This window comes from Cryptomeria japonica, chromosome 6, assembly GCF_030272615.1.
Source record: "Cryptomeria japonica chromosome 6, Sugi_1.0, whole genome shotgun sequence".
Lineage (NCBI taxonomy): Eukaryota > Viridiplantae > Streptophyta > Pinopsida > Cupressales > Cupressaceae > Cryptomeria > Cryptomeria japonica.
Window position 1 is genome coordinate 4,297,509 of NC_081410.1, and position 144,179 is coordinate 4,441,687.

The 144,179-nt window shown below is 36.5% G+C and overlaps 2 protein-coding genes across 2 annotated transcripts; one reads left to right on the forward strand and one right to left on the reverse strand.

Annotated features, from left to right (window-relative positions):
* Positions 1-25,607: 25,607 nt before the first annotated feature.
* Positions 25,608-93,593, reverse strand: LOC131077556 (DNA-directed RNA polymerase 1B, mitochondrial). The gene is made up of 19 exons (XM_058015075.2): positions 92,627-93,593; positions 75,768-75,980; positions 75,548-75,675; positions 75,346-75,412; positions 75,004-75,062; positions 74,276-74,393; positions 73,863-73,976; positions 73,551-73,682; positions 73,019-73,435; positions 72,776-72,826; positions 55,052-55,122; positions 28,978-29,062; positions 28,582-28,731; positions 28,274-28,348; positions 26,947-27,036; positions 26,798-26,845; positions 26,466-26,580; positions 26,265-26,368; positions 25,608-26,128 (listed from the first exon to the last, which is right to left on the reverse strand). The coding sequence occupies exons 1-19, from the start codon at positions 93,383-93,385 to the stop codon at positions 26,018-26,020; spliced, it is 2,907 nt and encodes a 968-aa protein (XP_057871058.1). The 5' UTR covers positions 93,386-93,593; the 3' UTR covers positions 25,608-26,017.
* LOC131077557 (uncharacterized) lies at positions 87,154-88,415 on the forward strand. The gene is made up of 3 exons (XM_059207086.1): positions 87,154-87,363; positions 87,492-87,564; positions 87,667-88,415. Exons 1-3 carry the CDS (start codon positions 87,286-87,288, stop codon positions 88,194-88,196), a joined length of 681 nt encoding a protein of 226 aa, XP_059063069.1. The 5' UTR covers positions 87,154-87,285; the 3' UTR covers positions 88,197-88,415.
* Positions 93,594-144,179: the final 50,586 nt, after the last annotated feature.

Consider the following 144,179-nt stretch of genomic DNA (forward strand, 5'->3'; position numbering starts at 1 on the left):
TGAACCTTGAACCTTGAACCATTTCAAAAAAAAGGTTCAATGGTTCAAGTTCAAAGCGACCACAAGAGTAGTACTAAAGAGACAATCGTAAAACACAAGACAAAAGATCGATTGAACCTTGAACCTTGAACTGGAAAGGTTCAAAGTTCAAGTTCAACGACTATGCTAATGAAGATTTAGAACTTAATGGATCGCATTTCCTTTGAACCCAAATTTTGAACTTTATAAAAGGTTCAACAGATGAGTACGGAACTCGATTGATGAAGACTTAAGCTCTGCGAAAATGATGACCCTTATTTTTGATGGGCTACGCAAAAAAAAAAGGGGTTAACAACTATGACTACCATCGGAACAAGGGACATAACACAAAAAACTGCATGAAACTCCGACATGAAATCCAAGATCTCATTGACACAGGCAAGATCATTGCTGGAAATCATGCGACTAATGTTGATCATAAGGCCTTCAAAGATCCCTTACCAACTTATGAACAAGGAGATTCCTCAAAATCCAAGGGAGGAGCTAGAGTCAATTATAACTACACTAACAATGATAATGTGATCAACATGATTGAATCTTCCCAACCTGAATATTGCAATGTGATCATAATCCAAGATCACCAAAGTCAAGCACAAACTGCTAATGTTGTGACTCGCGCTCAAAGGAAGATTACTCTCCCAGGAGCTAGTTCCTCAACTTTTGATCAAACAACATCAAATCTACCAAATAGACAAACATACACAATCACAGCCAAATCAAAACAGTTGGCTTTATCATCTTCTCCTGGTTATAGTATTGTTGAACAATTGAAGAGAACCAATGCTCAAATCTCTATTTTGGAACTACTTAAGATCTCTTCTACTCATAGAGAGGTCCTTGACAAAGCTTTACTTACCACTAGTGTCCCTAAAGATTTAGACGTAGATCGGTTTCAATCTATGGTGGGTCACCTGACTTCACATCATTACCTCACTTTCTCTGAAGAAGATGATAACTCACTAAGTCACCCACATAACCAGCCATTACACATTGAAGCCATGATCCATAAACACCGAGTTAAACATGTTTTGATAGATGGAGGTGCTGGGTTGAATATCTGTACCTAAAATCTATTGACACAGCTGGGATTTTCTGAAAACGTTATTCATCCAACAAAGAAAATAACAATCAAGGCTTATGATGAAGAAGAAAGAACCTCTAAGGGTCTTGTACGATTACCGATCAAAGTAGGACCTATAGAAAGAGATGTCATTTTTCAGGTCCTGGATCTTCATCTTTCATACAACATCTTACTAGGAAGGCCATAGATTCATGAAATGAAAGCAGTACCATCTACGTATCATCACTGCTTGAAATTCCCTTATAATGGAGTTGAAGTCAGTATTCCTATCTATACAAGCTATACCTACAATGCATTAATGCAGAGTGTTGATGCTTTTGTTCCTCATAATAGAGAAGCCTCTACAGCTGAAAGTTCAGAATCTTTGCTAAAAGATTTAGAAAAGAAATTGAAAATCACAAACACTGGCATAGATGGCTACAAAATAGAGCCTATACTCTCACTAATGTCTCTTCCTCCATCACCAAGACAGTCGGGAAAACCATCAGAGGTATGAAGCCACAAACTTCAACTCCAAAAGTCATTTATGATGGTCTCTTTATACAGTCCTCTACTTCTCTTGCAGATGAAATAGAAGAGGATGATGTTCTCAAATCGCTTTTCAAAGAAGATAGTGCAAACAAAGAAATATGACATTGTGAGATTTCCCCGACGCAATATGGTCCAAGCTATAAGATGCTTCAACGCATGGGATATTCAAGTACTGGTCCTATAGGCAAGCGTCAAGAAGGTATTGTTGAACCTATTCAATTACAAACTAAGTCTGTCAATGATAAAGCTGGACGGGGATATGATCCAAGGAAGTCATCAGATCAGAAGCACACGTCCTACCATCAACTTAAGTGGAAGAAAAAGGTACTACCTTTAACAACACAAGAAATTAATACTCAACAAACTCAAAAAGAGTGTGACGATGAACAAAAAGAATTGCCCACCCAGAGAGAGGAAACAAATGGTAATCAAGTTCCAATTATATCAACTATAATACCACAGGAAGCAGAAGTCCCAAAGGATATGAGAGACAAAGTATACAGAATCAGAGAATTGTTTGCACCACTGAAAGTTCCATTCACATATACTGGCAGACAACAAGTAGATGATTCAGAAACTTATTCAAATGAGTATGAATGGGGTCCTGACTACCTCTTAGATACATCTACTATAGAAACCCCTGAAGAATCCAATGATATCATAGATGACGCACAAGAGCTGATTTGCCTAAGAATGCAAAGGGAAATGGAAGAAATCAGACTAAAAAGACAAGAAGACTGTGAACAACAGTTGGAGGAAGAACGGACACAAGCAATTTCTTCACCTACCAACTCTCCCTCTAATGAGATAAGACAAATCAGGTACGAAACTACAAAAGAAGAATTAGAAGCTACGGAAACAGAACCAGTCATCAATCCAAAGGAAGCTGAATGGAACAGACGACATGGATTAACATAACCATCAAGGTTATGTCCACAAGTGTGTCAAATACAAATAATCAATGAACCAAATCATGAAGGAACTTGCAGCATCAAAGATGTGGGTATTGATACTATATATACTTTTACTAAGCCACTTGAAGACGATTCAGAAACTTCATCCTATGACTCTGATAACTCAGACAGGAGCTCTATTTATAACAACAACTATTCAACAATGCATTATGACTACTTTGTCATGAATGTTGAGATACTGTATGTTGACCATGTTACTGTCACACCACGGTATGTAGTCCAATCTGAAGTAGGTGATGACGCTAGAAGTAGGTTGGTTGGGTTAGGTCCAATAATTACTAACATGAATTTCTATAATCGTGTCGTAACTCTTCCTAGTCTCGAGACACATACGCAAGGTAGTCTTCTAGAACTCGACTGGTCGGTCCAAAGCCATGATGATAGTACCGTCAACTCCCTTGAGCCTGTTCCAACCTTATACCTAATACATCCTGAACTGATTGATTGTACTCTTTATAACCAACCCTTGAATGTACCTACTTTTGTCAATGACTATACGTTTGCCTATTATCTCAATGCAATTGAACCCATGAACTCTTCCACCAGTGAACAGAGTGAGAACATGACTAAAATAGATATCAAGTATCTTAGTCACAAAAATAAGAAAAATAAAAATAAAAGACCTGATGGTGAAAACCACATTGTGGCGGTGTTAGATTATAAAAAAGAGAAAATAAAGGATGTACCTAAAGGTGAGAACCTCTCTGAGGCGCCTGAAGGTGAGATACTTAATATATTGCCAAGTCACTTCCAGGAGAGATCTTTCATATTGATCGAGCCAACTCAGCCAGTGAACATTGTGAGTCAAGAGACACCACACATCATTCATTTAGCTCAATCACTATCAGCAGAAGAGTTAAAAGATTTCTTCAACCTTTTTTTAGAACAAAAGATCAACTTTGCATGGACATACTCAGATATGCCAGGACTAGATCCTGATCTCATCATGCATCATCTCTCTATTACACCAGGAGTTAAACCAGTCAAGCAAAAACTTTGTAAGATGCATCCTCATGTGGCACTACTAGTCAAAGTTGAACTAGAGAAATTGCTAAAAGATGGATTTATCAGAGCTATAGACTACGCGGAATGGATATCAAACATAGTAACTGTATCAAAGGCAGACAAATCTATTATAGTTTGCATAGACTTCAGGGATCTCAACAAAGCATGTCCAAAAGACAATTTTCCATTGCCCAATATTAACATGATAGTAGATATGACTGCTGGATATGAGATGTATTCATTAATGGATGGATTCTCTGGTTACAATCAGATCAAGATAGCACCTGAAGATCAAGAAAAATAGCTTTCACGTGTGCATGGGGAACCTTCTGCTGCAATGTTTTGTCATTTGGGCTAAAGAACGCAGGAGAAACTTACCAAAGAGTTGTAACCACTATCTTCCATGATATGATGCATAAAAACATGAAAGATTATGTTGATGACACCCTGGTAAAAACTATGAAGAGATATACGCATATTCAAGAACTAGGCCTCATACTAGATAGAATGGAAAGATTCGAGCTCCGATTAAATCCTAAAAAGTGTGCATTTGGGGTAACATCAGGAAAATTGCTTGGTTACATAATTTCAAAAATAGGAATTGAGGTTGACCCTCAAAAGGTCCAAGCTATAATGGAAATGCCTCCACCCAAGAATATCAGTCAAATGAGAAGTTTACAGGGTCATCTTCAGTCAATAAGGCATTTTATATCTCAGCGAGCAGACAAAGCTCAACCCTTCACAAAGGTATTCAGGAAAGGAGTTCAATACAACTAGGATAAAGATTGTGAACAACATTTTAAAAAAATCAAAGAATATCTTTCTAATCCACCCATATTAATGCCACTGATTCAAGGTAAGCCATTGATTTTATACGTATCAGCTACAGATACTTCACTGGGGGCACTTCTGGCACAACGGAATGAAAATAAAAAAAGAGAGAGCTATATATTATATCAGCAGAACATTGGTGTCTTATGAAATGAATTACACTATAATAGAGAAATAATGCTTGGCATTGGTCTTTGCATCACAAAAATTAAGGCACTATATGTTAGAACACTCTATTAAGCTGGTAGCCAAGATTGATCTACTCAAATATCTTCTCAGTAAAGCAACGCTTACAGGAAGACTGGCCAAATGGGTCATGGTTCTTACAGAATTTGATATTGAATATGTGGAATGTAAATCCATCAAAGGACAGGTTATTGTAGACCAACTTGTTGATGCTCCACTTGAAGACGGTCAACCTCTGTATATAGAATTCCCAGATGAATCAACCATGCACCTTACTCAACAATCATGGAAGATGTTCTTTGATGGGTCTTTCACTCAACATGGTTTTGGGTCTTTCACTCAACATGGTTCTGGTGCCGGAATAATTTTTATTACTCCCCAAAAATTTTCAATCCCAAAAGCTTACAAGATTCTCTTCCCTTACACAAACAAAATTGCATAATATGAAGCTTTGGTAAACGCGATCAAGCTGGCCATAGAGTGGAAGATTGTTGAATTACACATCTATGGCGATTCTCAACTTATTATCAACCAAATCAATGACCTATATCAGACAAGAGATGAGAAACGGATGCCTTATAAGAGAATGATGGATGATCTCAAGAAATACTTTACCTTCGTATCATTTCAGCATATCCCCAGAACAGCAAATAGAGCAGTGAATGCAATGGCCACTTTGGCATCTATACCACAACTACAGAAATCTAATTTTCGCTTTGAATTCCTAGTGGAAGAGTTTTATTATCCTGCCTATGATTCTCCCGAGTACCAGATGGTCTATTCTATTAGTGGACATGACTCATCTCATTATAGTCACATTTACTCTTACCTGTGTGACCAAGTTATCCCTGCTAATCTTTCCCGAAATGAAAAAAGGAACCTAATCCAAAATGGGTCACGGTACGTCATCATTGCTAATGACCTATTCAAGCGAGGTTTAGATAATACTTTGCTTAGATGTCTAGAAACTGAGGAGTCCCAACATGCATTATCCAAGGTTCATGAAGGTGTTTGTGGATCCCATTCGAACAGTCTAACTTTAGCATGAAAACTACTAAGGGCTGGATAATACTGGCCAAACATGGAGAAAGAAGCTATAAAATTTGCTAAAACTTGTGAAAAGTGCCAACTGCATGGGCACCTTATCCATGCTCTGGCAAGGGATCTCATACCCTTTGTGACACACTGGCCCTTTCAACAGTGGGCATTTGATCTAATTGGCCAAATATATCCTACATCATCTAACAGACACAAATTTATTATCACTGCCACTGAGTACTTCACTAAGTGGGTCGAAGCGGTTTCGCTCATCAAAGCAACCGGAAAACAAGTAGCTCTATTTATTCTTAATTATATCATCTGCAGGTATGGTATACCTTCATCCATTATAACTGACAATGGAGGACGGTTCAAGAACAAAGATCTAAACGAACTCTGTGCAAAATTCAAAATAAAACAACACTGGTCATCTGCATACTACCCTCAAGGTAACGGACAAGTCGAAGCATCTAATAAGAATTTGTTGACTCTCTTACATGGGACAGTAAGTAAATCTGGAAAGGATTGGCATCTGCAACTCAATCCTATTTTGTGGGCTTATAGAACAAGTATCAGAACACCTACTGGGGCTATGCCTTTTTCTTTGGTGTATGGGTCCGAAGCAGTATTACCTATTGAGGTGGAAATACCATCTCTAAGATTTTCTTTGCAAGGTCTTGTTACTAATGAAGCCTATAGAATATCTAGATTGCAAGAGTTTGAATTGCTGGATGAGAGTCAGCAAGTGGCGTTTGATCATCTCATAGTGTATCAAAAGAGAATGTCCAGAGGATATAACAAGAAGGTTTGACAAAGAGAATTTCAGGTTCGTGACCTAGTTCTAAGAGAAAATCCTAAAAATCAACAGTTTCGAGACAACAAAGGGAAGTTCGAACACAACTAGTTGGGTCCCTATATCGTTACTGCAACTTTTGGCTCTGGTGCCTATCAACTCTCAACATCGGAAGGAGAACAGCTCCGCAAATTGATCAACACCATCCATTTGAAGAAATTTTTCACCTAAATATTCTCTGCTCCAGCAGCCTATACAGCTAAAAAGTCCTGAAGAAATCCTAAAAATCAGAAAAAGTCCTGAAAATTTCCTTAAAATCAGAAAAAGTCCTGAAGAAATTCAAAAAAAAAGAAAGAAAAAAGGAAAAAGTGAGAAAATGCCTTGGTGAAAACTAGGTAAACAGGAACTTTGGTAAAAAAAAAATGAATCTCTACCAAGCAGGTGAAAACCTGGCAAACAGGCGCCTCTTGTACTCAAGCACTCCATCTATCACTACAACGTTGGCATTCCCACTTTCATGCATCTTTGCTTTCGCCTGTACATATTTTAGTCACTTTTGTGACATCCTAGTTCATTGGAACCCTCATGGCTTGAAACCGATCACTGTCCTAGTCTTAGGGTTAATCGACAGAGCACTTTACATGTCCTAAGCAGTATCAACCAAGTCATCTTTACGTCAGTGATAACCGATCGTCCACTCCGAGTCAGTCGCCTGTCTCCTGACTACTGAAGAGTTTTATCATTGAGTAAACAAGCAAAACAACATAACTAAAAGCAATCACTGAACAGTTTGAGCTCTACATGAAAATTTTCTTTGTGTGTTGTCTTTTATTGAATTTTGATTATTATCTCTCTGAGTAACTTGAGGAAGTCTATCTTGACTAAGAGGAGCAAGGATTGGGGGCATAATATCTTGGTTGTTTTCTGCTTGTAGGAATGATTTTGATGATTTGAAAACATCTAATCAACTGGGTGTTTGTGATAAGTGCCTTCACATTAAGGTGAAATCGCCACACATACCTCGACTCCACTTATTTGAATGCTACAGGGAGGTTCCCATCATTTCTTTGTCTGCTTTGAGGGAATTTATTTATTGTGCAATCCGGGTTCATGTGTAATATGTCCAAGGAAATGAAAGAAAAAAAGGGTCATTGCGGACAAGATAATTAATATTGCACATGAAAAGCAAGGAACTCTAAATCTTCCTGTTGTGGTTGTAAAACACTCAATGATGAAAATTAAGCTTTTCAAAATCCAGTGACTAGGTTTAGGTTACATTTTGCATATCATTTTGCATTTTGTGAATTTAGAGTGATTTCAGTATGGTAACAATGATCTCTTTATCTTCTGCATGAGAGTTGGAAGCATCATCATTTCTTAGCTAAGTGATCTATTTTCATCATTTCTTTGATCGAGTACTTGTGTATTGAGATGTTAGCTGCATACATAAGCATATTATATAGATTCATACATTCCATTATTCCTCATTTGCATTCATCTTATTGCATAGAAAAATGAAAAATTTGCATTACTCACTACTCATTCACATTCATTTATTTGTATATAAAAAGAAAGAAAAATAGACATCCATGATCATTTGCATTACAAACATCCATACTGAAAAGATATGCATACATGTAGAATAAAACATATAGAAAGCATCTCATAATCAAATCATCACAAGTACAATGAAGTCAAATCGATCTCGTATATATATATATATATATATATATATATATATATATCGTATAAATTCTCAGAGTACAAAATGATGTTAGCTAACATATAAAAACTCCCATAGGCTACAAACTATGGGTATGTCTACAAAAAAATATCAGAGCTACACAAAGAATATCTAGCTCTCAGCCTCTCCCTCATCGCCTGGTGGAGGAGGTGGAGCCTGTTGATCAGGATCCTGATGAGGCGCCCAAGCTCCCTCTGACCATGCCATGTATTGTGAGTAGGGGACAACCTGTTGCGCAACTGAAACTGCTATGTTGTAAGTTGCAATGTAATAAGCCGCCCTACTCGCCTGGTGATAGACCTCCTAATGCAAAGCGTCTATCTCTTCTCTCCTCTCTACTCTCATCTCTACAATATGATGATCGTGCTCAGCCCTAAGCTCTGCTAGTTGTAGGTCTCGCTCCGCCAGCTAAGTCTGAGCCACTGTCAACTGTGACTGCAGCTCCGTAAGACGTGCTCTCATCGACCGTCCTGCGTCAGTCCCCTGCTCTCTCACAGGCTCTCCACCCCCACCTTCACCTCCAACTCCACCCTGCTCCTCCCTCCACTATCAAACCTATCTCAGCATTGCTCACTCCTCCTCGGCTCCGCCCAATCTCATGCCTAAACTCCCTAGGGATCCGCCCTCACCCCTATGTTGTCCAACCCCAGCTAGAACTCTGTTGCTACTAGCACCAGGATCGCCACCTGCCCGCCTTGGAGCCTTGGATCTTTGTCTGTATCCCTGTCTCAGTGTGGGGGCATCATCATCAATCTCCTCAATATGAGGAGTCTGCTCAGTTGGATCTGTGAATCTGGGGAATGGATGCTGCTAGAACCAATCCCTATACTGGGGCAATAACCCCGCATCCGCAACATCATCCATGTAATCCCATCTAAGTTGTTGTAAACCAGTCAGCTCCTGTATACTCAAGGCATAAGATAACCTCGGTGACCATCCCTGCCTCTCCTCATCAGCATATCTCGCATATGTTGTGTACTCTTGCGATATCCCCTGAGGCCTACCATACTGCCTCATCACTCGAGAAACTACAAATCGCTCTACTATAGTCTATGATCTGTCAATAAGTGGGCGCGTAACAGAAAGATCCCTGTATACTAGCCGCCAGTCATCCCGTTGCTCTAGGCCCCTATAAGGTCTCCATACAATAGCTATCAGGTCATCTAGTTGTCATCGCCAAAAATCGCTTCCCCAGATGGGGCTGTGTAACATAACCTGCATACCTATATACAATCGGCTACCCCGGCTCTGTGCTATCATCTACAATTGGCCGAAAAACTGGGAGGTGCTCCCAAGCCCAAACCTGTAAAATCAACACACCTACAGCCATGCTCTTGCCCTCCCTATACACAATCTCATGCATCTCGCGATACATGTGGGCTAATATGCAAGAACCCCAGCTAAGCCTCTGAGGGATCTCCATCAATCTCTCTAGCATCCTGCCCCATCCACACTAGAATCCCTGTTGTCCCCTATCTGGCAACAGAAAACAACCCAATAAACCTTGCTAGAACACAAGCCAGAGGAAACTCCTCACTATACCTGCTCATCATGATGTCCCAACTGATGGAATGTGTCAAAATATCAGGATCTCTGAAGACATGCCTGACTACCTGTAATCCAGGTAACATCATTGCATCATAATCCACCTCATCCCCAGCAAAAGGGATACGGAGGATCCTATATATATCCTTGGGAGTGATAGTCATCTCCCCAACTGGAAAATGGAATGTATTATGCTCTAAATGGAATCGCTCAACCAATGTTGTGAGCATTTTGTGATTCACATGGATGTCTGGTAACCCAAGAAGATGTGTCAAGCCGCACAAATCAATATGAGCCTGATCAACCTCTGATAACTGCCGCACTAATGTCATGGTAGGAGGATAAACACATCTAAAGAGCACGAGGCAATTGAACTTGCAAAAATCAAAACAACGAAACATCATAAAACATTCCACATAAGCCTACAAGAGAAGTAAAACATCACGCAAATCCAACTACATCAATTGCAAAATCAAATTTTCAAGTTTCAACCTTAAAAAATGATCACTGTTTCCCAAACGACAAAACATAGAAGGACAGCAACTCGTACGAGTCTGGATTGGGCTTCGTACGACAAAAGAACCCCATACGATAAAAGATTAGACTCCGGACGATAAAATGGTCTTTTATGCATGTCGTCATACGACAGAAGGGTGGGGTTAGAAAACAAAACTAATGGCTTCAAACGAAAAAACATACTTCAGTAGTTTGTCGTACAAGATAGGATCCTATCTTGCATGACAAAACGAGAAGGGTCGAGACTTCACACGTGCTAAAACTTGAAAAATGAACAAAAAAATTCAAAATTGAGAACATAAAAAGGCTTGAGATTGATCACTTACCGCTGGCTCATAGTGTTGAGGTCGATTATGTCATCTCTGGCGCTCGAATCGATGCTCATGAGTAGGGACCACCATTTTCTTCGCAGAAGGCTTTTTGAATTTTCAAACTTGGAGGGTTAAAATGAATTTAAAATGACACTTTTACCCCTTATATAGCCAAAAACCTAATTTTTCAACTTGCTCCGATGGACATGAAAATTGTACCCTTAGTTAATTCACCTATTCTGACTCCATTTTCGGGATCGAAATCGAAATTTGAGATCATTTTGCTAGTCAATTTCATCAAATTTGGACCACTTAGCGCTTTTCATTAAAAACTCACTCTTTCTCCAATTTGTGCTCAATCTCTTGTGAATCAACGTTCAATCTCAATTCAATTTCTACAAATCAACTTTGCGCTCAATTTCTTATCAATCAATGCAAAATTTTCAAAAATTCCTCTGAATCAATATGTGCCCAAACAACTTATCATCGCTCAAAATTGCCTATCATCATGTACCCTCACTATCTTTTGATTTTTCTCCCGAGGGGGCATACTCATGACCTTATGAGCTCACATCTTCAATGTCGAGAAAATTTTCAAATCTTCATCAAAAGTCGAGCAAAAAAAAATTTCAACTAAAGAAAATCAATCAAATTCTTATCGCTAGGCGCATCTCAACTTCATCGCTTTATATCAAGTTGAGATTTCTCGATCATCTGAATCAAATCAATCTCTAGGGGCATATCAGTTTTATCGCTTCATATCAAGTTGACATTGTCTTTGTCTAAATCGGTCTCTTAATGTTAATTAGTTTCATTGCTTTTCATCAAGCTGATTATTCGCTTAAACTCAATCAAGGGTTTAAAGAGTATCTTTGATCACACTCAATCTAAGAAAGTGTTTAGTTTCATCACATTGAATCAAGCTAGGCAGTTTATCTTCACTCATCATGTCTTGATCAATCAAGTTCAAGATCGATTTTTTTTATCTTCACTCACTGTGTCTAGTTCAATCAAGTTCTAGATTAGTAAGATCCGCTTCTTGATCAATCAAGTTCAAGTTTGGTATCTTCGCTCTCTATTGTTCCTAGTTCAATCAAGTTCAGGATCGGTATCACTTTAATCAACTCTATTCAGTTTCATCGCTTCAAAACAAGATGAATACCTTGCTCTTCATCTAGTTCATGATCAATCAAGTTCAAAACTGGTATCTCCTAGAGATCAAATTTTCTTTGAACCAACGCACTGCTCGCACATTAATTCAAAGATGGGCAAATGTAATACCCTAAAAATGGTCATCTAAACGATGAGCCCCTAATCTCGACAACGTCACCAAAGTCCTAACCAAAGGCAATTAAATAAATCTTGAGCAAACAATTAATTCTTTAATCATCAAATGTCACATGGCAAATTAATCACCCAATATTAATTAAATGTTTATTTAATTAATTGATCATTCCAAGTAAATCATTTTAAACAATTATCTTATTTATTTTATTAGATATCCTAGCATATTTAATTAAATAAATCAAATTGCCATAAATCTTCAAAAAAGGAAACAAATCAAAAAAGAAATTAGTTGGCCAAAAAAAGAATTAAAATTTGAGAAAAGAAATCAATTGGAGATAATCTTGAAAAAAAAATTAAAAATTGATAAATAATCTCAAAGAAAAGCAATTAAAATAATTAAATATTAGAATTGAATGGAATAGAGAATAAATCAATTTGTTCCTGATTTTATCTTAATTTTAGTTCAATTTCCTTTAAAACTAAGAAAAGCATCCAATCACATCAATTCGCCTGGATTGTGCTTCCTCTTGAAAAATCTTGACCGCTCATCATCATTTGATCTCACCCTTTGGTTTCTTTTTGAATTTTCTATAAATTCAGGCTCTCATCTCTCATTCAAAAAATCTTGGAGAATATATTGTTATTATGTTGTTTTTGCTCTAGGTTCATTGAGAATTTGCATTAAGATATTTGCATATTAGTTATTTCATATTGCTTAAATCATTTAGCTTAAATATTCATATATTGCTTAAATCATGTTAGATTAATCTTACATATCTAGCTTAAATCTTGCATCCATCTAGCTTAAATACATGCTCATATAGATTAAAAATCCTTCATTTAGGTGTTTTCTAGTCACTGGATAGCTTAGCAATCTGAGAGCAATCTAAACTCGCATCTACTAGAAGGCAATGGGTCGCTTTGTAATGGTTTATTATTCATTGATTATTGATTTACTAACCATGCATCTAATGACTTAATTAAAGTGTTGTGTATTTCAGATACAGATACGGGTCCACTTTTCACACACACACACTTGTCCTTTGATATCCCTTTGTTCTGTGTACTGAAGGTTGAACTCGCTTAGGATCATGACCCATTTTTCTAACCTCCTCGTGAGAGCGGCTTTGTTGAGTACGTATTTTAGTGGGTCGATCTTTGCCACTAGTTTGATAGTATGAGCTAAAATATAGTGTCGCAACTTTTGTGAAGCAAACACAAAAGATAAAAAAGCTTTTTCGATGAAAGTGAAATTGAGTTCGTAGCCATTCAGTGTCCTGCTAATGTAATAGATGGCTCTTTCCTTTCCTGTTGAGTCCTCATGTGCTAGTAATGCCCCCAGTGATACTTTTGTTGCTGATATGTAGAGAATGAGTGGATTTCCTGCTATTGGTGGTACTAAAACAGGTGGATTCATGAGATATTGCTTCAACTGATGGAATGATTCTGCACACTTGTCCTCCCATCTAAAAGGTATATTTTTATGAAGTAGATGGTTGAATGGGAGACATTTTTCTACCAATTGAGCAATGAACCTTCTGATAGATTGTAGCCTTCCTTGAAGAGATCATAGCTGACTAATGTTCTTTAGAGGTGGCATTTCCATGATAGTCTGAACCTTTGTAGGATCCACCTTGATGCCCTTTTTTGATACAATGTAGCCCAATATTTTTCTGGATGTGACCCCAAAAACACACTTTTTAGGGTTTAATATGACATTGAATTGCTCTAGTCTCTGAAAGATTTTATCAAGAATGTTTAGGTGTTTTGCTTTTGTGAATGATTTGGCTAGCAAGTCATCTACATAATCCTCCATAAAAGTATGCATCATGTCATGGAAGATTGTTGTCATTGTTGTTTGATAGGTTGCACCAGCATTTTTCAAACCAAAAGGCATGGCGTTCTAGTAGTATGTACCCCATGGGCATGTGAATGTCATTTTATCTTGATCTTCTGGAGCTATCTTTATTTGGTTGTAGCCTAAAAAACCGTCCATGAGTGATAGCATCGTGTGCCCTGTCGTGAGATCCACAATTGTATCGATGCTTGGTAGAGGAAAATCATCTTTTGGACAAGCCCTATTGAGATCCCTGAAGTCTGTACAAATCCTTATGCTTTTATCTGGTTTAGGGACTAGCACAATGTTAGAGATTAATTCCGCATAGTCTATAGGTCAGATGAAACTGACATCTAGTAACTTCTTCAACTCTGATTTAACCAATATGGGGGCATGTGGGTTCATCTTTCTCAATTTCTGTTTGGCAGGTTTAGCTCCATGAGCGATTGACAAGTGATTCATGATGAAATCTAGATCTACACCTGGCATATCTACATAAGACCAAGCAAAGTTGATATGCTTCTCCTTGAATAATTTGACAAACTCGGGTCTTTCTTTTTCCATTAGTGATTCTGCCAGATGTATGGTTCTTGTTGTTGCTTCAGTGTCGATATTAATTGGTTGAGCTGGATCAGTCAAGATTGGTGATCTTTCTTGATAATGTTCAAAAAGAGTGTCAAGTATCTCATCTTCAAGCACCTCAAAGAGGTTTTCACCATTAGATATGTCCTTTGTTTTTACTTTTTGTGATCTAATACTGCCATTAGATGGTTTTCGCCATTAGATTGATTTTTTATTTTGTTCATTTTGCAACTAAGAGACTTGGCGCTCTCCTGATTGCAAACATTGTTTCGGGGTTCGTTGGTGGAGTATGTTTTCGGTTTGACTAAGCAAAGGTATTGGACAATGGCGTCATCATTTTGAAAGATTGGTATATTCTGTTCAAGTTATTCCCAGATTATAAGTTCGGGATATATGAGTGGTAGGGAATCATTTGGTGGATCAAGGTCTTCCGTTGTAAGTCATGACAGAGATGTTGTCATAGTTGTCAATAGCATGGGTGAGGTCTATAAAAATCTCAAGGTTTTTGATGGTACTCTCGTTGATATTGCCTCTTTCGTATTATTGTAGCTCGTTCTCACTAGCCTCATAGATATGTTGTGGTCCAAATTCAAATGATCTAGGTCTCGACCTTGTCCCTCATAAGGTATGGGTGTGTATGTGTGGATTGTATCCACCTCAATATTCTCAATGATATAAGAACAAGTGTCTCATTCATACTCATTGGAATCTTTTTCAGAATCGATATCCAAGGTTACCCCACTGAATCAGACAGGAATGTTGTATGGAGAAAAGAGCTCACTGATAATCGATACAAGTTGGGTGGCTTGTGTTGATTCGGGATTTGTGCTTGTTTGTACTCTTTGGATTTGATCATACACAGTTTATCTTATTTGAGTAGAAATCTCTTCATGTTGTGGTTCGAATTCAGTTTGATCAGGTGCTTGTACATGATGTACTTGTTTATAAGAAGCCTCATCTCTTTGAATAGCGAGCTCTTCTTGTCGCTTCTCATTTTATTCATACTCATGTTATTTTCTTGTCTTTTGGGCTACATGGTGTATCACCTCTTTCCATGAGTCTTCATTATGTGTTACATTTTCTCTCCATTGGGGTTTCTGATGGTGATCTCGCTTTTGCATAGGTTGAATATGTTGGCCATACCCAAGTCCTGATTTGTCTTTTTCAAGTTGTGAGTGGGGTTGTATGGGTTCTATGATGCCCTCTTGACACTTGTCGATAGGTCCTTTTCCTTTTTATCCCATTCATTGTATGATTCTGAATCCATTTCCATATTGTTCTATGGGAATGACCACTTCTAGGGCAACAGCTCTTATTTCTTCCTCATCCTTGTATAGTTAGTTGAGAATATCTTTATCGTTTGATTCTTCTACAAGTGTGCCGATTTGGATAAATTTGCCATCAAACTTATTGATATTTGTGTTGCTTGGTGTCTTGATGTGGAAGGTTGTCAGTGAGACTTTGGCAAAGTTGGCAACTTAGATAGACATAGGGGTTCAAAAGAGTATTCCCCCATACCTTGGTCCTTTATCTTCATCTTTTTCTCAAAGTCTATGGAAAACGACTTGAGTTTTTCTTAATTATTGGATAATGAGGAAGCTTGGGCCTCTCTATTGTGTGGAACCAGAATATTTCAAGTTGCCCTCATAGCATTGCAATATTGAAAGGGGTTAGTGTCTGTTGATATTGAGATCTCGTCCTTTGTAGGGGAGCTTGAGGCATCGATGATACGTGGAAGGTATCGCTTGCATTTCATGGATCCAAGGATGACCCAAGAGTATGTTGTATGTCAAATCTAGGTCTAAGACTTGGCACATTGTGTCTTTTTGCACATGTCCTACCTGAATGGGCAGTATCATTGTTCCTTTGGATGACCTTTCTTCATCATCATAGGCTTTGATAGTGATCTTCTTTTTAGGATCAATAGCTTGCTTGGAGAAGCCCAATGCATGGATAAGCTTTAAGGTACATATATTTAGGCCAACTCCTCCATCTATTAGCACTCTTTTCACCTGGTGTTTGTAGACTAGGACTTCAATATGGAGTGGGTTGTTGTGTGGATGACTCAAGGAGATCTCATCATGTTTTGACAAAGATATGTTATGTGGCACCGTCATATGTGCCACCATGGCTTGGAACCGATTGAGATCTAGATTGTTCAGAACTGTTGTTTCTACAAGAGCTTGCTTCGAGATATCCTTATACTTTGGTGAAAGTTTGGGTAATTCTAGTATTGATATCTAAGCAAGTGTCCTTTATAGTTGATTTACCAAGTTATATTGAGTCTTAGGGAGGGTTGTTTCTTTAGATGTACTCTCCTTCAAGAGGTATTATCGATCCCTCGTTATTACATTTACCGACGCATGTTCTTGTTTATCTTTGATCTTTATGACATTTACTTGATTGTCACATGTCAATATGTGATTTATGACATTTTTGTATATGTGATTGATGTATGCTCCTTTTTTATTCTTTTATGTTGATGCTCCCCCTTGTCATAATTAGGAAGAGAAATTTTGAAAGCCTCGTGAGCACTATTGGTTTTATGACCGTCGATTAGTATGTCTCCTTTATCTAGCATGTCTTGAACCAGGTTTTTCAACCATATGCAATCATTTGTTCTATGCCCCTTGTTTCGATGATAATCGCAATAATGCAAGTCATTCCACCATGGTGGTTTGACTTGGGGTTCGAAGTTGCTTATGACTGGCAATATGATGATCTTGTTTGTCAATAATTCTCGAAATGCAAATTCCAGGGTTTTTCCCAATGGTGTATAGGTTCTTCGATATGGGGGATGTGGAGTGTTAGCGTTACCCCCTTGATTATTGTTGTTCCCTTGATTGTTGTTGTTGTTCCCTTGATTGTTGTTGTTGTTCCCTTAGTAGTAGTTGTTTCCTTGGTTTTTGTTGGTGTTCCCTTGGTTGCTATTACGTTGATAATTGATAGTGCCTTGATTGACACTTCTTTGATTATTGTTGGATGATGTGTTACCTGATAAAGTCAGCACTGGTTGTTTAGACTTTATGTTGTTGGCATCAACTACACCATCATTAACAACATTTTTGTTTCTAGTCCAAAACTTGGACTTGTCCGAGTAGTTGTTGTTATATTGATTGCTATAGGTGTGGTTGTTGTTCGAACTAACACCTTCCTTAGAGAATTTTAAGGTCCCCTTTTTTATCGAGGCTTCCTCTACTTGGATACCATTCTCTATCAATTTTGCAAAAGTAGGTAGACAATGTAGTTTGAGTTGATAACTCATTTCATCATTTAAATTGTCTATGAAGGTTTCCATCTTTTCTTTTTCAGGTACATCGTGCGGGTACCTTGAGACCATGCACCTCCATCGTTGTAAGAACACCATGAATGTTTCATTATTCTTTTGCTTCGTATTGCATATGTCAAGCATGATGACCTCATGTTGGATATTATAGGAGTATTGTGTAATGAATTTATTCACCAACTCATCAAATGATCTGATGGAGGAGTGAGTTTTGAAAACCACTCCATTGTTTGCCCTCCCAAACTTCTTGGGAGTAGCCTCATCATGTCTGTATTGTTATGGGCAAACTCCAAGCTCGTAGTGCAGAATTCTCTAACGTGATCACAGGGATCACTCTTACCATTGTATTTGTCATACTTTGGTATATTTGAATTTGGTGGGAAAGCTATCATGTTTATCCTCCTATCAAAAGGATAAGGACAAATGTCCTCCAAGGAGTGTCTTATTGTGGACCCTTGTTGCATATCCTGCATTTGTCGTTGAAGTGCTTGGAGTTGTCGTGTAATATTAGCTAGGGGAACATTGTCATCATTGGACCTTTGATGAGGGACATCACCTTGTTCACTAATGTCGTCATGATCATGGATATTGTCTTGGTTGCGGACGTTGTCTTGGGTGTCGTCTCCTCTTAAGTGTTCTTGATTTTGAATGTTGAATGTGTAGGCCCTTAGCCTTGTTCTTGAATTTTCCATGTCAAAATCCTCGTGCATCCTGACTCCTTTGCTATTTAGCATGAGGAGGTACTTTTGTTTATCGAAATCTATTAGCCTTTCCATGAGTTTTTGAAATGCAGCACTTTGTTGGCATTGTTGCATGAGCTCCTCAATGATCTCTTCTTCCCCCATATGCGTGTATTCATCAAATGGGTTGGATTCCCTACAACTCATGCTTGATTATGGTTGTGGGTCTGATTCTTTTCCTTTTCAAGATCGAGTTTTAATGGGCATTTAATATACCTCTACAATGGTGAATTCATCTTCTCCTAATAGGGTTCTTGGTGGGGTTGGTGGCTCAAGTCGAGCCTCGTTGTAAGTGATGCAAATTCTTGGAAAGAAGGCGGAATTAATCTTTCCCCCTTTGTTAAGGCATTGATTGAATGTTGCTTTCTCAGTGTAAGCCCTACTTCTCAAACGCTCTTTGTCAAACTCGTTGATTTTTCCTTGGAGATACAATCGCATATGACGCAAGAAAATGTGATGTGATGCAAAGAGTTGACAGTTGATGTAGAGAGACTTTCTCCTCTTGATAAGTGCCCTATGATTAGGTTGTCTCTTCTTCAACTTAGTCTTTTGAGGAAGACTTATTCTCAAAATACAAGGAGTGGTCATACAAATTATCTAAGAGTGTTGATGTTGATGGTTGATATGGATACTTCATTTCGAATACTCAAGCTTACTAAGTCGAATAGAGGGTTTGTTCGATAGGCCCTATGACAAAGTGTGTCAAATGACATGGATAAAGTCTCTCGATATGAAAACTTGATTTGACTAACTTAAATACCTAGTTAGGTATTGTTGTTGAGATAGTTGGATGATAAATTGTTGATTACTTGGTTTTGATACTCCTCTAAATTGGTCGGATGAAAATATTGCCTAAAGATAGTTGAAATGTTGATAACCACCTCCAAAGGTGCTTTGTTGGATTTGAAAATTTCTTTCACTTATGACCTCTCCTTGTTTTGAATTGATTTTCGAGTTTTATTTTTTGTATGTTTTTGCAAGATATTTTAGCATTTATGACAAAAATACATAGCACACATGAAGACAATGGTCATCCTAATGCTAAACATTGAGTGTATGTTCTTTGAGGATGTGTTCAAATCCTTGATATTTTCATTGGTTTGGATACAAATAAGACACACCAAGTAGACTATTTATTCAAGGGTCATTGACAATATCATAGCCCACACTCGATACTCCTTCAACTCAAACAGTTGTGTCACCCCCTAAAGGGCGCCCGTTTTTTTGTCTTTGTCAGAAATTAACCCAAAGAGGATTGCTCCTCAATTGAGTAGTTATCTTGGGAGATGTATAGTGAGTAATCTTGGGGGCGTTTTCTTCCCCACCCTTGCACTATGATATTGCCAATGTATGGCAACTGACTCGGCTCAAAGTTTCTACTTCTATGGTTCGTAATAAGGATTTTGTTCAACGCGGCAAATGATAAACTCAATTAAGAGACTTCCCAACCTTTAGAACAAAGGTTTTTCACATCATAAGGATACTAGGGGAAGGCTATCAAATACACACTTCCATTAGAAGGGCTTTTCATCAGCCTCCACATTTGATTATAGTGGGTTGGTAAAATTGGCGATAAAGTCGTTGCCCATTTGGGTTGTACCCTTCTCACTAGCCCCCTAAAGGCTTCGAGAAGGCAAACCCTCTAAAGGTTGTAAATGCTTGGAAGTAAATAAAGCATGAAAAGAATGGGTTTGGCTTTTTGATCACCCAATTAAGGGGAGAGCATATACCTACCACTCAAGACAAAGAATACAGTGTTATTTTTAGCCTTCAAAGCAATGATTATCTAAGTCCTAATTGGAGATGTTGCTCCAATCAAACATGGTGTTCTTTTTAGTCCCATATAGCAATTGTTTTCTAACTAGGAAAGTGAAATCATGGTCAACAAAATGAAAGCACGTTGTTATAAAATAAATCGATTTGCAAAAATGGACAAGTTGGTTGTTCTTTTTAACCTGTATTGCAAAATGATGGTTCGATTTAGCCAAGATAGTAGAATGAAGTGTTCTTTTCAAACCATCATAGCAATGTGAGTGTTGTTTTAGACCAAGATAGCAAAATGTACAATTCTTCGTTTTGACCTCGATTGTGAAATGTGAATGACTATCCTAGGATTGATCGATTTTCCCAATTAGAACGTGTTAACAAAAAGAACAAGATTGAAAATTTGAAAGTCTTCCAAAACCTGCAAGCAATGTATTAGAAAAATGCTCCTTGATGTCTTGCAAGCACAAGAAAATGGATTTAGAAGGCATACATGAAAAAAATGCCTAATTCTTTTGCATAAATCAACCTTTGCCCCCTTTTATAAAATCCAACTTGATAAGTCAAAATCTTATCAATAAAACTTGAAAATTTATAAAGTCAAATTTTATAAATCAAAATTTATTAATAAAATTTTAAATTTATAAAATCAAGTTTTATAGATCAAAATTTTAAAATATTAAATATCACATTTAATAAATCAAAATTTATAAATGAAATTTTGAAATATAAAATTATATTTTATAAATCAAAATTTATTAGTGAAATTTTAAAATAGATAAAAAAAATTGTTTTGTTGATTGTGTATTACACAGTCACACGGGATGTGTGCTACACAATCGTGTGGTATTCTACACAGTTACACGGACTGTGTAGACACAGTCACGCGGATTGTGTATGCACAGTCTCGTGGACTGTGGATTTCACAGTCACGTGGACTATGCATGCACAATTCCGTGAACTGTGGATTTCACAGTCACGCGGACTATGTGTTCACGGTCCAGTGAACTATGAAAAATGCCCTTTTTTTCTTAATTTATTTAGTTTTTTATTTTTTGAACCAGCAAAATAAATAAATAAATAGAAACAAAAACCAATCACTAAGTATTGGTTATGATACTTGTAAAATAGACACGATGGGCACCAAAAATGTGTGCTCTAAAGTGTGGAATCTACAAGAGAGAGTCAAACAACATCAAACACACACATAAAACATTATGTTAGAGTTAGAAATCAAAATAGAAACTAAACTAAGTTAGCTTCAAAATCAAAAACCCAAAGCACGTCTCATGTTCCTATATCTCCAAGGATCTTCAAGATTCAAAGTGGCCCTCACTTGGAAGAGCACTTGATCTTTAAGATGACAACCTAAAGAACGAGATTTGAATGATGAACTCAAATCTAAATTGATGCAACTAAGATCCTAGTTGATTAAATGATCAAAACTATTGATATGAAGATGATATGCAAAATGGAGGTGTGTTTCCAAATTGAAAGATTAAATGATCTAATTAAACTAAGATGAAGATGAGAATGTTATGCAATGATATGCAATTAGGCTAAATGACTAATCTAACATATGATCGAATCTAAACATGATGCAATTAAGGGTCTAATGCTTGAGAGAGGCACAATGAGAGCTCTTTGATAACCTGCAAAACAACTATAATAAGGATGCATAAAGTGGATATTGAGATCCTTTGATATGAGACAAGAGCACATCTTATAAAGTTGAAGGCTTAGAAATGGATGGCCAAGATTGATTACTAATCAAGGGTCAAGATTGAAGGAGAAATGTGATCCCAAGTTGGAAGGCTTAGGGGAGAGGATGAGGATCAATGTGGTCCCACATGTGTGGTCCCATATTTGCAAGCTTAGCCTTGTGACAAGGGGGAGGAGGGTGAAAAGTCAATGTGGTCCCACCTTGGGAGGAACAAAGGTCCTAGGGGGAAGGGGGATATGTGCTCACACATGTGTGAGCAACCTTGGAAGAAACAAAGTGGATTAATTAGGATAATAAAGGAAATAGATAGGTTCTAGAAGGATATTAAGATGCTAATGAGAAATGTAGGAGAATGCAAGTTGGGGGGACAATAGGTGTTTTTAGATAAAATAAAAGGCTTATTTTAGCCAAAAAAGTGCAACTTGCATTTGTAGGTTTTTGCAAGTGAGGGGTTATTTACAAATAAATAATGATTTATTTAAATGCAAGGGGATTTTTAATTAAATGTAAATTTAATTAAAAGGGAAAAGGCTATTAATTAAATAAATAAGATTTATTCAATTAAGTGGGTAAAGGGTACTTAATCAATCCTTAGTTTAATTAGTGGGTTAGATTAGAAGAAAGGGTAATTAATCAAATTTGTAATTTGATTAATAAGTCAATTAGAAGAATAGGGATATTAATTAAACCTTAGTCTAATTAATAGGCAGTTAAATGATGATTAAATGAATAAAATCCATTTAATTAGTTGTGCCAGTTTTAGGTGTCTACATGAACAATGGGCACTCCTTCCACTCTTGGGAACATGTGACCTTCTATGCTAGGTTCTTGAAACTCTCCAATTGGTTGAAATATCAATTCAAAACCTCGTTTTTACCCACAAATTGCTTATGTTCTAGATATTGTGATATTAAATCTAAGTGTGGGATAGAAATAATAGTTGTGATGTATAGGATATTATTGCCTTATTGAATCCCTTATTGAGTGTATTTCAACTTTCCATAAATCACACATAGAAAATCGAAAATCACAAGCCTAGTGATGACGTAAATGATTTATGCAATAAATGAAGATTTTAGTGATGCCTAATTTTAGATGATTGAATTCATTTTTTAAGTTATTGAATCATTAACATTTATAACAAAATATTAAAACCCTAAAATGTAATTCATTGTTTACATTGAACTTATCACCTACCCACATACCTATAGTTTTGAAAAAGCTCCCTTTGCCCACTTCAATTTAAGCATCAAGGAGCAAAAGTGATGGCAATGGATCAAACCTACTCTGAAACTACCATTAAGTTTTTTTAAAACATTATTAAGTTGCCTTTAATTATTTATAGCAATTTATTGAATTTACATTTCATCCATTCATATAACATAGAGCCTTTTTTTATTTAACTTTCAGCAAACTAGTCCAATATTATACATTTTAAACTCTACAAATGTTTATTGATGCACTTTCTTGTATATTATCCTTCTGAAATGCTCTAACACTATGTGAGCATACAAAAAAAAATTGATTAGTGCTACTTTTGCATTAAATAATTAAATATTTCAAACAAGATTCTACACGTAGAGTTGTTATCTAACAAATGTTGTAAAAACCTAAAAAGAACATGAAAACAACGAAACAATGTCCAATAAGCTTTGATAGTTTAACAAAAAAAAAAAAAAAAAAAATTGAAAACAACAAAATTGCTACTGCTTCATGCTTTTTCCATCCTTCAATTATTATAGACTTTATAGTCCTTCCATTAGCCCACTTCATAAAACTATCACCACCCTCGTAGAATTGTTTACTTCAGACATATAAAACCATAGCTTCGAAGGCCCTAAATATATTGGTTTTGCCTATATATTATATGATCTATTACTAGTGACTCTCCCACTAAAGGTCTAATGAGTGAAGGGGCATGGTTAGGTGTCATTGTCATTATGATCTAGTTGCACACTACCTATACAACTAACATTAGGTTAGTAGAAAAGGCAATTCATTAAGGTCATTAAAAGGCTTATTTCATAAACAATTGCATGGAATAGCCTTAATGTGTCTCATTGAAAAGCCTCTATAAACCTTGCAAACGATATTTTTACAAGATGGTCACATAATTTACGAAAACTATATTGGTCTTGCTTATATCTAGGTCTACAACCGAGCTATACCTCTCCTACACAAAGATCCCAAAAACACAACCTTAACATTTCACATAAAAAGCCTCTAGAAACCTTGAGAAGATGGAATGAATGAATTAAGGTATTTTAATGATGCCCATGGGGCCAATCGGTCTAAGGAACCAAACCATTACAAAATTAACACATTTTCTTATTCCTCTCATTGTTTGTTATTCTATTATATATCTTGATAAAGTGATCCCTATTTTGTGCAGCCTTGCCTCCTCAAATAGTTCATTCAGACTGCACACCTTCAAGATGTATTGGAAAGATGATCAAACACATTTTGGTGCACTTAATACATTATCTAAGAATCAGCTTGTCTCGGACTATACATTTTAGGGCCTTAAAACATGTTTGTTTAGTTCATATTTAGGTTTTTGAAAATGATTTTCTCTCCCTCCATAATAAACATTTCTAAATACCTACCTAAACTTCTCACATAAAAAAGTCTTTGTAAAGCCTTAGCAATATTAAGTTGATATGATCAAATTTTGCACTTCAGGATGAAACATCCTCCAAAAGTTGAAAAATAAACTATGAAACATCCTCCAAAGTTGAAAAATAAACTATGTTACCCCGAGCTTCCAGGACGGGTAAACGCGGAAACCCGGAACGGTGATTTTTTTTTGTCAATTTTGGGGACGGCTAGGGGACAGCAAAGGGAACAGCTATATAAAAATGGGAAAAATTAAAATATATAAGAAAATTTAAAATATTCATATGAAAACATGGATAAAACATACACATATACATTATAGAACCTTAACATATAAGAACCAGCAGAGTTTTTATGGCAAATTTGTGTTAAATTGAGGGTCAAAGTCAAATTGCTTATAAAATTCATGGTCAAAATTCACTGTCTATATGCAGAACTTAAGGGGACGTCCCTTAGGAGTCCCCTATCCCCGGGATGTCCCCGGGACGGGGACGCCTGAAAAAAAATACCTCCGGTTTAGGTGCACAATTTTGTATTTTATCTTTACAACTAAAATTACCACACTGTAGAGACTTCCAACTCTTTAGGCTTTTAAATTTTTTATTAAGTACGCGCGTCTCAAAGAGATGGATTTGGCAATCTCTATCTCATTTTGTTTTAGTTTTAAAAAAAAAAAAATTGGGTCTATTTGGTATCTATTGTACAGTTGTAGTGGCATGAGATACCTCTAGTGGAATTAAACCAAGTTTCTTTCAACATGAAGTGAACTTTCTGGCTTATGAATCCCCACAATAGAAAAAGAAAGAAAAAAAAAATTCGATTGTCTTTACCTTCCCAATATTACCATTAGAAAATACAGTAATTTTATTGTTCTCTAGATAAAACTGTTACCATCATCCATCTCTCTGGCATCTTACGTTCCACAACTTCACATTATCAAGCACTGTGATTTAGCATATCATCAATATTCATGTCAGCTTCTCCAAAATGGCCCCATTTTAGTATTCTGTTAAGACTTCTAAGGCTTTTAAAGCCTTCAAGGTTCAACCCGTTTCCAAATGACTTGTAATTAGAATAAATAATGTTACAATATAGATTCTGACTTGCATCGATCTGCAAATTGCCGACAATGCCACAGAAGTGTACTTGCAAAAAGGAAATGAAAATGATTCCAGAGAAAATGTAATCTACTCTATTATTGGCACTTGTATATCAGTCATATCAACTGCATCGGTAACTTCAATATACAAGAGAAAAAAGCCTCTGCAATGGAAAGACTGCTATAATAATAAATCTTTGAAATCTGCTTCAACCTCCTAAGAATACTCTCTAAAATAGAAATCGAGCACAAGTTACCCACAGGAAGCCTGCTTTTGGACAGAGAATTTTATGCTTTTAGCATGAAGTGGCAACAAATTTATTACTCCACTATTCTCTGTCGTAATCCCAAAGAAAGTTGTTACAATTACAACCGTCTGCCACCATTAGAAAAAGTGATGACATATCATCAAAGAAATCAATATTACAAGGCAAATCTCCATGTCAATGAGTGACTGAATGCAGAGAGAGCGAACTCTGCCATGTTTAATTAATTGAAAAAATAAGGCGAGTTCAAGACTTCATTTAAATCAAAATCACTTCGATCTGGTAATGGAGGAAAGCCCAAATTAGGAAAGCGGGTCTCAAAACTTTCCAGCAGCTGCACATTAATTCAACGCAACTGTCATTAGCTTCGTGCATATAAATTGAATTTCACACAATAAACATTCGAAATAATCTTGACCATTCTGAATAAGTAGCAGCATCTGTGATTCTTATGCAAGTTTGGCACTCACATCTTCAAGTATAGGTTTACTGTACAATTCAACAAAGTTCTCCCTAAGTATTCGGTTCATTTTGTCCACATCACATGCATGTGTCCAATATGAATCATGTACTCCTGTGCACAAAGCATTGAAAATCAAAGTAAGATCTATTGCATGTAATATTTTCTACTTTTCAAGCATATTCCCCTACCAATCGTGCAATCAAGTCACCTGCAAATGTCAAGCCTGCTGCATTGCAGGCAATAGCTGTCATCATCATATGAGAACCATCAAGTGAATGCACAAAGTTTGGGGGAAAAGCTGATTTTTGCCGATTGATCATCACCTGAAAAGAAACCAGAAGGGTAAAAAAGTCGAATTATAAGTTCAAAATGCACAGTTCAATCTGAGATGGGAATGCAGCCTGTATGTAAACACATCAAAGAAACATGTAAATTTACATTAATATCACATGGCAAAAATTTTTTAGAAGCATTTTCACTTTAAAGTGGAAATTCATTCACTTCCAGAAATTTACCCAGCTAAGCTCAAGGGTTACTCACTTTATCACTCTCTTTCTGTACCACCAGAGTTTGAAGGGATGTCCTGACCTGTATAGATAATCATGTCAAATATAAGCTAGGGATTTTTCTCATAAGTTTATTTACAACTACATAAAATGTAAAATAATGTAAGAATTACTTTCACATACAAGATGTCTTGCAGGTTTTCTGTAAGGTTGTACAACTGGTAACCCAAGTGGTGTAATCCACCTTACTGTTTCATTTTCAGATGCGATTACCTGCATCCCTATCCAAAGTTATTCTTGCTGACAGAAGATGCTAAAGCACAAAAATAAAGGAAAGAAACGTTATTAAAGCACTAAAACTAAAAGTCATCCAAAATAAGGATGATATAAATATCTTCTCACGACATCATCAGATTTAATTGACTTTTGTGATGATTGATTAGAATGCTGACCCTTCTGATCCAAAGTGCAGCTGACAAGAGCTTTGATCCCATTAGCCCCATCCTGTTCCTCTATAATCACTTATTTTGAGCAATAAGTCTTCACTTCCATGCAATGTTGTATTGTGAAGTTCTTTATATTGACTTGTTTAAATTAACCTATCTAGATTTAAGTCATCTCACACCCCCACCTCCACCCCCAACCCCACCTCTTGATAGCTACTTTTGCTTACTACCATTAGTTTGAGACTATCACAAGGATAATGCTCAAGCTTGAGTTCAACAAAGAAAAAAATCAGAACAATTTTGACTACTAATAAAATTTGGGGGAAAATTCTGTGATTAAACTCATATAATAAAAACCTGAATTTTTTATTTTATTTATATATATTATATTAAATTTAAATTTATATAACCTTAATGTATCAAATATTAATAATAGTTTATAAATTTATTGTATGGGTGAAAAGTGGATACCTCACACTTTTACCCTTTATTTTGGACTCACTTTGACTAATTTGTCCCATTTGCACAAACTAGAGTGCAAGTAGCATGTTTCTAAATAAACGCCGGCAATTAACCAAAGTATTGCCTAAATCTGGCTCAACACATCCCAAGGATCTAAATCCAATTTGTGAATTTCCCCTTTCCTAACTTGGGTGGAATTGACACCAGAGCTATAGATTTGACCCCCAAACTTTCAAGTTCAAATAAAATTATGAGCCTACGGCAACCCCTTTCAAACCACACATTAATTGCTTGAGCATGAAATGCTCAAACTTGCTTGCTAGGGTGTTACATAGAAAAGGAATAATCTTACGACATCATGATTTAGCATCACAAAAATATTATTTCCACATTTGCATTGATAAGGACAAATTAGGCATCTTCAATGGCTGCTTGAAGTGTCTTTAAAATTGTCAAAACTGTTGAATCAATTCAAAGGGTTTGATTAGGTTCTTTAAGATTCACCACATGAACCATATTTGTAGAGGTGATTCATAATGCCTGCCAATATTGAATTTCACTGTTAAATGCATGCAAATCAAGTTCCACAGAGAAGTAAATACCTTAGCACAGTCACCCAACCAAGTCATAATACTCCGTGCACCATTAAACAAATCTCCCAATGCAGTAAGAGTTACCTGTTAAAATGAAACTTGAATGGTCAGACCTAACCCCAGATTTAAACTAAAATTTATCTTAGAACAAACACTGTTGATTCATCTCCCAAACAGTTTGAAAAGTTAAATATATCTACATTGTTGGGAGTTAAACCTAATTCCTCAGCAAAAATCAAACTACAAGAGAAGCCTATAAAATCTCAATCACAACGGAAATCATATTTTCCCCCATTAAAAAGGTAACTTATCCTTACTTTGGCAGCATAATTACATGCATTGTAGAGTGCAGTATCATCAGCAAATCCTCTTTCTTTCAACCTGTTGCTGATCTGATTACGAGCCCCAACAAATGTCACTCCATAAACCGAAGTCATAACAGTTTGCTTAACTAATTTTCTGTCAACCTGTAGAAATCAAACCCTTAGCTAACTGCCAAGAAATGTTAACAGATCTTTTGATTCTAGACAAGAATTTCACCAACAAACCCTGCAAAAATTGTTGTCTGTTTAACTCAACGTAAGCAACAATTAGAGATGTAAACATTCTAATGCACTGTCATTTTCTAAATAATATGAAAGATTCAAATTTCCAAAACGATAGAAATATATACAATAAGCAGCTATACATGATAAGTAAAGTAATGAACTGACCTGCCCAAGTAATAACCTGGCATTCATTGTATTCCGGTTTTTTGCAGGATTTTCCATAGCATCCTTTCGCATGATTTCATCCACCCTTACCCATTCCAAAATAAGCAAACAAATCAGGTACAACACAATGAAGTTTAATCAACAATCTGCAAAAGGATCAACTAGTAGAAGATTGCTTCAAATGATACATATTTCAAGAATGGGAGACAGAGAGAAAGATAATGCCTGTTTATTGAGAAGCGGGAAATCTTATGTAAAAAATGTTTGAGAGAATGTCAGAGAAAAAAAAGTTTGCTTGGAAATCATTTCAAATTTAATTTATTATGAGTACTATATCATCTATTAGAATGAAAAAGTCCACTTCAATCCGTGGAATCATAGTTACAACACTTTCCCCAACTGAGTGAGTCCCAAGCAAAACTAGTCAAAATGAGACCAAAAGAATCAAGAACCAAGTACCCAGTGAATCTAGTCAGGCCTACCAAGTCTTGATTGCAAAACCCAGTAATAATAGTTAGGTGGGAAAAAAAGTTAAAAATTGTAGTGTCAGAAATTGCATACCCTTGCAAAGTAACCTATATTTTGTGTCTACTTTAGTATCTATTCCCTTAGCGTTTGTGTCGGCTCATTTCAGCCCTTGCATTAGCTTTTCCCCTTCTCAAGCTGCTCAGAATTCCTTTTCAAAAGTCAACTTTTTGTGCCATTTTTGCATTATCCCTATGTTTTTCTTGTCTCCCACTATTTTTTAGTGTGAATTGTCTAGAAACTAGCACCTTGTAATGTCCCCTTCCCAAATTGCAATTTTCCTTATAAGAATAAATTGCATATCTAAGGGGGTTAGGGACCAATCATACTAATTAATATATTTGCTAACAAGTGGAGCTTTAATAAGTAGAATCTACATAATAACTTAAGTGCCAGATAATATGATTTCATATTTATCTGATTATTAGAGTTTAATCAAGTATTAAATTTAACACATAAGAGTTGGAAGGAAGAAGACCTGAAGGTTCACCTAAGACCATTTCTAGACCAAGCCCAAGAAAGGTCACCTTCTACAACCTTCTTGCTCCACTTGGCGGCCCATACTTGTTAGGAAAAGGGTAGAGAGTGTGACCAGGTTCCTTGACTCCTCTGTGTAAGGACCATCCCAGCTCTTGATGCCACTTTGGTCATCCTAGGATGGCTCACTTACAAGCCCCTCGTCACCCCTCCATCATAATCCATACCCCTTGTTCACAAAGTGTATTCTTATATTTTTTGAAAGTTTTATAAAGATGTACTTAATATTTATGATCTTGCATATACAATTCTATAAACATGTTTCATATTTATGATGATTATACTTGTTAATATCTTGTTTAATATGTTTAACATCTTAGAGGATTATACATACTTATTATTTAACATTTTAATGTTTAAAATCTGTATTGTTTATGTATGTTTAATATCTATATCCATTACACTTAATATCTATAGTCCTTATATTTAATATCTGCATTCATTAGATTCAATATGTATATTCATTATATTCAATATCTGAAAAATTATTCATCTTTAATGTCTGCAGTATGTTATCTAACAAATACAGTAATTATTAATACCTTTCTTAAATTCAATTATGATTAATTATGATCCTGATGCCCACAGACTTATTCTATATTAATTCCTTAACAATGCTACCAAAGTTAGAATAATAAAGTAAAGTGTTTAAACCCTATTGAATTTCTGATGTTGTTACAGTAAGTGGCAGTTTAGATGCATCATACCTGGTGGGATGCACTACGTATTATTGCTTGCCTTTGACTCTTCTTACCTTTGTGATTTCCTCCAGCTTTCTCCTCCTTTTTTCACGATGCCTTCCACAAAAGATTGCTTGGTCTTTAATAATAGTATCTTCAAACAATGGGCTGCTTGGATGAGACGTGTCCCTTTCTCTTCCTATGTTAATTATGTCTCTTCTTTGAAACGACCTGTCTTTGTGTCTTTAAGCAAGGTTTTAATCGCAAATAGAATCGCTGCATCTTTGTATGGTATTACTAATACTTAGTCGGTGTTAGGATATGTAAAAGGATATTAACATTTGCTGGTATTAATGCTTAATAATTAAGTAATGGTTATTTAAATCATGATGAATAATTAATTAATAAACATTATTACAATTAATCAGCTAATAAATTAATGGTTAATTAGCAAATGATCAAATAATCAACTAATTAGATAATCATGATGAATAAATAATTAACTAATTAAATAATGGTTAATTAACAAATAATCAAATAATCAACTAATTAACTAAATAATCAACTAATTTCACAAATATGATTGTGTTAAATTGTCATAGTTTAAATGATCTAATATATCTGATCAAAGGAGCGGGGCATGACACACCTAGCGCGGCCATCCATGCATATCACCAGCATCCTATGATATTTTATCATTTAAAGGTTGTTACCAAACGTCTTGCCACTTGTCAACTTTTCTAGGTAGTAAAAACAGCTCAAAACTATTCATACCAGCTCAGCCCTTTTCATTTCCCTTAGCTTATTCTTCAATCTTTCATTTACATAGAAGCTCTCTCTCACTTGGTTCTCTTGCACTCTCAAGTTCACGCACAGCTTCTTACAGTGCTCTTAAAACAATCTCACATAGCTGTCTTGCTCTCTTTGGTTTTCTAAAGCCTATCAGATAATATCATTCCTTTTAACTTGTGCCTCTAAGCATCTTGGGGATTTAAACACATCCCTTATCAAATCATTTATCTTTTGTCTATCTATCTTGGCCGCTGTGGATGTGGAAACACCAAAGAAAGGACTTGATTGAGGCAGGTGCCCCAAACAACCCCCAAACATTTTTTCTCTTCTTTGTGTGTACAGATATTTTAAAGGGCATTCAACAGCACAGAGATTTGCAAATTCTTTTTTATTGTTTATTTATGTCAATTGAATCATTTAAATCTTATTTCTAGTTTATTTCTTTATATTTTTATTGTATAGTATTTGCTGCTGTTTTCTTGTTTCTGGGTTTTGCAAGTCAGCTTATATATCATTAATATAAGCTTTCTTATTTTCACCTTTGTTGTGGGTCTACATTTTAACATGTCCATCTTTGACATCTAGAGTGTTTCCAGTAAAACCACATATCTACCATATCTTAAAATCCACAACATTTTTTATATGCATTTATTGGCAGTGATGAGCGAGGGGATGTCAATTTACACCCACTAAATCAATTTCAACAATACTTCGCTAATTTCGGCCATTGCCAGATTTAAAATCATCCTTCCAAAAACTATAACTTTAACAATTCAAATGTTCAAAAGACTTCACAACTTACACACATCATAATGAATGTTAGCATAATCAACAAAAAATAAATATTAATCAAACAAAATTAACACAAAGGGCACTAAGGAGAGCTTATGAATGAAGAACCAAGGAGCCACAAAGAGTACTGGATTCAATTGCAAGAGAAAATGCAGTTTCAAGATCAACGATGGAGAATGATTGTTAGTCTTCCTCACCGAGATCCAAAGCACCACCTTTCTACAAAACTGATCTATCTTCATACTCTCTAATTTAGTATATACAATTGACTATATTGCAAATGCAAACACTATCAAGTAAAATTATTAGCAATTTTCATGAACATGTAAAATACGTCAAATGCAAACTATTTTATAAATGTCCTACCTCTTTTGCAATCAGGCCTAAAAGTATATTTAGCTTTGTTATACTAAGTTGCTAGAACAACTACTTGATCTCAAAAAACTATTTCATTCAAGACGTTGTTCAAAGAAGTTTAGATCAAAATTTTACTTCCTAGCTAATGAAACCTTTCCTTTCGCAGGCTACAATTCACAATGTAAAACTTATACAACAGATTTGAATTATTTTATAGCATAATCCTTCCACATTATTATTGCTTCAATAGGAGGGGTTCTAAGTATTCATGATACATCACTAACTTTAATGATCAAGCATGCTTCAAGTTACTACAACATGATAAAAGTAATTTCATTAAATCATTGATATTTTTAAGTATGTTTTTTTAGAAAATTTAGCCAACTAATATCCAGCCTGGTAGCATTGGCTAAAGGCAAAGAAAAGAAACATGTTTTAATATCATAATCCAAGATAATAACTTAACAAATGTATGTGGTCAAATAATTTAACAGAAATCCAAGTTTTTGACGTGCAGTACTAGTATGTCAAGGTTACTATCCCCTAATATTATTTCAATTTTGAAAAAGACACAAAGGACCCTAGGTGAGATGACAGATTTGTGGGTTATGTTATTACAGTAAACCAGCACATGAAGATTATTAAGATTGTTGGTGTAAATTATGTCTCATAATTACACTTTACTTAGGTTGACTTAAGATAATGCATTCATAGTAGTGTGCATATGAGACACTAAGGGAAGTGTGCACATAGGGAAGTTAGTTGTAGAAGAAATTCCACCTTTTGTGGTGTTATCTTGTTATCACATTCCATATCACATTCCACCTTCAATGGGTGATCCACCTTTAGTGGAATATTCTATTATTTCTCCTACCTACCTGTTGTGAACAAATCACACAATGGGGATCCCTCTTTTCTTTGTCATAGTTTTGAATAAGTGTCAAAGTCTTCTTGTGAGATAGCCTGGCAAGAAGTGAGCTAGAGTGATTCACCTTTAAAATTGAAAAATCAAAAATTTGTCTAAGGCATGAAATGATCTGGGTGTCATTGCTTTGAACAACTTGCCATTGCTTTGAACACCTCGTCATTACTTTCAACACCTTGTCATTGCTTAGAACAACCTGTCCTTTGACCATGATGAGTTGTGAATGAAAGCATTCAAGTCAAGTTCAATTACGAATAAGAGAAGGCCACGCCTTGAACTCCAAACAATGCAAGTCATTTAATGGATGCAATAAACGAAGAATAATGATAACTCCAATGCGTACGAAGTATGAGCATTTGATGATGCCACCTCAACACTTGAGCTTCCACGATATAATCTCTATGCTACATTCAAGGCAAATTTTAAAGTTCGAGGAAGGATTTAAATGATGAATGAATGGCATTTGATAAGAGTTGTCACATAAATGAAAATATTTAAAATCGGTGGCCACGATGTTATGAAGATTGACAAGGATCATTAAATTCAATGTTGCCAACTTAGTCATAATCAAGAAGCAAAAGCTTTTAAAGTTCTAAGTTGGGCTATTATTGATAATTGCGAATTGGGATGCAAAGTTCGATGTTGTTTCACCAAGATTGATCAAACCATATTTGATGAATGGGGTGAGCTTTATGCATAATAGCAATGCATTTGAGATCTACGATGCTGAGTCAATTCAATCAATGCAATTGATAAAAGGCAAAAGAACTAAGCGATTTCACATAATGAAGTTACAAAACTCAAAGACCTTTTGGGGATTGATTGTAATGCATTTAATATGGCGCCTTATATTCATTTAAGGGAAGACATGATTCGATTGGAAACAAACCATCCATTTGAAATAGAACACTTTTTGAAAATGATGATTACACTACATTGAATGAAAGCAACCAATATGTTCATGTAATGTCCCCTTTTTAGAAATCATAAGGTAATTTGTTGTTGGCCCATCTTGCCATGGTCTCGAGGGCTAACCAAGACTTTTCTGGGATTGGTGAGGGTTTTGGCCTAGGCAATTTCAGTTTCAGGGCAATCAGAGGTGTTTTGACAGGTTTTCCAGATACTTACTATTTATAGTAAGTCAGTTATGGCTCAGTGACTGATAATTTTTGAAGCAATTTTGGTTGACAGTATTTTGGTGCATTTAATTCTTCACCTAGATTGCAAACTTAATGGGCCATTAATTAATTGGACAATAAATCAAAAGTTCCTAAAGTTAAATTTAAATATTTAACTTCAGTGATTTATTTAATGCTGGGACTAATGTTTAATGGGAAAAATTAGAAGTCCCCTTTCTTTTTGGAGACATGAGGGATAATAATATTTTATTGTGACTCTCTTTTATCACATTTGTGGTGTCTTGGAAAGTGTGCCCAGCTGAAGTTATAAATAAGAGCATTGAATGCAGATTTGATCATCTTGGAACTTGTGTATCTTGAAATCTGAGTTTCTAGAGAAATCTGGAAATCTTCTTGGCTTTTGGGGACGTACACCCTCATTGGCAACATTTCCCACGTTTGTGGAAGATCAAATCTGAGAAATATGACCTTTTAAAGAAAGATTGGATTGGTACTTGGAAGCAACGAACAGTGGGATGCATAGCTGGGTAAGTACAATAGACATTATTGGTGAATGAATACTTTTTTTCCAGCGCTTAATATCTATGGTAGGAACTGTTTCGAACCTGGTAGTGGAAGACTAGTTTGGAGTAGCAGAATAACCATTCAGCAGTGGTAGTAGTAGGGTGTGGTCCCAGCATACCCAGTGCTTGATAATCTCAAACCCAATGCAGTGAACCAGTGGTAGTGCGTGGTAGCAGCAAATAGCAATGTTGGGGGCGTGATTAGTAGCAACGTCTTCAGCCAGCATACAAACGCAGGGTTAATATGAAATCAGCCAGCCAACTTCCATAAAGAATCACGTGTTACCTGTAACAGTCGCCCATTCTGTGTGACAAGAAAGTGCTGAAGGTAGCGGCATTAGTGATGTTTAGTTCCCAGGCGTAGTGCAAAGTTGGCCGTCTACTCTTGGAGCTGGTTTGTATTTTGGAATGAATGCCACACAGGGACCTTAGCGAATACACAGGTGCATAAAACTCAAAAAAATTGACCCTTCACATCAGTAATATAAACTGGTTATTCAGTTTACTGTATGCTTGGAATGAATATCAATTGTTGGGCTATGTATTTATGTAATGTCTGAAAACTATTTCATCAAGATGATAAAATGGCAATTAACATCATTTTTGGGATATTGATTTTTTTTTAAAGTTTGGTATCTTTGAAACTTGATGAACAAGTGTTTGCAAAAATGTATGACTGCAAGAAACAAACCATTTAAAACGCACCAGATTCAGCAAAACCACAGGAAAACTCCAAAAAATCAGACCCTTATTGAAAGTTTGCCAACTGTTTGAAGAAATACCTACAGCAAGACTGATAAGGGAAATTATAGCAAATAGGGCAGCCTATTACAGTTCATTTTTAATACAGTCCATTAAATGAAATCGCCAAATCGCTTGTGATGGATTATCAAACCCCTGTAAGCAACTATAATTTCGTGTTGATCATTCCATTTGATCAACACTTAGAATCGATATTGCTTCTACCTTTGTGATCAACGAATTGCTTTCAGAGGTACAGCAAAATTCCTCCATCTGTGGCTTTGATTTTCATTATGAATTGGTGCGATCAATATGCAATCATCATTCAAACAGAGATTCATGTAATAAGGCGATATTCAGTGATGAATTTGTCAATGAAAGCAATTCTGATTATACACATAGCGATCTGATTTGAAGACAGTAAATTCATTCTCATGTGCATCGACTTTATTGACACCATCATATCCATGGGCAGCAACTTAGGGTGTAGAGCGATTATAGTAAGATGCAGCAGTGAGGCACAATTCTGATTGCATACACAGCGACTTCATTTCGAGGTGGCAAATCGAGCTTCTTGACAGCGAATTCATCTCTGGTCCACAACAAAATGACTGCATTTTGATCAGCAACTCAACCTTATTGGCGATTTGGCTATTGATGCCGATTCAGCAATACAAATATTGTTGCATCCAACCATTCAACATCATAGCATGAGGTGGCGATTTTGACACAGCAGTAAAGGCGCTGGTATAAAATCGAATTGGAGGGAGGTTATCAGATCTATGTCAGCGATCTGATAAAAAATTAGAGGCTGGTATCAAAGGCAAATTCAGCTTTTAGAGGTTGTTTGATAAAGTGCAGAAACATTGATATATTAGTTTACTTTAGAACAAGTTTGCAAGTCTAGCATGAGGCTTATTTCGTCATTCTTATAAAAGAACTAAGCCTATTTTTGTAACTGATCCAATTTCTTATTTATTGCTTTCACAAGATTTTGTCTTAGGATGCTTTGTTCTAATACATTTTGATCATCTTAGAGCTTTTGTAAGCAATTATCATTAAGTGAGGATGATCATGTTTAATTAAGGATTAGGGATGCAACCTAGGTTTCACAATTATCATTCTAGATTAGGATTCCTAGCCTAAGTGATCGATTCTTATTTGCAAGCAAATGCCACTACATGAAACTAACTTAGCCAATTCAAACAAGTGCAAGATCACTGGAGTGCAAGATCACTGGAGTAAGGCAAACCCTCATCAAGGAAGACTCGAAGAACGTCATTTTGGAATCCAAGATCACATCATATTGGGGCAATATAAGCGATCCCACTCTAGGCCAGATCGATATGAAGAAGTTTTGAAGCTCACTCTACACCACCACACCAACGGATATGCCAAGGCGATGATGGATAGCAGCATTGTGAAGGCGGCAGGCTTCCCTTTGGCAATGCAATGCAATGGACTCATTGTTGAATGTGCCAAACATTATGATCCAAATAGGAGAGTAATCGTAACACCTAATGGAAGAGAGATTGCCTACCTTTCCGAAGAAGCAATCAGCGAGGCCTTTCATATACCTCAATCTAAGTTACCGGTTCTTCCCCTTTTGGCCTAGGTTCGGGTTCTGGTTCTTGCCCGGTCCTGGTTCTCCCCGGGTTCTCCTTAGGTTCCTCCCGGGTCCTTCCCAGGTGGCCGAGTTCCCTGTGGGTCCTGCGTTGGAACCCAGCCACCTGGGAAGGACCTCAGTGGAACCCAAGAGGACCCGCGTGAACCCAGGCCCGTGGTTTCCAAAAAACAGGGCCACGGGTCAAAAAAACAATAAAAAAAGATTTTTTAAAATAGTTTTTTTATAATAAAACTCTAATTTGCCCCTTTATGACTTTTTAAAAAAGACTCGAAACTTGAATATTATCTTTTTTGCAAATTATGAATATGATATTAGACTTTAGTTATTAGTTTACTGATTACATTTGCGATATATGAATATTTATTGGCATTGGCAATTAATAATTATGGATTTATCATTTATCATTTATGTATGGAAAGTCACATTGTATATTTTATTTTTGTATGGATTGTATATATTGAACATATATATAATATAAGGGTATATATATATATATATGTGTGTGTGTCTGTGTACGAACGAACCCAAACCCGTACCCGTACCCAAGATTTTTTTTTTTTGCCGAATCCGTGAATACGTACCCGAATCCGAACCCGAACCGGTAACTTAGACCTCAATTCAAGAACATGATATACAAGAGCAGTGATAATGTAAAGATAGTTTATGATGATGATCCAAACAAATGTCAAGAGATAGTTAACAAGTATCGGCTATTGAAGAGTAGACCACACATATCTAAGCTTCCAAGCAAGCTTCACAAGGCTGAATTTAAAGAAGAATTTGGTGATCTAATCACACTTCTTAGCCGAGTCTTCGGGATCCTACAGGCCTTTCAATTCGAGGTTTGGATGTTCAACTTCATGGAGATCATGTCACAGAGAAAAGAGAGGATCAATTGGGCAAAAATCATAAATAACATCGATTTGCAACTCAGGAGGCTCGAGCGAACAAAGACATTCTACATGGGCTCATACATCATATACTCACTAGCCTGGGCTTATCAACATGTAGGACTAACATATAGAGGACCGATTGGTACCAGATCGAGACAACTTAGAGCATTTTATTCATACACATAGTTGCATCACCTCAATCAGACACATTACCCGAGAGCGAATGATGCCTTCACTATGCACATCAAAAGGACATTGAGGGGTGGCATTCCTTAGAGGCTATCCCCAGAAGCACAGGCTTTGGTAGAGAAGTTTGGTACATGATTCATCCAGTTTCCTAAGTTTACATATATAAGAGTTCAAGGATGCTCCTGTCCATCTCTTATGCTACCAAGATATCTCACAAACAAATTCATACTACTTGAATTGGTAAGACAATTGACAGCATACAACAAAGTACAAAAGAATAAGTTGAAAGCATTTCCTATTTCATTAGGAAAATCTTTGGAAATTTGTCCATCTTTGCAAGCAGTAGAGAAAACAGATGAAGAATTGATGTCTTTCTCCCATCAACAATACATTCCAAGAGATAATTGTAATCCTCATGACATCATCCGAAGACAAGTGGAAAGAGGCATGGGCATCGATTGTAGCTAGAAGATCATTTCATTAATGCACCAAATGATTTGGAGATCAGGAGGAACATGTGTTCAAGACTACCTATTGAGATTATCAGAGCAACTAAGATTTTCAATGTTGCTGATCAAGCACATGATAGTGGAAGACACCTCTTGCTTGTCTATGAGAAAGAAAAGGACAAAGAAGTAAAGGTCAATTAGGTTGATGTCGAGATAACAAATTTGAGAGAACTCGTGAGGCCAGTATTGATCAACACCGAGCGATGGATAGAAGCACAAACATATATGTTGCAAGATAAAGGTGTCCAAGTGACATTTCGAATGATGGGAGAAGTTGAATCTTCTGATGATGAAAAGTAAAGGGAAAGTCATAATGAGAGTGTTGCTCAGTCAACTCATTCCAAGGGATCCCAGCAAAAGTAAGTTAATGAGGAAGAACATCCGAAGAAGAAACACAAGTCAAGTCAAGCACCTTGTCCTTCCTCTAGTACTTCATCTGTTCATCAAGTAGAAGTAAATCAAGCAGTTGGAACAGATATTGATTACGGAATGAATGAAAAGGGAAAACAACAGGTGGTCCAGGGGAAGATAGCTTCACCCAAGCCAATCAATAACAAAGCAAGCAATGATACATATGTGAACATTGAAGATGATGAAGAACAAGAAGTCACATCCCCTCCACAAGAAGAACAACAATTGAATGAGATACAAGTTGAAGAGGAGAGATCAGCTATACCTGCTTGGCTAAGGGAAAGACTGTCAAAAAAAGTAATTGTAGAAGAACAGGATCGTTTCGATTTAGGAAGCTACTTGGATAGAGATCAAGAACATGAGAAGAGGGCAGCCACTAGGATGTCAAAAATGACAAGAGACGAAGAAGGATCCAAGATCATACAAGTTGCCATTCCAAGGGTAGATAAACCCGAAGAGGAGATTACAGCTGAAGAATTTGATTTGGAGGCCATCAATATAGGTCCTCCTACTACTGATCAAGTGTCAAAAGACATGAATGATACAGTGAAGACAGTTCATGACATGCTCGAATTAGAAGTTGAGAAGAATAGCAAGTTAGAGAAAGAGAACAGCATATTGAGAGGCTACCTCCAACAATTCAAGGTTCCATTAAGGCAACATGACCCATCTGCTTCACTAACTCCTCCAGATGCAGTTGATGATTTTGAAAAGATAAAGGCATCAACATAATTGATGGATGTTTGGATCACCAAGACATATAGAAAGAAAAAATCATTCATCACCATACCCATCTTGCAAGTGATGAATGCTACACCAAGGCAAATATTGATAAGCAAGGGTATACTAAAGGACGGACAGTCACCTGATTTTCAGCACTGGAGTAACCTGCTTCACATAAGGAGACTCATATTTGAGGATATCGATGGTGGCTGTACACAAATTGATCAAACAATCAACGCAATATATGATAAAATCTTGGAAGTAGCCAAGATCATACTTGAGAAAGAGAAGAATGAAGGAATTGACATTGTGACTGAAGAATTGATGGAGAAAGTAAGGACTATCTTCTTTGGGCCACCTTCAAAACAACGTCTAGGCTCAATCCTCTCATTCGATATACTTGCCAGCAAAACAAGAGATCCAAAACAAGAGATCTTGGACTTGAGTGGGATACCACCTTTGCTACAAGCCTTGATGAGATCAGTTACTTGGAAGAGCAGTTGAAGAATCTGCCTACAGTCCCAATAACCGAGATAGAATCTATGACATCCAAATTCATTGAATTTGCAAAGAGAGAAAAGGATAAGGGCAACAAGATTCTAGAAGAATGTTTGTTATGATCCTATGTGGCATCATTTTTTCTATTGGAGGATTTTTCCTCGTATTTTGTGCCAAATGGATGTCATATTCCCATTGGTTGTCATTTAATGTTTTGCAATAAGTTAGGTATTTAGTAATAACAAACCCTAATTAGGGTTCAGGTGGCAAAATTTGGGCCCTTGATTTTAGTTCAATCTTGGCCATCTATTGTAATTGAGAGCTCTATATAAGCTCAGCTCATTTCATTTGTATCTCATGAGAATAAGATAAGAGAGCAGAAATTAGAGAGAAGATCAATCAAAAGACTTTGAAGAATTGTTGCTTGATGTTTCAAAAATTAATTAATTGTTGGTGACTTAATGAATTTTGGAGCATTTGTTTGTTTCTTCATTCCCTTTTGTGAGAGCTTATAATTAAAAACAAAAAAAAATTTAGAATAGAATTTTCTTTTAAGTTTTAGATGAGTGGAAGATGCATATGCATGATTGAAAGTGAAGCTCCCTTATCCATACTACTAGCACTTTGTTAATTGCAAACTTGCCTTGCGTGGTCAATTGGAATCATTGAGCGTAAACTTAACTTCAATTACTATTCATCATTGATATGCTTCATTTTGAACGTCCATTTTTGAGTTAGTGAATTGAAAACCATTGAAGATACCCTTAGAAGATTGCACTAGCATTTGAAGATGTTCATAAGATGTTAAAGCAAAGCTTAGTTGAGCTTACTTGACATTGCCCACTGTCTTGTATTCCTAGTTTTAGAATAGCATTCCTAAACCATACTCCTTTTTCATTTTTTCTATCAACAATCAGTAGCAGTAGAAAGAACGATATTGCAAGATCATTTGAAGAAAGTCATACCAATGAGATTGAATCAAGATACTATGTAAGTCCCCTCGCAGGTATAGCAAATAACATCATACCATTGAAGCTATCCAACGCGTTAATACCTAACATCAAGAACCTTTAAGTCATCTCAAGTGATCCTTTGCAAATCTTCAGCATTTGGGAGTCTTAATTCAAGAGAGGATAGAGTACCTTTCGTATTTTATATGTGTTGCATAGTGCGTGAAAACATCATCAACACTACCCCTACCTACCCTTGTATCTCATTGGGCCACATGTCATGATTGTGTGCTCTCATAGCCTCGCCTTTATAAGCAAGCTCATTTACATTGTATGCAATCCAATCCAATCCAGTTGATTGTAATCCAATTGATTATCTAGTTGGGTATTTTGCATCTTGATGAGAATATAGTTTGTTCTTGTCACATTTATTTATCTCTTATGTGCTATTCATTTGGCCTCTAGATCTTGGATTGCTATAGGCAAATTCTCACAAAGATATTCATTAATGAAATAAGAAGGGAAAGCCTTCATATAAAGGACTACAAGAATGAGAGACAACCCACGTTATGAATGTGGAATAAATAAAAAGAACATCCTATGGTGAATTCAAGCAAAAGTATATCCTAAAGTTAGAATGACTTTATTAAAGCTTACAACTAATAACTAATTGACCATTACTAAATAATAATTATATTAACACCCTTCCTTAATGGTGAATCTCTTAACTACACCAAGCATATCCCAAAATTTTACAAATTTGTCAGTACCGAAAGGTTAAAAATTGGTCGTATACCGGACAATATTGCAACTAAATAGATGCATCTTCTACAAGTTGTTTGATAAAGTGGACTAAAGGAAGATGGGAATCTTGGAAAGTTTGAGCACTCCTTGATTGCCAAGGAACAAAGTTGTAGGCTCTATTTGTGGCATCTATATGCTGCTTCTTCCTGGTCCATGTCACTTTACCCATGCCAAAGCTAAAAACAAATCCTCAAGTGAATTTTCTATCATCCAAAGAACCTACCCAATTTGAATCTCTAAACCCACACAATCTATAATATTTGCTCTTGTTGTACAATAAGCCAAAGTCAAGAGTTCCTTTCACATATATCAACGCCCTTTTCACTGCAATTCAGTGTTTTATCTTTGGTATTGTCATGAATCGAGAAATGAAACTCACAACATAGCCCAAATCAAGTCTAGTGGGTATAAGATACGTTAAGCTCCAAATTAGTTTCAAGTTTCAACTATGTTGACTCATTGATTGTCTTAGAGTCAATCTTGGCAGAAAGCTTCAACCCTTTCTCCATAGGTGTGGACGAAAGTTTGTAATCTATCATTCTGAATCTATCAAGCAAATTCCTCATATATTTGGTTTGTGCAACAAAAATGCTACCAACTATTTGCCAAACTTCTACACCTAGGCTGTAATGTAGGAGGCCTAGACTAGTTTGTTACAAGATTTAATTTTATTCTAAATCACATAGTTTGACAAATTTCAACCATGGAATTCAAATTTTCTCGAACTTTAGTCTTTAATATGAAATTCGTTGAAATTCGGCATCATGTTCATATGGAAAAAAGTGGATAGTTTTTATTAAAAAAATACTTTCTTAAATTAATTTTAGGGCTCCCAAAAAACTGTTTAGGGTTTTTAGCATTTTTTTAATAAAATGTTGGGTGTCATCAATATGAGCACACAACAACAATCACGATTTGTTGGGCGTTGAGTTGAATTTTCAACCAGTAATAGTCATGATTCACAATAGGCACGAAGGAAGGAAGAAGACCATGCGACTCCAGCAAATCCTCTGTCACACAACTCCAACAAAATCTGCCATTTCCATTGTCCATCTTTGTCACGCGACTCCAAATTTGCAATTTCAGTTGTTTATCTCAATGTACTCTGCAGGTACATCCTAGTAGCTGCTTGCATTTTTTTTCCTGTTTCCTTTCTCTGCATTTGTTTTTTCTCTCTGATTCTTTTTACTTTGTTTTTAGATTTCTTTAGGTTCAAAACTGCATTAAAATAACAATTTAAAATTTTCTATTATTACATATTAAAAATATATTAATAACAAACAATATTATATAATGTACTTTACAATAAACATATAATATAATATTTTAAGAATATAATTTTCGGTTGCCAAATTCAAATTTGAATTCAAACATTAAGACTTAGCTTTTATTAGATTAGATTGATTCAATGGCACATTCCTATAATAATGATGTTATCTACATATATGACTAGTAGAATAAGATACCTATGCTTTTGATATATAGATTGGAATCCGAATGAATCCACTAGGACCCCTATTCATCCAAGTACCTGTAAATTTTGATGTGTACCATGCCCTAGGTGCTTGGTTTAGGCCATATAGAGAGAGATCTTTTTCATTCAACGTACAAGATGTCCCTTCCCTATAACTTAAAAAGTCTATGGTTAATACATTTATACTTTTTCTTCCAAATTTCCATTAACGAAGGCACTCTTCATGACTGTCCAACCAAACTTAGTGGTCATGGCTAAGACTAATTGGATGGTGCTATTTTTGTTGGAGGTGTAGAGGTCCCCTCATTGTCAATGCCCTCTCTCTGAGAAAACACTTTTGCAAAGCCTTTCCTTATACTTGTCTAGTGTGCTATTTGCAATCAATGGGTTTCTTCCAGTGTTCCACAGGGATGCGTCTCCCCCCTCCCAAGCCCACGTCCCCCCGCTCATGAAACCTATCCCCGAAACTTAAGCCCTTTGTCCCCCCGTCCCTGAAGCTCGTTCCTCGGTCCCCAACGCCAATGGAACATTGGTTTCTTCTCCAATGGAAGAACTATGAGATCCTCAAATGCCTATGGTTCATGAACTCCTTGAATATCAGCCATTAAAGAAAAGTTGATTGTATTACTCTTGCTCTTGCCTCTCAATGATAATCCCTCAATCATTTCACTAACTTGAGCATTTCTAGTGGCATTATTCAACCACTTTGGTCTCTTCTTGCAATCCTCTTCATCCAAATCAATGTTGTTGCCATAACTTGGGCTGCTTGTACTTATCTCATATGAATGATGATTCATGTTGTTGTCATTATAGTTTGGGATTGTAACCAACCTAGGAGAATTATATGCTCAGAATCCTCTCCCTTTCGAGTGGAGCTACAAAAGCTAAACACTTGAATCCTTAGCCACAATAAGTTGTTCTCAAAGGCCCATTTTCTTCATCATCTCTATCAAAGGTTAACTTGTTGATGTCAATACCAACCAACCTATAAGTCTTATGAGCCTCGTACCCCATATTCATCAACTTGCTCTTAGGATCTAACGTGATTCTCTCATTTGAAATGCAATCATAGGCAGTGAAAAGAAAAAAATTAAGATGAATGACTTTGGGCTTTCTCTCAAACCATGCTTCCTCTAGGTCTTCTACTTCACCTCCTCTATTGGAAATTTGTTTAATAGATATACTACTACAAATACTAACTCAACCGAGAACCTTTTGGGAACATTCATTTTCTCCATCACATATTGGCCCATCTCCATGATAATGTGGTTCTGCCTCACAATGTTTATGGGCAAAGTCAATACCCACGTATACATTAGGAAGGAAGAAGGTTGCATACTCACTACTATAAATGTTGCACATTACTAAAATATGGTCATCATTATATCTAGCATAACAATGTCTACATCTCAATAATCGAAGCTCCTTGTACTACTCCAATAGGTGTCTTGTCTTCTTGTAAGCATGACACAATCATTTGAGGGCTTATAACACAACTTCAAAAATGGTTTTTCTACATAAAAATGATAGTGTTCATGGATTTTTCTCTGTCCTTCAAATAGGAGCATCCAAAACGCGATGTTTGCCCTCAACATTCATATAGGCCTTCAATTTGATAATGGCAAGGTACCTTTAGTGGCTCACTAGTAACTACCCAATGGGTGCTCCAATCTCCTTATTCTTCACAGGCTTGATTTAAAGGAGTATCAAGCTCTTAAACCATATCATAGAAAAAGTAATTGAAAGGAGCAAAATAAGATGTATTTGCATGGTACTGTTTGCATGTTACATTGCACTTTGTATTCAAAATGTTATGGTAGTCACTTATTATAGCTTTGGGAATCTAATATTGGGTTAGTAACATTAAAAGTGGCCTATAGATGTAAAACAAGATATGCTCTTTCATTTTATTTCCTACCATACTTTTAGCTCCACAGTCGTAGTAGTCCTGACATTCTTATTAGAATATTTAATTCTATGTTAGTCACCTATTTTTAGTTCCTTGGTTAATGGTCATTTACTTTTTTTTATGTAATTAGCTTTTAAGCTTGATTTAGCTTTTACGCTTAATTTAGCGTTTAGCTCTTTAGTCTTTTACTTTAACGTTATGTTCTAATTATAGAACATCATCTTGTAACCTCTTTATATACGTGTGTATATCGTTCAATGTAATCATCCGATTATTGAATTGTTCATTCAATTAATTTTCATGGTATCAGAGCAGAGAATTAAAAAAATTTGAAATTTCTTTGTTACTCTCAAAAAAATCGAAAGGAATTTTTTAGAAAAAATTTCGAAGTGGTTTGCTTCCAGATCGTTTATATTTTGCTGCAAATCGCGTCACGTGTCTTTGCCCTCGATCCATGTCTATTCTCCACGTGTTTTTGCTCGATCTAGTTCATTCATGGCCGCCAAGGGTTTCTGCAATTTTCAACTAGGGTTTTGACCCTTCAGTTCAAGTCGAAATTTTATTCTGGTTGCAAATTCTTAGTGGGTTTTTCGAGACCTCAACTGGTTCGTCATCATATATTTTTGGGTGCATTGTTTTTCGTGCCTCAATTTTTGAGCCATCAGATCTGCATTCTGATTTCAAATTCTTGGTGGGTTTTTCAAGAGCTTTTTTGGGTTGGTCTCAAATTTTTTGAATACCTCGTTTTCTATGCCTCGAATTTTGTGCCAGCAAATTTGCCTTGGAATTTAAAAACAGTCCGCAATTTCTGCTAATTCTATGGACGTCGAGAGTTTCGGTGTCTCCTGGTCGCCATTTATGCTATACATCCGACCTAGGGTTTCTACCCCTTTTTTTTTATGTTTTTTTTTTAAAAATCGTCTATATTTTTATATTGTTTTTTACAAAAAAAATCAGAGGTACTTTTTTATTTTCTGCAAATTTCTGATTATTTTCAGGAAATATTTTAGGTTTTAAGTTTACAGAAAATTTTAATTTCTGGGTTTCTTCCAAACCTCGAAATTTGCGCCTTGGAAGTCATGTCAGAATTCTCCTCCAGGGTTTCAGTTTTTTCAACAGTTGCTTCTATTCTAACTTTGTTTTAAATCAAATTCTTCTATCTCTTGCTTTCACTTAGTTGACCTTGATCAACCTCAATTTCCGTGATGGCATCACTAACCAACATCATGTTGGAACACAATTAGAAGTTCAACGGCCGCAACTACAACACTTGGAAACGGCGCATGTTGACCATTTTTTAGTACCGTTGCCTTGATCAGATTGTTTTGGGCAAGGAATCTCGTCCTACAACAGCAGGTGATGATCAAGACAAACATGATGTGAAGAATCGAGAGGTTGTCAAGCTTATCAAACTCTCAATCACAAACGATCAACTCCCTCAGGTGCCTTCAAGTAAAACAGAAAAAGAGATTTGGGATCTCTTGAAGGATCTTCATGAAACGTCCGACAAGAGCCGAGCTTTCTTCCTAAAGAATATGTTGTTTTCTATCATGATGGATGAGAAGTCATCTATCTAGGCACATCTTACAAAGATCAAGGACATTCGTGACCAGTTGGAAGCTATAGGGCGAACCACGGTGGAAGAGGATATGGTAGTGATCACACTGAAAAGCCTTCCCAGATCCTATGAGCACTTCATTGATAATCTCAATATCTCCTCTACTAGTGTTGATCTGAAGTTTCTTGATCTCCGCAACAAGCTTCTACAGCAAGATAGATGGAAACAGCAGTTTAGAAGCAATGCTAGTTCATCCACTGAACAAGCTTTCACAACCTCAGCTTTGCTTAAGTACAAGGGTAAAGCTCCGTCCTTCCAGCAGAAAGGACAAGGTCAAGGTCAACCTCAACAGTCTTCCACGAAGAAGAGCTTACAGTGTTCCTATTGTCATATATATGGCCATTTGGTGAAAGATTGCAAGAAATTGATAGCATCCTAGCAATCCAAACAAGGAGGGTTCAAGCAAAAAGCTAATTCTACCACGCATCCTGATCAGAAGTAATCTGCCTTCTATGCATTCATGGCCCAAACCTCATCTGATGATGTTCAATCATCAGCCTGGTACATTGACTCTGGAGCCTCTTGACATTTCACACATCGTCGGGATTGGTTTACAGAGTACATGCCTTTCACCGATTCAGTGAACTTTGGAGGAGGCGAAGAGTAAACTGTTGTCGGCAAGGGCAACATTCAGATTTCATCTAGTGGGAGGGATTTGATATTCTTCAATGTATACTTTGTACCTGGTATGAAGCTCACTCTACTGTCAGTTAGTCAGATTATGGAGCATTCTCCACAGTCGGATGTCATCTTTGGGTTGCACAAGTGCAGCATTGTTGACAGGGAGGCCCGCACTTCAATTGCAATTGGCATTGAGGATCAAGGTCTTTATAGACTTGTTGATTCTACTAGTTCTAAGGAGCTCGCTATGGCAACTAGGAGTACTTCCATCAGTACTCTTTGGCATCAGCGATATGGACACCTAAATGTCCACTATCTCTCTCAGTTGGTTCGATAGGATCTAGTCATAGGATTACTTGAGATTCAAACTCAAACTCATGGAGTTTGCGGAGCGTGTCAAGCAGGAAAGCAGCACAGGACTCCGTTTTCAAATGGAGACGCTTGGAGAGCATCCAAGGTCTTGCAGCTCGTTCATGTGGATATTTGTGGTCCCATGAACACTCCATTAGTCACTGGATGCAGGTATTTTCTATTATTTGTTGATGATTTCAGCAGACGCATGTGGGTTTATTTTCTTAAGCAGAAATCAGAAGTGTTCACCATGTTTCAAAGTATAAGGCCTTAGTGGAAAAAGAGTCTAGCTGTCAGACAATCACTCTTCAGTCCGACAATGGAGGGAAATTTTGTTCTACAGAGTTCACCAACTTTTGTGCATCAAATGGCATTAAGCATCAGCTTACCACACCTTACACCCCACAGCAGAACAGTGTTGTTGAGCGCAGGAACCGTACAGTCACTGAGATGGCTTGGTCTATGTTGGAGCATAGAAATGTTCCAAAACACTTTTGGTCAGAAGCGGTCTTCACTGCAGTCTACCTTCTGAACCGGTCTCCCACAAAGGCTGTTAAGAAGATGACTCCAAAGGAAGCTTGGTCTGGCTGGAAGCCCAAAATCAGTCATTTGAAAGTTTTTTGGCTCTACAGCTTATGTTTGGATTCCGAATGCCAAGCGCACCAAACTAGATCCAAAGAGTCATAAATTGATGTTCACCGGCTATAGTGACAACCACAAGGCATATCGACTAATTGATATAAACACTAATCGCCTCATATTCAGTCGAGATGTAGGGCCTTTTCAACCTTCCTCTCCTGATTTGAGCACTAAGGATCAGCCTCCAAAGGCTGCAAGTATGGGTGTTCACTTTGCCTTAGCTCCACCTGATGGGAGGGATTCGGTTGACTCTACAATTGTGGGGTCTCCCAGGCATGACATTGCACCACCTGACTTTCCTCAAGACCTTCTGTATCCACATGCAAAGGAGTTTGCTCCAGATATTCCAGGTAATCTTCTTCATTCTGCAGCAGATGTTGGTACTTCTACTCTCCGGCCTAACTAGTGGGCCAAGACCATTGGTGATCTTCATGATGATGAGCTCATTGAAGGTAGATCAGTTAGAGGTAAGAGCAAGCAAAACACAGTTAATTTTGCTCTTATGGCCAACATTCACAGTATTTATGAGCCTCAAACATATACAGAGGCTAAAGGTGTACCTGAGTGGGAAAAGGCTATGGCAGCTGAGCAACATAGTCTTCTTGAAAACAACACTTGGGTATTGTCAGATCTTCCTCCAGGGAAGAAGCACATTGGCTGCAAATGGGTGTTTAAAGTCAAGTATAAAGCTGATGGAACCCTCGATAAGTACAAGGCTCGGTTAGTAGCAAAAGGGTTTTCACAGAAGGAGGGCATCAACTATGAGGAGACATTTGCTCCCACAGCCAAGATGAGTACCATTTGCCTTGTCCTCGCTCTCTCAGCTCAGTTTGGATGGAAAGTCCATCAAATGGACGTCAAGAGTGCCTTTCTCAATGGAGATTTGCAGGAAGAAGTCTACATGACGCAACCTCCAGGTTTCAAGGTTGCCGGTAAGGAACACCAGGTATGTAGACTAGTCAAAGCACTCTATGGCCTCAAACAGGCTCCTCGTGCATGGTACATAAAAATTGATAAGTACTTGATTGATCAAGGCTTTCAGAGGAGTCCTTCATATCCCAATTTGAATGTCAAACATACTAGTGATGATATTCTATTTCTAGTAGTCTATGTTGATGATCTCATCATTACTGACAATGAAACACATTTGATCATGTAGGTCAAACAAAATTTGAGTAAGCATTTTGATATGACAGATTTGGGACTTCTCCATTATTGTCTCAGTGTAGAGGTTTGGCAGATTGATAGCCACATATTCATTTCTCAGTCAAAGTATGTCAAGAGCCTACCAGATAAGTTTCAACTGCAAGATTGCAAACTTGCATCTACACCTATGGAGATGGGGCTGAAATTATCTCACCGCCACTAGACCTGACATCAATTATGTTGTAAGCTATATTTCTCGCTTCATGTCAGCCCCAAAAGTTGAACATTGGGTTGCAGCAAAGTGTGTGCTTAGATATGTGAAGGACACTCCTGATTTTGGCATTCTATACAGCAGAAGCAAAGATCCTAGGCTGGTTGGTTTCATAGACTCAAATTGGGCAGGTTGTGTTGAGGACAGAAAGTCAACCTTTGGGTATGTTTTCAGCTTGGGTACAGGTGCAGTCACATGGACCAGCAAGAAGCAACAGGCAATAGCTCTTTCCTCTACTGAAGCAGAGTATCGAGGAACTGTTAAGGCAGCATGTGAGGCAATTTGGCTATGTAGGATGCTTGCATACATGCAAATATCTCAACCAGGACCTGATCCCTTGTTTTGTGATAATCAAGGGGTTCTGAAATAAGCCAAAAATCCAGTCTTCCATGAGCGGACAAAGCATGTGTAGCTTCATTGTCATTTCATCTACCAGCATATTGAAGATGGATCAATGATACTGCAGTACATTCCTATAGACGATCAAACTGCAGATATCCTCACCAAATCCTTGAGCCCAGCAAAGTTTCTCAAATTTAGAGGGCAACTTGGTGTGATAAATAGCATGACCATTAAGGGAGGGTATTAGTTCCTTGGTTAATGGTCATTTACTTTTTTTATGTAATTAGCTTTTACGCTTAATTTAGCGTTTAGCTCTTTAGTCTTTTACTTTAATGTTATGTTCTAATTATAGAGCATTGTCTTGTAACCTCTTTATATACGTGTGTATATCCTTCAATGTAATCATCCAATTATTGAATCATTCATTCAATTATTTTTCAATTCTAAGAGATAAAGATTAAGATTAGAATTATTTACTCGCACTTTCTTCAAATTATAACTTATTTATTGGTGTTGAAAACCCACATGATCTGAAATGTGTATATTTGCTTCTCTGCAAACCGCTCATATAAGGGCATCAAGTCTGTCAATTACTGAAACTATGTAGGAATTTACCTGCTCTCAAAAAAATTTAAGTAAGAATTGCTCTGTTCAGTAGTTCATTAGTGATTAGACAATTAGCATGAAAAGATTCATGGTGTTAATAGCATGTAGCAAGCCTCACATACTCAACCAAGTCAAGATAGTATTATCCTTCCTTTTCCAATAAAAAGAAACAAATTACATTAGCATCCACAGCTGACCGAATACATAAATGGACACCAATATTCCATCAGTAGAAAGATCCATGGACTCGACTATACAGTCAGTAGAAATAGCATGAAGTAACAGAAAAAGAAGCTCCAAAAAGTGGCTACAATCCAAAACTAAATTAGAAGCATAACAATAAAACATCAGTGGTGAATCCAAAATGGTTAAACCATAAATATATCAAAACGAAGATACCATGCATAACTATCAACAATCATTATAAATAATTATTAAAATCATGACTACAGGCAGTGACTGCCCCTACTTTGAGCCACATCCCCTTCATCCCTAATAAAATGAAAGAGTCGATACAAAATTTAACAATATCCATGGCCAGGACCCGGACCAGAACCCAGTTCAAACCAGACCAGGACCCAGGGTGTGCATGGGAAGGACCTGGTAACATAGTAAACTTAAAGAGCTGTTAGAATCTTTGTACAAGCAATGGCACCTACCCTGGATCTCATGGTAGATAGAACACCTGAAAAACAGAGTGCTTCTAACTCTTCGATTCCTCTAGGACCAGAGAAGGTAGATTTGGTCACCATGCAAAATATGGTGATCAGTGTCAACTGATAATTGGTGCAAACATGTGGTCATATGGTAAATACACCAGAAAAGATAAATTTGAATAAGTTTCCTAAAATTGAAATTTATTGTATTAGACTTGGTTCCAGTCTTCTTGGGATTGAAAACTGGGTTGGTTGTATAAAAGCTTATGCCACAGTTGGCATAAAAATGTCCTAGAATGTTAATTTAAACCCTAGGTATGATAATCAGATTTATCTTATTCAATTATGCCCTGGTTTGTATTAGATTTGCAGTAGTTTAGTGAACCAACTTGCATTAAATTGTGCCCTAGATTGTAATCAGATTTGCAGAACTTAGTAAGACAACATTAATCAGAAATATGATAGAAGACAAACAAGCATACCCTGGGAAAACCTCCAAGGAGGAAAAACCCAGCATGAAAGACCCACAGGTCAGATTATATATTCTCCTCTAAATAACAGTACAATACTTAGCTCGAATCTGATCTTGACATATCAGATCTGTCCTTGTATGCTTCAATGACTTGCCTCAAGATATGCTATGTCCCCTTTGGTAATATTACACCAAACTGAATAATTCGCCCTCTTCCTTAGGTTCGCACAGCAGAGCTAATTTGCATTCTGATTTTAATTGAACTTGATGATATTGACTTGTAAAATGATCTTTATTTATATGCCTCTTTACTTTATTAAGGTCGGCCCTTTCTTGAAGTCAGCCTCCTTATATTTTAGGCGCTAATGTTATTTGGTGTTAATATTTAATTGAAGCGTGGATTTAGGATAGGGCCACGTTAGGGTAGGACCCAGTCCTAAAGGAGTTCGGATGTTGCCTTAAGGCAATCCGAACCCCTATACCCTAGTTACAATCAACATAGAAAGTGGGGAAACCAATTATCAATAGCAAAAACCCATGGTTCTAGCAATAGCTACATCATATTATTATAATTTGGGTAGCCAAACATAAAATTTGGGTACACAATGTTATTATATTCCTGGAAAGACTCTGCGCATTTTTTGCATACTCGCGAGCCCTAGATGGCTGCAAGTCACTTGTGGAAAAACTTGGGAATGACTTTTTTAAAAACTCACCGTGAGGTAAACCCTGAAAAATTGCAGAAAAATGCAGAGACTCAGCGTTAAAATGGGCACTAAAAATGAAATAAGGATAATGCAGAAAATAAATTTAAATCGCAGGTTTCACTATTGTTTCTTTCTGTCACTACCATGAGAAAGGACATGCGAGGGTTTTCATTTGGTTTTTGGGTGCGACTACAGGGCACAATGATGGCACAACTCTAGGGCAAGACGACATGTGCGAGGTTTTTCATCTGATTTTTAAGTGCGAATCTAGGGCACGACTCCTATTTCCAACATTCCCAGAATTTATTCAATAATATTTCCTTTATGCTTCGATCGATGTTCATAGCCAATCGCAACAGCATCATATGATTATAAAATTATAATCATAACAGCAACGTACGATTATAAAAGATTAAATTGATTAACAATTGGATTTTTTATAAAAATTATGATAAAAATGATTATAATCTTTGAAGTATAAAATTTAAAATAGTATTCTATTACTATATGTTTATTCTAATATAATTTAAAAATAAATTTAACGACATTAGTTTTATATAAATGTGTGGTTTTGAAGAATTTTTTTTTTTTTTTAAAGTATTTTCAAATGTTCGATAAAGTTGCCGAGTTTTTGGAAGTCCCCAGTTTTTAAAAAATTTTGAGCTTGCGGAGTCATTGCCAAGTTCGAGTTTTTCAACTATGGACTTAATAGATGTACATTCCTCTAAAATTGAAGCTTTTGCTTAGCTCTCTACTATTTTCTTAGGGCTCTTGCACGCTTTCCTTTGGTGGCAATCATGTTACATTTCCCACCTTAAAAAATAAAAACATTTTTCTTTGCTGATCCAAAATAATTATAATTCAAATATCAATCAAGGCCTCCTATGCTTCTACGAAACAGACTTGAATTGAAGATGGTATTTCCACAGCCCATGAAAATTAATAGAGAGCTTATCGCAGCAAACTGTGTATAAATTTTGTATCTCCATAGTTTCCTACTTGAAACTTCTAATTAATATTAGTTTTACTAGGTTCTTAAAGACGTCACATTGCAAATGCATGTAAGGGAAAAGGTGCAACCAACCACCAAATAATAGGTTCAGTACTAGATAAGAAGATATGCATGTACCATACAAAATGAAATTGAATGAAATTAATTTATACAAATCCAAATGCAAATAAAAATAATAATTAGCTTTGGAACTTGGACATGGAATTTAGATGCATTTGCAGATAAGGACATAAGCTACTTGTTTCTCTACTCATGTGACCGTTGCTACATGAGCTCATGTTTTATTCTGTCCATTTGCAGCTTCAAGATTGAATAACAAAAAACGCCCACCATTCTATCAACTTCACTGAAAGCAGTAAAGAGAACAGAATTCAAAACCAATTGAAAGTTGAAACACACTGTGTGGAAGAAAATTACAAAAAATGCCATATTTTATAATGGTACAGAATATAATGTTTACATAATGATACCCATTACAGTAGCTAGAATATCAACTCCCTAATGGAAGCATGGACAAATTTGGATTTGGTGGTGGTCCTTTATTTAAAAATTAGAATAACAATGTCTTAAGGTGTAGATAAGACTGATAGCATACCTTTCAGCAATACTGCTATATACATCGGCAGGCTTGTCACCACTAATCAGATTAACTGCCTCTGCACCCAACTAAAACATCAAATCCCACCAAACGTAGAAAAATGAGAACACAAAGTCATCTCAAACTCATGATTTGCAATATCAAAATTCACTAAATCTTTAAAACACGGGCCTATTCCCCTCATATAGTACACAGTTTCTCAGTGAGAAAGAAAAAAGAAAAAAATTGATGTCCATAATGACCAAGAAGATCAGTGCAACTCAAAAGTACATCAACTTAAATCCAGTTAAATTAAGTTCATAGAAAGGTGAAAAGAACTTAGGATATAGAAAAAACCTACCGCATGGCACTGAATATATACATAATAAATTTCACAATAGAACCTTAATAACAATGAGCAATCTAAAAGGAAGAACAGTAAGTCCAAGACTGAAGATTAATGATCCCACTACAGGAATATCCTATCAGCCACTCATTTTGTACAGGTACCAGTAGGTTTGATCTGCTGAATTGATATATTACAAAAAGAAGAAGCATTCATTTGATAAACGAGATCAACAAAGAGATGATGCAGAGATTAAAAATAAAACATAAGAAATCCAGTACATATTACCTATGAACAAATGGACGAATCAAAGCAACAAATAAAATTAAGGGAAGAATAAAATACTGAATGTAATTCGAGCCTAACCTACAATATAAAAAACTACCACGGGTTTGGTGATCTGAAGTCGATCTGGAATCTGGTCGACAAATATTAAATTGCTGGAACTTTGATGTGTCAATGGGGGAAGCAATTAATTACAACAATGGGAGCATAAATATAATTGCAAACTTCTAACCAAATGAATCAAGAATAAATAAAAATAAGAATATGTGCAGCAGAGAACGAATTCTGGATAAAAGAATTTACTGCTTCATTGATATGATAGCTATGTATGGCTATCCCTGAGAAGTGTAATTCATTTATCTTTAATGGTTACCTAAATAAGGCAGCAATCTCTAAGAGTAGAAGTGAACGTACCATGCTACACTCTCAAATCTATGTCCTCCATTACAACATTCTCTCTCTGATTTTTATATTCACCCGCCAATTCCTCTATAGCTATTTGCCACAGGAAGTGGACAATCTAAAAATGGGACATGAAGAAATTTCATAGTTAGAATTTTGGAAAAAGGGGATGGGATTCAAGGGTGGTGGATACACATGATATACGATAATAATAACTTATAATATATAATATTACTATTAATAAATATATTACTACTTATAATATATTAAAAATTTGATTTTAACATATATTATATTATATATTTAATATTATTAATAAATAATAATGCTTTTGTGAATCTAATATGCAGGAGGAGATGATGGACGCTTAGAGCCAAAGGTTCCAACGGTCGAAATTTCAAGGTAGAGGCAAGGGCCTTCAGAAGGGACAATCACTTCCATGGAGACCACCTCAACGGGTTTGGGAGGATCAGTATCATCGCCCAGGGCAACCTAAGAGAAGGAATATGCGACCGGAAAATAGAAACAAAGAATGGTCTCTGCCAAGGAAATGGGGGTACGCTAAGATGGTAACAGGTAGAGATGGGGGCTTCAAAAGAATAGCAAAGAAATTCTGGACGCTGAAAGAAGATAAAGCCAAATCGAAGGGTAAGCACGATGGTATTCAGACGACAGTGGAAAGAAGAGTTTCCCTCCATATTGAAGACGGAGAATGGAGAGATGCAATGCAGACTCTTAAAGAAAGAGGGCTTTTCATCAAGTGGGCGGGAGAGTGGTCGGCACTTCCAAAAGTTCAAATATGGTGTGAAGATGTATGGGGACATGGTTGCGTAGTCAAATCTCTCACAACAGCTTCTTCCTAGTGCTCTATAGAGATGACAAATGTAAGGAGAGCATTATCCAAGAGGGTCCATACATGATGGGAGGAATGGGAGTGTATATAAAAAAATGGGAGCCATATTTTGACCCCATTAGAGCTTCCATCGAAGAGGTACCCATTTGGATCAAACTATAAAATATCCTTCAAGATTATTGGGAAGAAGAAACCCTCCAACATTGGCAATAAGTTGGGGAGATAACTTAAAACGAATGAGGTAGTGGAAGCTACGGATTCCAGTGTATACACCAAAATCTGTATTATGTGGAGACCCATTATGTCGCTTCCACAAGAGATAAAACCGATCACAAACAAAGATATTTGGGTTCAAAAAATAGAGGTAGTGTTGTGAAATATGGATCGAAGAATAATGACAGCGATTCCGGAAGATTGATTGTCGTGAGTTATTGATCGTCTCCAAACTGTATGCTCTGTTAATATATCACTCTCCAGATAATAACCGATTTACCATCAATTAGATTCACGAGGGCTATATCTTAACACTCCCTCTTAGCAGGAGTGGATCTAAGAAATTTTCTTGGGAGCATATTCTGTCATGACTTCGACACAATTCAGGACAACATTTAATATAGTCTTGTCATGACAATAAACTCAATATCATGATATCCAGCTCAGTCCGGGACAATCACTTAAGAAGTCAATCATGAGATGATCACATACTTTAGGATCAAGATATCCGGCACAGTCCGGGACAACAACTTAATGTAGTCAATCTTGACACTTGGTCAACTATTGTCAAGATCATCACCTTGAAATAGTAACCTTAAACATAAGAAGATCATCATCTTCTTGAACACAGTTAGAATATTGCAATATACATTTTATTTATTTATTCATGAACAAATTACACATGGTAGGAATTTCATCCTAATAATCTCAATTATAATCTAGTCATACCAAGTTTACTTCTGAAGTATTCTATCTTCAATCTTGCAAGTGGCTTGGTGAAGATATCAGCATTTTGTTCTTCAGTACTGATGTACACTAGTTTTATGACGTTTCGATCTACCATATCTCTTATGTAGTGATAAGGGATCTCAATATGTTTGGATCGATTGTGAAAAACTGGATTTACTGAGAGCTTGATACAGCTCTGATTATCACTGTTGAATTCAAAGTTTTTCCAAATAATCCAAATAATAACTTTCTTAGCCATACCGCTTCACAAGCTCCCATGGAGGCTGCCATATATTCTGCTTCAGTGGAGCTTTGTGCAACTGTTGATTGTTTTCTGTTGAGCCAAGATATCATAGCAGAACCAAGACTGAAGCAACACCTTGTAGTACTTTTCCGGTCAGTGGTACTTCCAGCCCAATCAGAATCAGAATATCCTTCAAGTTGAATCTCAACATTTTCATACTTTTAAGCCAAGTCCGATTGTGCCTCGTAAATATCTTAGAATGTGTTTAGCAGCCATTAGATGTATCTTCTTAGGTTCACACATGAAGTGGCTTAATACATTTGTAGCATAGCAGATATCAGGACGAGTATTTACCAAATACATGAGTGAACCGACAATTTGTCTGTAGAGTGTGGGATCTGTAGGTTCTGAATCTTCTGCCTCAATTTTCAGCTTGTGCAAATTAGTTTCCATTGGTGTAGCTAATGGCTTACACTCCATCATCCCAAATCTACTTAGAATATCTGTGGTGTACTTTCCTTGATTTAGGAAGATGTAGTTTTTCTTCTGCCATACTTCTAATCCCAGAAAATAATGTAGAAGCCCTAGATCCTTCATATCGAATTCTGCTGCCAGATCTTGCTTACATTTCTCAATGAGATTATCCTCTCCTGTTATCAAAAGATCATCCACGTAAAGGACCAATATAATAATATTGCCATTTGAAGCCTTGAAGTAGATGTTGGGATCTGCTAGGTTCTTGGAGTACCCTAGTTTGGAGAGATAGTTGTCTATCCTTGCATACCAGGCCCTAGGTGCTTGTTTTAACCCATAGAGAGCTTTCTTTAGTTTACAAACATAGCAATTTTTATCACGTATGGTGAATCCTTCTGGTTGTTCTATATATACTTCTTCTTCAATTGAACCATTTAGGAAGGCAGTCTTTACGTCCATTTGGTGAATTTTCCATCCTTTGGATGCTGCAATTGCAATGATTGTTCTTACTGACGTATACCGAGCAACTGGGGCAAATGTCTCTTCATAATCAATTCCTGCTTTTTGAGAGAATCCCCTGGCCACAAAGCGAGCTTTATGTTTTTCAATGCTGCCATCAAATGCATATTTGATCTTGAATAACCACTTGGATGAAACAACTGATTTGTCTTTTGGTCTAGGCACTATATCCCAAACATCATTCTTTAGTATAGATTGATATTCTTCAACCATAGCATCTTTCCAAGCCTGTTTTGATAAGGCTTCTCTGACATTTGTTGGTTCAGAATTTGTGAGTTCGGTTAGAAGTGCAACATAACATTTTAGAGTTCTTGTTCTCTTATTTTCTTTGGAAATTTCATTTGGTTCTACATTATTCTCTTCAATCATTTTCCTTGCCCATAGAGGTCTTTTCTTGTTATTGAGTGTTTCAATATTTTCATCAACAAGAGGTTCAGAAGCTCTTATGATGTCCTCCCTCTCAGTGTCTGAAGGTTTGGAATTTTCTATGATATTCTCCCTCTCAATCTCAGTTATGTGATCTTCTTCTTCTTTAGAAATGTTATCATCCTCAGGTTCTTTGAGTGTAGTGTTTTCTTCATACTTTACATCTCTACTTATCTCAACAGATTTTTTCCCTGGAATGTAAATGCGATATCCTCTAGTATTTTCACTATAGCCAATGAAGATACCTCTTTTTCCGGATGGTTCTAGTTTTGTCCTCTTTTCTTTAGGAACATGTATATATACGGGACAGCCAAATATCCTTAAATGACTTAAGTCTGGTTTGTTCCCTGTAAAAGCTTCTTCAGGAGTTATGTTTTCTAGAACTGAGTGCGGACATCTGTTTTGAATGTAAACTGTTGTATTTGAAGCTTCTGCCCAAAATGAAGTGTGTAAGTTTTGGTCATGCATCATGGCTTTTGCTGCTTCAATTATGGTTCCGTTCTTTCTTTCTGCTACTCCATTCTGTTGTGGATTATATGGTACAGTATACTCCCTCTTAATCCCAACAGAATTACAAAAGTCTTTGAAGTTGTCAAATGTATATTCTCCCCCATTGTCGGATCTTAACACCTTAATTTTCTTCCCTGACTGGTTTTCTACCAGTGCCTTGAATTCTTTGAACTTAGATAGTACTTCATTTGAGTCTTTGCACTTTAGAAAATATATCCATGTTTTTCGAGAGTAGTCGTCAACAAGGATTATGTAGTATAAGGATCCAGTTAGGGATGGTGTTGACATGGGACCGCATAGGTCTGAGTGAATTAATTCTAAAATAACTTTTGATTTGTGCTCACTTGAGGGAAAAGAAACTTTCACATTCTTTCCCAAGGCACATCCTTTGCAAATGCCCGTGTGTTCAGATTTTAGTTGGGGCAGTCCTAAAGTAATCTTCTTTATGTTGGATAGAGCACTATATCTTAGGTGTCCTAATCTTTTGTGTCATAATTCATTATTATTTGAAACTTCAAGATTTAGTGCTTCCTTTTGATCACTGCATAGTTTGTATAGGCTACCATCTCTTGAACCTACTGTTACGGCATTTTTTATATTTGTATTTTTAGGCCAGAGTAGAACTCTATCTTCATTGAAGGTAACCCGATATCCTTGATCAGCTAGGCCTGAGATTGAGACTAGATTTCTTTTTATTCCAGGTACAAACAGAACATCCTTTAATTGTAGAGATACTCCATTTCTTAGTTTGATAGTACAGGTCCCAATATCTTTCACAGGATATGTGGAGTTATCTCCAATAGTAACCTCTTCACTTGAGTGCCCGTTAAGTGCTTCAAACTGATTTCTGAATCCAGTTATATGCCTTGATGCTCCACTGTCTACGATCCAAGTGTTTTTATTTGTATTTATTTCGCTTGATAGGGCTAAGAAGAAAAGTGAGTTTTCTCCTTTGACTTCGGCTAGAGTAGCTTGTGTTTTCTTCCTTTCTGGACAATTCCTGTGAGTGTGCCCATATTTGTCGCATTTGTAACACTGAATTTTAGGCATATCTCTTTTCTGATGGTTTTTATTTCCTCTCTTCCGTTTGGAGAACTTTTTATTTTTGTTGAAGGTATTTGTATTAAGTGCTTGGATTTCTCCTTCTTTATTTGTCCCTAATCCTCTTGAGATTAGTCGAGATTCCTCTTGAATGCACTCATTCTTAAGTTGTTCAAATTTGGGTAAGGGGGGTGTTCTGCTAATACATTGAATGTAGGATTCCCATGAAATTGGTAATCCTCTTAGGGCTATGAGAGAGATTTCTTGATCATCTACCTCATTTCCAATAGTTTGCAATTGGTCTTTTACTTCAGATATCCTTGAAAAGTATGTAGATATTGTATCATCTTTATTCATCTTTATGTTTAAAAGTTGTTGTTTCAAGGTTAACATTCTGCTCGCATTGTTAACTTCATATGTATTTTTAATGGTTTTAAATACTTCATATGCTTTAGGCAGTCTGGCTATAGATGGAAGAATATGATCTTTGACTAAGTCAATAATTATTTGCTTTGCTTTATTATTACGCCTTTTCCAGGTAGATTTCTCTGGTTCATCATTTGGCATGTCTAGATTTTCTTCTATGTAAGACTCTAATTCTAGTTCTTCAAGAATGGCAATGATTCGTATCTTCCAGGAAACGAAGTTGGAGGCTCCTTCGAGTCTATCTTCCACTCTCATATTACTTGACATTTTGAATATTTTCTTAGTCGGATATATCCTCTGCGTATATAGCCTCTGCGTTGATTTGTTATTTACTTGCGATAAATGCTTATGAGTAATATGGCTGTCTAATTTATTCTCTTAATATGCTGGCTCTGATACCATGTTGTGAAATATGGATCGAAGAATTATGACAGCAATTCTGGAAGACTGATTGTCGTGAGTTATTGATCGTCTCCATCATTGAATCTGGTTTAAATACAAGAGGAAAGGTTGCCTACGTAGGGACATGTCCATACGTGGCAGTTATGACAGCAATTCTGGAAGACTGATTGTCGTGAGTTATTGATCGTCTCCATCATTGAATCTGGTTTAAATACAAGAGGAAAGGTTGCCTACGTAGGGACATGTCCATACGTGGCAGTTGCCACGTATGGACATGTCCCTACGAAGGCAACCGTTCATAACAATTAGTTTGTTTATGTTTAATTTCCAAACTGTATGCTCTGTTAATATATCACTCAACAGATAATAACCGATTTACCATCAGTTAGATTCACGAGGGCTATATCTTAACAGGTAGAAGCAATTATTGACAACTGTCAAATTTGCAAAAGGGACGGCCATAAGTCCAAGGAATGTCTGAAAAATGCTAAAGGGAAGTGCAAAATAAGAGATACAACCACAGAGAAGGGGGCAGAAGATTAGCCTATGAACATTGAAGGAGTTCCAATCAGAGTGGTTACCCCATGTGGTCCGCAAAATCGAAACCCAAAGGTGGGTCACACTCCAAGTGAATCTTTCCAAGGAGGCATTCATCACGCCAAGGAGTCAGATAGGGAAGGCAAAGGGATAGCCATGGTAGATAACTTAGAAGAAACCAAGGAAACTAACAAGGGAGAATCTGACCCCCACTCATCTATTAGGATGGAAGATCAAACGGCAGAAGCGGAGTTGCATAGATTCGAGAATACCAACAACATGGGCTTATTTATTGATGGTTTAGAAATTGGGAAGACTCCATTGACAAGTCCATCAAGAGCAAACAGAGAGGGCGGGCATAAGTCCATTCTCTCACCAAATAGAGTGTATCATTGGAAGTCTCCTTTGAAGCGTGATAGAGCCTAAGCTAAGGGTGAGATGGGAGTTGTCGAGAGAGGTTGTATTTCATCCTTAGCTGAAAATGGCAACACCTTGACATGTGTTGTCTCCCCCAAACGTCTCAGTTTTGGTGGAGATGAAGGCACAAAGATGGAGTTTGAAGATCCCTTTGACATGGAAGATGAAGAGGATGTTTCGGAGATAAGAACTATTGACCAATCTGACACTAGAATGAGAAAACTCAATCTTAGAGAGAAAAAAGAGCAAGGGTAAGAAGTCTAGAAGAGAGCTCCTAATAATGATTGGAAATGCTAAAGGTCAAAGGAAGTTAAGGCCCACGAAGGGAACCCCCCTTCCTAGTGAGCAATGAAAATTCTTTCATGGAATGTCAAGGGCTGCAATGCCCCTAACAAGAGGCGCCTGATCAAAAGGGGTGTTGATCAGGCACAACCAAAGATTATAATGTTGCAAGAAACAAAACTAGAGAAAGATGACATCAAGAAATTTTAGTTGGGATGGCTTTCATGGCAGGGAGCTTTTGTGGAAGCAGATGGGACCTCGAGGGGCTTGGGAATTTTGTGGAATAATCAACTCATTAAAGGGGGAACCAATGGTGCTGAACAGATCTTGGTTGGTGGTCAAAATGAATGTCCTGGTCGACAAGAGAGAATTCATACTCATAAATGTCTACGGCCTTGTATCTTACAGAGCGAAAGAGGAGGTATGATTATAAATCTTTTCCTTCCTTCGTTCATTGGAGAATGATTTAGTGATACTAGGGGGTGACTTTAATGCTATCAAGAATCTGTCAGAAAAATTTGGAGGTATTGAGGGTGTAAACAGAATGCAACTAGATTTCCAGCACTTTATAGCAAATAACGAATTGATAGACCCAAGCTTTAGAAATGGTCGTTACACATGGACAAATAGACAACAAGGAAATGGTAGCATCTCCCAAAAACTGGAATAATGTACAAATCGTATGGGAGGCTTCTATCCTTCCCTACTCTAGATCCGATCATTTCCTAATTTCCCTAAATATCTAGTGTGACTCTGTCCCCCTCGAATGTCCTTTCAAGTTTGAGAAAATGTGGCTTCAAGAGAAAATTTGAAATACCTTATTGAGCAATGGTCGGCAAAGACCCCAAATGGAGTTGTAACCAAAGCAGTGGCGGTAGCTAGGAAACTACAATATGTCAAAGCTAAACTAAAAGAGTGGAACCGTATCCATTTTGGCAACATTTTTGTAGAAAAGCTCTAGATAGAGAAGCATTTGGCAGAGGTTAATGAAAAAGTTATTCTCCGAGGGATGACAGATGTTGATTTTCAAAGGGAGAAGTCGCTACATCAACACTGGCGGAAAGTTTGGCAAGAGAAGAAGTCTTCTGGCGACAAAAATAGAGGGAATGTTGGCTCGGGGAAGGGGACCGCACACAAAAATTTTCTACATGTCGGTTAAGGCAAGAGGAAGTACCAATAGGATTGGTAAGATTAAGAACAAGCAAGGAATACTTCCAACTGACATCAAAGACATTAATAGTGAGGCAATTTCCTTCTTCAAGAACTTGCTATCAACGGAGAATGATGACTCCATGGAAAGAGAAGGGGAGTTTTGGATTAAATACCCCAATTGCTCACAGAAGAACATAATGCTAGGCTTATGGAAAAGAACACATTAGAAGAGGTAAAATAAGCTTTATTTTTCTATAGAAGGAGACAAGGCGCCAGGTCCAAATGGCTTTCCCCCTTCTTTCAAAAGTTTTGGGATATAACCAAATTAGACCTGTGGGATATGGTAGAAGAATCGAGACAGAAGAGGTATGTGTCAAAAGAGCTTAATAATACCTTTATCACTCTCATCCCCAAGAAGGAAGCAGTGCAATCTTTTGATGATATGCACCCAATATCACTTTGCAATACCACTTACAAAATCATAGCAAAAGTTATGGCAATCAAACTAAAGGTTATCCTCCCTGAGATTATTTCTAAAGAACAAAGTGGATTCACTCCTCACAGGTCTATTGTAGAAGGAATCATAGTGGCCCATGAGGCGATCCACTCAATTAGGATGGCAAAAACAAATAGAATGCTCATTAAACTGGATATAAAGAAGGCCTACAATCATGTGAATAGAAGTTTTCTACTCAAATTTATGAAACAATTTGGGTACCATTCATATTGGCTTGAGTGGATTCAGAGTTGCATCTCAACCCCTAGGATATCTGTGTTGGTGAATGGCAGTCCACAAGGTTTTTTCTCTACCTACAGAGGTATTAGACAGGGAGATCCTCTTTCCCCATTCCTTTTTATAATCATGGCAAAAGCATTAGGTATGATGATAGGGAAATGTGGGGATAATGGAAGCTGGAAAGGAGTTAAGATTATGCGGGGGTTGGAAGTAGTGAAGCACTCTCAGTTTGTTGATGACACACTCCTAATGGGAGAGTGATGCAGAGCATCTACCATAACCCATTCTAGGACTCCAAAACCATCCATGAAGCCCAATGTATCAACACAATTCTTCTTCAATAAGTTAGAGGCATTATCAACATCCTTAACATATTATCCCAACAACCAACCAATCAACATTTCAATGTATGAGCAATTAAATCTGCATTCAAGCAGTATTCCTGATCAACAATGGCCTATTACATCCCATTTATCATCCCCAAACACCTTATCCCCAACTTGCAAATGATTTGGACTAGTAACGAAAATGACAAACTTGACTGTCCCTGTTTTGATAGTTCTGATTCTGTTATTCATATCTTTCCTTCCAGACAATATGTTTGCAATCACTCCAGTGGAGAGGTAGATAACTAGGCTTACTAAAACATATCCAAAATTTAGAACAATCCAACGGTGGAATTAAGAGTTATGCCCTCTACACCAAGACCGTTTTGACTGTTACAGAAAAAACAAGAAATGTGCATGCCCAGTCCGCCTAGGGCATCAAATATCTCAAAAAATACTCAACCAATCACATTGAAACTGAATTAATTTGAAAGAGCATTCAAAACTCTAGCAAATACCAAATTTACAACTATTTATGATGGTGCAATCAAAAGATATTAGTGAAACTCTCCACAAATCCCAATTTGGAGGATTTTATGACAGTTTTATGAAAACTCATCCATTCTCCCTTCATGGTTCACAGATAAGGATCAAATATGGTTCAAAACAAAGTAGATTCATTGAGCTACATATTCCAATCAATTTTGGTGTTCATTTAATCCATTTATCTATAGAAACATGCACTGAAATAGGGAAACAACGTGCTGCTACAGAGAGAATCAAAGACATTTGAACAAAAACCTTATCTTCCTTCATTGAAACTCCAACAAAAATACATTGAAAATGAAGTACAGGTCACATACTTCCCTTTCCACTCCTTCTATTATCCTTACATGGAGATTTGCATCCAAACAATGGACCTACAACTCTGAACTGTCATCTATCCTGCAGAATAATGTGACAGTTAGAGGTTTTTTTTAGGAATTAACTTTGCAACACCTCCTCCAACTTTGCCACCACCTCAAATTCGACCATTTCAGCCTTTTATAAGATATTTGGCAGTTACAAATGACTCAACCACCTTTAGACTAATCAACCACCCTTTTACAACTTTGCAAAACATGAGTTTTTTTCTTGACAACATTTAATGCCACAAATGACAACTTTGATGAATATGAACTCCAAACTTGTAAGACTTCACATGAACCTTCCAAATACATCAAAATGGACTTCAAATGACCTTTTACAACCTTTTTACCCTTTCATGACTCGTTTATACAAATTTGACCTCATAAACCCAATCAAGACCTTATTAGGACAACTCGGACAACTCATTACAATTGGCTCTTTTAGCCTTACATATGACCTCATAATGACTCAAAATACATTAAAATGACCATATGAACTCAAATATGAGTGAAATGACTCATGGCATGATCTTTAACCTCCTAGTGTACCTTTGGGTTAGGTGCTCCTGTCCACAAGGGAAGCGAGGGTGACTAGATCAACTTTGGATAAATATTGCTATATTTCAGGCCAGGTAGTCAATTGGCATAAATCAGAATTCTATTGCTTTAATACAAATTTAGATGTACAGAGAAATTGCAAGAATACTAGGAATAAGAATGGGCTAGTTGCCAAGAAAATTCCTAGGCATCCCTTTGTTTGCAGGCATGAATGTTTCTAATCTTTGGAACAACTTAAGGGAGAGCTGCTTGGGGCGCTTGGACAGCTGGAAATGTAGGTGGTTAACATCAGTGAGCGGAATCATTATGCTGAAATCGGTCATTTCAGTGATCGCTTTATTTTCCATGTCGTGCTTGAAGATGCCAACAAAGGTCTTAAGGATCATAGATAGGAGCATGAGAAAAAAAATTTGGAATGGCAATCAAGAGAAGAATAAGATTCCTCTATTGGCCTGGGATAAGATCTGCAAGCCAAAAGAGTCGCGGGGCGAGAGCATTAGAAGCTGGAAATTGGTTAATGAAGCCATGGGTGCTAAACTGGTTTGGAGCATGTACTCTAAACCAAATCAGAAGTGCATCAGAATTCTATCGAATAAGTACTTGGATAATCAGGAGGGGGGTAGAATTTTAACAATCAAAAACCCATGTAGAGGTTCAACCATTTGGAACTTCCTTTTGGATTGCAGGAAAGTTATTGTGGGTCATTTATCCTAGAAGCTTGGTAATGGTAGGAAGGCTAACTTCTGCTCCAATCCATGGGAAGGCCTCGCAAATCTTAATTCAGATGATTCATGGCAGGAAATCAGAGAGACTGCAGTAAGACTATGGGGATCAAAAGTGGCAGATTATGCAATTAAGGAGGGTCAGCAAGGTATCGTTAAATGGCGATGGAAAGATCCAAGGGAGTTAGACCTGGATAGAGACTTAGAAAACCAATTCAGAGAGAGGCTGAAGGTAGAGACATAAATCTTACAAAGGACGATGACAAACTGATATGGTGCGGAGCTAAAAGTGATAACAATTCGGTCAAAATTGGGTACAAGTTATTGGATACAGAATGGACGGATAAGAATTGGCTGGTTCATTTATGTTGGCATGCTAATTGCCTCCCAAAAGCTGGATCCTTCGCTTGGTTAGCTCTTAGAGATAGAATACTCACAGGAGAACGGCTAAACAAATTGGGATTTTTGGGGCCATTTAGATGTGTAATGTGTAAGACAGAGATGGAATCTACGAACCACCTTCTGCTACATTGTCCTATGGCTCGAGAATCTTGGATAAAACTTTTAGGGAGGCTGGAATGGTGTACACCCTTGCCTGCTGAGTTGAAGGAATGGTTCCAGAGTTGGGGGATAGGAGCAAGTAAATCGGTATACTCAAGTATCTAGAAAGTTGCCCCATCAGTTCTGATTTGAGAAGGAGAGAAACTGACGTATTTTTCAAGGTAAAGAAGAAAGTGTAGATCGTGTATGGAACATGATTAAACGATCCATCTCAGAGCTAGTCAGTTTGGCTGCAATGAAAATTAATATCAGCAAATATCCCTACAATTGGTTAGATAGCAAGATTCCAGCTCTCTAGCCCCTATTAAATGCAGGCCCATTAATGGGCTTCCTAGGGTTAATCCTTCTCAACAGATAACAAGCCAAGTTAGATGGACACCTCCATAACAGGGATAGATAAAGATCAATTTCGATGGTGCGACTAGAGGTAACCTTGGTCCCTCGGGTGTTGGATGTATAGCAAGAGATTGTCATGACAGAGTTACTGCTAGAGCTAGCCAAAGGCTTGGTGTGGGGTCCAACAATGAGGCTGAAATTAAAGCCACACTCTTGGTAGTGCAAATGGCAAAGTGGTTGGAGGTAGACAGGCTCCATCTTGAGGGAGACTCCCAAATCATAGTGCATGCTAACCTTAGGGGAAAGGTGAATAATTGGAAACTCGATTGGAATATTCAATGTATTAATAACCTCCTAGTCACTTTTTAGAGATTCAAGGTTTGAGAGCTGGCAACCAAGAGGCTGAAGAGTGCGCAAATCATGCCTTTGAGCTTCAAGAGGGTGAAATAAAGTTAAACATTATTCATTGATACACTTATTTATGATAAAGGCTTTTGAAATTCTCCTAGCCATTAGCATCAGCCAAGTGGTGAGGTGGCTATCGAAATTGTCCAACATGTTGAATAGTCATTAATGCAGTGTTGCTTGAGTGGTAATTAATGCTTGTAAGCCGATTTTAGTCTTAGCTAGCTAGTGATTGAGTTCTAAAATATTCATATCTTGGCAAGGTTGATACGTTTATACGATCCCCTCTGCAAATGCTTTGGTTCAATGTGGTGGCGGTAGACAACCGAAATGTTATACCTTTCCAGAGAATGCTCTTGTCAGTGGTGGAGAATTTCTCTTAGTAAATCCCCTAAAAAGGCTGGGGCATTAATGGAAACCGTATCAAGGGGAGATTTTGAATACATTTTACTTGGCATGATGAGAAAGTTTGAGCAAATATGGGTGTTGGGAGATCAAGAGCTTAGATTTATTTGAGGGTTGGAGTCCAGGTCTTTCTACAAGGTTGGAAGTCGAAGAACTACAGCTCTGAAGAATTTTTTTTGCAACGGCTTATGGAGGCAAATTTCTCGCTTCGAGCAACAAGGCCAATGGTGGCATTTTGGAGTCCTATATCAAATGAACGCCTTTCAAATGTGTTTTAAGTTGCAGAGAGGAACTTCTTAACCCAAGTGAAAATTGTCCTTGGTGATGAACATTTGAAGGCAGATTTTCAATACAGAACCAATGTCGACATCGCTTCCATGTTTCTTACATGGTGTCTTGAGTTGGAAACAAAAGAGTCAGCGCAGTGGATATTTAGCAGTTGTGTCTATGACGAATGGTGTGGGGGTTTGGAAAGCATTTTGGGGATGTCAAGGAAGGGCAAAGGCTTTGTCTGTCCGAGTGGTGTCTGGTTGCAGGTAAGTGAGTTCACCCCTCTGCTACGGCCTTACTTTATATGGAGTGCCAATTGTAAAAAGGAAGTGAGGAGATCCACTACTCAAACTGGCATGAATGGTCCCTGAAGAATTTGGAAGCATAGAGAATTCGAGAGGAGTTATCAAAATGGGGGCCATATGGGATGCAGTTGGTTTCAAGGACTCCTACTTCTTCGAAACGCAAAAGAGGCAAACCGAAGGAATCGTCAAAGAAGAGAAAGTTGTGGATGTTGCGGATTGGTGAACCGACGAATCACAGGGAAGATGCAGATGTCACGATCTCTCCAGCTGGTCAAGAAACGCCTTCGAAAGATAAAGGCAAGGCCATCGCGATCTGTTAGTGTAGCACCTCTCTGTTTTTTGTAAAGAAGTGTTATGGTTTGCCCTTTTTTTATCTTGGACTGGGAGGTACTCTAGTAGTATATTTTGTAATAGTGTCTAGGAATGGTGTATCGGATGTTTCATCTTTTGGTTTCAATACTGCTGAAGACAATGCAACTGAATATTATTATTAATAAAATGACCTACTTACTGATCAAAAATAATAATAATAATACTTTTATAATAAAAATATTTTAAAATAAATAAAATTTGACTTCAATAAAATATAAGCCGATGAAAACCTAAATACAATATAGTATTTTATATTATTAACTTATTCTAACAAGTAAAAAATTTAAACTTTAATAAACCTTTAAAATTGGGAAAGGAATGAACGGATTTGGTGGAGATTGCCTCAAATTTGTCATGTCCCCTTCTGAGAATAAAAAGGCTAAACAGAAAAAAAAAAAAAAGGGAAATAATTTTTTAATTAACAATATAATTTAAGCCCAATCTTCTTTCAAAGGAGTAATTTAAATGTTATTTTAGCATGGCCATCTAAATCACACATTATAAAGCCTATATAATACTTTATTTAAAAGTGATTTTTGAAACACTTGAGGAAAAGTGAATTAAGTTAAGGGCCCAAAAGATTGCAATTATAAAAGAGAAGCAAGCACTCAAAGGAAGGTATATTTTTTGTCTTTGTGTGAATGGAGACTTCAAGTGACATTCAAGAACAAAATCTCTAGGTTTGTGAGTTTTGTTCAATTGTGGATTTGAGGACAAAAGCCTTGTACAATCTGGTTCAATTTATAATTGTAAGAAAACTGTTCTATATCATCAAATCAGCATTATTGGCCAAGGTTTCAAGGGCTTCAAGCTCATATATTGATGTGCCATATCTGAAACAGCATACAGCAGACGTATCAGCTGCTGCTCTGCAGAAATTAAGGTGGCTGTACAATATTTAACCCAGCACCAACTTCATTTCAGTTGTTTCCAGCCTGCACCACCTTCATATCACAGTTTTTTATTGTCATTTGGCTGTTCCTAATCCTGTGTCATGCATTGCAGTTTGTACACCATTTTAGGGGTATTTTGGCAAGGGTCTTCTGCTTACCATGTAGTCGTAAACAAGATTCATTATGCTATGTATATCACAAGAAACTAATACCAACATCACAGTATATGATCAATCAGCTGTATGCCTAATTTATTATCAATATCAAATCTGATCTCTTTGATCGAATGAATTACTTTGATTGTATGACTCTAAGTATTGGTGGGTCATGATTAAGTGATGGTTTATTGAAGAGTGATCATGTAATGATTCCTGGTTTCATATATTGGTGAATGATGATTGACTGAATGCTGATTTGATAGTATGAGTTGCTGATTGATTGTTTGCTTGATTTGACAATTGATGATTGCTTTTGTGGATCCATGAGTGATGAGTGATGAGCGATGATTGAGTCAGTGATCCTTGAACACATGGAATGATCTCTCCTTTATACTTTATTGGTGGAAGAATCACCACCTTTCATAGGAATTGAGGCACCACCTTTGATAACAATTGAGTCACCACTTTTCATTGCTGCTTTTGAGAATAATATATTATTCTCCAAATTGATATCCCTTCCATTTCTTCCCCCTAAATGAACCTTCTTCTCTTTATATCTTCCCATGAGAGGGAGAGGTCACATCTCTTCATCACGCCTGCCCTTTGACAAGAGACACAACCTTTCACAATTTCCACCCTTTGAAATAGTGCAACCCTTCATAATTCTTGCCCTTTAGAAAAGACACAACCTTTCACAATTAGCACCCTATGAAAGAGTGCATCCCTTGAGAATTTCCGCCATTTGAAAGAGTCGCTTCCTTATCTACTTCTCATTTCTTTCGTCTTCCATTAATCCTTCCTTGATTCACATGCTTCATTCATTTCTTTCCTCCTCCTTCCCCATTATAAATGATCTCTTCTCCCTCTTATAACTCATGTTTAAGATAGTCAAAACTCTTCATTCCATGCCTTTTGACCATTCATTAACTTAATTACATTTTAAATATATTATATTATATTTTTATTATTTTATGTTTTAATTTATTATTATTATTTATTATTAAATCCTATTTCAAAATGGGGACATTACAGCTCCTGCCCAGCCTATTAATGTTCTAGTCCCTGTGTATGCTAATGAGAAATGACTTAATACTTAGTTCTCTGATGGTGTTGCGATAGTTAAAGACTGTTCATAATTCACAAATTTGATGATGTTTAAAATTTTTTTTTGGCTGATCATTGTTACCATGAATAATATACAACTTGGGATATGATAGATTTGCTGCTTCTAGGACTGATATTATCTTTGCTGATTCCAGGTGTTGTTTGTAGTTAAGCCACGTTGCTCTATTGTTTGTCCTGTTGGTTATGAGCTATGCATGCACTCTACTCTTTTGGTTGATATGACTCATATTGTGTAACCTGTCCTCTTTGTTGACTATGACAATTGTTTTTTTGGTTGTTTAAACCCTAAATATTAGATGCATCCTTGAACAAGCTTGTTAAACATGTAAATATTCAAGCATCGGTATGACTGGGTGCAGGAAGATAAAAGAAAACTCAGTTGTATATAGAGGGTCCACTATCACCTTGTCTCTTCCCAAGGCCGCATAGTGTTGTAAACCATTGCATGAACCATCCTGAAAAGAAGCCAATCAGTCAATGTCAATTAAAATATGAGAACATATAAAATAGTGTTGAGAGTAAGAATTGTGAACACTCTAATATGTTTGTGATGGAACAAAATACAAATTGGAGAAATGGGAAATATTGTTAAAGTGTGGAAATCAAATACAAGCCTTTACAACTCAGAATTGTATTCAAATATTCACCTGATGAACAGGCATATGACAAACAAGACTCTCTGGACAAGAGCTCTTCAGTGCATCTGAAAGATACATGCAAGCTGAAAGGCACTGGAAGGGATCTTCAGCTCCCAACCACCAACGTTTACCTTCAAGTGGCTTCTCTGCTGAGTCAATAATATTGTCGATGTTGTCTTCAATAAATGCTTGTCGTCCATCATAAGATAATTTGTTTACACCACCCCCGAATAAGTTCGCTAAATGTACCTTTAGCCAGTAAATCCCTCTATTGCCTAATGGTCGACCCTCAGCAAATTCTAAAATTCCCCGACACATATCTGAACCTAAATGATTTAAATGTGGATGCATTGGATAAGCTCGACCTCGAAAATCTAAATTATGTGGATAGTAAAAGCCTTCTTCGTTCTTCATGTTTCTTGCCACCTATCGTATCATAAAAGAATAATAATTTGCATCAGCACGCTAGAATCTGCACAACAATTTTTGTATTTATACCTAAAAAAAATTCTAAACCTAGAAGAGTCAAGAACTCTCTTACAGAAAGTTTCAATTCTATATCACAGCGCCGAGAGTGCCTTTCCACATTTGTCTTCTTTGCCCTTTTTAAATTCCATTTCCAACGTTTGATTTCAGTTTCCTCTTCTGTATCTGGCTTCTCAGGTAAGGGCATCTGCATATACGAAAATTATTGACGCAAATTTGACATCTCAATTGCAACATTTGGCGAAAAAAGAAATTAAATTGAATCACAAAACCTAAAATTTGTATATTCTATAATATATATATAGTATAATCTCCAGCTTCTGATCGCTAGTTGATTAAAAAATGTCTAATATGAAGATCAACATACATCCTCACGGTCAACCAAGTCTGCAAGACGACCTCCTTCTGCCCAAATTGTATCTATGACATGAAGAACTCTCATATTCACTCTCCATTTTGTTAACCCAAGTACATTTAATGCCTGCAAAGCAAATAGAAGTAGAAAATCCTTAGTCTGCAAATAATTAATGCAGAATGACTTAGACACCTTATAACAAGAATAATACTCAATTAAGCTCCATAAGACAATATTGTCCTCACCTACCTGCATGCAGATGCTATTTTAATGTAAAAAAAGGAAACTAATGACATAGGTTGAAAACACTTCTCTTACAAACCAGTGAGTCAAAATTGCTTTATCTGACATTCAATGTGAAGTGTGATTTTGAGTCTTGTAATGATGTGATTTTGAGTCTTGTAATGATAATGAACAAACCATACCTTGTACACTTCTTTTATCTGCTTAGTTGGAACATTCTTGATTGCTTCTCTTTGTTGCTTTGCCCCATGCACACGCATAACAGACGAAGGCAAAAATATATAGCCTCCCATATCATACCTGTAACAGTTTAAAGTGAAATACTTCAATACCATGCTCCCTGACAAAAAAGGTTTGCATACAAAATTCAAAATTAATATGAGTTCTCAGCTACCCAGTCAAAAGCACGAAAATTCAAATTAGAAACACAATCCTGTCTTGAAACATAAGCAGCAATACTTAAATATTTGCAAAAAAAATGGACAATCTACACAAACATCCCAAGATTTAAAGCTAACCATATCTGCTTAACGAAGTAACAATATTGTGAAAATGCCTAAGTTTCTCTATGTCAAACTAATTGGATAACTTATTTTTACCTCCAATTAATCTCTTCAATGCACAATTTTTTTATGAAACGACAATTATTTTCCTAGTTAACTTGTTTTCTAAAATTGACACCAATCCCTTTATCAACACCTAAGATGTTCCAAGTTTATGATTTTAATTTTATATTATAACTATACTGCTGAAAAAACACCTAGCTCTGCTTGAAAAAGGCATCCAACAGACTCAAACATTATAGATTTCAAACAGAAGAAGAACAATTGCTAAAAAATACTTGATTAGGAAAGGAGATGCTAGATAGAAACCGTATCAACATAAGCTTGTGCAAAAATAAAAATCATACCCTCTCCAAGGACGAGGTGTAACCAACATTGGCATGTAAGGCATTACCACGTGCCTTGCCTGTAAACACATATAAGCCCCTCTTATAATGCAAAGACAAAAAAATTATGCAAAGCCAAAAAACATATAGTAATATATTCCAATCCTTCCCATCTAAAATTTTTGCCGAGCACTTTAAATGGATACCTTAAGGACTCATACGACAGAAACCTATCATAATTCAAGAACTAATTGCAAAAGCAATACATGTAAATCTAAGCCAGTTATCAAACCCTTCCAAAGTTTCTTAAACAAATACAAACAGAATTATATTTGTCTATTACTGGGGAAGATTTTAGTATACCGTTTTTTCCAGTCCCCTCCTCACTAGTGGGTCACATTCTATAACACCAACATTCCTCCTCGTGTTCCTGGATTTTAAAAAAATGAAATGCTTTGGATCAGCAAAAATTATGCAGGATGTATCCTCAATTTGACAAAGTAAAGAATAATAAGCTCAAGATTTATTTAAAAATAAATGAATAAATAAATAAAAATCTTACTACCCCATTAAAACACTCCTCATTGTATGTTTAAATGCAGGTCGAATATCTTGTGGCCCTTCTGTGGACTGGTCGGTAGGAGGCTGTATGAAGGCTGTTTTTAACAGGAGCTCAAGCAAACGACTACCCACCTAGAAAATACACAATAGAAGTTACTTCAGATAAAGAAATCAAATAAGATATAAATGGCATACCATGCCAGCCTTAAACATGAAATTCTTACCTTGGCATGCATAGTAGAATCCCAAGGTTGTGAATCCTCCTCCTTTTTTAACATCCAGGTTACTTGTCGTGCTTTCTGCATTTTCATCATGTTTGTTACTTGTTTCCGAAGCAATTCATGTTCCTTTGTTACAATTTCTTGTTCCTCTCCATTAACCGCTTTGCTTTTTTTGGGTTTTTTCTTCGTCTTTTCTAAAAACTTATGAATCATGACCTGGCACAAAAAGAAACAATTCAATTTTCAATAATCAAATTGAACACATAAATTTCATACCAGAACCACTAGATAGAGCTCTTTAAGCCTCTTACATGGATTAGAAGAATGCCAACCAAACAGACCTAAAATATTCATAAATGCAACTGAAATTACATTTTTGACGTGCAAAATCCAACATTCATAAGCTAAATTAAATAGGTAGTCAAAACAATTAGTTGCATCAATTCAAAAACAGGCTAATGTAGTGAAAAACAAAGGTTACATGATCTTGCAGCACCATATTGAATGCTCTATGAAATCCAAAGAACAATGGATAAGCACCATTGCTTTCTCCAGCTAATATGTTTGCTATTATTAAATGTTTATAGTTTAAAAATGGTTTGGCCCTTTGCTCTCTACTTGTTATCTTCTAGACAAGAACTAAGTTGCTTGCAATCAAAGATATTCAAGGTTCATAAATTGCATAAAAATATATAATTCATCTAAATTGCATGCAATCAAAGATATTCAAGGTTCATAAATTGCATAAAAATATGCAATTCATCTTTCAAATATTTGTTTGAAGAGGAGATGCATTATACACAAGTTCCATTGCATCTGTTACTGTTGGAAATGTTGTCATTGATGTCAAAGTGAACAGACATGATAATTAGAGATTGCCATTGATGTCAAAGGAAAGATATTAATGTCAAAGACAAGAAGATTATTATCATTGGTTCAGGGAGAAAATCAATAATTGTATTAAGGCCAAAGGCCACTATAATCACCCAAGTATGAGTGTGAGATATAGATTAAATGAGCAGCAGAGATAATGAGTAAAGCAGCGATCATATTAAGGAGCAGTGATGAAAAGTGCAGCAATGATTATATAAAGGGCAGGAATCCTTTTGAGAATAAACTAAGAGAAAATGCATAGACGCCAAATAGAGATTATGACTGATAAATCAACAATTATGTTTTGCTTTAGTACTGTGAACAACAGCAATCATAATTAATATTAAGGCAGAAATTTATATGTTACAAAAGCAGCAATTGAATATGATTTACAAGGCAAATCATTAACAATGAACAGCAGTGACTATGTTTTCCAAAGTGTAGTGGTTCATTTCATTAGGGAAGGCAGCAATTAAAGACATATATCATATAAGACAAAAGCATGTAAGACAAAATGAATAAGACAAAAACAAATAAGACAAAAAGAAGATAAGACAAAAAGGTTTTGAGGCAACGATTGCTTTATGAAAAGGTAACAATGCTTATGTGTTGTGAAAAGGTACTAATTAAAGTTAAAAAAAGCGGTGATTCGTTATGGAAGGATAGCAATTCATTAAGGATATTTATTGGCAGAGATTAAGTCAAGCATTAAAAGCAGAAATTATAAAGGTTAGACAGGTCTTGTCTATTTGGAAGGACATCTCTCTTCCAAAGGAATATCTCCCTTTATGAAAAGACATTAGGAGGAATGAAAGAAAGATCCTTTGCTAAAAAAAGAGAGCGTGGAGAAATAAGTGTGACGTGGAATAAGAGATAAGTGAGGAATAAAAATATAAAACACACAACAACGGCTCCATGGATAATATGCAGATTTGTTAGTAAAGGACATGACCGTTCAAATGGTTGTATCTAATTTGAAGAGTTGCACCATTTCACGAGGACGTTAAGATATAAAAGAGAGTAAGTTTTTTTGTGAAAAGAGTGAGTTGTGTGTGAGGAATGAAAAGCATATATCATATATACACAGCAGATTAAGAAATTGAGAAGAAGCAGATATAAATAGTACATATGCATCTATAAAGAAGAATGTATGCAGATTGGTAGCAAGAAAATATGAAGATTAGTACCGAGATGGTAATCAGTTTTATGGGAGATTTAAGATCAGCATAAGAGCAGATTGGAAGAAGAGAGTTATAGCAGAATTAGTGAAGGGAAATTGAATGAGGGGTTGGTGCTTCTAGTAGGTTGGAGCCTACAAAGTTTGTAATAAGTTTATATACGCAATATTTTGTCATGGTTTTATCCCATAGGGGTTTCCAAATAAATCATGTGTTCTACTTGTGTAGCGTGATTGTTTCATCTTATGTTGTTGTTGTTATGCCATTGATATGCTAGATAACTATGAAGGTAGAAAGTGTACCAGCATGATGAATCTGGGATATATGCAACAGTTTCAAAATGAGCTTTCTGTGTGCCATGATCAGCCTCCCAAGAGCTAACTTGAACCATCATGAAAGAGACTCAAGAAATGGAATCTTTTGAGGAAATGGCAGCACTGGGGGCTGCTTTCCTAGCTTTTCTATGTTTATTCTAGAAATCATCCCCTCATTATACCACTATAATATTAGGGGCATCCAACAGTGTCAGTAAGAAGAGGTCCCTTGGAAGCAATAATAATTCCGTAACAAGAAGATTAACCACTTGAATTGCTATTTCTATTCCCCAGGAGCAGCGAGCTAATTCTGCTTGCATGCAAATATGGACTTAGGCAAAAGGACAACTATAAAAGTTCATTTCAACTATTGGCTAAAGGAAGCTTAGATCTCCTATTATTAGAAAAGCTTCCTCTTAAGTCTTAACCATGTTTCTTCAAAGCAAATTAACAAAACTGCTTAATATGAGCATATCAATTGTTTTACATAAAGGGAATGCTTGCATTTAACAAGAGTTCCAGCACACTCGACAAAATTAAGGATACTCTGTATCAAGAAATTATAGCAACCTTGATGCACCAAAATGAGTACAGGCATGAGAACCAAGCTGCTGATAGCAAGGAACAAAATGAGTGGAAAAGTTCCCATAAGAAGGTACCTTAGAATAGGTTGGGTTGGCCAAGATAGGATAGTTGAGTAGGTGTGATCTTACCAATACTTCCTACCATTCCATGATCTGCCCATATCAATTTGTGACTTCAGGAGTCTCTGGACTCTTTTCTAAGAAAACAAAAACTTTTGAATTGGGAGGGCAATCCTGTATGAGAAAACAAGATTTTAAAGTAGAGTCCTCACTAAAGACACTATAATAAAAGCTATGTTCCATGGGAACATGTTTCATAGAAATTTCCACCCATCCCCACACCAAGGATGATTCAGGGATACGGAGACCAGTAGGAAACATTCCCAGAATTGTCCCATACAAAAAAAACAGAATTGAAATAAAATATAGGGAACATTTCCAGTACACCTAAAAAAAGCAGGGGATGGTCCCCTACAGCCCAGCCTGCAAAAAGGGCAATTCATAAAAAAACAAAAAAGAGAAAAACAAGGGAACTGTAATTGTATTCTAGTTCAAACTGAATTGAGAAACTGTATTATATACCTATCGTGTAATTCAGCCCAGATCCAAACTGATCGACACAAATATGAACAGCTAAGTTACATGTGGTATAAAAAATGATAATGTTCTGATTTTTAGCACGGTTCTTACTTCTACTGATTTAGCTATGCATTGAAGATACTATTTCCCTTTTAATGGAAGGCACTGATAAATTTAAGAGATAGAAAGTGTTCAGCAACATTGTTACATTTTATTCAGGGAACCAAATGGATAACTAAATAGTTACAGGGAGTCGACCATTTGGACAGAAAAGAACAGTTATATTGTCAAAATATTGAGAATTTTATATCACTTGGGGGTAACTCCATAGCCTGAGCAAGAAGCTCGTGCCAAGGCTTTGGGTTCTTCCCATGCATGTCCAAGGTTCGAGTCTTGCAGAATTTACCCAATGCCAATGGCTTTCAGGCAGTTGCCATCACCCCTAGGGGGATTAGTCTCGCCCCAGCTAAGTCTTCGGCTGGCCTGGGTCATGGGGTCAGACCTTGAGTTATCAAAAAAGAATTGTATATCACTTATTCAATCTCATAATTTTATATTTCTAACTTTTCTTCATCAATTTGGTAGTTCTACTTGTAGCCTCCGGGCAAGCACTTGTAATATATTTATGAAAATTAACAAAGTAATGAAATTTTGTTAATTTGTGTTGACTCTCATGAAAAATCTCAATTCAGCTCGAATGATACGTAATATGGCTCTATAATAATGAATATGATGAATGCCTTATTTATGATGATTGAAATTTTCTATATTTTTTAAATTTTCCTTTGATTTAATTGTCGTCCCCTGCCATCCCCTAAACAATAGCCATCTGTCCCCTGCCATCCCCTAAACAATAGCCATCTGTCTCCTGCCATTCCCTAAAAAATAGCCTCCATCCCAGTCATCCCAGAAATGCCATGGAACATAGAATATAAGTGATAATAATCTGTTTTGATAGCCCTATCTATAGAACAGCAGTCCATGATTGGATTGAGGGGATTTTCATCGGTGCAGGATTCAAACCTGCAGTCTTAAGATCATGGGTCGTACCAGTTGACCCCACTATCATTATAACAATGGAGTAGGGCTTTACCCAGCTAAGCTAGGCCTCTATCTTTATAGTGGGTGAGTGCAGCAATAAACCTGCTGGCCAAACTATAAACATAAAATGATTAGTGTAGTGATTAACTACAGATAGTAGATAGTGATGCCAGTCTCTACCATAGTCTAGTCCTATAGTATGGTATTGTTGCTATCTATTCTCTATACCATCTAACCTGATCACCACTCCAATGATGCAAATTGATTGTATCATAGATCTCCACGAAATATGCCTGCCAAACCTATATTCACAACCTTCAAATCAACTTGAATCCAAAATCTAGAAACTCCCACCATTATAGAGTGGGGGCTAGAAGAAGAGTAAGTTCCTTATGTGAGAGGGGGAGGGACTACCTATAGTAGGGATCATTCCTAGTATGTGTAGCTCCCGATTCAAAGATTTTGTTTCCGAAGAAGTTGAAACCCTAATAAGAATCTCTAAAGACTCAAAATTGTGAATCGAGATGGGTAGAACATTAAACAATAAACTAAACATTAGAGGCAAGCATTCCCTTTGGTCTTGTAGGGCATGTCAAATCTTACATTAGAGACAAATATTCCTTTTAAGTTAAACAATCAATTTGTTAATCCGCTTTGGGGAAATGTGATTTAAAGGAAGCTTCTCTGATAGTAGGAATGCTAAGCTTGCTCTAACCAATAGTTGAAGTGGGCCTATAGAGTCACTCCTTTGACCTAAGCTCATATTTGTTTAAAAATATTGGTTCATCTACATAGATACATACATATATACACACATAAATATATATACACACACACATCTACAAATACACACATAAATATATATATACACACATACATCTACATATACACACATAAATATATATATATATATATATATACACACACATACATCTATGTACATATACATATACATACACACACATATATATACCTCAACAAGGAGCTTGTTACTAAGTAAGAATGACCAAATCCAATATTTTCTTTAAGATTAAAAAATAGACGGCAACAACATATTCAATGTCTTTACATTGATCCAAATACTAGACATATTATTACTATAAGGCAAAAAATGGCAAGAAGCAACAAGGGTGAAAAATGGCAGGGAGCAACAAGGGCAAAAAAATGCAAGGCAGCAAATCAATTAAGTGGGAATGCAACGGTGGCATTGCAAAGCAACTCACTATAAGAATGGAAAAGAAATTAAGGTAGCAAAGATATTCAAAAGGATTAGAACCTAACAGAAGAAACTAAAAAGCACCAAATTTTGGGCTTTGCTATCAACATAGAAAATGTAGAGGAGATTCCAAATATTTCTATCCTTGGAAGCTTGCTTGATCTATCAATCGACGAACTCAAAAACATTAATCACCAAATTCATAAGAATATAGCCATTGACAGACCACATTAATGCTTGGATGGAACAGCCACAGTGAGATTGCTCCTGACCAAAAATTAGCTTTCTAGTGTTAAGGGATTTGTAGATTATTTTCCAATCCAAGACAGATGAAAAATTCTAAAGATGGTGTTTAGTTTATAAGGAATGTAAATATGTATATAAATAAGTGGTCCCTAAGATTTAATCCAAAATAAGAGCTAATTGCAAAATAATCCTCATTCAGAATTTTAGTCTTAAAATATTCTGAAAATTATTGGTGATTTGCTAAGAAATAATATGTTCAACTCAAGCTCAACCAACACCAAAGAAATTGGCCTCTACCAGAGGAACGTGCCTAAAGATTAACCTCAACAAATCAATAAAGCATGCTCTGAAGCTTGCTTCCTTAGTCGAAACCTAAACTCGAGATAGATTATAAATACCACTTGAGATTAGGTGCTTCTCTTCTTGGCAAGTAGGGCACACAACAAAGAAATGTGAAAAATGGAAAAATAAGGCTAAAGCACCAAACAAAGAAGATTTAGCAAATTCAGCAATAATAGAACATTGCATACTGGGTGCAAAAAAGAATAGATAAGACTTTGAATGGTAATAAGCTAAGTCACAGGATACGGCGATTTTCATGGATGAGGTTCGAATTTAATCGAATTTAATCGAATTTCCTCTATAAAGCACTGCTATCTGCCTCTAAACACAACTCAGCTGGTCGTGGGTATTCTTTGTATATGCTTTGTATCTATTGGGTCATGGGTGTCTGCAACTGCTGGGTCGCCCTCGGATTTTCTCCAACAAGGGTCGTTATTCTGATAATTTATTAGAAGTATACATATATTTAAAAATAAACAAAATTATAGAAGGCGAATTTTATCCGATTTTTTTTTGAATTCGAACCTTGTGACTTAGGTAATAAGTACCTTGGGATGCAAAACCTAAATAATCCCCTATTGGGGAGTCAAAACCAAGGAACTAGACCATAAGGATGAGGATGGAGGAAATATGTTGAATGATAGGGAGAAGAGCATGGATTTTGACGAGGATCAAGGAGGATCAAGATAAAGAAGATGTGGTGGTTAGACACACATATAAGAAATTGGCAAAAATCAAAGATAAGTGTGTGTAGCATGTAGGAGGGGAAGAAGAAATTGTATAAAGGCACCAACTACCAACTCTTGCCCACCTACTACTAACCTCAGTGGAGGAAGAACTAGAGCGAGGAAAACAAAGTTTAGTAAGGCTAAGGTGATGGCCAAAAAGAACTTAGAATAAGAGTACTCAAGCATCAATAACAAATATTTTCCAAGGTGGTAGGCAGGTCCCCCCACCAAAAGATATGAGATGTATTAGTTTCAATATGTCAAAATCCTAAATGCCCCTATCAAAAGCCACTTAGTAAAGCAATTAGTAGAGGAATGTAGACTCAACGTCCTCTAGTTAAAAAAAACTAACTTAACAATACTACGATGATTGCGACCAAACAAAAAATTTGGAGGGAATGTAATTGTATGGCCAATTGCAGCAAAAAGCACAAGTAGAATGTTTATACTTTGGGATGAAGACCCCTTTTAGGCTCAATTGTGGCTTCCTCCTAGAGGTTCATTTATGTGAGGCTTGAGGGGATGCAAGAGAAATGTAATGTCATTGTATCCGATATATAGGGACTGAGCATTGAGAACAATAGATTCAAGCTATGAGGGGAAATAAGGGATTTTAGGAGGCAATATTTGAGAGATTACTAGATTCTTTTTGGAGATTTTAATGCGATTATAAACCTTGATTACAAGTCTAGAGGCAATTCAGCCTACATCCAACTCATTTGGCATTATATGCACAAATTTAGTATTGGATGATGCCAAATCCAAATTGTGTTGGTTCATATGGAATAATAGAAGGTCAAGGGCCAATGTTGGGTTCATTCTAGCAATGCTTGTCATTCTATTGAGAAATGGGTGAAACCTTCAAAGGGATGGTGGAAAATTAATTTTGATGGCACTTCTAAAGGTAATCTAGGACCATTTGGGACAAGATTCATCGTTCGGGATTGGAAGGGTGAGGAAGCATCAGCGGCATTGCTAGCAGTTAGAGTTGGTAAAAAATTGGGTGTCAGGATGTTACATTTAGAATGGGACTCTTTGATTATTATACAGGCTATAATGAAGGGAAGTATAAAGGTGTGGCACTTACAAAATTTGATTAGTAGCAAAATTGAGGAGCTTAAATTTTTTGAAGATTATCAAGTCAATCATGTGAGGAGAACAAGCAATGCGAAGGCAGATATCCTATCTAAATGGGCATTATCTTTTAATGAGATTGGAGAATTTAAATTAGAAGATTTCTGGCAGATTTTATTTGAGGAGGATTAAGTATTAAGGAAAATAATGATTATAGCACATTTGAAAAGCACGGATTGCAGAGAAGAGGTGGTAAGAGGCAGCAAGCATTAAAAGCTAGGAGGTGTATTAATGAAGGAAGCCGAGTTGGTGGATTAAACCATTAAGTTATTGTCCCATCATTCTGTCAAGGCGTGATTGTGAAGGAAGCCGAGTTTCTCTACAAAAGTTTTTTGCTGGGGTGGAGTGAAGCGAGGTGGTGTAAGGTGGTGGAACGAAGCGCGTAGAAACAATGGAGGCAAACTTCACACTACGCGCCAAGATGCAATTATGCCCTTTTTATGGGAACTTAACAATTAGAAGGCTCAGGGGTTTATTCAAACTTTCGAATGAGCTGTTGTCACAATGTGTTGCTATCATTGTGGGTAAAGCGTTTGACCTGGTTAAACACAGGTACAATACGAGAATGGTCATTTACTCGCTGATTATGAGCCTTGTACTTAACAATTAGAAGGCTCAGGGGTTTATTCAAATTTTCGGATGAGCTGTTATCACATGTGTTGCTATCATTGTGGGTAAAGCATTCGACCTAGTTAAACATAGGTACAAGACGTGAATGGGCATTTACTCGCTGATTATGGCATGGGGTTTGGAAGTGGGGCAGAATACAAGCACGGTGAGGAGGGTTATGGAGATGATAATCCACAAGGATTTTTGTAGTCCCCTAATTAGTTACGCTTTAAATTAACCTAAATTTGGCCAAATCTATAAATAAGTAATTGGGTTTTATAGGCGTACCATTGTATATTGTTTTCTTGCAATTAGAGAACATATATGAAATAATACTTAAAACTGAAATATGAATTATATTAAATGATATCAAATCTGCTATATTAATGACTGTTAGAATCATCGTTTTAAAAATCACGGACTAGCGAGTCTTTTGGCGCAGCGAGTCGACTCGCCTAGGACTCGCAAGGCGAGTCCAGGTGAGTCCCTGCGAAAGACTCGCGAGTCTTTCGCAAAGACTCGCACGAGTCTTTCGCTCGGACTCGCGAGTCTTTCACAAGGACTCGCGGGTCTTTCACAGGGACTCACGGGCCCAGAAAAACGTGCCCGTAAAGGGTTAAAACCAACTTTTTTTTTAATTTTTGACTTCATTTTGGTTTTTCTTTGGCTATAGCAGGTTAGAAGGGTTTGGAGGAGTAGAGGGAAGAAGGAAAAATCAGCAAGAGAGATCTAGGTAAGGATTTTTTCTCTTTTCTTTTTTTTTTCATTTGAATCATTTCATTGTTTTGAAACTGAAAAAAATCTTGAAAAACAAGGAGATATGCTGCCAAATTTTTTTCTATTTTCTTTCCTAAGTTATTTCCTCTTTTTTTTTTCTTGTTTTTGAATGCTATTTTTCCCAAATGATTCATTGTCATTTTTTTTGTTGATTTTCCATAAAACCCTGCTGATTTTTTTTTTTCATGTTAAATCAGCAATGGCAAGTTCAACTCCAAGGGCAACCCCAAGGTCAGGAAGACAAAGAGATCAAGCTTGGAAATATGTGATTGCAGGAAGCAAAAAGGGGGAGGTCACTTGCACCGAATGCACAAAATGGATGACTGGTGGAATCAATAGATTAAAATACCACCTTGCACAAATACCTGGATATGGTGTGGAGGCATGCCCCAAATCAACTCCTGAAATTATTAGAGAGATGAAGGCCATTCTTGCTGAGAATGATATGCATAAGGAAGAAAGGCAAAAAACAAGAGAAGCCATGGCAGCTGCAATGAATCCCACATTGTCCACTTCGGGTCCCATTGGTCACAGTCGGGGTCGTCAGTCACTTTCATCTTTTGGTGACAATGAGGGTGAGGCTAGTGGCACTCCTGTTAGATCAGACCCTAATTTTTTTGTACCACGCAATGTTCCAAGTGCACAACCTTCACTTGAAGGTACAGGATGGAATAGAGAGAAGCATGAACAAGCACGGATAGCAGCTTCAAACTTTTAGTTTTACAATAATCTATCTTTCAATGCAGCAAACAATGTGTATTGGGAAAGTTTTGTTAATGCATGTACAGTGGCGGGTAAGGGGTTTAAGGCCCCAACAGGTCATGACTTCAGTGGGCCATTGCTAGAGAAAGCTGTGAAAAATACAGAAGGTGTGGTTGATGATCAGAAAAGGTATTGGAAGAGAAAAGGATGCAGCATTTTATCTGATGGATGGACAGATGGACGGAATAGGACTCTTCTCAACTTCTTGGTGGCTTCAAATGGTGCAATGGTATTCATAAAGTCTGTTGATGCCTCAAATGAAATAAAAAATGCAGAGACTTTGTGTAATCTGTTGGATGGTGTGGTTCGGGAAGTTGGAGTTGAGAATGTTGTCCAAATTATCACGGACAACGCAGCTGCATATGTATCTGCAGGTAGAATGCTTATGCAGAGGCATCCTTCGATTACATGGAGTCCTTGTGCTGCACATTGCTTGGACTTGGTGCTAGAGGACATTGGGAAGATTGGATGGGTGAAGAAGGTGGTTGAAGATGCAAAAAGTGTCACCAAATTCATCTACAACCATACTTGGGTGCTTGCTTTGATGAGAAAACACACAAATGGCAAGGACCTTGTGCGACCTGGAGTGACACGATTTGCTAGCCACTTCATCACTTTGCAGAGCATTCTTAGTGCCATTCCTCATCTTAAGCAGATGTTTGTGTCAGATGCTTGGTTGGGGTCTGCATACTCCAAAAGACCTGAAGCAGAGAAGATTGTGAGCATTGTTTTTGATGAAGGGTTCAATAAAAGTGGAGAGGAGTTGACTGCGGTAAGTAACAAACACAAAAGTAAAGTTTATACAATCTTGTCTATTTGCTGATTTTATTTTTTAGGGGTTGATTTTGTACTAATTTAAAATTTGTTTTAATTTTTTTAGGTGACAGAACCTTTGGTAAGGGTTCTTCGTATGGTGGATGGAGAGGGCATGCCAATGGGTTTCATTTATGAGGCCATGGATAGGGCCAAAGAGACCATTTCACATTACTATCATGGAAAAACAAGAAAATGTGAAATCCTTTGGCGCATCATTGATCGTAGGTGGACAAACCAACTCCACCAACCGATACATGCCTTCGCCTACTTTTTGAACCCGAAATTCTACTTCTCTGATTCATTTAGGGCTGATGAGGAGGTCATGGCAGGTGTTATTACATGCATTGATAAGATGACACCTGATCCTGAGTTGAGAGACAAGGTTCTTGATGAGTTGGAGGTGAGATTTGACATTTGCAATTGCTCTATCTTTATTTATGAATTCGGAAATGTTCATTATTGAATTTGAGTTTGACACTTTGACTATCTAGTATCTATTTCTGAATTTGGAAATGTTCATTTTTCAAGATCTACAAAAGTGCAGAGGGGAGACTCTTCTCATCACAACTAGCAATTGATAGGAGAGGAAAACAACAACCAGGTAAAAAATTTAGTAACTTAGTTCAATAGTGCAAGAAAAAACCTACAAACTTGATTGTTACATTTTTTTCTCAATTCTAATATTTCTAAATGTTTTTTGTAGATTTATGGTGGGAGAATTATGGTGCCGGCACGCCTAATCTTCAAAAGATAGCTATCCGTGTTTCGTCTCAGCCATGCAGTGCTTCTGGGTGTGAACGAAATTGGAGTGTCTTTGAGAGCATTCACACAAAGAAGAGAAATAGATTGTCACAAAAGCGGCTCAATGATCTAGTATTTGTTCGGTACAACCTTCGCCTTCGAGTTAGACAGGTGGAGGGTGTTTCACATGAGGCCATTGACTTGGATGAAATTGATCCATATGGTGATTGGACCATGAATGAACAAAATGATGGCGATGATGTCCTCCTTACCGAAGAAGAAATTGCAGAAATAGAGAGAGGAGCAGCACAAGATGCAGAAGGAGCAAGATTGGATGAAGATGAGGACGAAGATGAGGATGATGATGAGGACTTTGACTTTGAAGAAGAATCATCTCACCATTTAGATACCACAACACCCACTGCTACTACTTCTAGCTCAAGGCCTGAAAAATTGAGCTATATTAGGAAAAATACAAAGAGGAAGATGTAGTCTTCTCTTTGGTTTGTTCATTCACATTGTTGTTTTTCACATTTGCAGTTGGACTTGGACATATCATTATATGTAATTTTGTGAACATTTATATACTTATGCTGCCATTATACATTTTAGAGTTGAAAGTTGAAACTTGAATATGCTGCCATGAATGATGAAATTTCAAATATTGCGTGTTTGTACTTTGTAGATCATATGACATGTGTAATGTTTCAATTATGGCACTTATGTTCTCTAAATGCATTAATTTCTTTATGTTTTTTTTGTAAAACTACGGTTTTTTTTTTTTGCCGAGTCTTTCACGAGTCCGAGTCCGAGTCCAAAATTTTGGTTTGCCGAGTCCGAGGCGAGTCCGGGATTTTCAACTATGGTTAGAATTATAATAGTTGAATATAATTAGATTATCATATAAAGTCAGTTTGTAAGTCAGTCAGGTATCAATTCCTTTAGTACATTAGTTGGATAGGGTTGTTAGTTAGATGAGAGGGGGGGGGGGGGGGGGGGGGGTGAATCAAATAAACTCACAATTCAAAATATTCATCAGATTCAACCTCGGTAGAACTTACTTGATATGCAACTATGACTGTAAATAATTCAAACTCATAAACTTGAAACAACAAAACACATTTAACACCAGATTTAACGTGGAAACCCAAATAGGGAAAAACCACTGTGGGATTTCAGACCCACTAACAAAATATAATCTTCTCGAGTATGCTCAGTTAAAAGCCAATCCTATTAAAAATTACATAAACACATTGCTAGATGTGACCCGGTCAAGGGATTTCCCTCAAATCTATCAGAATCTTGCACTTTGTTAGAAGTGACCTTGTCAAAGGATTTCAAACACTCATTCAATGTTACCTTGCTAGAGGATTTACAAATAAGACTGTTAGGTCCACTCAGTTAAGAGATTTCCTGTCACTTACAAAATAAATAACAGTAATAAAATATATCTGCAACTTCACATCTGAAATGTTAAAGCAGACTCTATGTGCTCAAAATAATCTTGTCATAAGACTTATCTTCCTCCTTGATGGGCTTCTCAATCTATTTTTCAATCAGATCTCCAATCTTCTGTACTCGGTAATCACCTCTGCAGTATCACTGCTCTTCTATTTGTCCGCATACTTTGTTCATCAACTTTTCCTTATTTATAAGCAATTCCAAACCGCTTAATCTCCTTAATCACATTTCCCATGATTAATCTTAGCCATCAGATCTTCAAACTTGACTAGGTTCATTGAATCCTTCGAACTGAAAAACGTTTTATCTTGCCTTGGAACTTGTATACCTTCCTTGGTACTTGTGCTCGGTTATGACCGTTCAATCTGTGCTATAGATCCAACTCTTGAATTTTCATTGCCGTTGATCCTTAACAAACTTCTTGCACAACATTCCAATCTCCTATAAATCTCCAGCTCATTGGCATCCTTCATTTAATAATGTATTTATTCATCCAATGCATTCTGTTACTGCTCGGTTGATACTCGGTAAATACTGAACTTTACTCGGTAGACATTCTTTCTTCTTTAACCGACACTGATAACCTTGGTGTTTACAGACTAGCTCCTTGCTCGATAAAATAGAACAGTATACCTTTACTCATTCTGATGCATGAAATATTTTCTCCTTCTTATTCAGTCTTCGAATACACATATATAGGATATCAAAACAATCAAAATAACATAATCCCATCACTGTCTAACTCGGTAATAGTTGCCCATTGAATAACTTATTACTCCCCTCCATTTTCACATTCTTTCTGTGTCACTTACCGACATCTTTATACTCATCAAAACATACTTTTTAAGATATGGCAACATCATACTAAATCAGAAAATCAATTGCTTGACATCAATGACAAAATAATATTATTAAGACAGTAATCATCCTTTATCAATTATATCAACAATCTCCAACAACCTTCTCAATATCACCATACCAACTAACTTAATGTAATGCCAACAAGGGTGTCCTAGAAACCATCCCTCCTATGCCCAAGGGCAGAATACCATATCCCCCTTGGCTCCATATGGCAGGTGTTAGGCATCCATCATGGAGTGGCATGCCTAGCGAGGTGTTCTATCGCCGTTCCCCCTCATCACAGCCGCCTTCTCTCTTAAGCCCAAGAGCAGATGCTTCACCCCTCTTGGCTCAATGTGGCAGGTGTTAGGCATCCAGTATGGAATGGCATACTAAAGAGGGGGTCCCTCATTTACAATGAATCATTTGTTATATTTATTCAATCCATCTTATGATGATAACCAATTATATTTGACATAATTACCATTTTACATTAGTTTACATTAGTGTCTTATATTGGATTATCATCAATGTCTCTATCAGTATTACTTGTACCAGTATTAATCATTTATTCCATTACAGGAAATTTATTATTACTTATGTTATTAGCATTATATGAATTTACAGCATTACAATAATTTGTGTAAACTGCATTTGATTGTACTTTGTACTCTTGGACTTATGTGCAGATATATATTTCCAACAGTATTGTAATTTTAATGTTGTCTGAATAATTTCATATAATTTGCCTCTCAAATTAATATCATAATAATACCTTTCATTTGATTAAGATACAACAGTTATATTTAATGATACAGATAGATTTTAATATAATTATAATTTACTGACTGCTATATCTTGATATTAAATGAGAACTTAGACTTCTACTTACCTTTCCACTGCTGTCTCCTATTTATTTCTGCTGGCAGACCCGATTCTGTTTTCCCTGGCAGACCTGATTCTGTTTTCCCTGGCAGACTTGATTCTGTTCTTCTTCTATCTATTTCCTCCTTTACTTATTTTCCATGTTTCCTTTTTTTATACCTCCCTTTCTCCTTAACTCCCCTCCGTGAGAAGTAATGGGTCCAAATTTAAAGGTAGACCCACAGCCTTCTGGGAGAGACGTGACTTATTGAGAGTCACGTCCTCTTCTTAGTAATATTTCTTTTGCACTATCGTGACTCTTAGGAGACACAATTACTTTTTATAATTTAATACTTAATCAATATTTATTTATTAATTGAATTTATATTTACTTATTAATAGAATTCATATTTACTTATTAATCATCATTAGGTTAAGATTCAGTTATTAGTAAGATAGGAATCTTATAAAAATACTTGCTTAATTAATTGAATTAATATTATATTGTTTAACTGATTCAATTCATATTATGTTGCTGAGAGAAATAAATGGATGATTAATCTGTACTAAATAAATGTATTTTAATTATATTTTTATTTTTATTCTTTTGTATTTTAATTTTATTATTAAATTATATTCCAAAGTGGGGACATTACAATTTTTTGGTGGGGATGGATTCCTTTCTGGAGTGGGTTGTGCCGGGAGCCAGATTTGATGTGGGCGAAAGCATGGAGGATGGTGACCGTGGCAACAGGGCAGTGTTGATTCCATTTGTGAGGTGGCCGCGAGGCTTGTGTCAAATCCACCGCAGAGCAGAGGCAAAGCATGGTTGGGGAGGCTTTGAAACTTCTGGTGCAAATTAAGGAGCTTGAAGCGGTGATTGAAATTGCCAAGACAAAAGCGGAAGGGATAGGGAGGAGAGGGTTGCGTCCAAGGAAGTGAAGGGAGACAGAGATGAAAAAATCCGATGACGACTCTGGCTCTCGTCATAAGAGAAGATCGTGAGTTAGTGTATTTAGAGTTAGTTGGGTCTGTTTTGTCTGTAGTGGGTTAATCCACTTTTTTGTTTACATCTTAAGATTAGATGGATAACTGCAGAAAGGGGTAGTTTTTTTGGTAGTGTAGCAGTAGTGCTAGTTTGGGAGCATTTTGTAAAAGCTCGCCTTAGAAGTGGAGGATGTTTTTTTCTGGTTATACTGTGAACTTTATGGAAGCTACTATTATGGTTATGTATTACTATTTTTGAATATTAACAAAATATAAATTATTACCGAGCAAAAAAAAATAGAAGGTCAAAGGCTACATGCATCCAATCATGCTTATAGATAAATTCCTCTTTGACATAGATTGGGTTCTAAATGACATACCATTCACGTTAAAAGTTCTTCCATACAATGGATCAAAGTATTCACCTATTTGGATACAGAGTTACAAAGAATCAAAACCAATGGCGCTTCCCCTTCAAATTAGAGTTTATCTAGCTTGAACATCTAAATTTTGAGGATAGATTAAAAGTCTAGTGTGTAATGAGCATTAAAGGATACAAAAGGCTTATCCTACAAAATAAGCTCAACACAGCAATTAACAATAATTTAATATAAATAGAAAACTAACTCACAACAAAAAAAATAAAACAATTTATAAATAAGAATGCATTTAATATTAATAATATAAGATATATCAATATAATAAACGAAAATTAATTTATATAATTTGAACTGCAAAAAGAGAATTAGATATGATGCGGGCTCACCCACCTCATTCTCAACTGCCTCGCCAATATGCATAGCAGTGTTAACAAGCCGCGCACCGCCACCAGGTGCAGCGTAGCCCGAGCTGCGGCTGCCTTCGCCGCACGTCATCAGTATCCCAACCAGCTTGTGCATTGTAATGACAGCCATCATTTCTGGTGGTAGCTGAAGCATACAATCTCGAAACTCCGCTCCATCGATTGCTGCGAATTTCTCGCTCTCCTGCAGAACATGCTGTTCATTGGCAATGGCATCGCGCAGGGGCTCGAACCAGCCAAGGAAAAGCATTTTCATGTAGGGCAAAGAAGGAGCTAATTTCTTTGAACACATATCGTGCATAAGATCCCTGTACTCCTGAACAGCATTTTTCCAAGCCTCCGTCTCTGTCTTAGCTTGCCTCCTTCTCAAAGCCAGATATTTCTTTTTCTCCTCTGAAAAATGGCCAGAACGAAACTTACTTCTACTAAAATGATCCTCCTCACTAGTATATCTCTCCTCCGCCTCGTCACTGCTAATTATAATCTCGGCTGCCGCATTGGCAACGCCCTTGACTCCAAGTCGCAGCCACGCTGGATCCACTCTTCTAACCCCAAAACCCTCTCTACCCCATGGTAAATGCGCTATGCTTTTAGCAAACCCCATTATATAATCAAAATTAGGTCTTTCTTCTGCCAAAAATGCTCCGCTAAATTCCCTATTTATAACTGTGTATTCTTTAATTGCTTTTAGTCTTCCTGGAGATTTCTGAAACACTGCTTTCCACATTTTTTGGGAGCTTCTTTGTTTTAATAAATCTGCAAATACAGCAATGAAATAAAAGCTGATCTTCTGTATTGCTTAGTCTGGTGGCGCCATTTGATCATGGAGACCGGCAGAGCTTATCTCTGCTTTCCCCACGCCGAGCACAGATTTTTTTGAGGCGGCGAGTCTAAACCCTGCCTAAAACCCTTTCTCCGACGAGATATTTAACAAGGTTCAAGTCCTTTTGCCTAGCTATTTGTATCTCTTTTTCTTCTTTTAATTAAAAAAATAAAAAACATGTCTTATCATTTGCATTCACAAATAACCATAATAACGTTAAAATGATGATTTGATTTATAGGCATGTTATTTTTAGAGAGGGTTTAAGATCATTTATTATATCAAACTTTTTTTTTTAAATTTAGTCTCTTAATTTAAGTTAATGGTTTAGGTCATCTATTTATATCATAAGAGTAACAAGACTCAAAGTGACATGTTTTTGAGTTCATATATATATTAGTATAAAAAATTATAGTCTTTTAATTTAACTTAATGGTTTAGGTCATTTATTTATATCATAAATTTTTATTTGAATATATTTTGTTGTGCAATATCAAAAGGCGGTCTCTATTTCTATAAGAGTAACAAGATGCAAAGTGACATGTTTTTGAGTTCATATACATATTAGCACTTGTACTAAAAGGAGGTGTACAGGTTATGTTGATAGAAAATTATATATAAGTTAATATAGTAGATATTACAATTTGATATATGCATGGAAGATACATTTATTTAATTTATAATATTTGTACATTTCTCAATAAATGTTGTCCTTATTCATCACATAGAAGTACCCTTGTCACATATGTTGTTTAATGTTCACACTTTACTTTCAAATTCAATTATAAACTTAGAATGAGAAGGTATGAAAAGAAGATTAAAAAATAATGAAAACAAAGTTTAAACTTCAAACCTTGGCATGCACTTTACAAGGCCTTCTCTAAAATGGTTGAAGGCTATTTTCATCAGCATGATCTTGTATGGACCATAGATATCATCGTAACTGAGCAACATTACCTATTGATATTACGAAACCCTAAAGTAATTATTTTAAAATAAAATGAAAAAATATAAGAAATTGCATTATTTGTTGGGCTTTAATTTTTTTTAAGTATGCAAGACTGGTTCCCCTTCTCTATAACAATTTGGTTGAAAAACTTCTAAAATGTAAATGTGTGTGTGTGTGTGTGTGTGTGTGTGTGTGTGTGTGTGTGTGTGTGTGTGTGTGTGCATGTGTTAAAATCTACTACTACTATAACTTTGTATCCATGCCTAAAAAATAATTTTGGTTAAGAAAATAAGATGACCTTGTTGTGGTGGGTAAGTGATATTTGAAATAGTGATGGCAATGGAAGCCATGGTGGCATTAATGAGGGCGTCGACATGGTGGGAGATTGATTAGCTCACATGGCTCATACCATCCCCTCTTGAATCATTGCACTAGTTGACCCAACATTTTTTTAACAAAAAAATATTGTCTAATCGCATCCCTATAGAGAGCTAAAATTAAATCCAACTAAAGTAATGGGGGTTACATGCAAATAAGATAGAGAGGATCATCCCTTTAGTGTTGGGTACCTTACAAAATATAAAGGTGGTATTCTTGGCCAATAATTCATTCAAAGGCCAAATCCCTCCATAGTTTTTTGAGACAAGAATTTGCAAGAAGTGTATCTTTGCAACAATCATCTCTAACTTAACATATATTTAATCATTATAATTGCACCAAGAAATAAGATGACGTCCAAAGTGGTTTGAGGTAATGAAAGAGGTACATCGACAAGATAGTTTGGTTGCATAGACACTTTAATATGTAATAGAAGAATAAGAATGATGTAAGAATAAACATTTGTTGATTCTTACACAAGAGAATTACATTCTTTTGTAGTTTGTTGTTTCTTATCTTTTGTCCTCCTAATGCTTCAATTGACACTCATGTGACTCGATAATAAGCAAAGCAACAATAGAAAATATCTCCTCAAGGCTAGTTGTAGATGGAGAAGTAGTAGTTGCTTTGAGGTATATTTTTTTTAAATGAGATGAACCAAAATTAATCTCCCTACAATTGTTGCTTTGATCTATTAACAATAAATGAAAAGGAGATCTAAAGATATCAAGGTTTTAGATGTAATAGATTCTTGAGCTCGAGACAAGATTTTTTGTAGCTTTTAAACAAAAAAACATTAGCTAGGTTAAAATTTGTTTTATGCATGAGGCAATGAATGTTTTAACAACCCTATGTCATGTTATCAACGATGTCAATGAAAATAAATAAGTAGAATTTACAAGAGAAATATTACAAAACCCTAGCAAAGTAGAATTTAAAAAATGAGATGAACCAAAACCAATCTCCCTACAACTATTGTTTCAATCTATCAATAATAAATGAAAAGTAAATATAAAAATATTGAGGTTTTAGAGCTAATAAATTCTTGAACTTGAGATGATATTTTTTTGTAGCTTTTAAGCGAAAGTATTACCCCATGTCCCCATGTTGTTGCTTATGAGCATTTTTCTAGTTAAATTTAAGCAGTTGAGTGTTCCCATGCAAAAGTTTAATTAGGAGAAAAGGATAAAAAAGAATATTTCCCTATTTTAGTGGAGCGGTGGCTGCTTAAAAATTGAAAATAAGCTTGGAATAAAAAGGGGGAGGCTAGAAATAAGCAGCAGTTGCTTATTCAAAAAGCTAGCATGTGGCTTCGCCATTTTTTTTCATCTCCTTTTTATTTGCCTATAATATTGCATGCAAGTTTTATTTGTAAGAAATAAAACTAATAATTTCATTTACAAAATTATTTAAAAAGATTGCATAAAAATAAGTAGTTATTTTACCATCCATGGGGCCACCTATTCCACAAATTACTCCTCAAAAAGTTGAGCAGCAGCTGCTAGCCAAAATAAGCTAAGCAGAGGCATGGGGACATGCCCTTAGTTATGGGTTAAAATTTGTTTTTCGAGCATGGGGTGAGGAATGTTTCAATAGCCTTATGTCATTTTATCAATGATGAAAATGAAAAAATATATATAAGAGATATATTACGAAACCCTACCGAAGTAGAAATAAAAAAAATGAGATGAACCAAAACCGATATCTCTACAATTTATGCTTGAATCTACTCAAAATGAATGAAATCTATATCTATGAATATTGCATCTAGTTTCATTCTCCTCATTGCTTTGACATTCTCCCCATTATCCTTTACGTCAAAGGGGGAGAGATACTATGTGAAATAGGTATTGTTGATAGGGGCGAGATACTAGATGAATATTGCCAAACAAAGAGTTTGTGTCAAAGGGGGAGTTTATATAGATATTTGTAGATTCTTATATGGTGTTTCCATCAATGGCAAAGTGGGGAATTGTTTGCCATATGTGTTGTCATTGATGTCAAGGCAACGGGGAGAATGTCAAAGCAATGAGTAGAATGCCAAAGCAATGTGGAGATTGATGGCAATATTGTAATTTACCGTCAACCTGCAGCTTGTATATTATGATATGGTTTTTCAGATGGTGAGAATATATTTGTCACTGGTTGCAGTGGCTTTGTGTTGTGGATGTCAACCATCCTAGCATCTGATGTTCACACTTAGTAAGGATATTTTTCCATGGTCCTGATACTCTTCATTAGGCAAATGTTGTTTCTTGAATGTTTGTAGTATGAGGAGGTGTGATATACAAGAAAGAGTATTTAAAGTTTGGTTGGAAGAATGCTCAACATTCCTCTGCATCTGATGATATGGCTTTGTAGATTTGAATATAATAGTTGTGCTTTGTGGATATTGCACTTCTATATGTTTAGGTCACTGGTTTTGCAACTCAAGTGAATAGCAATTGGTGTTTGTTGGCAGTCTAGCTATCTATTAGGATTGGATTTGATTAGTCTGGAAAATGGTTTGCATTTCTTTGCATTGATGGTTTTGTGGTTGCAAAGCTTGGAGGTCACGATTCTAATGTTTGTGCCTTGTCTTAGTTCAAGTTTTAGGTATGGAAATTTTCCACAAGTATGATTGTTGATGTTATGTTCAAGTTGTGTTTCCTCGTGTTCTAATTATGAAGTATTCTATATCTAGTGATGAGAGGCTCATCTTTACACTTTTAATCATGCTTTATGGCTTAAACTTTTAATTATTTGTGAACTAATATGCCTAGCGACATTCTTATAACTTGCATGTTTACTCATTTTCGTTATTATATTCTGCTTATTAGAAGTAATATTAAGAATGATATCTTTTGGGTAAATGTTTTACTTTTTGATTGATTTGCATGTATAAATGTTGTGATAACCAGAAATATGTTGTTTTGTTCTGTTTGATCTTCATAAATGTATTTTTGAATATCTTTTAAGAGAACAAGTGGCCTAAACAGTCAACTCCAATTTGTTTGCCACCTATATGATGACGACTCCGGAAGTGTTCTAGATAGAAGATCATCTTGATCTTCCCTTTGTCTATTTCATCGGTTGTCTCTGGAACTTTAACTTCCTTCTAAAGTTTGTTAGTCTGATATTAACTTTTATCCAGTTCAGTTGTATTCTTTACTCTATTTTAAGTGGGTAACAATAGTGTGAATTTGAATAAAGGATATGTATAAATATCCCATTGAGTTCAATAGAATGTAATAGGAAAATTAGTCAGTAAGTTAGCCAGCAGTAGAGCTCATATTTTGTAATCAGCACATCTGTTTTTACTTCCTATTGGAAGTGCATTTCAATGAAAATTAGAAGTTGATCCAAGAATCCTTGTACTTCAAATCCCACCAGAGGAAGAGCAGGGCCCGCTCAAATGAAGGGATGTGATCCTTGTGTTGTTTCTTTTACATGTTTAGTTTTGCGCATTGAAATTGATTTCACATTGTTCAGATTCCTTGGTAATGCATTTTGATTAGATTAAGTTTTGAATTTCAAAAGTTGTAGTTGTTTAATTCTCACTCATATATTGTTTTGATAAGTGCATGTTAAGAAGTCTTAGTTTTCTACAGTCATTTAGTTTCTTTTTAGTAAATCGATTTAGTTTCTCATTTTAGTAAGATGACAAATCTAGAACTAAGGAAAAAACAAAAGCATTGTTGGGTTAACTCATTGAATTTAGTTGTTTTCTTGTTTGTTTAAATAGATTTCATTTCTGCAGTTATAATTTAGATTTATTTCCTGCAAACGTGATTTAGAATTCACTTTCAACAAGCATAAAATAGGTTTATTTTCCAGCACTTAATTATAGATTTGATTTCATAGGAAGTTAAAATTTATTTAAGCTTGTGATTAGAAAATTCCATGATTAAGATCTTAAACTCTGTTCGATTAAGACTCTTGGCATCAAATTTGAATTCTCTGCGGGATAGTTAATTTTCATAGTTTAAATTTGCAAAGTGTCTTTTAGTTTGAAGCCGCAATCATAAGAATAGTTCTTGATAGATCCTGACAACTCTTGACGAAGCATGATCCAACCCTAGTCATTGTTTTACAATTTAAAACCCCCACAATTTAGACCCTCCTTATCGCAAACAGCTATCAGACACACCCCAGATCTATAATGAAAGAAGTTAAATGGTGCAAGTTGCGACATCAATGACCTTGCCCACCATTTTTGGTGTTGTTGCAGGGGATAGGTGTCAGTAGGGAACCAAGAAAATTATTTTGGCAGCCCTTTAGGTTTAGAAGTTCCTCAAGAAAGATTTGTCTCTCAAACCCCCCCCCCCCCTCCCAAAAAAAAATGCCAAATCAAACCCCCCAAACACTAGATCTAAAGAGAAACGGTGCTTATTTTTTCAAAATATCCTTAGTTGGAGGACCATCACTCCAAGTCCTAGCAAAGGATATTTCTTTAAAGAAAGAATTGATGGTTCATTGCTTGCAAGAGGTGGAGAATACAACGAGGAGATCTTATCTTCATTACAAAAGCTCGCAAAAGTGAGACTTAGTTGGAGACCTTCAAAGTCCAAGAATGGCTACCCAAGTATATTCTTGAAGTCAAAGGAGGGATACCCAATCAGAGATTTGAAGAACAAGGAGGTTATTCCAGTCATGCATGCACAAGATTAGAAGGAAGGATTACAATATCTCTCTAATTAGCCCATGTATTTTCTAGAATCAGAAATCATGGAGAAGGTTTCCACTTCAAAGGAAGGTGAAGCATTGGATTTTAAAAAAATTGTCATGTTCTTTTCATTATCTTCTCTAAAAAATTTGAATGCATGGAAACATATTGTAAGAAAGGGAAGATATTTTTCACAACCAGTTAATGATTATGTGTAACCTCTCTACATCATTCAATAGAGTGGGTTAGGGTATATTTGTTTTCTGCAAATAAGTGCTTTGCTCATGTTATTTCCTCTTCTCAAATGTTGTAAACATGCATTTCTCTACAATTTTCTACACTCAAAACTCGCTACAAATATTTTGGCATCATGGATGATTGATTGTTGTAGTCTTGGGCTCTAATTCTAGCACTAAATCTTCAAAAGCATGGAAGAAAAAACAATGATGAAGCAATTTGATTTGTTAGTCAGCGTAAAGGATCAAGTTGCAACTCTCAAAATTTGAAGAAAGTCTTTGTATGCATCATGAGGAAAGTGAACTACAACTCGTGCATAATGGTTGCATAAAAAACCAAGGTAAAATCAGGTATTTGCTTTATTATTTTACTCTTCTTCACCTCAAAGTTATTTCATTAAACTCAATCCACTCAAAAAGAAGAAGAAAAAGTGCCTAAAAGCTTATTCCAGGATTTATGGAGTTGTTAAGAGCTGAAATTTTATTTTAAATGCTAATCAGGAGTCATCGGGAGCTACCTAGAGCAACTGTTACAAAAGTGAATTTATTCAATTTGAAGGCTCATCCTGAGCTGCAGAGGGACCTACAACACTTTAGGTGTGGGGGAGATGTGTTGAAATGTGGCGACTGATCAGCAAAGTACTATACACTCAGCACGTATCCTCGCCGGGGTTCGGGGCTGGGCTGGGCCCCGGGTAGGGGTTCGAGGGCGGCAGCCCCCGAGAAAAAAAATTTTGCCGTTTTTTGTTGATGAAAACCGACATTGTTATAAAACCCTAAAAAAGGCCGACTTTGTTTGTTGCCCTAAAAACGCATATTATAAGCGGCTGGGATGCTTAAGGCATTGTAAGGTTGATGTACTGTTTTTGCTGGATAATAAGAAAGATTGGACGGCTGTGTATGGTGGACGTAACCCATTCTGGGTGAACCACGTTAAATCTCTGTGTTATCTGTGTCCTGTTTTTTTTCTTTATCTTTTGTATTTAAATCTGCATATAATTGTTAGTTCATATTTGCTTCGGATCTGCTTGAAACCCTAACAATTGGTATCAGAGCGAGGTTTTATGTAAATTGGCAAGACTTTCAGATTTGAGTGGGAGCAATGGAGGATTCCAAATTCAAGGTCGAAAAGTTTAACGGCCAGAATTATCAGTTATGGAAAATGCAAATGGAGGATTACCTGTATCAAAAGGATTTGTGGCGGCCATTGGAAGGAAAGGCAAAGAAACCGACCACAATATCAGATGAAGAGTGGGACATTTTAGATAGAAAGGCACTGGGATCCATTCGATTGTGCCTTGCGTCGTCTGTAGCATTCAATATAACAGAAGCAAAAACGACTGTAGATTTGATGGCAACATTGGCTAAGCTGTATGAAAAACCCTCGGCTTCGAATAAGGTATTTCTTATGAAGCATTTGTTTAATTTGAAAATGAGGGAGGGAGGATCTGTAGCGGAGCACTTAAATGAATTTAATACAATTACCAGTCAATTGTCTTCGGTAAAAATTACCTTTGCAGAAGAGGTTAGGGCTCTCTTGATTTTATGTTCTTTGCCAGAAAGTTGGAATAGCTTGGTTATGGTTGTAAGTAACTCTGTCTCTGGTAAAAATACTTTGGTATTTGATGATATTGTTGGTGTTATCCTAAGCGAGGAAATGCGAAGGAAAAGCACACGTGAGACTCCAACATCATCGGGTAGTGTTTTGAATGTGGAGAACAGAGGAAGATCAAAGGAAAGAGGAAAAGGCCCTGGGAATGAGAAGTCATGAGGGAAGTCAAAAAAAGGACGCTCTCAATCTAGAGGAAAGAAAGATTGCTGGTACTACGGAAAGCCTGGTCATCTAAAGAAAGACTGTTGGTCTCGAAAAAACAAAGAAGGAGACAAAAATGAAAATGACAGTAAGGAAGCTAATATTGCAAGTAATACTTTACAAGATGCTTTAATCTTATGTTTGGATAATGTTAATGATTCCTCGGTAATAGATTCTGGGGCTTCATTTCATGCTACACCCCATAGAAAATATTTTCTAGATTATGTTCAAGGTGATTTTGGACAAGTATATTTGGGCGATGATGAGCCCTGTCAAATTGTTGGAAAAGGAAAGATAAAGATCAAGTTGCAGAATGGTAATGACTGGTTTCTGCAGGAGGTAAGACATGTTCCTAATTTAATAAGAAATTTAATTTCTGCAGGGCAACTAGGTAGTGAAGGTTGCATAGTTACCTTCTCAGATAGTATGTGGAAGGTCACTAAAGGATCATTAGTAGTAGCTAAAGGTGTGAAGGTAGGCACATTATATCTGTGTACTGGTAACACTTACTCTACCTTAGCTGCTACAGAAAAAGTTACTACAGGGACAACAACAATAAATGTTGCAAGAACAGATTCGATAATGTGGCACCATAGGCTTGGGCACATGAGTGAGAAAGGGATGAAAATCCTTCACTCCAAAAATCTATTGCCAGGACTAAAGAAGATTGATTTAGAGTTCTGTGAAAACTGTGTTTATGGTAAACAGAAAAGAGTCAGATTTCTCAAGGTTGGGAAAGAGAAGAAGAGTGAGAAGTTGGAGCTTGTACATTCAGATGTATGGGGACCGGCTCAGGTATCATCTCTTGGTGGCTCTTGTTATTATGTTATTTTTATTGATGACTCAACCAGAAAAACATGGGTATATTTCCTAAAACAAAAATCAGATGTTTTTGAAACTTTTAAGAAATGGAAAGCTTTGGTTGAGAATGAGACAGGAAAAAAGTTGAAGTGTCTCAGATCGGATAATGGAGGTGAGTATTGTAGCAAAGCATTTGAAGATTAATGTTCCTTAAATGGGATTCGAAAGCAGAAGACAGTTCCAGGAACTCCACAAGAAAATGGTGTGTCAGAGAGAATGAATAGGACCATCATGGAACGTGCGAGGAGCATGAGATTGCATGCTGGATTGCCCTTACATTTTTGGGCAGATGTTGTACATACTGCTGTCTATTTGATAAATAGAGGACCTTCAACCCCTTTGGATGGTGGTATTCCAGAGGAGGCATGGACTGGTAAAAAGGTAAATTATTCTTTTCTAAAAACTTTTGGTTGTGAAGCTTTTGTCCATGTTGATAAAGAAAACAGAACCAAGCTTGATGCTAAATCTCAGAAATGTACCTTCATTGGATATGGGATAGATGAATATGGCTATGGGATTTTGAAAATAAGAAAATAATTAGAAGTAGAGATGTTATATTCAATGAGAAGGTTATGTATAAAGAACGGATGCAGGAAAAGAAGCATGAACAAGACAAACAAGAATATGTGGTGTTGGATGAGATTCCTGAAAATGAAATGCCACAGGTACCTGATGCTCAGCAACAACAGATTGTCCCACAAACTCCTGCAAGTGTTAGACGTTCTACGAGGACAAGTAGACCCCCTGAAAGATTTTCTCCTTTGTATTCTATTTTATTAACGGATTCTGGTGAACCAGAAGAATATGAAGAAGCAATGCAGGTGGATGCCAAACAACAGTGGCAGCTAGGCATGAAAGAGGAGATGGACTCCTTGATGAAAAATAAGACTTGGGACTTAGTCCTTTTACCTGCAGAAAAAAGAGCCTTGCCTAACAAATGGGTTTATCGGCTGAAGGAGGAGGAAGGAGGTCAGAAAAGATATAAGGCCAGACTTGTGGTAAAAGGTTTTGCACAGAAAAAGGGTATAGATTATGATGAAATATTTTCTCCAGTTGTAAAAATGACTTCAATTAGAACTGTACTTTGTCTTGTGGCTGCAGATGATTTACATCTTGAACAATTAGATGTCAAAACAGCTTTTCTCCATGGAGATTTGGAAGAGGAAATTTACATGTTGCAACCACAAGGATATGAGGTCAAAGGTAAGGAGAACTTGGTGTGCAGGTTGAAGAAAAGTCTGTATGGCCTAAAGCAAGCACCCCGACAATGGTATTTAAAATTTGATAGTTTCATGGCTGAACACGATTATCATAGATGTCATTCTGATCATTGCGTATATTTTAAGAGATTTGATAATGGCAGTTATATTATCCCATTGCTTTGTGTTGATGACATGCTTGTTGCTGGGTCTAACATGCAACATATAAATGATCTTAAACAAAAATTAGCCGGGTCATTTGCTATAAAGGATTTGGGTGCAGCTAAGCAAATTCTCGGTACGAGGATTACACGGGACAGGAAAAATAAAACCTTGAATTTGTCCCAAAGTGAGTATATAAAGAAGGTGTTGAAAAGATTTAACATGCAGGATGCAAAAGCAGTTAGTACACCTTTGGCTAGTCATTTCAAATTGACTAAGGAGATGTGCCCAAAGGCACAGGAAGAGGTTAATAAAATGTCTAACATCCCGTATTCATCAGTTGTTGGCAGTCTGATGTATGCAATGGTATGCACAAGGCCAGATATTGCACATGTAGTGGGAGTTGTGAGCAGGTTTATGAGTAATCCGGGTATGGAACATTGGAATACTGTGAAATGGATTCTTTGGTATTTGAAAGGAACTACTACGAAGGCATTATGTTTCAAAGGATCTAATGCTGCTCTGAGTGGATTTGTTGACTCTGATCTGGCGGGTGATATTGATTCACGGAGGAGTACTATAGGGTATGTTTTTACTATAGGGGGAACTGCAGTCAGTTGGATTTCTAGGCTGCAAAAGGTTGTTGCACTTTCAACCACTGAAGTTGAGTATGTTGCTGCTACAGAAGTCAACAAAGAGATGATTTGGTTGCAATGTTTTTCTGAAGGAATTGGGTCAGACACAAGAGGATAGCCCATTGTATACTGATAGCCAGAGTGCCATTCATCTTGCGAAGAACTCTGCTTTTCATTCAAGGACAAAGCACATTCAGCTCAGGTACCACTTCATCCGGACTATTTTGGAGGAGGGTCAGTTACGGCTTGAGAAGATTCACACAAGTGAGAATCCTGCCGATATGTTCACAAAGGCAGTTCCCTAGGAGAAGCTGATTTCTTCATCAGTTTTTGTTGGTCTTCTTGATTGATAATTGTGGAATTTATACCAGTCAAGTCCTAGTGTTTTATCCAGCGAATGTTGCATGTACAGTGGTGTCGTGTAGTATCAGTCTCCAAGTGGGAGATTGTTTGGTGTGGAGCCTGATCAGTCTCCAAGTGGGAGATTGTTTGGTGTGGAGCCTGATCAGTCTCCAAGTGGGAGATTGTTTGGTGTGGAGCCTGATCAGTCTCCAAGTGGGAGATTGTTGAAATGTGGCGACTGATCAGCAAAGTACTGTACACTCAGCACGTATCCTCGCCGGGGTCTGGGGCCGGGTTGGGCCCCGAGTAGGGGTTTGGGGGCGGCAGCCCCCGAGAAAGCGGGGGTTCGAGGGCGACAGCCCCCAAGAAATTTTTTTTTGCCATTTTTTGTTGATGAAAACCGACATTGTTATAAAACCCTAAAAAAGGCCGACTTTGTTTGTTGCCCTAAAAACGCATATTATAAGCGGCTGGGATGCTTAAGGCATTGTAAGGTTGATGTATTGTTTTTGCTGGATAATAAGAAAGATTGGACGGTTGTGTATGGTGGACGTAACCCATTCTGGGTGAACCACGTTAAATCTCTGTGTTATCTGTGTCCTGTTTTTTTTCTTTATCTTTTGTATTTAAATCTGCATATAATTGTTAGTTCATATTTGCTTCGGATCTGCTTGAAACCCTAACAAGATGATGAGACCATAACTTGTCTCATATTTAACCCATTAAAATCATCTATTTTTTCTTAGTATATTATTGTAAAAGTGGAGTTGGCTAATAATTGGAAGTTCTTTATCTTGTTTAAGGTAGAATATAAAGTAGATATTTGGTTTATTTTAGCTAAATAAATGTGATCTAAATTGCTTCTTATATGTCTCTATGAGTGTGCAAGATGTTACAATGTAGTTGAATGAGTTATTAAATAACTCATGACTAGAAGAATCTTCAAAAACACTTGCAGTAGATAGCTTCATACATTAACTCCAGACAACTCCAGACATTGCAGAAGGCTTTGAAGACATTAAGAGAAGATAGATAAGACTCTTGAATACTCCCAACATTCATTAAAAAACACGGAGCATTAATCATTCCTAAATCATTAGGCAAAGTATTCATTTCCTACAAGTTGCAGTTGCACACTACATAGTGTTATCTTTCTCCAACAAAGATAACTCAAGTTACCAAAGCACTCCAATGTAATTGAATTATTGTAGAATTTTCTTCATGATGATCAATAATTATTTGGTCAACTAAATTGATGTTTAATTCATTCATTCACGTTGAGAAATTGAAGACTTCCTAAAAATCAGTCGCCCATAAATTGTGAAAAATGTAGTCTCAGTAAAACAACAATATCTCCCTTGTTTCTTAACAAAATTAAAAAATCAAAATGATATGGAAAGTATACTTAAAGGGACAAAAACCCTTTTGAGGGTTTGGCAATATTAGCAATAGATAAGGAGCAATTCATATCAAAAAATGAATGAGACAAATTGGCGGGATGAAGGACAACAAGTTAGTTTTCTCAATGTTTTGTAAACACCCCCTTCAAAAGTGGATCTTCAATCCACATTCTTAGTGGATTGGTTGGGTAGATATGGAATGATGATTCTATAAATATATTGTAATCAATCAAGAAAAGCGAGGAATTATAAAGGCTTGTTTTAGCTCGAGGATGTTGGAATCCAAGAACACTGAGAGGGGGGGTGAATCAGTGTTCTACCAGAATGGATAAATTTAACCTTTTTAATACAAAAACTTAGAAACCAGTAAACATGAAAAGATATAACAATAAGCAATAATGCAACCACAAAGATAAACACCATAATACCACAGATTTATATGTGAAAAAACTTCAAAGAGGAAAAATCGTGGTGGGATTGGAGACCCACAATATGTATCCACTGATCAAATGAATAAATATTACAATAAGGGGCCTGCACATGCAGGAAGGCCAACAGCCTAGAGCACACTGCTCATCACAAAAGGAGTCTCACTGACTACATAAAACATCAAACAACAATCTGGAATGAAGATTAAACTGCAAGTATAGCATCTCACATGCCTGAGTGCAGTTCTAGTTAAGCTCAATACCAGAGGCCTAGAAACTTTTCCACAAACCCAATTCAATCACCTATGGTCGACCAAATCCTCCACATGAATGATTACAACATTGCTCGTATAATCTCATACCATACATGATCTTCTATTCTATGTGATCTACAAAGAGATCTTACATCATATTTATACCAACTCAAGCCCTAAACAATTAGGTCGGCCACCTAAAAGATAATACAATAAATTCATAACTTAAACCCACAATCTAATTATCAACCAAGTCAGCCAAAGACCGAAACAACACAATTCATTCAATAAATCCGATCGGTAACACATCAACCCACACGTTACATAAACCGGTCCATAATCTAGATAGCACAAAATAACCACCGAAACTATAATAGGTCTCCATAAGCCAAATGAAACACCATGAACAACTGGAACACAAACATGATAACCATCAGCATCTGGATAACCTTCTAGAAGCCACACCAACGCCACTTATGCATAGTATCAAAAGATCTTCAACAAAGCTATGTTGGTGAAACCCTCACTAATAACCAAAAGGCTTACTAGAACAAGTGATAGCTTCCGAATCGTCAAATCCCAAACCAACTGAATGTGATACACATTAGGAACACATGAATAACCAATCCAAACCAATTCCATAGACCAAAGCATACGAGAGCATATCGGATCAACATGATCTTACCAACTAGAAACCAATCATCCTACCATGACCAACTAGATACCGCTAAACAGCCAAAGCAGCTAGTGTTGACATCAATGCAACACATAATCAATTCCTCCAAATTTCCAACAGAGGAAATATGATAGACTAGTTTCATTAACAACAATGTATTTTCCAAAATTTCTTAGAGTAAATTTGAATTCAAACAAACTTTTCATTTCCAGCAAGTGTGATTTAGTTTAGCCTCTTTCAATTCCTACAAGTTTTAGATATATTAGCCTTTTCTTTCATGCAAGTATGCCTTAGATTAACTTTCATTTCCTGCAAGTTAGAAGAGATTGTCAAACCAATTTTCTTCATTCTCTTTTGCATACAGCCATGGACACAGCCCTGGATTGATAAATTCAATGATGAGGATTACAACTACCCCATCTGTTAGGTGTCATATGGGGTTGTAAAGAGCATTGCATGCATTAGAACAATATATGACCCCTTAGGACACCACATGGACATCATATGGTCCTAAAGGGTCATATGGTGGCCTAAGAGACCTTATGGTGTCCTAAGGGGTCATATGGTGTTGTTAGGGGTCATGTGATGTTCTAAGGGACCACACATGTGTTAGAACAACATATGACCCCTTAGGAAACCATATGAACAGGGTCATGTCATGTACTAGAATGTTAAAAGGGGTCATATGGTGTTGTTAGGGGTCATATGGTGTCCTAAGGGCCCACACGTGTTATAACACCATATGATCCCTTAGGACACTGATAGCTCTAAAAATTGATTGCATGAAATTTTCAATTTTTGAGCTCAAATATTAATTTTTCGGGTTTTGTTTCTATCATCTGTGAACGATCCAAGGTCTAGGGTTTAGGAAAATTTTCTTACATTTTGTGAAGAAAATCTTAGCAACGATATATTCCACTTTTACTTTTTCTCACTTAAATCCAAGGGTCATCTATCATGGGCGGGGCCATTTCTTTTCTTAAATATTAAGCAGTGGTCAACCGGGTTAGATAAAATAATTTTCTCCTAGGTCTTGAAAATATTTCCTTATGATCGGTTTTCTTTTAGATGTTCGCACCCATGATTTACCTAAACCTAAAAAGTCCTAAGTACTTCAACCATTTACTAAAGACAAGATGGATCCAACGACTAGCGCTTCCCTGTGATCAAAGATGCGATGATTTTAAGGATTGTGGCATCGCAAGATTGTGCCACATGTTCTCAACAGAAACCAACAAGGTTGGCAGTGTAACCGGTCAAAGCATTGTGTTACCGGTTCTCAGGCAGTAAAGGTCGGTCTACTAATAGTTCCATAAAATTATATGCGCTCAAAATAAATGGAGATGTTTTATCTAGAGGAAAAAGGTGCTTGACCTTTAATTTTGAAAGATTTAACTGGTATTGTGCAAATCGGTAAAGTTTGAATAGATCAAACGACCCTCGTATTCCCGCGATAGAAGTTGCAAGGTGGTTATGGACCGTGGCATCGCAAAATGATGCCACATCTCCCAGGCTAACCAGGAAGACTTACAATGGGGCAACTTTTCTTCTTGTCGGGATCTCGTTTCCTTTCCTAGAAAGGAAAAACTCAATAGGACAAAAGTGCAACATCTCACACTCCATCTGAAGGTGTCAGGGTGATAATGACATGGCTCAAACAGTTTTTCTCCCACCAATTTATAGTTAAGAACGATGATTCACAGGTGCCAGCGCATGGACATGTAAACATTTTTGTAACAGAATTGCATATGGCCTTTTAGGGCTAATTGTTAAAGAATGAATTTGTTGTTAACATGTGTCTTATGGTCAGAAGCTTGTCGCTCCCTTTAATTCTATAAAAAGGGAAATCATGGCCAGGAGAAGGGTTCAATTTTTTGTTCAAAACATCTTGTAGGGTCATTTTTTTGGTCCCTTGGGTTTTCTTAGTCTATTTCCAGTAGTGAGTCAAAGTGAAGTGAACAAGCTGTAAAATCTTTTACAGAGAAAATAAAGAAGTGTTTTAGTGTCAAATTTTGTACAGGTTCTTGAAGGAGTTATGCATAAATTTTATCTTGTAATAGAGGTAGCATTTTACTTATGGAAAAATAGAATTTTGACCTTTTTCTCTCCATTGCATGATTCTATCGGTTTTTAAGTGAAACGAATCAAGGGTTTATTTCATTTAGTGGATTGTTATGATGTATGTAGCTTTTTGTTTATGCTTGAGCCCAAGGGGTCAATTAAATTGCTTAAATGGAGTTGTAGAGTGATAAGACTTATGCAAGGATTTTAGATAAGTAGTTTTGGGTCAGGGTTACAAATGAGATGTACTGTAAGGCAGTATCATCTTAGATCTTATGTTATCAAATCAATTTTTGTCGCACTTTCAGTTTTATGTTTCACGTCTTTTAGGCACCCAATGGAGTAAGGCACTAATCCATGCTTGTAACCGGTTTTGTTTATCAGTCTTGTTTTGCTTTCAATTGATAAATCTCTACAAATCTCAAAATATCATAATACCATTTGTTAAGTTGTATGTATTTTTTGAAAGTTGCCCCGCCCCATCTCATACTCCAGTATAAGGTTGAGGATCACTGAAGGATTTTCCATACTTGAGCATTCTCCCTTTTTGCTGAGTCTTTTTATGAGATAATCTGCTTTGTTTTTCAATAAACTCCTGAGTATTGTTGTAGAGAGCAGGAGATTTACTGAAGGGATCACCCTCCCTAGTTTTGCAGAAGGACTTTTTGTCCTTGTTATTGTTGGTCCAAGCCAAATAGATATTGATAGTTGGAGGTGGCTCTCCATAGATATTTTGGAGGAATTCAGCTCGGTCTTTGCCTAGTAGCAGTGTAAACCTGTTTTTCATTTTTGGGATCCAATAGACACCATATGACCTATTGACGACTATTTTGACATACTCGCCAATAGTCAGGTAGCCAATGTGAACACTCACCACCTCTCCTAAAAAGCAATAAGTTCTGGGGAACTAATCACTCCAAGGTCTCTATAGTCGAGTCTCGACGGTGATGGACAAACCAATGGTTGATGTGGTTGTACCTATTAAGGGGGCCTGCTGGTTAAAACTAACTCTCGTTGATCATTAATAACTTAACTTCCTCTTTTTTTTTGTATTTTTATGGTTTTAAGATTCTTTGGAAAAAAAAATCGTGAAAGATAAGGAAACAAGAAACAACAATGAAACCAATTCAATATCAACTTAACAAACTACTAAATTAGTTCCTTGCAATCCAAAATTATCAGATACTATCCAAATTAGCATTCAACAATGGACCTTCAGTAAACCTGCAAAGTCAGCAACTTCATAGACTCATGGAAAGAATATCACCAAAATATTGTCTACCTCAATAATTCTCATACACCACTTATGCGTGCAATATGATTCATAAAGCAATAAATGGAAGATCAGAACACGTTGCTAATTCCAAATAATAGACATTACTAGATCACAAAGAACAACTTCGTAGAATATATGCGTAGATCAAGCAATCTACAAGCTACTTCTTGTATTACTTTCAAAGAATGTGTAACAAAAATAACTCAAGTTCATAACAATCTGCAAAATAATCTAAAATTTCTAAGTGGGCCTCAAATCATGAATTTGTAGACCCTTAAAAATGAATCAAACTTCTCAATTTATAGATTTTTCTACCCTACTTTATAAGAAATAAATCTAATCTAAATTAAGAACACAAAACTAGGAGTCGCAGTTAACTTGCAAGTTTTTGCCCCTAGACTCCAGTCAACTACTACGAAACAGAGGTTCAGTGAGCACTATGAAGAGCATGTTGTATGAGCCAAGCTTTCGTATTCATGCAGAATTTTGTTCAAAACTGGAACAGGAGTTGGAACTGCCTTCGGAGTGCCAGTGGAGAAGTCATGCAAAATCTCTTCTCATAAATACTTCTATCTTTAGTAACTGTAGGTTTATCTTCTACTTCTTTTTATAAGATTTATAATTATTAATAATACATGCAACTTCTTCACCAGGAGGATCAACAACATGCTTGATTCTAAATTTATACTTTTTCAAAATTTCCTCTACCTTCTCTCTTTTCTTTTCCACTTCTCCTATTGTTTATGTTGCCTCTTGACATTGGGTAATCAGGTATGTGTATTTGTCCATCAGTGTGACATTGAACTGAGCTGGAGGTTGCAAATGTTGGGCCTCATATGCATCCCAATTATTCAATACTTTCTCTTCCTCCATGACCCATGTATCAGTTATCCCTAATCCTAAAATTCCAAGTAGATGCTTTACAAAATCCTCATATTTCCAAATTACCTTGAGGAGAGGAATCCAGATGTCTGCCACATCCTTCACGTACTGTTGAAGCATCTTGATCTTCAGTTCCAAAATGTATGCGTAAGACTACAAGTTTTTACAACTATCACCACCCAAAAGGTCCTTCTCCATTATTACATCTTCTCCTAAATACAAAACTTTATTCAAAATCTGAAATTGTTTACTAAACATTTTGAGCTTTCACTCTCATTGTTGAGAAGAATAAGCTAATGCTCCTCCCATACGTACCGCCTCTTTATACTCCTTCATAGTATTTTGCAAAAACAAAATAATTTTCAAGGCATTTATTTGGGCTCATGACTTTGTTGTAGCAGCTACCTGTCTTACCTCCATTAATGCTTTTACCTCTTCCTCTGGGAGTGATGAGGTTGACGGTAGATTATCAATCCTTCAAGTATCTAATGGCTTTCCCATCTCCATCAGTAGCTATTTGTATTGCCCTAGTTGTGTTTTAAGCACTATGTGGGAGGTATGTTCTTTCTCTATTCATCCCCTGATGACACTAGCGAGAAGTTCCAAAGTATCCAGCTCTACCCACTTTGTTTGCTTGCCCAATTTTACTTAAGATACTTGGTATTTCGGGGAGGTTTGACCCTCTGTGTGAAGTGGAACTGCCACATCCGCAACCACTTCACTAGAACCTGTTATCGATAAATGATGTACAACCTTAGGTTTCTTGACCTTTCTTGGTTCCTCCATGATTGCTTGTTGTAGTGCAACTTTAGGTAGCTCTACTTTCCTTTTCTTCTTCTCAAAAGTGAATTCGAGCCATTGTGGTATATCTTTATCCTTGTCACCTTGATGTGACACTATGTTAGCAGTTACAATATGGACGTTTGCCTATTCTTCTTCTTCATCTCTCTCTTTTGCTTCTGTCTATTTAGGATCTTGAGGTGAAGCAACTTGGTGGGCCAGATTAGTTTGGAGAGCAATGTTAACATTCAACTGTTGTTTCTTCTACAATTCTACCAACTTATCACTGACCTCTTCTCCGAATGTCCTCCCCTCCTTACCTGCTTCTGTCATACCTTGCCTGACAGCTATATCCTTAAGGAGGTCTTCTTGGTTTTGAGGATTAAGACTAATCTTTCATTCAACAAATCTTCCGCCTCACTTCATTCTTTCTCCCCTCCAAGTGACTGTTGTTCCCTAGGATGTTCCTCTTCTTGGTCAGAGTCCGATTTAATATTTCTGATAATTATACTCTCCGTGGTAGGCCTAAATGTATGTGTCCTAGGTGGCCCTATCGTTGTATCAACCGGTGGTGGTATAGGGGCATTCATAACTGGGACCTGTGTTGTAGCTGTTGGAGGAGGCTGAGTGGGCACATCCACATCTATTTTTGTTCCTTCTTGCTCCTGAGCAGCTTCTCCCGCAGTCTGTCCTATAGCAGTCCTTGGTGGAAGAACTTCAGTGAGTGGCACAGCTCCTAGTACATCTGTTACTCCCAGGTCTGCAACCTTCTTCAATAATTCAGATTTTCTCACCTGCACATGAAGCTTTGCCATTGTCATCAGTGCTATCTTCAGGCCCAACTGCTTCATTTGGGTCAGTGAATGTATTTTTCCTCAATCTCGATCTTGTCTTTTGAGCATACTCCTTATAACCCTTTGATTGGGTCACCCTTGAGGTGGACTCTTTCTGCTTCCCCTTTGAAGCACTTGGCCTAACCCTTAATTGATCCACTATTTAGTCCTATTAATGACAACTTGGGAGACTTTTTCTATACTAATATCTTCATGTGTGGACCACCTTATAGGGGTGAGACCCTTCTTATCATTTTCCTGCTCTTTGTATGCAACATCAAGCAAGTCTCCTTCATCCCTCAGGTCTTTAGGGAGATTAGTTTCAATTTCAAAATCCCTTATTTGGGGTATAGATAATCTGTTATAATTCTTCTCCCTCACTTCAAAACTGTCTTGGAGGTTTGCCCGAAAATCCTCCAATTTGGCCTTATGTCACTCATATTCTTAAGGCATAGTTTGCTTGAGTTTCCCATAGGGATCATAAAATTCCCTAGCATAATCGAACTCCTTTAAGTTAAAATCTTGGAGCTCTTGCTCCTCCATCTTCACTACCTGTATCTTTGAACAAGAGAAATACCCAATGTACACTGAAAAATCAATCCCTGTTTCATGCTTGGATGACAGGAGGGATTGAAGGCCTGGCAACTACCTAACATACTCTAACAAGATGATTTGATCATTGCATTACCTTGGCAGCAACATTGGGTTCCCTGTAAACCCATTGAACCTTGTGTAGGTGGAGCGTTGGTTTTGAATAAACCAACACGCCCATTCTTGGATGATGGCCATGGCCTCTGGGATAATCATGTATCCTGTGTCTCCAGCTAACCTGTGTCTCCAGCTAACTTAATGGTTACGAGGAAGAGGAAGGCATAATTAATCCTTTTGAAGTGTGGATTTGCTTTAGTGAAGGGGAGTTAGGTGTAATATTCCCAGACCTTCTTTTGGCCTTCTTCGTCTCTAAGCAGACCTTCCACTTGTAGGCCTAGAAATTTACCCGCTCTTGCAGCCACCTAGATGACAAAGGAGGTGAAAAAGAGTTTCTTGGTTTGGTGGACCTCCTTCATCTGTCTACATATATTGTCAGAAAGGATCTGGGCCCAATCGAAGTATCGTTTCCCTATGAGGATGGTGGTCATGAATTGAAACATCCAAGGGTGAAAGTGTTTGCAGTCAGGTTTGCCAAAGTCCCTGCTCAACATGATGATTAGGTCTCTCTGAGGCTCTTTGAAGTCTTCCCTCAGTATTTATGTGACCTTTAAACTCATTTTCCTCTCCTCTTCTAACCAATTTTCATTCATGTGCCTCTTGTTTGAGGTCACATTGTTGTTCCATACACTCAGGGCTTCCTCTTCAGTTAAGAGGAATATCTCATCTCTGGTGGGGATGCCGAACACAAATCCCAGCATATCTGAGGACAAATCTATTACTGTTTTACCCTATGCGTCTATGCATTTCCTGTTATCAAGTTCATAGAATTGGGCGATTGTCATAATGAACTCCAGAGCCTGTATCGACTGCGGGAAGATGGTAGCCTCCACTGAGCCTGATCTCTTTATCCTTCTCAGTGGGGCTTCCAACCTTGGTTTATCCAACTGAATCTTAATGTCTTTGATCTCAATGTGTCTGACCTTGGTATCTGTGATCCATTTGATTTGGTCATCCATTTCTGAAACATAAACTTGCCCCTGATAATGATATTTCATGGTTGCAGGAAATCGGTCAATGTCTTTGCCTCTCTTGTTGGAAGTTGGGTCTGTCTAATTGCTTGAATCTGCAAGAAGGAAACAAGTATTAATCCCTTGTATAAAACATGAAAAACTTCATTCACCTCGAGACTCCGGGGTAGATAGTTCTCTTTTAGAAAAATGACCTCGGAACTCCGGGGTTCTGGGGTAGATAAGCTTTAAAACCAAAAGATCTAGAACTCCGGGGTTCCAGGTTGGGTGAAGTGAACAAAGTCTGGAACTCTGGGGTTCCGGGCTTGATATATGAGGCTCACTTCAGGACTCCAGGGTTTCGGGTTGGGTACACTGGATACCAAAAGGGCTTAAACAGGACGGACTCAGAGTAGCGGACCTTAGAACATCGGGGTTCCGGGATCTATGGTAAAAAAAGGTCAATCTGGGACTCCGAGGATTTGGGGTCATTGTGCATTAGGAAAAAGACTAACCTTGAAACTCCAGGGTTCTGAGGTAAGACTAGGGCATGCGGGGAACTAAGAAAAACAAGGCAAAATGAAAAAACAAGAAGAAAAACAAGAAAAACGCAAGACAAGAGCATCTAAACTATAAAACGACAATGAGGGCAAGAAAAATTACCAACCTGGTGAGAAAAATCGCCCAAGAATGTGAAAGGAGCTCAGAAGGATGGAGGCACAAAGTCTGGAGGTCAAAGGCAAAAGCTTTGAAAATTTGAATGCACAAATGAGCTTTGAAAAGTTCATTCTTCCTATTTATACCCCCCGAACCTCATTCGTACAAACACCTTCAACAGGACCTCGGGACTCTGAGGTCGACGCCAAAAACCAAAGAACGAAAATGTCACCTCAGAACTCTGGGGTTCCAGGGTGAGCAAGAACAAGCAAGCAAACGATCAACCTTGGGATTCTGGGATTGATGAACAAAACACAACATACCTTGGGACTCGGGGGCTCTGGACTCCTGAGGTGGACAAAACAAAACACACCTCAAGACTCCGGGACTCTAGAGTTTCGAGGTAGACAAAAGAAAATAGACAAGACAATGCACCACCTCAGGACTCCAAGGTGGACAAAGCAAAAAACAAAAAAGAAAGAGACCTCGAGACTCTGAGATTCCAAGGTAAAAAGAGCAAAACTTAAAACCAAGAAACAAAAAGCAAAAGAGGGACCCATATTTTCAACACAAGGAAACTAATGGGGGTTAGGTATGCAGGGCATAACATGACCTATTAGGACATCATATTGTCCTAAGGAGTCATATGGTGTCCTAAGGGGTCATATGGTGTCCTAAGGGGTCATACGATGTCGTTAGGGGTCATATGGGGTCTTAAGGGCCCACACATGTATTAGAACACCATATGACCCCTTAGGATGCCATGTGACCCATTAGGACATCATATAGTCCTAAGGGGTCATATTATGTCATAAGTGGTCATGTCGTGTACTAGGATGTTAAAAGGGGTCATATGGTGTCCTAAGGGGTCATATGGTGTCCTAAGGGGTCATACGGTGTCGTTAGGCGTCATATGGGGTCGTTAGGGATCATATGGGGTCCTAAGGACCCACACATGTGTTAGAACACCATATGATTCCTTACGACACCATATGACCCATTAGAACATCCTATTGTCCTAAGGGGTCATATGGTCTCAGAAGGGGTCATGTCATGTACTAGGATGTTAAAATGGGTCATACGATGTCTTAAGGGGTCATACAATGTCGTTAGGGGTCATATGGTGTCCTAAGGGTCCACACACATGTTAGAACACTATATGATCCCTTAGGACACCATATAACCCCTTAGGACACCATATGACCCCTAACGACTCCATATGGTGTCCTAAGGGGTCAAAGAACACCATATGACCCCTAACGACACCATATGGTGTCCTAAAGGGTCATGTCATGTACTAGAATGTTAAAAGGGGCCGCATGGTGTCCTAAGCAGTCATATGACACCATATGACCCCTAATAAAACCATATGGTATGCTAAGGGGTCATATGGTGTTACAAGGGATCATGTCATGTACTAGGATGTTAAAAGGGGTAATGTCCTAAGGGTCATAGAACACCCTATGACCCCTTAGGACACCATATGACCCCTAATGACATCACATGATGTCGTATGGTGTTACAAGGGATCATGTCGTGTACTAGGGTGTTAAAAGGGGTCATATAGTGTCCTAAGAGGTCATAAAATACCATATGACCCCTTTGTGACACCATATTGACCCCTTAGGACACCATATGACCCCTTAGAATATCATATTATCCTAAGGAGTCAAATGGTGTCATAAGGGGTCATGTCATGTACTAAGATGTTAAAATGGGTCGTATGGTGTCCTAAGGGGTCATAGAACACCACATGACCCCTTAGGACACCATATGACCCCTAACGACACCATATGACCCCTAATGATGCCATATGGTGTCCTAAGGGGTCATATGGTGTCACAAGGGGTCATGTTGTGTACTAGGATGTTAAAAGGGGTCATATGGTGTCCTAATGGGTCATATGGTGTCATAAGGGGTCATGTCATGTACTAGGATGTTAAAAGGGGTCATATGGTGTCCTAAGGGGTCATAGAACGCCATATGACTCCTTAGGACACCATATGACCCCTAAAAACACCATATGGTGTCCTAAGGGGTCATATGGTGTCACAAGGGATCATGTCGTGTACTAGGATGTTAAAGGGGGTCATATGGTTTCCTCTCTCTCTCTCCCTCTCTCTCTCTCCCCTTCTCTCTCTCTCTGTTGTCAGTGTAACACCGACAAAAGCAATAGCAGAAAAGGGACATGAATAGAGTGTAGTTGAATCGACAGCCAGTAAGGATGAAAACAAAGTTGAAAAACAAAGTGAGCATAAGGAAGAAATTGTGAATAAAGAGGAGGTTAAAGATGGAAACAAGATAGCAGAAGTGGTTAAGGAATCCAGAGATGAGAAGAAACCAACTGCAAAACCTCACACTCTGCCTAGCACTTCCACCATGGATTACAGACCTACTAATGTGATAGATGTACTTTTAGATTCCATAAAGAAGATCACTAAATGCAACACCTTAGCATTTAAGGCCATTGATGATACTTTCCCTATTTTGAAAATGATTGCACCGGATTGTAAAGTAGATCATATTTCTGGATCTTTAAGTAAATTGGACACATTATCCAAATTCATTGCTTCAAATATTCTAATCATAGATAAATCTAATGAAGAGACTATTAAGGAAAGGGTGAATAAGGAGAAAGGTGAATTCTTTGATGAGACTATCAAGGATTGTACAGAACATATTGATTCTTTATTACCAGTACTTAATTCCACTATTTTGGAATATAAAGAATTGTATAAGGAAGCATGCAAGCCTCACCACTTGACAGAGGATAAGGATATTGATGAGAAGATAAGGAAAACACAAAAAGAGATTGATGATATAGCAGATAACATGATAGGTTATTCAGAACGAACTTAGTTTTGGATCAAGAAATGACAGTTTTTGAAGAAAAGATTGAGAAATTAGAAAAGGAAAAAGCAAGGATAAGAATGAAGGCGTGGGAGATGAAAAATAAACTTGGTCCTAGATTGGAAAACCTTCTAACACAGAGGATTGAGCTATCTAAAGCAACCATTCAAGGAGAAAGATCACCGGAGCAACAGATGTATTATCTGACTGGGATGATTAGACAGACAAAAATCATTATTTTTGACAACACTAAATTTATGTAGAGTCTTAATCTGATTTTAGTGGATATCTTTCAGATTGTACATAACCGGTTATAGGCTTTGAGGTAGAATTTTAAATTTTTTGATTCTTTTTTACATCCTTTGTCATTGATGTCAAAGGGGGAGTAGTAGTGTGGGAGAAAAATGTATAGAAGGGATCATTTTCTCAGGGGGAGCACTCTTATTCATGGATCAGTTTTGGATATCAACTTTTGGATTTTTCTCATTAGTGTTGCCATCAATGCCAAAGGGGGAGATTGTTGGCATTATACACTCAGATGAGAATAGTTGATGTTGTCATTGATGGCAACCAACTGGTAACTTGGTTCACAGGTTACACCGGCAACAAACATCATCTATTGCCACTGACAGGCACTACAAGTCTATTCTCACCGACATCCAACCTACATCGACAGAAGATCTTACTGGCACTCCTAGCCGACATGGATATTATATCTTTTTGTATTGTAATTATATTGTATAGCCGACATGATGTATTGTAAAGACTCATAAATGTATGAGATCTTGTAGGTCATTTTGTAAGTAACGAAATGTAATTAGGTAATGAATGTAAGCGGTATATGAGAGCGAATAATTGTATGTGCATTATGATATAATTATTTTATGAGAGAATAACAGCAGAGAAGAGCGAAGCAAGGTTTATGGCAGAGGTATTTGATAAAGCTTAAACTGGTACTAAATCTAGCATTGTAGATGCTATTTTGAGCAGTACATTATCATTAGATTTAACCATCCAATTGTGTAGTCAGTGGAACTCCATTTATTTTTGAGCATTGAGCTATAGGTTGTTGGCCTTCCTGCATGTGCAGGCCCCTATTGTATAAGTAATATTTATTCATAGTGTCCAGTGAGTAAATATTGTGGGTCACAAATCCCACCAAGGTTTTTCCCCTACCGAGTTTCCTCGCCAAAAATATCTATGTTATGGTGTGCATTGATAGTTATAATGTTATTTCTCTTTATTGCATTATTACTTGTTTATTGGTATATTAATTTGGGTTATAAAGTTGCAAACAAGTTTAAATATTTTGTTTATCGGTTAGACACTGATTTACCCCCCCCTCTCAGTGCCTTTGGGACTGATCAAGTATCTAACTCTCTCTCTCTCTCTCTCTCTCTCTCTCTCTCTCTCTCTCTCTCTCTCTATGTAAACAAATCAGATATCGAATATTAATCTAATATCCGATTTGTTTCCATTAGGGTGCCATCATTCAACAAAATGGGCGCCAACGAGAATTTTGGGCAGTATAGAAAAAATATGTATAAAAATTGGATATTCATTTTTTGTACCACACAAAATAGGTTTGTGGGCCATTTTGTGCATTCCAACAACTCACACATTCATGTTGCAGGTGAAAATCATGAGTTTTCAAACAGACAGTGACAAAATTATGCTTTTGAGAGATTCTTGTAGACAAATTTTTCATTGTCAATCATTTAGGAGCATCTTTGTGGAGGTATAATGGGGAGAAGCAGTCATCGAAAGCATAAACATAAAAGAAATCTTTCAAATGAGCAAATTGAAGTATATAGACAAAGAGATAGAGAAGGTCATAGGAGGAGAAGACAAGGTATGCCAAATATTAGTGAAGCCTTTGCAACTGTTACTTCAAGTGAAGAGGAAGTTGAATTTGAAAATGTTGATCAAGTTATTGAAAATGAAAATGAAAATGTAGGTTTTGATATTGGAAATGTTGAACATGATATTCAAATTGGGAATGACAATGTTGAAATTGATATTGAAAATGTTCAACATGATATTGAATTTACGAATGAAAATATCGAAATTGAAAGTGAAAATGTGGGAATTGACAATTTAGGTGAAAATTTGGGTGTTGACATTGAAGGTGAAAATGGACGAATTGACATTGGAGGTGAAAATTTGGGAAATTTTGACATTGAAGGTGGAATTGTTCAACCAAGTGAACAATATGTAACATCGAATTACATGAGAAATGAAGACCCTCTCATGGACGAAAGACAAATTCCAAATTTAAGACCTTTAAGAACCCCAAAATGGTTGCTTGAAATTGATGATAACGTTATTGCCAATCTTGAAGGCAAGAGGTCAACACGAACCGTTTGATTGTGGGCTCACAAATTTTCAACCAATATTTTATCAATAAGACATTGACCGAGAAATGCTGACTTTTTGTTCAATTGCTAAAGATGAGACCATTGCTAGCCAAATTGAAGATTCGTATGAACAAGAAGATGGAAAAAAAAATTCTATTATTGTCAAAAATCTTTTTAATGCTCTCAGTTTTATTGGAAAAATCGCAGTGAAAAATTGTTGCCCTACGAAAACCGCTCTGAATCTTGAAAATCCGAGATAGGCTATTGTAGGCAGCCCTCATGTGACCCTATAGGTTCAAATAGATCATCCACAGGTGCCACGTATTTTGAGATACAACCTGTCAAATTTTAACAATTTTTTGCACTTAGGGTGCTCAAGGGACGACGTCGGTAGGGTATGGCCTTGAGCGTTCGACCGAGTGGGGGAGTGCAAAAAAGGAGCATGCCTAGGGTAATAATGCCTAAGTTAAAGTGTTGGAACCAATGGTTCATGCCTACGACAAGGAGAACGAGAAATTGGCTCCATGACAACTTTTCATTGAATGAAACTGACAATTTTTTTGTCAAGTGAAAAATCGCTACCCCACGAAAACCGCTCCAAATATTGAAAAATTGAGATAGACTATTGTAGGCACCCCTCACGTGACCCTGTAGGTTCAAACAGATCATCAGTAGGTGCCACAGATTCTGAGATAGAACTTGTCAAATTTTGACAATTTTTCGCACTTAGGGCGCTCAAGGGATGACGCGAGTAGGGTATGGCCCCGAGCGTTCAATCGAGGGGGGTGGGAAAAATAGGAGCATGCATAGGGTAAGCATGCTTAACTGAATGTGTTGGAATCGACAGTTCATGCCCACGATAAGCATAGTGAGAAATTGACTCTATGGCAACTTTTCATTGAATGAAACCGACGATTTTTTTTTAAGTGAAAAATCACTACCCTATGGAAACCGCTCTGAAATTTGAAAAACAGAGACATTCTATTGTAGGAAGCCCTCATGTGACCCCGTAGGTTCAAATGGATCATCCACAGGTGCCACGGATTTTGAGATACACCTTGTCAAATTTTGACAATTTTTTGCACTTAGGACTCTCAAAGGACAATGCCAGTAGGGTGTGGCCCTGAGCGTTCGAATGAGTGGGGGGGGGGAACAAAAGCATGCCTAGGGTAAGAATTCCTAACCAGACGTGTTGGAACCAATGTTACAATGCATTATGAAGCACAATATTCCTTCATTCAATGGGGGGTGGAGATATTTTGCACGTGATAGTAAAAGAAAGGAAGGTAAAATTTGTATCTTTTAATGGCTGAATGATAATCAATGCAAGTTTATGTTTACAGTTCATATATTCAGGCCTTAAATTTAATGAGAAACATGTGAAAATGGACCTCTTCACCGTATCTCCTTGCTAAGATGGCTTTAATGATGGGGGATTGTTGCTAAATGTAACCAATCAATTATGAAAAAATTGCATTCCGTTGTAGAAGATGCTTTGCTACTTTTCATTTGTCATTACTAAGTATACATGTTATGATTAATAACAATACCAATACCAATATGGTCATTAAATTTGGTGAAGTTTCCAAAGGCAACCAAATTTAACACTTAAGATTTAGATGGAACAAATTATATAGAATCGCAAGATTATACAAACAACATTCTTTTATTGATTATTTAACCATTGTTAATTGTTGGATTGAAGATTGATGTTTAAAATAATGACGCCATGCACACGAGGAACAATTTATATTGGATCTCAACTTCTATATATCAAAATGTCAAATAATTATAAGTGTATGTCCATTTACAAAAATGACATAAATGCCAACTCAAACAAAATGTATGTCGATATATGTAAATGTATGTCCTTATACAAAATATACACGCCAACTAGACATGTAAGTATCTCAAAATGTTCTATAATATCCCAAACTATTGATGGATCATCAAAGTCAATCCTCTTTGCAACACTTCTCGTCTTTGAAGGATCCTACACAAGAAAAATCAAATCACAATTGAGATTAGTTATACTATATAATTTACATTCGAAAAGTTAACATAAAAATCAATATACATTGAAGTATAATTGAACTCTAAATTGAATTCTTGATTACCTCATTTACTCGTTTTCTCTTCATCTTGGGAGGAGTCCTAGAATATGTCTTTGGTAGAGCAAGCCTGTCATCAAGATTTTTGTAGACGACCTACATATGTTCACAAACATAACATTGATAGAAGTTAGCATATAATTCTCGATGATAGGAATGAGTTATATCTACTAAACACAAAAATAAAATAAACACATGTACCTGAGGCATCTCTTCCGCTTCTTTAGATATAGTGGGTGCAGTCAACAAGGATGTGAAGCCAACAATTCTCTATACATAAAGACGACAAGTATGTAAAAATATCAATCTATGTAGAAATGTATAATCATTATAAGTTATTTAAACTCTTAATTCAATCATGTTTGCATTCAATTACCTTTCTGTTGTCTCCGACTGCACTACCAGAGCCCGAATCACGTGACATTGCACTCGTGCTACTTGTGTCCTACAAGGGTAAAATAAGATAAACATGCAAGTTACTATATAATTTAATTAATGGAAATTTAAATCATGAGCATGTATGCACAATAAAAAAATGTAAACGACTAGGTGCAATAATATATGTACCATATAGCTGTCAAGGCCAAATGAAATGACTGTCAAGGTACCATCATGGACCTATGCTAACTCCTCCTTAGTCATCAACTATTAAATAGACCATGTATATAACATTAGTACTTAATACTATCTTTTATAAATATTCATTTAAAATAAAGTGCATTGTGAAATTACAAGTCTTACCACTACATCGTCAGTGTATGATGAAGGTACCTCCTTGCCTCTACCATGTGAGGACTCTCCAGGGTATCCTCCATTCCCTGTCGTCACATCCGGTGCATCGGGCATATCATGCACCTCATAATCAACAGTGTTCATGGGAGGATAAACAGGCTATCCAATAGGACCAAGCATAGTTGCCCATGCACAACATAAGTATGCAACACACAAATATGTGGAGATGAAGAGGATGTGTCAGCACCACCAAATCCACCACTAGCATCACTAAAAGGTTGAGCTAGTGCCCCAACCTGAGAAACCAAAAGGCTACTCAAAGAGTGAATAGTCGATATAGTTAGTGACGTTGCCTCGACAATGATATCTTGGTGTTGTACTGGAGGTGGGGGATCGACTGGAGGAGGGGGAACATATGGGCCTTGTAATACTCGAACTACCCCAAGTCTATCTTAAGGCATACTTAAACCCACACCCTGGAAAGGCTTGATTTCAAAGTAGTTGACATGCTTGCCCAAAACAAACTCAACATACAATTTTTTAATAAAATAAAATGGGACATCAAGATTGTTGTTGGGTGGTCTATCAAAAACCATCCACCAACGATTCCAAAATTTATTTACAATACCATCATTTTGACACCATTTGATGGAAAGTTTTTTTTTTTTCACATCTATAGGTTGTCTAGTGCAGGGATTGATAAACAAATCAACAATATCAGCTTTTGATATCTCAAGCTCCTTGACCTAATCATAGGTCAAGCCATTCGCATATCTAGCCCTCATGGAATCTCACCACAAAAGAGCAGCATTGTGCTCCGTGGTGACAATTTCTACATTGTATATTATGGCATTAAGAGGATCTAGCATTGGGGCTAGACGAGAGATTCTACTATAAATATTTGCAATGCCCCTTAATTGGTTCAAATTTTGACCAATTAAATCTTGAATTGAGGGGGGGTTTGGTAATGGAGGGTTTGGTGGTTGTGGTAGTTGTGGTTTAGGATTATCTTTGCTATCCCCCATTTAACCTGATTGAATTTAAAAATTTGAATTTAATCAACAAATTTGAAAGAACAATGTATTTCAAATGAAAAAACCTAGTTTCTATATAAAAAAAAAAAAGAAGTGAAAGAATTGATAAAAACCAACAAAAGTGCAATAAAATCATACCTCATATGACAAATTGACAAAAAAATTGCCCCCAAGTCAGATATCTGCTAAAATTCGATATCAGATTTCAATCCTTTCGAGCAGCCTGTGGGTAAAAATTGACCCACGAGCTGTCACAGTGGGTATAAAAATACCCATAGGAATTGGATATCCGATTCCTAAAACTTCTTATGCCACACGTTTAATATATAATATATTATATAATATATAATGTAATATATATATATATATATTTATATATATATATATATGTATACATATATATACATATATATACATATATATACATATGTGTATATATATACATATATATATATATATGTATATATATGTATATATATACATATATATATTATATATATTGTATCATATATAATATAATATATATTTTATTAATATTGGATATCCGATTTGGTTGGGTTTTTGCCATGGCCTGATGTACTGACATCCAAGCCAAGCAAAGAGTAAACACAGATTTTTCGCGTTTTTAGGCAAGTGGAGAAGGCAAATTTTTCATATCGCCACTTTTTGGCCCCTCATGATCCTGCACATACCCTTCGTGTTTTTTTTGCTAGGTTTAAAAACTATCTAGGTATTCATTAGTTTTTGCATGTAGTTAATATATTGTGCAAACATTAAGTTAACAACAAGCATGAGTCATTCATATAAGGCATATTTCATTATTTTCTTCAAAAGTGCATAATTTTAACTTTGGGTGCTTGATATTACAAACCTCATACTTGACAAAAAGCTAGAAATGGGCACTTTCCATCCACAAAGGTTTTGATAAAAAATTCTACCCTTTGTTATTATATATTTCAGGTTGAAGTTGCTACACTTTTTTATTTAGTAGCTATAAATTTCGCCTTAGAACTTTATTTTTCAAAAATGAATAGGTGTTGATAAGGTATTGAAGAGTAATACACAACTACAAGATTATTTTTTTCAGATTTGATATTAGATTTTTATTTTGTATCAAAATTAATAATTTTGTCCATAGGAGGTCTATGAAGCATTGTAATATGATAAAAGCCTTGTAAGCGCACTAATTATAAAGTACCGACCTTGTAATATCTGAGGGTGATTTTTGAGACTAGTGGAAAGTGGGGGTGTCTCATGTGTCTTATTTTCACCCTTTTCCTTATTCTTTGCAATCTACTTTTATGCACTCATGGATGTATCTACAATTCTTGTTTTAACTCTATATAACTATGTTGAATGGAAGTATAAGATGATAATTTATCTCAAAGGGCATGGGTATAATATAGTAATAAAGGGACTTGAAATTGAACCTCAAGATTCTACAAAAAAGATAAACTAGTTTAGTAAATGCGATGAAGCCTTTGACACTGAAATCAAAATAATACTTGAGGATCAACACAAGACTACATTCAGATGCTCTTGGGGAACATACTATTGGAATGTCATGTCGTTTGACCTTAAGATTATAAGAAGGAATTATCAAAGAGAAATGACAATAATATTTCATGTCATTATGCACACCTTAATGGAAGATCATGTAGAAAACCTATTAGTGAAATCAGTAACCAGAGAAATTTACCTAGATGTTTTAACAATTATCTTTGACAAATTGAAATAGTACAAGGTTAGATTAAATCCTAAAAAATGTGCATTCAACATCACTTTGGGAAAGATCCTAGGATTATTTGTATCTTGCCAAGGGATTGAAGTAGATCCAGCTAAAGTCAAAGAAATCATTGGCATGCCTCCACCGAGAAATATAATTTAGCTACAGAGTCTACAAGGAAAATTGTAGTCCATCCATAAATATATTACCTAGCTAACAAATAAGTGGCATCTGTTCCCACATCTACTTCACAAGGGTGTTCCTTTCAAATGGATGGATCAATGTCAACAAGATTTTAGTTACTTAAAGACTATCTACTTTTGCCATCAGTTTGATGCCCCCCATCAAGGGAAAACCTCTGATATTGGACATCTCAACTACCACATCATCTCTAGGAGCTCTCTTGGTCAACATGATGAAGAAGGAAAAGAGAGGGCAATCTATTACATTAGTAGGCCACTTGTAGGATATGAGTTTAATTATTCCCCAATGGAGTGAGCATGCTTGGATGTCATATTTCCTTCCCAAAAACTTTGACATTACATGCCTAATCATAAAGCAATGCTCATAGCAAAGATTGACCCCCTAAAATATCTCATAAGCAATGCTCTTAGATGTCTTGATTTTATGGAAAAAAAAACTTTGTAGGAAGTACACAACGGTATCTATGACAGTCATTCCAATTGTCTTAATTTAGCAAAGAAGTTCATGAAAACTAAATATTACTTGTCTCTAATGGAAAAGGATGCATACAAGTTTGTTTAAAAATGTTGCTAATGGTTAATACATGGAGATCTCATACATGCACCAGTGTAGGAATTACAACCCATAAAATCTTTGTGGTCCTTTTATCAATGGAGACTCGACCTTGTTGAAAAGATCAACCCAACCTTTTCCAATGACCACAAATTCATTCCTATAGCCACTAAGTATTTTAAAAACTGGATAGAAGTCATTCCCCTCACTTATGTTAGTAGTAATTTTTTTTGTCAAATTCATACTCAACTACGTCATATGTTGGTCTGAAGTCCCATTATACATCGTCACTGATAATGATCGCCCCTTCAAGAAGAAATATTTTCACGAACTATGTGACAAAATCCATATATAGTACCATATTGCCACACCCTAGTATCCCCAAAGCAATGTCCAAATTGAGGCATTGAAAAAATAATTATTAAAATCCTCAAGAAAAGCATTAATGATGTTGGTCAAGATTGACACCTTTAGCTTAAACCCATCTTATTAGCCTAAAGAACAAGCATTCATACCCCTACTAGAGCCACTCCATTTTCCCTAGTCTATGGTTCAAAAGTTATACTTCTGATTGAGGTCAAGTTACCATCATTGAGAGTATCCTTACAAAACCTAATTTTAGATGAGGAATATCAAATATCCATATTACATGAGCTAGAGCTGCTAGATGAGAAATATCAAAATGCACTAAATCACTTGCAAGTATATCAAAATCGACTCTATCGCAGTTGTAAAAAAAGGGTCAAAGTTTAATTCCTTGATATTGGAGACTTAGTACTAAAAGAAAACCAAAAGAACTTGGTAAAGAGAGAAAATCCAGGGAAATTTGAACCTAATTGGTTGATCCCTTATATTATTACAACATCGTATGCATCCAACATGTATCAGTTATCTACTCTAGAAGGCAATCCATTATTAGTACCCATAGTGTCTAAAATTTAACCCTTGTACAATTTTGATTGCATTGGGTCCCTACCTTAGCATTTGTGCCCCTTGGTCTGATTGGGACTTGATTATGCTCATTCCCCTCTTGAATTGCATCATTTTTTACTTTTCCTATGCACATAGCACCTTATCCTAACCCTAAATAGGGGTGGGAGCAGGGCGCCACGCTTTGGTCCCCCCTAATTTGGGTCCCCTTTTAGCCCTTGGTCCTATTTCAAAATTGAGTGGGATTTCTTGCTCCGTGTCGGCTCATGTTGGGAAATTAGTAATCTATTTGATGAACAAGTATAAAAAAGGATTTCCCCTCTCATTTTAACATCCAACAATCATATCATATGAAATCAAGCACACAAGAGATCAAACAATCGAGCATTCAAGAGCAATTGAGCATTAATTAGTCTTCCTTCAAGCCTTGGAGCAGCAATAAAGTCAAGATTCAAGCATTGAAGTATAAATATTTCATCCTATTTTGTTGAAGATTTCATCAAATCCTAATTGTGTGGAAACAAACAAAAATTCACAAGGAGGTACATCACTTGATTTTTAGTCATTATTCAGCATCTCCCTCAAAAGGAGAATCTCCCATTACAACAATTTCAATTATCTTTATTTCAATTTCATGGTTAATTCCAAAATAGGAGTTTGACCTAAGGCAAGCCCCTATTCCCAACCTATTTCCCTTTCTTTTGTGTGTGCAAGAAATAGGTACGAAGCTGCGATCTTCAAAATAGGCATTATTTGCAGAGATGAATCAACCCTCTTTGGTGTGCGAAAAAGTAGGAGAACTAGAGCAACGAGCACATCAGTCCCGAAATTTTTGGAGCTTTTTCAGGGATCATATCTGAATCTGCATATACTGCTTAGATCTAAGTGCACGTGAAAATCCTGCATTTGGAGCTCACTATTTCCACATATTTACCTTCATTTTTCAACACTTTGTCTTAATTCATATATGTTCTCAGATTTGAGTGTGTCTGCAATTTAAAATTCAAGTTTTCATTTACAAATTTGATTTCCTTGCAAATTTTAAAAATTTAGAGGCTAATTTCACTAAAACTCTAAATTTTAAACTTAAAATCGAGCTTGTGAATTGCTTAATTTGTATTAATTATTTTAAATCTTAGTATTCTCAATTTCAAAATTCAATTTTTCACTTGCAAGTCAAATTTCCAATTTAAATTTTATAATTAAGTGGTTAATTTCAAAAACCCTAATTTAAAAAATTTTAAAATTGAGCTTGTGGGTTGTTTAAATTTTGAATTTACCATTTCAAAATTGCAACCTTATATCTAATTTTAAATTTAAATTTTAAAACTAAGAGGTTCTTTTTACAAGACTCTAATTTTAAATTTTCATTTTTATAATTAAGAGGTTCTTTGTGAAAAGAACCTCTTAATTATAAAATTTAAATTTCCTTGAATTTAATTCTAATTTAAATTTAAAAATTAAGAGGTTATTTTTACAAGGCCCTAATTTTTAAATTTAAGTTTATTTATGGGTTGCATGATTTTTCATAGTTGTTCTTTATCTTTTCAATCAATTTGCTTATTTAATTGAATAATCATTGTTTTAAAATTTTGCATTATTCAATTATTTTGCAAGTTTCAAATTTCAAATTTCCAATTTCCCTCCCTTAATGCATGAGTTTTACTACTATTATTCCAGCCTATAATATCACCGTGAGAAGAAGTTGTAGAATTAAGGCTTCCCAAGCTTCAATTACTGAGGAAATGGAGCCCAATTTGGATAACTTGTTCCATGAGGATATTGGTGGTTCTAGCAATCCTACAAATGATGTCATTTATCCCCATTCTTTACATAATTCTCATGATGTGAATGAATTACTAACTAGGGTTTCTGTTGACCAATTGGTGAAGATTGACAAACAATTTGAAAATTTTCAGCAATGCATGAGTCAACAATACCTGAAAAGTGAAGCTCTACCATTGATTAAATGATTAAAAAGAATGGTTCAAATTGATAAACTTGGTGTTGATGTGTTGCATGGTATTAATAACTCATATTGTTGATACTAATATTAGGCCTTTGAAAAGTTGTGTTGAATTCCTTGGTTACACACAACCTCCTAGTCAAGACAACCATTCCATTCCTTTGATTACCCCTGTGGCTAGTGTTCCCACATTTACATCCAACATCATGGCTACCTCTACACAAAATGTCATACCTACAAATTTTAGTAAAGGGGGCAACTCCTCTAATCATAATTACTTCATTCTTCCTACTATGAGTCTTCCATTTGTTACTCAGTCTTCTCCAATACTTACCTATCATAGTATTCCACCTCCTTATTCTCAACCCCCGCCTTTATATAACAATATCCCTCCTTATTCTCAACCCCCTTCCTTTATTCAACAATGATACTCCTCCTTCTCAATTCAACACGTCCAATTTTAACTCTTCCACCAAAGCTACCATCAATAGTCTAGCCCAAACAGTCTCTTCCTTGCAACAACAAATAGCTTTCATGAATCAATCTAAGTATAATGTACCCACATTTGATGTAGCGAGCCCATTATCCAATGACATTTTCTGAGTTGTCCCTCCTAAACATGTCGAAGTCCCTCAATTGGAGCTTTATAATGGAAAAGGTGATCCTTTGACTCATGTGAAAACATTTCAAACATTGTGTAGTGACTTTTCTCATGACCATATATTATTGGCTAAATTGTTTACTAGAACACCAAGGGATAAAGCTTTGCAATGTTATTGTTCTTTACTTGCTTGTTATATTACTTCATTTCAACAATTGGCTAATGCTTTCATTCAAAAATTTCACAATAATATTGGTCCTAAAATTACTTTGACTGATTTGATGCTTTGCAAGCAAGGTGTTAAAGAAAAAGTGATTGATTTTATTAGTAGATATAAACATGCATGTTCTCAAATTTCTTTTCTTGTGACTAATCAAGACATTCAAAGTGTAAAGTGAAAAATGGGAACCTTAGCCAATTCACCACTTGGGAGAAAGGTGGGAACTTTACTAAGGTTCAATTTTCACTTGGGGAGACTTTACATTCAAAAGAGGGGGATGAATCTACTAGATCTAATCCCAAAGGATGCAAGGATTGAATACTCAGTAGATTGATTGTGATTGAAATGTAATTAAACCTCTTTTGTAAGTTGTCAAGTTGAATTAAGACTAAATGCTAGAAATGAAGGCAAAGTATGAGAAAACAATGAGCTGTAGATTTAGGATTCGATTGTGCACTTGGATCTAAGAAGTTTGAGATGATTCAGAGCCGCTCTGTGAAATCTGGTGAAAATTGCAAAAGTACAACTGCTCACCTATTTCCTGCACACATAAAGAAAGGGAAATGTGTTGGGAATAGGGGTTTGTCTTCAGATCAAACCCCAATTTTTGAATTAACCAAGTGGTTGAAATAATGTAAATAAAATGACTGAAAGTAGAAATCCTCCTCTTTGAGGGGATGTTGAATTGACTGAAAATGAAACGCTTATACTTCCTTGTGAAGTTTTTCTTGCCTCTGTATGGAACTATCATTTCATGAAGTGTAATGAGGATCTCCTCTTCAATGCTTGAAATCTTGACTCTATTGCTTCTCCAAAGCTTGAAGGAAGATTGAAAATGCTCAATTGCTCTTGAATGCTTTATCTCTTGAATGTCGGGATGCTTGATTGAATTTCATGATGTGTCAATGAGAGAGGAAATCCCTCTTATATACTTGCCAGTGGAATTAATTAACTAATTTTCCGACTTGGGCCGACATAGGGGGGATATTCCTGCTCCAATTTGAGATGAGCCAAAGTGAGGGACCCTAAGATAGGTCCCAAATAGGGGATCCCAGGGTGCCACGCTCTGGCCCTGCCCTATTTTGGGGTAGGATCAAGGTGCAGGCAAAGTGCTATGTTGATTGGAAATGTATTTTTTATGTGCATGAGCATATTCAGGTCTCCGATCAGGCCGAGGGGCACAAACAGTAAGGCAAAGACCCAAATGCAGTTGAAAATTGCAAGGGGTGCAATTTTAGGACGTTACACAAAGAATTTTCATTTCTAATATGCAAAAAAGATATTAGGGATAAACTTCTTTTTTTCCTGAGTTCACTTCCTTTACGCAGTTGTGCACAATGCTTCACTATTATCACCTTATTGTGAGTCAGTTGGAACAATCATCTTCAATGGCTCTACATGATAAAAGTGGAAGTGCTCAACAACCTTTTGCAAAGTTCAAACTAAATAAGGGATTCATCAAATTTAATGACAACAACAACACTTGAGTAGTAGCCGCAACATGTGTGCCTCCTTTGTCCAAACACTTAAGAAAAGAATTCACTCCTCTTAATGAATCTTTGCATTGTATTATGTCGTAATTGTTACAAATTAATGTGTTGAAGCTTCCCCTATTAAACCTATTGATACAACTAAGCCTTTCTCACCTGCCTTTGATTCTAATGCTTTCTACCAATATCATCATCAACCTGGTCATGACACTGAAAAAGTGTTATTCCTTAAAGAGTAAGATTAAAGACTTGATTGATAACAATACCATATCTATGACTGGTGTGAATGATAAAGGAAATAAATCAGTAGCTCCTCCTAATCAAAATCTTCAAATTTTCACTAATCTTTTACCTTCCCATTTTGCTAATGTGATTGAGACCGATCATCTTGCCTTTTCTCCCAATAATCTTGGCCTTGAGTCTAATAATGTGGTGAACCTTATTGATAAAAATGAGCCTCCTAAGGACCTATTCATTACATCTGATCCTAGTGAGACTATTGAAGCACCTGATGGCCCATTATATATCACTACGAGAATCAAAGGCATACCCTCTCGAGGGGTGCTCATTGATCCAACTTGTATGGTTAATGTGACAATTGAAGAATTTCTTTATACTTTACAATTATACCAAGTGATATATGATGAAATTGATGTGATAGTTAGAGTTTTTGATAGTGTAGTCACTCAAAATTGGTCATCACTCTTACATTGCTAACCTAATTCTTAGCATGTCTTCTATGTCACATTTGATTTTCATCATATGTTGGCATTGTGTCATTCCTCTGGTTTCAATTCATTTCAAATCCAACCCTCATCAATCTCATGCAATCACATTTGGTCCTAAATCATTATAATTGGCATTTTTTTTAAATCATCGAATTGGTATCATCTTGACAATTATACTTAATTCCCTCTTTGTTGATAATTAATCAGTCATTAATTATCAACCTCAATATCAATTAATATTATCAAGTCATTATCAATCAATCTTATCAGTCTCTTATCAAAATCATTATCAATTTTGGGTCTTTTTCGATCCTTTGTCCTATTTTGTTGTCAAATTCAGTCAATTGTCATTAATTTTCATCAATTATTAGCCAATCAATAATCACTATTGGGGCTTAATTCATCATTAAGGTTGGTATCTTAATTTATTCAAATCATTTCCCCTAGGTTAATTAATTAAATAATTAATTAATCCCCTTTCTTACTAACATGTCCCTTTTTGAATAAATAAATATATATTTATTTATTCACCATATTTTTGTCCATGTCACAATTAATATTTTTTTTAATATTAAATGGCTAATTTGATTTTATGAGTGAAATTAATAATTATTAATTATTAATTTCCACCTCACTCAAATGTCTTCACTTAAGTGATTCACTTTCTAAAAAGTGAATCACTTGTCTCCTCTCTCAAAGGCAAAGTTTCCATTTTCAACCAAGTGTTGAAAATGGAATTGTCCTTCTAACTCATCTTCCACTTGCCATCAAAATGGCAATTTCCCAAGAGACTCCCCTTTGCATGCAATGTCAACCGTCAGATTGAATCGATCTCATCCGTCGAATTCTTGTCTCATCTTTCTCCAATTTCTCTATAAATTGGATGATCTTCTACAATCAAATTCTTAATTCCTATCAGACTAATGAACTTATGCTTCTAGTACTCTTGAGCATTTTCATCAATCTTGCTTTCAATTATATGTGCACTTGTAGGTGAGATCCACAAATCCATTTGAAGAGGAAAGAAGAACAATGGAGCCGCATGGAAGGAGCATTCAATTCTGCATTTGGTTTGCATAATCTTTATATTTTGAATGTTTTACTTTCATATCTCTATTGAATGTTGTTTAGGATTAGATCATTGCATGTTTGCTTTTGTGATTGAGCTATTACGTTTTATCATGCATGTGATGATTTCCTATTTCCTAAGTTACAGATAGCTTCTCTTGTCTTGCTATTGGTTCTATCACACTTCCTATTGAGGTTGGCAATAAATGCTTAGATGTTGTATTTGCTATTATTCCTACATCTGATCAATTTCGTCTGAAGTTGGGACATCCTTGGCTCTCTTCCATGAAAGTGATCTCTTCTACCATTCATAAGTGTTTGAAATTTCCTCATGATGATAAAATCACAACTGTTAATAATAGCATGTATCGACCTACGGTGAGGTGTGGAGATGTTTTTCTTGATTATTTTTGGTCCAAGCAATTCCAACCTCTTCAACCTAGAAGTGATGCTCTCTTTAAATCATATATAAAAAAATGACATGATTTTATCTTTGAGTAAACCTATAAATCCAACACTTAGTCTTCCTCCAACTAATGATCATATGCCTCTTCTTATGGATAAGTCTATTCTTCCTCTTAAGGATAGAGATTTTCTTTCTCCTAAGGAGGAATCTATTCCTTCTCTTAAGGATGAGTCTATTCTTCCTCCTAAGGATAGAAAATCTCTTCCTCCTAAGTGTCAACATGTTCCTCCTCCTAAGGATAGACATATTCCTCCTCCTCACGATGGACCTGGTCTCCTTCCTACACCTTCTATTTGTCCTTTATATGGCGTGGTTATGCCTCCTAAATCTTACAAAAGGAAGCGCTCGACATGTCCTATTGGTCAACCTAAAAGACCTTCTCCTATGCATCCTTCCTTAAAAGAAGAAAATAATCCTATACCTAATGATCCTAAACCTTCACAACATTTGACTAAAACTAAACGAAACCGTTGTGCGAGAGAACGCCCACAGAGACATTGTGCTAGAGTTCGTGAACTAGCTTCCCAAACCATTACTTCCCCAAAGACACCAACTATTGACATAATACCATTTTCTCAACCTTATCCTAATTAATAAGTTTAGCCTAATTCTCCAAGACGTAAACTGCTTAAGACAAATGATGGCTCAAGTTCTATTCCTATTAGAGCTCCTATTTTTGTTAATCTTGATGAAGAAATAGGTGAGAATGTTGTTAATGATGAAAATGTTGATCCTAATATTTTAGATGATGAATATGAATATTTTGATGTTGACAATAATTTATCTAAAGAATTTTCAAAATCACTAATCCTAGCTCCAGATAACAAACAAAGTGACTCATCATTAGAGCATGGTCCTTGCTTCAAACTTGTGATAGCTTCATTTGCTATGCTTGATGTGGCTGGCTCCTCTTGCATATTATCCACCTTCCCAAAACAATGATGAGCAAGATCGGGAGGTAGATGACTTGTTTGATTAGCTTCATTCACGTCGTAGATTCTCTCTCTCTCTCTCTCTCTCTCTCTCTCTCTCTCTCTCTCTCTCTCTCTCTCTCTCTCTCTCTTTCTCTCTCTCTCTCTCTCTCTCTCTCGTTTTCACCACCTTCTTCTATTTGTCTCTTAATTATTCTATTTTTTGTCCCTAGTGTTGTCTACTTGAGGATGATGCAAAGTGTTGAGATCTCTTTTGGTCTCTCCCATTTTGACTAAAAAGACACATATGCCCTTCTTCCATGGTGGTTTTCCTTTCTTTGGGAGATGAGGACAATTCTATGCATATATATAGATATGATATATATTAGATATCAAAAAAAGTATATTGACCCCAGAGTTAAGTGAAACTACCTCGTGTTATGTGTTTTGTGATCATTATCCTTTGATTTTCCCTTTCTTGGGGCATATTATTGTGATAACATGCTTGTATTTTTGGGTTTATCCTACCTTAAAGCAATTGCTTCTGATAAGGCATACACAATCACCTTAATGTGGGGGCATAAACTCTGCTCAATGATCTCTCTATTGCATATCTCGATACTTAGATTACTTAGCGAACTCAATCTTTTGCTTTGTAATTTTGGTATTTTTCTTTTCATGACTCATGGTAAGAGAACCTTACTAGTTTGTAGTCATGGTTCTCTCTTTCTATTTCTCTCATGATGTCCCTTTTATCTTGTTATCAAAGTTGAGAGATCCTAAAGTCCACTGGGGGCTTGGTGTATCTCGCCTCCTCGATGATTAGGTGATTTTTTTCAATGTGAACCCTTTTTACTTTACCGAGAGTATGATTGACTTCATACTCCTGTTAAAGTGGGGGCTAAATGTAGCATCCTAAAATTGAAACCTTGTACAATTTTGACCACATTGGGTCTCTACCTTAGCGTTTGCGGCTTGATTGGGACCTGATTATGCTCATGCCCCTCATAAATTGCATCATTTTTACATTTCCTATGTACATAGAACCTTATCCTAACCCTAAATAGGGGTGGGACTAGGGTGCCACAATTTGGTCCCCCTTTGATCCCTTGGTCCTATTTCAAAATTGAGTGGGATTTCTTGCTCCCTATCGGCTCATGTCGGGAAATTAGCAATTTATCCGACAGACAAATATAAAACAAGGATTTCCCCACTCATTTCAACATCCAACAATCATATCACATGAAATCAAGCACACAAGAGAACAAGAAATCAAGCATTCAAGAGCAATTGAGCATTGATTAGTCTTCCTTCGAGCCTTGGAGCAGCAATAAAGTCAAGATTCAAGCAATGAAGTAGATATCTTTCATCCTATTTTGTTGAAGATTTTATCAAAGCCTAATTCCATGTGGAAACAAACAAACCTTCACAAGGAGGTACATCACTTGATTTTTAGTCGTTATTCAACATCTCCCTCAAAAGGAGAATCTTCCATTATAACAATTTGAATTATCTTTATTTCAATTTTATGGTTAATTCAAAAATAGGGGTTTGACCTAAGGCAAGCCCCTATTCCCAACCTATTTCCCTTTCTTTTTGTGTGCAGGAAATAGGTACAGAGATGTGATCTTCAAAATAGGCATTATTTGTAGAGACGAATCAACCCTCTTTGGCATGCGAAAAAGTAGGAGGACCATAGCGACGGGCACACCGGTCTCGACATTTTTGGAGCTTTTTCGGGGATCAGATTTGAATCTGCATATACTACTCAAATCTAGGTGCACGCTGAAATCCTGCATCTATAGCTCATTGTTTCTACATATTTACCTTCATTTTTCAGCTCACAAAAGAGGGTAAAACAATTCACACAACCCTTAAATCCAATCAATATTCAGTCCTTATCAGTCTTGATTTGGGATTGGATCTATTGGATTCCTCCCTATTTTCAATGTAATTGCAAATCAACGGTTTTCATCCCTCTAATGGTGGAAAACCTAATTTTTCACCATTACAGTACCCATCAACAATAGGCATCTCCACAAATTCTATACATGACCCTTAGTGAATCTCGTGAAAAATACCAAAAAATAAATAATAAAAAATTGCCTTGATGAAAACCTAGCAAACAGACATCTCGTGTGACACAAAAAATTGAAAAAATGGAAAAAGTAAAGAGAAATAATTTGTCTTTTGGTGAAAATTGCTTTGGTGACACCTTGGGCAAGTACCATGGTAAAAACTTGGAAAATAGGGACCATGTGTAATGGGCTACCACTCTACCATCTACCATTATTCTATTTAATCATTCCATAAACATATTCACCATCTTCTTTAAAACTTGTGAATAGATCTCTCATGTGCTAAGATTCATCAGTCTTTAGCATTACTATTTCACCTCTGCAATAAGTCAGTCTATCTCACCACTCCCACAATAAATGGTCCTTGGCCTGATTGGGGACAAATCCTACATCGTAATTTGCAAAAACAATCCTAAAAAAATCTTTAAAATTTGGAAAATGTCCTCAAAAAATCCTAAAAATTAAAAAATATAAAAAAAAAACCTAAAAAATAAAAAATAATAAAAAATACAAAAATAATCCACCATTCACAATCCATAATAAACTATCCCCTTGCAAGGACAAACGTCTAAGAAAACACAAGCACAAAATACACTGAAACATTGAGCTTAACGAATCACACAACAATAGACAAACCTATCAATCTAGTTTACAATCAAACCAATCGCATTGTCTATTCAAATGAGATCAATCCCCATCAATCATCATTTGCCTTATACAAAGAACGGTACACTTGAAAATATATAGATCAGTCTTATACAAGGCATTTTGTTTTTGAGACTAGACATCATGATCATAACACAAACAATCAATCATGACAAAAGATTAATATGGTTGTTGACTCGCTTGGTCAAGCGAGTCTTATCTTTTGTTGATTTATCTTTGAATCATGTTCCTATGCTACTCAGGAATATCCACAAGTGATTAAATGAGTGATGATGGTTCATGATTTTGTTTCTTTATTTTTTGTTTGTGGTATGTTTTCATGAAGTTATAAGATAAGAGTGTTTTAGGTGTATGTATTGACACATTCATTTGACAAATATCCTATGTAAACCTTTGGTCATGGATCAATGTGCTTGTGACTGTCGCACATACCTCAATCTTTAACACACAAGTCCTAGGATACATGAAAATATTCCTTGTTGACAATGTGCCTATTAATGCAATGGGAAAGCATCAACAACTTTGTTCTTCGTACCTTGGTGCAAACATCTCCTTTTTCCATATTATAAGGCTTAGTGATGATATTGTCATACACTTGTGAAAGCATAATACAAGATCAAGACTAAGCTATCACCTATTTTGGATCAATCAAAATCTGATATGGATCAATTCTTTCTTCAAATCACTAACAATTCTTCACTTCTCATCGATTCATTCCTCTAACTAACATTTCTTTTGTTGGTTTCTGCAAACATATCGGTCTAGTATTTTGACAAGAAAAACTAAGCTCATCTTGCATCCACAAGCATGTTAAATCATAAACATATCATATCATCACATCACATCTTATAGAATCATCATATGTATGCATATAAAAAATATGAAATAGAGGTCATGGAATTTTTGCATATAGAATCATATTGGAATCATGGTATATCATATCCACATTAGATTTCCACACATATGCATTGGAATAATTAAATCATAAGCATCCATCATTAGGTCATCACAATAGAGTCCACATAAGTAAAAAGTATCATAACGTAAAACATCACAATGTATACATTAGAAGCATATAACTATCAAAATCTCATCACATTATAAGCATCAATAGAAAGAAAAACATGCATCCATATAATTAGCATAGAACCATGACATCAACCCATGTAGAGTTGGTATCATGAAACATACATCATATAAACATCATAGTATACTCACCACATCATAGAACATCATATATAGAAAGTACACATGCATATAAAAATAAAACACATATAAGGTAGCCGCTAAAAATGCATCTTATATATATATCAAAAACACATGTGAGAGTAAAAAATCAAAATTTCTATAAGAAAGGACCTCACATGTTCAATAAAAATTACATAAGTGTCTATGATGCACAAGGGTCAATTAGTGCTCCCTTGGCTGTTTGAATCTACAAGTCTAGCTTGCTCGATAGTAGAAGTACCTACCCTTCCCTGGCCTGGAGATAGTGGCATAGGTGGTATCTGTGGAGTACCCATAAAACCTCCACTACTAGTTGTAGCCCTGGACTATGAGTGACTTTGTGACTGACTAGCTCTATAAATCAATGTTGGCATTAAGTTATCATTGATGTCAACATGTTCAAATATAGGTTGATCTGGTTATGATGTCCATGTGTTCAAATGCAGGTTAATCTGGTTAAGTTGCAGAAGAGATGAGTTACAAAAGTGTTGGTTTGAGTTGGATTCGTGTTGGTTTAGGTTTGGTATCAACACATGAGAGCTTCTTCATGTCGACTACATAGTGGTTGCGTGCATGAGTTTATCGTTCAAGCATCAGAAGTAGTTGTGGCAAACCCAACGTGTTCTGCACCTTAGTAATAAGGCATTTCGATGTAAATCTGTCTTTCGGTAAGACTGTTTTCAGTCTTGGTTGACTCATGGTGTCCCTTTGATATTCCAGTCTTGTTGAAGCATTTCAAGGTGAGATCTTTCATGTCTTTGTGACACCCTTGTTGTTTTATGTGACTTTACCTTTCAGTGAGATCTATTTTGGGTTTAGCAGATACCCATAGTCATATTGACATCCCTATTTCAAAGAGACTTCAGATGTATCTTGTCAACTTGCAGTTCGAACTCTTGCTTTATTGGTCAATCTCTCTCTGATGGAAGTATAGTCACCAGTTTTTTGTTGTTCCATGTTTCCCGAGGTGCCCGATAGCCCGAGTCTCTTATGGAAGCAGTCGATGGTCAAAGTATTGCCTTGGTCCTTTTCACTGTGAGGTATAAGGTGTCTTGCTAATAATAATTCTTTTTCGATATGACCTTGTGTTTCGACAAAATGATTTTTGGCTTCATGTCAACCCCTGGTAGTGTAGCGATATGAATCTTTTCAATGTGACATTGAACGTGTCTTGTTGATAATGGTTCTTTTTTTGTGTGACTTAGCTTTTTAATAAAACTCAATTTGCCTATTACCGAACTTTTGGAGCTATAGCAATATGATTGTTTCAATGTGCTGCATGTAGAGTCTTGGTGAAATACCACTAACAACAAGGGTTGATCAATTAGAACCTCGCCATCCCACAACCCAAAAAACTAATGAAAAATGATCTCGCAAGGCAAGTTAAGTGGAATATGGTGCCCAATCCTACCATCCTGCAAGTATATTTTGTGATGTTGGAAACACGATGGGTATTTCACCCAATGCCAACTCAGAAGTGACCCACATGGACATTTTACCAAGTTTGACTCATTGGCATAAAGGAAGATGTTGAGGACGTGGAGTATACAGGGCGAATCAAATGGTGCTGACTGTATGGTTATTGTCATTTTGTTGAAATCATATTGCCTAAGGATGAAAGAATTAAGGCAGGTGGTTGCATTTAATGGAGAACCAACAAGAGATCATTTTTGAGGTGTGAGAAGATCTACAAATAGGATATCAAACCTAAGATTCCTAAGAATAGTAATTTGAACACAAAAGAATAATACAAAGATGGGGTGGATGTATTTAATGATGGTGACTATCTATCTGAAAAGATTAGATAGAGGATCAAATTGGCCTATACACTATGATGTGCATTTTAATTCAGCTCCTGGTGGGAAGGCTGATAAGAGGTAAAAGAAACAAATGATTAAGAGAGAAAATTGAGTAAGTATAGGAGGAGATAATAGAGAACAGAGATAGTAAGGTGTGGCATATGAAAGATTGTAGAGTAGAAAAAGAAAGAATATATACATAGCACAAGGCAGAGAGAGAAGAATAGAGTGTGTGAAGAACTCAGAAAGGAATACACTTAGAGTGGGGTAGAGTGAGGAAAAGATACTGAAAAAAAATCAGAGAGAAGTGAACAAAGATAGAAAGAGAATAGAAGGCAAAGATCAGAGATTGATAACAAAGAGCAAAAGATCTGATAGCAGAGTACAGAGGAAAAAACCTATGAGCGAAGAAGAGGCAAATCAATCTCAAGAATTAAAAATACTTTGAGTTACAAAACATCATTTGTAACAAGGTACTCAATCTGTAAATATAATTTTTATCTTTATTGCAATCATCTGAGTGGGTACTCAGATTAGGGGTAGGTGATCCTTTTGGTTGGTACCATAAAGTTCAGGGGTAGGTGCTCCTTTGGGTTGGTGCCTATAAACTTTAGGGGTTGGTGCCAATAAACTTTGTAATCAAAATATTTTCATTGTGTGGCTGAATTAGAGTAGTAGACTCTAGCAGCATTTCTCACCAAGGTTTTTCCCACCGTGGGTTTTCCTTGTACATCTCGTGTCATGTGTTTTCCTTGTGTGTATGAATGTGTTTTATATCATTGCTCATAGTTTATGATTACTACTATTAAAGCTTTGATTAGTTTTACAAAAAAAATATTATTACTGATTCACCCTCGCTCTCAATGGTCCATTTGTGTTCCTTCACTCAGTGCCTTGTGATATGTCGGTACTGTTGCATCATAAAGGTCTCTCCAATAATAAATCTCCTTCCTAGACTCTACTAGTTGGGAAGTCATCTCACAAACACTATGATCCTATACAACAACAATAAACTATTGACAGGCCTCATCTACCCTAAGTTCAATAGCAACAGTAGCATTCTAGGTTGCAATTAGACCATCCCTCTCATTTATTGAAGCACCTTTCTTTGTTTTCCATGCCGCCCTATCAAATTATTGTCGAACCTCTTACGCAATAACTTGTGCGTGTAGCTTTTTTATTTGATCTCTCTAGGTCCTAACATGTGCTTGCAAAACCTAAGGATTTGGTATCTCCTCTATATCCTCCCCCACTACCACATCCTGAATTTGCACATCATCACCATTGTCATCCTCATCAAAGCTAGATTCATCTACATAAGAATTGTTGGAGCTGAAATCCTCTAAACTAGAATTGTAATGACTACTCTCCTCTGTCTTCTCATCCATTGCCTCACCCTCTAATGTAGTTTTTGGACCAACAACTAAAAAAGGGGCATCACCTCTAACCCCTTCATCTCCACCTCTTACTCCTCCATATCCACCCTCATCCCCTTTATCTCCACCATAAATTCACCCTCATCTCCCCTCTTTTGGCCTCTGGTCCTCTCTCAACCCCTAATTCTACTTAGTCCCCTACCTCATCCTCTTTCTCAATCCCATCCTTTTCCATGTCTCTAACCCATGGCTACATCAATTGTGATGACTAAATATATTAAGGGAGTAGGTCTAAGAATGGACCACCTTGTGTCATATTGTGGGGTATTCCTTGCACCTACTATGTCTAAAGTCCAACCCCATTGGATTGGATTCAAACTATCAAATTTTGCATATGCAACTTGTGGGTTGATAATTAGCTCCCAATCTATAACCTTGCGATATCGAGCAAAACATTTTGTACCATTGGGAATACCCTTCTACTCCCCAAACTATCCTAGGATCTAGCCAAGCAACCGTATGTCAATAATCCTCCCACTCGGTACCATGTGCCTTATCAGATGCCTTTGTTGTCTATACTGTGGAAGATGCTTTGCATTATTCTCCCATCTTGGAAAAGCCCTGTATGGCCTCCAAACAAAAATTTGTAAAATATCTAGCTTAGTATAAGGTATTCCCAACTTGTCTCCAAGTCACTACACCAGAATACAAGTAAATATACAAAACATCGGGCTCAAGATGTCTATCCACAATCGGTCGACACATGACAATGTACTTCCATGTCTAGATCTGTAACAATGTGATCCCATAGCTAATGGATTGAGCACCCATGTAATATGTATATAGTGGAAAAGGAGTGATTAAAATATAAACCAACAAAAATCCAACCACATAAAACCATAGTTCTATAATTAAGAATCCACCATACACCAATGAAAAGCCTAAAACATAAAAAACATGAAAGATTGTACCATTCACATGTTTAGTAGGGTTTGATCTCCATTGTTTCCTATCTCCATTGATCTTGTTTGATATGGTTGCTCTCAAATTTTGTATTGTGTACAAGATCTCAACAAAAAGCAGATTGTGGTTGTGTACATGCTCGATTTTTTGATCGCATGAAAGATTGATTTCACTTGTTAGGGATATGACCACATTAGTTAGGGTTGATAAGGATGAGGATCCTCTTATATATAGAGTAGAAATGGAGGGTTAGGATTAAGAGGTGAAAGGATAAATGGTCAACTCAGATTAGAGGGTAGGTATAGGAAATAATAAAATATGAAGGGGGTGGTTAAAGGCAAATCAAGAGATGAATGATAAGTGTCATGGAAAGAAAAAGCTAGTGAATTAATTAAATAAATAAAGATCTATTTAATTAATAAAAAAAAGTGGGACCAATTTATTTATTTAATTAAGGGAGGATAATTTAAATTAAATAAAAGTATTTATTTAAATGAGGAGAGGCTGGAAGAGGATTAA

Bases quoted from the DNA above. Each gene is read 5' to 3' on its own strand.
- LOC131077557 (XM_059207086.1), top strand. From the start codon at position 87,286: ATGGCAGGTGTTATTACATGCATTGATAAGATGACACCTGATCCTGAG. The intron at 87,364-87,491 runs GTGAGATTTGAC...TCATTTTTCAAG, and splicing joins AGGTTCTTGATGAGTTGGAG to ATCTACAAAAGTGCAGAGGG. The intron at 87,565-87,666 runs GTAAAAAATTTA...TGTTTTTTGTAG, and splicing joins GAGAGGAAAACAACAACCAG to ATTTATGGTGGGAGAATTAT.
- LOC131077556 (XM_058015075.2), bottom strand. From the start codon at position 93,385: ATGTGGAAAGCAGTGTTTCAGAAATCTCCAGGAAGACTAAAAGCAATT. The intron at 55,123-72,775 runs GTGATAGTGGAC...TTGATGTTTTAG, and splicing joins CGGCCTTGGGAAGAGACAAG to TTGGGTGCAGAGGCAGTTAA. The intron at 26,581-26,797 runs GTGAGTAACCCT...GTTTCTTTTCAG, and splicing joins TACAGAAAGAGAGTGATAAA to GTGATGATCAATCGGCAAAA.